Source organism: Sarcophilus harrisii, chromosome 2 (assembly GCF_902635505.1).
Source record: "Sarcophilus harrisii chromosome 2, mSarHar1.11, whole genome shotgun sequence".
In the NCBI taxonomy this organism is placed as follows: Eukaryota; Metazoa; Chordata; class Mammalia; order Dasyuromorphia; family Dasyuridae; genus Sarcophilus; species Sarcophilus harrisii.
The window spans coordinates 393,706,928-393,847,525 of record NC_045427.1 but is presented as its reverse complement, the minus strand read 5'-3'; the positions used below and the strand labels follow the sequence as shown (position 1 = coordinate 393,847,525).

Below are 140,598 nucleotides of genomic sequence, written 5' to 3'. Positions count from 1 at the left end.
GGAAAGTCTAACTAAACTACATCTAAATAATCTTAATTTTAAAATGGGTGGGACATGAAAAGTGGGGAGAAAAGAGAGTACAATATAATCTATCTTGAGTTATGTATCCTGGCTCTCTGTGTTCCCAAATCTCTGTTCCCCAAAACTGGGGCATATAGAGAGTATTACAAAGATAGACTTTGATATCAGCAAAGAATTAGATGGGTAGTAAGTATTAATTAAGCCTGTATATTCTTCTTCCAAACTCAAGTTTTGCCTATATGGCAGCTTATATCAGATCAATCTTGTTATTTAATAATTTCTTTCCTCAAGAGCCTTTCCTCAGTCTTCATCTTTCCCTCTATCAATGACTAAGGTTAAGTATTGGCAAATTGTAAAATAGGCTGACTTTGACACTCCACTTCTTTTTTCATCCAATCATCAATTCCCCTAGTGTTTTCACGTTGCCCTTTCCTAAAGGACTCATCTCTAAACCTCCTTACTCCAGGAGACCCCATACTTTTCTAACCCCTTGATCTCCCACCAAAATGTAATGAGACACATCCCACATTTGCACAAACTATCTCTTTAATGCCTGAAATGTACTCTTCCTTCTTCTCTATCTTTGGGAATCTTTTTCAAGCTGTAAATTTCTTTCTCATCATAAAATTTCTTTAATCTCTCCCAGTTGTTAATGTTCTTCCATTACATTATATTTATTTATCTGAATAACATTCCCCACCTCTAGTAGAATATAAGTTCCTTGGAGTCAATAACTGTTTAATTATTTTCTTTGTCTCTAGTCTAGCACAGTGCCTTTCACATAGTAAAATCTTAATAAAAGTTAAACTGTATTGTATTGCCTTGCATTGAATTTAATGATGATAATCACTAAATATGTACCTACTCCTACTATGTTCCAGGAACTGTGCTAGCTGCTAGATAACAGAGATTGGTGCTATGTTGTTGTTCAGGATGTAATGGGATATATTTTTCTAACCTAGAAAATAATGGGCCATCTAATTAAATAAAGATATTGAAAGATATCATTTCCAATATTATTTTCTAACTCCTTTGGGGATTTTCTTGGCAAACATACTAGAGTGATTTGCCATTTCCCTCTCCAGCTCATTTTACAGCAGAGGAAACTAAGGCAAACAGGGTTAAGTGATTTGGCTAGGGTCAAATAGCTAATCTGAGGTCAGATTTGAACTTGAGAAGATGAATCCTCCTGATTCCAGGCCTACCTCTGTATCCGCTGTACCACCTAGCTGCCCTTTTGTTTCTATGATTCCTTAGCTAACTTTAAAATGAATTTTAATTAAGATCTAAATAGATGGCAATGACTAAAAGATTCTGTCTCATAGAGAATTTTTAACAGAGGCCCTTAGCATCTTCCTGCAAAGGAGTATAGAAATGTTAAACAGCAAGGCAGGCCAGTAGGAAAGATATTTAAAGATAAATGAGTATGAAATCACATCAGATTGCATTCAAATTTTTGAAATGGGTGCCTTAAGCCACAGAATCATAGAATTGGAATGGATTTCTTAAGAAAGTTTAGTACCTCACTCATCTAAGATGAAAAAGTGAGTATCTGTCCTACTTTTTAATGCTCTCCAGGTACAGAGATTGTAGCACTTTCTGAAGTTTGGTTACTTTGATTTTCAGAGTGTCTAACTTCTTGGGTCCAATTAAATTGAATTCTTTCACCACAATTTAAGCCTATGCTGAACAAATATTTGAGCTCTTCAGTAAAGATTTTTTTTAATCAAATTTGAAATGTATATGTCCAACAATTGGAGAATGACTAGATAATTATGGTACATACTGGAATAATAGGGTAGCAATGAAAATCAATGAAGTGGGGATTTCTCTGTGGCAGCCTAAGGAGCCAGAAAAATTGGAATGAGGGAAAAAGAGCTCTGAAACATCAAGATATGTTGAACTCTTCATACAGGTACAGACAACTCAATGTTACTTATTTCCTTTTCCTTTGCCCTTGAGAAGGACTTCTGAGTACCACTAAGGGAACACAGAAGAAAGAAAATCACTTCAAAAAGATAGAGAATCTCTGATCAGCAGCAGATTTTAGAACTCAGACTCTTGGGTGGTCATGGGAAAGATATTGGGCAGTGAGCTTCTTTGGTTCAAGTAAGGCTTTACCAGCTCTGCCAGATGGCAGAACTTTCACTTCCATTCTCAGTTCCTGGGACCAGAACCAGTAGAGCCACTGAGGCCAGTGCTATGGACTTAAATCTAAGAACAAAAGCAGCTGTTGTGACAAAAGGAGGTCCAAAGTGCTATAGACTATAAGCTTCTACAAAGGCTAGTATAGATAAGCCAAGCAGGTAAGGAGACCAACAACCTTTGTACACGTTTCCAGATTTCCTTGTTTACATCCTAAGTCCAGAGCTTGGGGCCTTTTATTCTTTATTCTCTCTCCCTGATCTATGGGTAAGTGCCATGTGAAAATCCCCAGCTGCAAACAAGAATGGAAGGTATTTGGGGAAAGTCTGGAGAGAGAGTAGTACAGAGGGCTCCATATGGGAGAGCTTAACAAGATTTTTTTTTGGGGGGGGGAGGTTGTTGTTTTTTTTTTATTTTAGCTATGATATGTCTGTTGACCATGTTCTATGAAGGAGAGAGGGGGTGGAGGCATTCTACAGAAAGAGGAAAATTTTAAGTGCTGGGTAAGGAATGGAACCATAGATTTTTGTATATTTTTAATTGTGTAATTTTTCATATTATCCCATAATCTAAATTCAGAACTCAGTCAGCATAGGTTTTAACTTGGAACCACACAGCAAAGGAAGCTCACATGATACATTTCAATGAAACAATAAGAAGATTACTTGACCAGTGATTTTAGCATAGGGCCTCTAAATGGACAACTTAGATTTCATCATCTCCTTTTCTAAATATTTAATATAGGGATGATATTTTTTCTTGTTTTTTATTTTAATAATATCTTGTTTTTCCAAATAAATGCAGTTTTCAACGTTCACCTTTGCAAAACTGTCTTCCAAATATTTCTTCTTCCCTCTTCTCCTCCCAAGACAGCAACTGAGATAGATTAAACATGTATAATTTGATTAAATATGTATAATTCTTCTATAAATATATTTCCTATCATGCTATGCAAGAAAAATCAGATTAAAAGGGGAAAAATGATAAAGAAAAAAAAACAGGCAAACAACCAAAAAAAGGAGAAAATACTATGTTTTGATCTATATTCAGTCTCCATAGTTCTCTCTTTGGATGCAGATAGCATGTTTTATCCCAAGTCTATTGGAATTTTCTTGAATGACCTCATTGCTGAAAAGTGCCAAGTTCATCAAAGTTAATCAAGTGATAGTATTTCTTTCTAAAGTCTTAGAAAAGCAGTACACAAGCAGAATTAAATTAATACCACTAGTGCTACAGACCTCCAATTATCACATGAAGTACCCATTAAGTATATGTTACCATGATAAACTATGAAGCACAACAATAACTTACATATACAATATTTTAAGGTTTGTAAAATGTTTGTTTTTACACATGTTATCACTTTTAATTGTCACAATAACCATGTAAATTAAGATTAGATGAAAGGGAAGTCAAATGACTTTTCAGAGAGGTTCTATGTGTCTGAGATAAGGTTTGAACTAAGGTCTTTGTGACTTTAGGACCAATTCTCTAATTTCTGCACGATGGTGCCTCCAACAGGAGAGGAACAAATTGGTGTGGGGGGAATTTATATAAAGTGATAGAGTGAAATCATCAGAATTGCGTACACAATGATAGCTTTTTTTTTTTTTAAGAAAGGAAGGAAAGGGGGAAGGGGAGGGAAGAGGAAAGGGGAAGAGAGGGCAGAACCACTCAACCAGAATCTTTGTGGTTTTCAGCTTTTGATTCTGCCTTAGTAAAGACTGAAGTCAAAGTAAAATGTGCTTTGCCTTGTAGATGCCGTTGCTTGTTTTTTTGAAAATGATTATTAAGCATACAACTTAATTTTTTTATTTAAAAAATTCAACTTCTATTGAGCCAGTATATTTCACTATTTTTAGATGATATTTCCAACTGCCCATCTGAGCCATACATACGTTTCTTTGTCAGTATAAGCTAACGTGAATTAATTCTGCAGCCCTCTAGCTGACATTTTAATGACTAAGATTCTTTCAAAGACTTAACCTATTTAGATTATTCTGTATTCCCTGACTGTTCCAAGAATCATGTACTTTTGGACATGGCCATAAAATATAGGAGCACAACACAGCTTTGGGCTATAAACTTTAGATGAGGAGCACAGTATCCAAATGAATTCTTAAATTTTAAGCTGTTGATTCACTTTAGGTCTGGGAAAGGGAGGCAGGAGAACATTAACTAAAAAGTAAAGATAGTAGCTCTTTCTGAAAACATTAGATAGTCTATTTTGTGAGCTCCTATTCAATACTATTTAATAAGCCCAGCTGCCATAGAGAAAGCTATGCTTATTTTAGTAAAGAAGTCCACATGGGAAAATATAATAACTATATTTGATTATACTTTTTAGAAAGACACTATCACTTTAGCATTAATGTTCAGTGAAACAAAATAATTCATTTTTTACAAACACTTTTATCCCCAAAAAGACAAAATATTTTCACATAAAATTACAATTCAATTCAACATACATTTATTTAATATCATCTATGGGCAAGAAATAGAGGTGAAATGACATGGAATCTTGGACTTGGAGTCAGGAAGATCTAGTAAAATTAAGCCTCAGATAGCATATGATGCTATGAAAATCATTTGTACTCTCCAAATCTTAATCTACTCATTTGTAAAATAGGGATTAGAAGATAATCTATCTCAAAGGGTTGTTGTGAAGATCAAATGAACATGTAAAATAAAGTGCCTTATAATTTTATGTGTTACCTATTATTAATATCAGTATTAAGGTATTTTCTTGGTTCTGGTAAGATAAAGACAAGAAAATCCCTAACCTCAAAGAGCAAGCTCTTTCTCCTGAATGAGAAGCAAGATTTACACAGGTAAGCAAATAAAACTAATTTAAGGAAGGAGAGAGCCTAAACATTGGGGAAATCAAAAAGCAAACTTCATATAGGAGGTGGCCCATGAATTGAGCTATGAAAGACGCTTCAGATTTCAGAGTGTTTCATAGACCATTGGAGAAAAAAAAAGTAACACACTGAATTGAAAGAAAAACTAGAAGATCAGTTTGTCTGCCATCCTGGAATTCATTTTTAAATGGGAAAAAGAAAGGGAGGGAGGAAAGGAAGAAGGGAAGGAAGGAGGAAGGAAGAGACTTCATAAAACCCAAGAGAAGTTTTAGTTTCCCATTCAGAGTTCTGAGTCAGGATACCTTCAGGCTGGTTTTGAGGCCCATCTACAGCCCCCCCCTCAGGTCCTTAAATCTGAGGGATCATGTGGGCAAATTTACCATTCTATAGATAAGGAGAGTCATGCTGTAATTTCATAGCTGAAAAATCAGGGCCATAACTAGAACTTTTGTGTTCAGTGCATGTCAGGGCAAGGGGTCTAACATTAGCCTCAAGTGAAGTGTGTGTGGAGAGAGATGTGCTAAGACAAGGAAAGAAAGGGGAGATAGCAAAGTGGGACAGCAGAAATCACCCCATCCCACTTAGTTAAGTTCCAGTGTTGTATTAACTCTTAACTGCAAACTAAATGTTAAATGCTGCCATCATTAAATCTGCTAAAAGACTCCAAGAGCTCTCAAGGGAAAGTAATGTCCCTTCTCTGAGCCTTAGTTTTCTTATCTGTGAAATAAGGTTGAACTAGATCAGAGCTTCTTAATCTTTTTTGTGTCATTGATACTTCTGGCAGTCTAGTGAAACCTATGGATCTCCTTCTCAGAAGAATGTTTTAAAATAAGTTGAAGGAAGTAATAAATTTCAGTTTGAAATGAGTGAAAATAAAGATGTAATTTTTTCCCTTCCAAGTTCACAAATCTTCTTGGATCTATCCACACAACCCATGTTAATAACTGCTATACTAGGTGATAGATAAAAAATTTGTGTTCCATTCTCTGGTCTATTTGTCTGTGAGGAAGGAGAAAAATAGAGGAAGAAAGGAGGAAGAAGATGAGATGTTTCCATTGTCCCATATAAATTGAACATAGGACATGGAAACATAATGTCTGAGATTCCTACTGTCCACTCCAAATTTATCCTACCCTGACATCTCAGCTCTCCCTAAATCTACTTCCCTAAAATGTATTTACCTTTAATTTGCCTGCAATCCAAATATCATGCTATTTGTTCTTATCTTCAATTTTTCCCTCTTCTGTTTTCTATATAGCTTATTCCTATTCACTCTAAACAGTGTATGTCTTAGAATGCAAATCCCTACACAGAAGAGATGGAGTTTTTCTTTATGCAGTTGCTATGTATTTCTAAAAGGTTGTATTTAAATGAAAATTCCAGAAACCAAATCTTATTTTTCCACTTCTGTATGTTCATTCATCTCAGAGATGCTTTATCCATATTTCTGATTACTCCCCAATGGCAATGTCTGCTAGCATTTTTGTTTGAAGTTTTTCTGTTCCTACTCCTCCCTCAGTCTTTTTGTCGAGTAGTAAATAATCTGTAAACAAATATTCAAATGCACTAGAGAAGCCAGCTATGTAGAAGCATCCCTCTGAATCCCTTTGTAAATGGGTTGATTCTTTTGCTCCTGTAAATAAACACCCTCTTAATTTATGTTTTGTAAGCCTGTTTTAATTGATGGGCTTTCTTAAAACAAATCCCCTTAAATTTTTCAGATTTTCTACTTCTCAACATACAGTTCAATATGACGTGAAATTAGGCCCTTAATAGAGTATTTTTTGAGACAGAAAAGATGAGAATCTTAATTCAGTCCAATAAGGACACATGTCCTTTCTCACCTCCTGTCAGAGCCGCAGGATACAAATCCACAGAGCTGCAGATTTGTCATTGAGTTTATAAATGCCAAAACGATAGCTCTCCTGCAAGAGAATTGACTTGGTGGACACATTGAAGATAAATAATGTATGAAATCACTTCTATTTTAACTGCACTTTGCAGTGACACTAATATTGATGAAAAATGTTAGCATATGTTAGATAGTGTTATATATTCAGCAAGAGATGGTGCCTGACAGACTCCAGAGTTTGGTAAAAGAAAAGAAAGCCATTTGCTTCTAGGTCAATGATTTGAATACAAGCCAAGATTTGTAAAAAAAAAAAAAAAAATAGCTGTTCCAGTTGACAGTTATTCAGTGCTCTCTGTGAAATGGGCTGGTAGTTTCACAGCATGTTCTCGTGGAAATATTGACAGCACAGAACCATAAATGATTATCTTCTCAATCAGTCCCAGGCTTAGGATGCAAGCTCCCTGAGGTTGCATCCTAACTTTTTTTAATGCTGATATTCCCTAGGATTTAGCAGAGTATTTTGCACATACTAGGCTTAATAAAAGTTTGTTCAAGAGGTAGGTATTTAAAAAGGAAATAAGATAGCAATTTGGTTTCATCTTCATCAGTGGACTGAGTACTAATGATGGCGCTTTAGCGGGGAGAGGGACTATAGGTGGTTCAGGCAGAGAATGGTTCCAATTCTTTTAGAGAACTCCCAACAAGCAAACTTCCCCTACAAATGTAGATCAGGACCTGTTTTTCAGCTTGCAGTCTTGGAGAGTTGCTAGGACAGAGGGGTCAGTCATGCTGCACAGACTACCTAATTTAATACTCCAGAGGGATCATGTATGGTTTAATGGCCTCCATTTCTATCTGAGTTTGACAGTAGGACATTGAAATGTCCCAAGGTCACAAAGCCAATGTGCTTCAGAGATAGGAATTGGAACCAAGTCTTCCTGATTCACTTGTCTTTCTACTTCTCAAAGTTGGCCGTATTAGCTAAGAAAGGTCTCAAGGCATCTATGGTTTTGTGACTATGAAATAAATAATCTGGGAGAAAACTTTACAATTTTCTTATAATCCTTGAGTCATCATAATACTTAATCTAGGTCTGATACAGGAAGACCATAAATTATCTATTATATAGTTTGGTGGACTTTCATCAATGCAATAACTAATCACAAATCCAGAAAATTGATAATGAAATGTTTCCAACCTTGTCTCAAGAAAATAATGCATTTAGAGGTACAGAAAAAGACATATATTTTCAGACATAGCCAACATATGAGCTAGTTTTGCTTGATTCTACTTATTTGTTACAAGAAAGGGATTTTATTGGGGGAAAGGGAAAGATATGGAGAGTAACTGCAGGTAATAATAGTGATAACAAAAAGAAAAAAAAGAAAGATATTAATGAAACATTTAAAATGCAGAGAAGAAAACAGAAGGAAGTTCATAAGAGGACATTGAGAAGCAGAGCAATATTAGAACTATATTTTTAATATAATATTTAATTTATATATGTATATTATGTATACATATTTATACATAAATATATATTTAATATATTATATATAATGTGTATATATTTAATGTATCATATTAAAATGGAGTTATAATATATAGACATATATATAAACTTTTTAAACATTGTATATAATAGAGGTTCACTGTGCCATTCAATCTTCTTCTTTGGTTCTGATAAGGATATGTTCATGTTTATGTTTTTCAAATTCATACTAACAAAAAAGAAAAAAATTAAATAGCTTGACCATCATCTTACTTTGTACCATCAAAATGGTGGCTGATAAATCATGACCTTTTCTAATTGATAAGGATTAGGATTGGACTTGAGATTTCATTGCTACAGGGAACTTCCACCCTGTATTTGGAAATGCCCTCCACCAAAGCACACTGACACTTGCCCTAAAACTTATGATCTTAGAGAAGTGTCTTGAGAAATGACAGCTTCAATGATGCTTGCCCAGGGTCACACAGCCAGTATGATTTAGAGGCAAGACAATTCTAAATTCCTCCTATTTCTGAGGCCTGCTATCTATCTATATTCTATCTTCCTCTTTTATTCTAAATTCTATTCTAAATAACTATTTTTACACTTCCACAAATGATCTAAAGTATCTTATGATGTCAAAGTCAAAAAATCTGAACTACAAAGGATCTCGAGATCACCTAGTTCAATCCTTATAGATGGGGGAAGCATTTCCCATTTAAAACATTTTAAATAATAAGTCAACCAACCTGTTCTCTCTAGAACAATGTTCCAAGAGGGTAAAGAATCCATTTCCATGATACCGTTTATGGTAGTTGTAGCCATGTACTAGAAAGGGAATAAATGGATCAGAAAGAACAAATGAAAGAAAAAGAAGAAAAGAGCTGGAGAGATTTTAAAAATGTGTAAAGTTAAAACTTAGGAAAATATTGTTAACTGGTAATATATTATTTAAATAGCTTGAAGGTTTGGGAACTTGATAATTCTCTTTCAGAGCTAATTTATGTAAAGACAATGTGCCAACTGTGGTAAAAACAGGTCAGCACCTTCTTCAGCAAAGACTTAAAATTAATTGCTCTGACCATGTTTCTTCTCAGCACAGTGCTAGTTTCCCTAGTTGTATATGACAGACTAACTATACTTTTGGTATAAACAATTCTTCATTAAACATGAGTAAAAGTTTACTGTTTAAAAGAATCTCTTTGTAAATTCTTTTGTAAAGTGAATAATCTTCCATCTCTTCTCACCCATAGCTCAATTAATTTTTTGGAAATCCAGATTTCAGCTATTAGGCTACCTATAAACAGCTATTCTGAATAAGCCTAGATCTAAGATTATCTGTGTATAAAGTAGTTTTAAAAAATTAAGTTGAGAAAATGTGCCTTTCCCCCCAATTCATGAGAAGGATTGTATACACTGGCAGTCAAGATAAATAATGATCAGTTCTGCTGAACCACTCTTTCTTGTAAAACTTCCATTTGTAAATCTTGGTCAGAATCCATGCTCTTCTCCCTAGCCCTTGAACAAAGTATTTGACTTAGGAGTCTCTATTCATCTTACCACTGCATAGGCAGATCACAGTTGATTTTTTCAAGTCAAAGGTAAGGTTCTGATTATGGGATTAACCGCAAAAACAGCTTCAGTGAAGGAAAGAAAGAAGTGGGTAAGATATGAGAGTGACTTGAGGAAATCTTATACTAAACACCTTAATATAGATCATAATAACAACAAAACTATAAGCCTCTTCTCCCTGCCAACATCACTTAATTGCTATTAGCCCTATCCACATTGCATAATAACATTAGAGTCAATATAATAAAATGGATAGAGTGATAAACTAGAAGTTAAGAAAGCCTGATTTCAAATTTTACCTCAACTGTAAAATGGGGATGATAATAGCATCTACTTCTCAGAGTTGTTGTGGTGGATCAAATGAGATATTAAGTATACTTAGTGCACATAATAGATGCTACATAAATGTTAGCTATTATTATTAGTTCTGTAAATTGATTCTAATTTGGTCAGCTCAATCTATGATCTTGTGAGTCAAGATAAAATATTACATTGCATTTGTATAATACTTTATTTCAAAAACTTTCACCTGCATTATCTTGTTTGTTCTTCATTACACTCTGAAAAAACACTTTATATTTCAGGAGATCTATGATTTCATCACTGAGGACACTCCCTTCTCCACTACCCATTGCTATCTTTCCCCTATACTTTAATAGAAAGAATGAATCATTCTGAGCAAAAAAAAAAAAAAGTCATTACTTGGCTGTCAACATTCAGTCAACCCATACAGTCTGTCATTGAATTCAGACTCAATCCTTTCCAAGACATATAATTTTCCAAACTTGTTCTCCACTGGTATTGCTTTTGAGAACTCAGAATTACCTCCACATTGCAATAAGGCATTAGAGTAAGACATAAGTGTAGTTCTAATTCATTTCACAGATGAGGGACTTAAAATGTAAAAATTATAAATGTCATACTCAAAATCATACCACCAGTTCATGATGTAGCCAGATACAGGACTAGGACTCTTGACTCCTAGTTCACTGCTCTTTCCAATAGAAAATGTCCTCCATTTCTTGTTCCTGTAGAATCTATCTCCTTGTTTCTTATCTGCCAAGATCCCCACAGGTCCATGTTCCAGGCTTCCTATTTCATCCTTTGTCTGTGATGGCAGAGATATCCCAGCTGAAGAACTGAGTTTCATAGGTGTGATACAAAAACAACCCATGGAATTCAGTTCTCAAAGCTGAAGATACAGGTTCTCTAAATTCTGCCTCCCTTCTTCTCGCTTCAAAGTCTGGTGCTTTTCCCATGTGTTTGCTGTAAGATACAATAAGAAAATTTCAAGTAAACCCAGAATAGCTGCATTCAGATGCTAGACTTCTCAGCAGTGTGATTCTTCTATGAAAGGCCAGAAACATTCATGGAGACTCGAAGGTTTTGGAAGTACTTTAGGCATGAGACTCTAGAATTATGGCACTTTAGCTTTGTAAGAAGCGCTAGAGATCATTTTATCTAACCCTCTCATTTTTTCAATTAAAAATCTGGCTCTCTACAACCTTAACACGGTTTATTTCATATCACATTCTTTCCTTCCCAATTTCTACATTCCAATCAAACTTGCCTATTTGTCTATCCCATCCATGACAATTCATCTCTTATATGCTTTTGCACAGTGATTTCCATGCCTGGTAGGCCCACCCTCCTTATCTCTCATCCAGAAAATCCTTGGCTCTTTCAAAGCCCAATTTAAACCCACCCTCGTCTAGGGAACCTCTCATGATCCTCCTATTTGCTTGTGTCCTCCCCTTATTACCTTATATTCATCATGCATATATTTCATATTTAATTTTCTGTGTGCATGTTATTTTCCCACAACAGAAAGGGAGTCTGCCATTCTTTCCACTGTACTGCTTTAATTCTCTGGTCCTTCCAGAACTCTTCAGAAGCAAGATGCTGCTAAAGGAGAGGACCTTTAAACCACATGCCTTAAGCCAACATCTTCCACTGTCATTCCACCAGTGGCTACTTACCATTCAGTTCTAGATATGGGCAACATGTGCTGCCTTCCCCATACCCACAGCTGAATATGAGATTTTATTGAATATCTTAATAAATGTTTATTGATTGATTTTAACACATCCTCTTCCAAAGATCTTAGAACATGTTGTAAACATTTTGATACTCAAGTGAGCCATCATGCCTCATGTTTCATACCATCAGGAAGTCCACTGGAAAAAAAAAAGGTCACTTCTTTAAAAGCATAAACTTCTTTTCTTAAACTCTCTCCCCTCTATCCACTCAATCTATCCTCAGGAATAATCATCAGATAGTAAAGGAGGAGTGAATCTGGGATGCCTGGCATCTGTCAGGACTGTGTCTTGATTTTTTAAGTCAGTATTAATTAAGAATCATTTGCCCTGTGGTATATGAATGTTATGGAATATTATTGTTCTGTAAGAAATGACCAGCAGGATGATTTCAGAGAGGCCTGCAGAGACTTACATGAACTGATGCTAAGTGAAATGAGCAGAACCAAGAGATCATTATATATGTCAACAACGATACTGTATGAAGATGTAATCTGATGGAAGAAGATTTCTTTGACAAAGAAACCTAATTCAGTTTCAGTTGATCAATGATGGACAGAAGCAGCTACTACACCCAAAGAAAAAAACATTGGGAAATGAATGTAAACTGTTTGCATTTTTGGTTTTCTTCCCAGGTTATTGTTACCTTCTGAATCCAATTCTCCCTGTGCAACAAGAAAACTGTCTGGATCTGCACAGATATCTATCTAGTATAGCTAGGATATACTAGGACATATTCAACATATATAGGACTGCTTGCCATCTAGGGGAGGGGGTGGAGGGCGGAAGGGAAAAATCGGAACAGAAGTGAGTGCAAGGGATAATGTTGTAAAAAAAAAAATTACCCTGGCATGGATTCTGCCAATAAAAAGTTACCAAAAAAAAAAATTTTAAAATAAATAAATAAAAAGAATCATTTGCCCCCTCCCAGAATTGAAATCAACATTGAACCAATAAGTTTAAATTTATTATATTATTCCCATGAATAGCTTAAACATATTCCAGAAATGCTGAAAGAAAAGTCCACACTTACTTGTGGCTAGTCTCCATTGACATGGTGACCAATGAAATAGAAATCCAAAAGTAAAGGACTAGAACTCAAGAACAAAGTCAGTACAAAAACTTCAACTTGGGAATAATCTGCTTAAGAGTGATAAAGATACAGTTCTCAGAGTGAATAAAAATGCCAATGAAGAAAGTGTCAAAAGAGAAGAGAAGTGAACTGAGGCTAGAATCTTAAGGGGAGAGACCATTTAAGAACAATTATACAGGGAAGAGATCGAGGAATAGGCCAAAAAAATAAAGAAACAATAGTGAGTGAAGCAAAGAAGTAGATAAGCGTGATATCTCAGAATTCAAGGGACAAATAAGTATCCAGAAAGAGGGGATGATCAATAATCATAGTATCTAATATTTTTATAGTGACTTAAGGTTTACAAAAATTCTGCATACATCTGATTCTCAAAACAAACCTGTAATGTAAGTAATATAGGTAGATGAAGAAATAGAGTTAGAATGGTTAAATGATTTGCCCAAGATCCCATGCCTAGAAATATATGAGATAGGATTTAAACCTAGATTTGTCTTAACCCCACATCTAGCTCACTCTCCACCATGCCACACTGTTTCTATGGATGTCTCTGATCAATTATACCAAAATACCAAATTCTTGCCAAGAAATGTAGAAGGATAAAGTCTGAGAAGGGGGGAGGGTCAATTATATTTGGCAGTTAGGTAATTAGTGACCTGGGAAAATAGTTTTAGTAGAGTGGTAAGAAAGGAGAAGGAAATATCAAACCATTCCAGTATCTTTGCCAAGAAAATCCCATGCACAGTAGGGTCTTACTTGAAGAGTAAGATATTAGTGAACAACTGAATGACTGAACAACAAGAAGGATGAAAATTAATTGCAAGGGATTAAGGGGAAAATGGGTGAGGAAGAAGTTGAAGTAAAGTATGGAGAATCCTTTTTCAGGAAATTTAGGCAATATGATATAGTGGATAGAATTGTACTTGAAGTCTATGTGCTCCTAAGCAAGTTACTTACTTCTTTTGGTGTCCTAAGCAATTTTCTAATAGTATCATAAATTTCAGAGCTGTTGCAATCTGCATTGGAAAAGGGGGTTTCCTCACTGGAGTTCCTGAACCAATAAAATTATAGATGTGTTTTTTTAAAAATAGAGGTGAAGAAGAAATATGAGATAGTAATAGTAGGGCTGTTGTTCAGTTGTCATTCTTCATAACTCTGGGGTTTTCTTGACAAAAATATCAGAGTAATTTACCATTTCCTTCATTAGTTCAATTTATATATGAGAAAACTGAGGCAAACAGGGTTAAGTGACTTGGTTAGGGTCACACAGCTGGTGTATGTTTGTCACTAAATTTCAACTCAAATTCAGCACTCCAGATTCAGCACTTTATCCACTGGTATTATGAGCTGCCCCATAGAAATGTTGAAGCAATGCTTTTTTTAAGGACTGGAGATATGTAAGCACATTTGTAGGCAGATGATAAGTATTTAACAAAGGAGAAGAAAGCATTGAAGCTGTGTGAGAGAAAATGAATGGTAGCTAGAAATGAATGGACAATCTGAGAGAGAATTCCCAAAATTTCCTCCTGTCCTTTTATTCCTTCTTTTCCCAAGCCATCTCTCTACTTTTTGACCGCTTACTAGAATATTCTGGATCAGAAAACCATTCAAAAATAACTACATATAAGCCTTCAAAGTTTACAAAGATACATATATACATATATATATATATATCATTTTGATCTTCACAGCTCTGTGAAGTTGTACACTTGCCACTTTCATCTTAAAGATGAAGAAACTGAGACAGAATGAATGATATCAAAAGTCCCACAGCTAGTAGACAGCTTACTTACCTGACTCCAGATTCAGCAGCATATCTACTATACCATCTAGCTGCCCTGATCTCCCATAATTTTTGATAGGATACTTCCCAGAAAGGTAATATTTCAAAGCAGAAGCCATAGACACAGAGTCAATATTGCTTTTCCAATGTATTTGGTGAGTAGATTTTCTACATATATGAAAGCCAGGGCTTGTTGAGAGATTCCAAGGAGGTGGTCCTTTGAAGATACAGATGATTTTCAGATCCAGAAGACTTTGTCAGAGGATCAAAAGATGGAAAGATGGCTTGAAAACAGAAAGGACAAGTTTTTAGATGATTAATTGTTTCAAATGTCAGTTTTCTCATAAAAGGGGGATAGTAATACCTACTTTGCAGGGTTGTTGTGGGGATCAAATGAGATCCTCATTTGTAAAGCACTTAGCACAGTGCCTGTCACATAGGGAGTGCTATATAAATATTATTATTATTATCTCCCCCAGATCTAAAAAAATTAGGGAGTCCCATATTAATGTTCGTAATGATGATGGTGGTGATGATGGTGACGATGACAATGTTGGAGTTCAATGATTAGCAAATTGTACATTTCACTGTCCAAAAGCTGCCCTTCATCTTCTGCTTGTTTCTGCAATGGTGTCCTAACTGAGGTTGTGTTTTTCTTGGGCTTTTTGAACCAGCTGCACAAAACTGAAATTAAACTAGAGGGCTAGAACAATTTCCCTGCCTCAGAAAGGAAGCTGGAATGTCAATCCCCAGAAAGTAATAGCCTTGTATTTGCCAATAATAACTATATGTTATGAATCCTTTTGCTGGCTCCAGGAGATTTGTGGTCAGAAAAAACAGGAGCAAGTGGACAAAATGAAAGGCTTTAATTTCTTTTTAAGCACCAAACATTTACATTTGTCATCTCTACAGCTATATCCATTACTGAACTTTCCCCAGTGTATTGTCCAAGAAAACTGTATTTCTCCTAAATCAATAAGAAGCTAATTTTTCTAACACAAATCCTTACTACAGTTCTCTATTGTGCAAATGTATGATTTGTCTTTGAAAAATGAACTTTTCAAATTGTTCCCTAATGATATAAGTGGAATTTCTTGATTTAGTCACTAGTGTGTTGTAATAAAAGACTGGAAAAAGGACAATTAACTTTTGTTTTCAAAAAACTTTCCCTTTCTATTGATGTATTTGGACCAAAGTGTAAGGACACAGAAAAATTGTTACCACAGACCTCATCTGGCAAGAGAGACATGTAATTTGCTATTGGATGAGTAAATAGACTCCTAATGAGGACAACCTGGCCTTTACTGGCATAAAACTTTTAATAACAAGTTATAGATATGGCACAACTTTATAAATCAAAAATCCTTTTAAAGTTAAGTGACTTTCCGAGTTGAAACATTCTATCCAAACCCCAGACTGTATAATATAAGCACCTTTTAATCATTCTTTGCATCCCATCTCAACCTCAAAAAAAAAAAGCCAAACCATTTGTATAAATTTTGGATATTTATCTTCATACACCTCTTTATCTTCACTCTCCTGCCTAATCGAGAGAACAGACCTTTATTTTTGTCTTTATGTCCCCAGTTCTTAGCATAATGACTGGAAGGAACATAATAGGCACTTAATCATTGCTTGTTGAATTGAATTTTTAATCACACTTTGTATTTGCTTAAAGTGTTTCCACAAATGAGGAGTCAACAACTATGGGGAATTTTAGCTTTGTTTAAACATCATTTACTATGGCATAAACATTACCATAAATCCTCATTCGGAAATCTGGATATACAGTACCCATTATTTTTGAAATATAAAACTGATGCTCTTATAAATCACATTTCTAAAACCATATATTTTGAAGATGGCCTTAAATTTGTCCTATAATTGCCTATCATCATATATTACATATATTGCCTCTTATTTATCTCTAAGATACATTTTTGATCTTCTCCACCATGGCCTAGCTATTTGTCGTGAATCTTCATTCCAACTTTGGAATTCCTACATTGAAAGTACCAGAGCTCTGCCTCTGAGGCCATTCTTTAGATTAGACGATTAGATTGAGGATTAGATGTGTAACCTTGGTCAGTCACATCTCATTCCTCACCAGGCTACAGTCATGTACCATGCCCTAACAACAGGTACCTTTGTTATACATCATACACACACACACACACACACACACACACACACACACTCATATTTGTTTTAAATATTGTATTTACCCCTTAGAATGTAAGTTCCTTGTGTAAGGTGCCATCTTTCTTTTTGCTTGTATTTGTAGTCCCAGTGATTAATACAGAAGGTGAATAGTAATTGCTTATTAACTATTCCTCCAATACTTCAAAGATCTAACATTTCATCAAGTAAATATTCCCTTTCCTGACAGAGATCAAAACTCTTCCTTAACCCAAAAGATATTCATCAATAACTGCTATAACCAAAAGACCCTGCATCTAAAATGGTTCTGAAATTGAGATACCAAGAAATTAAGTGACTTGTCCAAGATCACTCAAGTAGTCAGTGGTAGAACCAAAACTGGAACCATACCCTCCCACAATCTCTGGAGCTTAAAAACCTGAATTGGCATCTTCTAGCAGGCAGCCTAGTCTATCAAACTGTTTAATCTTCAGCCACTGATATAGTTAGCTGTTCTCTATTGGTGTAAAGGCATACCTGCCCATCATCTTGCCTAGTACTCTTCCCAGAATGATTGGTTAGATGTGTTATCAGACCTTTGTCAAAATCAGATGTAAGGATGGAGTTGACCTTCAGTTAGGAAAAAGATTTTCATTAATTTCCTGGGGCTTATTTTCCCAAAAAATTCCTCTACTACATATAAATATGCAAGAACTCATTTCTCTCTCCTCACTTTCATCTCATCCTGCCTATGCCCATCCACTGAAAGCCAAAAAAAGAGAAAAATCAGCACATGAAATAGGGGCACATAAGTTATCCCTTCCACCTTGAGGGAGTTAGGGATGTAGTAGCCCTGTGATTTGGAAAATTCACGTAAAATTTTTTGTCCATACCAGAGAAGAAGTTCTGATTTTTTTTTCTTTTTCTTTTATGGAGTATTCATAACACCTTATTATAAAATTTGGGTTAAGTATCTGGTCATAGGCATATTTTATGCATTTCTGAGTTTTTAAACTTTTTCTGTGTCATTTGCTAGCCTTTGTATGTCCTCTGTGACTTCCACAAAACTCCCCCCAAAATTCCAATTTTCAAAAATGTATTATGCTGACTCAAGATATATCAAAACCTCAGTGGGGAAAGTCGAAATGTGGAAGGGATTAGTAAGATGGAAAAAGTCAAAATGTAGCAAGAAAGGGCAAGGAATCTGAGAACCTAAAAAGCCTAATTTTTTATTAGGTTGATTGAGTAAGCAGAAATGAGCCATCTCCTACTTTTATCTCCTACTTTCCCATGCTACCTCTGGTCCAAAGTTAACTGCTGAAGAACCTACAGGCAAAAGCTACCCCCCAAAAAAAATTATTTATACATACATATAGATATATGTATGTATGTGTGAATATATATATTCATACATACATACATGATATTAACCAAAAGTCAGGACAAGTCCTCTACAACAATTTACATGATCTGCTCAGGCATGAGGTAGCCAAGGCAGACCAAAAGAGTAAACAGCTGCCACAGCCATCCAATTATGCCCATTTCAACAGTAGTAGATGACATATTGTTGTTTCTCTGTCTGCCTCTTGAAATAAATGAATCATAGATTTAGAATTAGAAGGAACTTTAGGGGTCCCTTTGTCCAACTCCCTTATTTTACAGCTATGATAGTCCCAAGAAGTTAAGGTCCGTGCCCAAGTTCACATAAATAGTAAGGATCAAATAGGATTTGAACCAAGGAATTCTGATTCCAGAGCCAGGGCACTTTATACAGTACCTTTCTCCCTAGTACTACCTTCCAGTGAGTAGTTTTCCAGACTCAATAAGTGGATATAATCACCATTACCAAAAATAAATGTGCAAAAATAATATCTCTCCATCCTTAAATGTAGGACTCTTAAATGATATTTGCCCTAGAGGAAATATGTCCCTTCCCAAAGGACTAATAGGGCCTTAGCTCCATTTTAATTGATTCTTTGTCTGCCATTGGAGGTCATTTAGTGACACATTCCTACACACAAGAAACAACTATTCCTATAAAATTGGGCACTTAATAGCCAATCATGGTAACAGGTATAATCATTGGAATAAGTTGCTCTCACAAAAGGAAAATCCTTTTATACAGCAACTAAGCAAAATTAAATACCAGCAGACGTTTCCATCCATCTCCCTCTGAATTGCAAGATGATGTTGTGTTTTAATGGTAAATGAACCCAATGTTCCCAGAGCCATCGAGTTAATGAGTCATGTAAATTCTCGGCTTTCTCCCAGTCACCCCAGATTTCTATCTGCTTGGTTTCTTTGTGTTGCTGTCATTACTCCCTTCCTTAGGAAATCATTTCTTAGTCTTTCTATGGCACCACAGAGCTGGATTGTCATTTAAGTGCCTGTTAACTAACTGGAATTGCTCTTCTGTAACTGCAAATAAAATCCACAAGCCACCCAAATGAGTTTATCATGGAAGCTGATTAATTAGTAGCAATGGGGCCCTGGAAATAAAATATGGTTCCATCCCACTAACAATGGGATATAGCTTATGCATGTATGTGTTATTATGATTTAAATACATTTTCCCCCCACAGGGGGGAAGAATAGAGGAGAGGAAGGAGGGAGATTGGGATGGATTCCCAGTCTGTGGTAGAATGGCAGAAGTGGAATCAAACATAGAAACTAAAAATAGCTCATGTATTACATGTAGCCTGAAAAAAAAAAATGAGTGATACTAGGACACAGGCCAATCTCATTAGGGTTTAGGACTAAGTAAATCATTTGACATCTCCTGGTCTGAGTTGTTCTGTTTGAAAATGGGGATAATCATACTATAATTTAGCATATAGCCTATGTAATGCTGTATGGCATAGTAGATAGAAGGCTAGCGAGAATCAGAAATACCTGGGTTCAAAGCCTTCCTCTAGCATGTACTAGCTAGGTGACCATGGCCAAGTCCTTTACTCACTCAGCCTCCCCACACAACTCCTTAAAACTATAAGTTATGAAAGAGTGACTGATCTACATTGGTGGAAGACATTTCCTAAACACAAATAAAACCATAGATCCAAACTTTTTTTTAAATGCTATATATTGTTAAAGTTAGAAATCTAATGGAGATGATTCTTGAGATTCCTTCCAGAACTAAGAATTATAAATCTATGTGTGACTCTTGCATAAAGGTTTTTATTAATTTATAAAGCTGGGTTTCCCTATCCAACCCAGAGTGGAAGTGCAACAGTAGCTCAAAAGCCTGGTGGCCTGGTCACTCAGCTGATCAGAACAGAAACTTTAATCAGCTCTGTTTTCTAGGTCAGTTCACTGGCCAAACGGGTGTTCTCTACTACACATCAGAAGCCTTATTTAGTACATTGGTGAAAGAAGCTTCCCAAACACAGATGAAACCAGCATGGACATCCACAGTAACAGGGATTATAGGTCTGTGCAATCACCTCAGGATTTTATAGAATTAAAAAAAAAAAAAAGGATTTTATAGAATTAGCTAAAGAAATTTTCAGCGGGGCAACTAAGTGGTGCAGTGGGCTAGAGTACTGACTCTGGAGTCAAGAGGACCTGAGTTCAAATCCAGTGTCAGATACTTAACACTTCCTGGTTGTGTGACATAAGTTATTCACTTAACCCCAATAGCCTCAGTAAAAAATAAATAAATAGATAGATAAATAAGTAAATTTATTAATTAATTCCATTGCTTTTTATATTTAAAGAAAAGAAATCTTCAGCCCCATGACAATAATTAAAAATTAAAGTGAAGTTATCAGATTTGGGGGTGAGGGTAGAGAGAGGCTGGGTGGTGCAACAGATAGAATACCAGACCAGAAGTCAGGATGACCTAGCTTCAAACACTTACTAGCTATGTAATCTTAGCAAGTCACTTAACCAACTCTATTTCCCTCAGTTTTTTCATGTGTAAAATAAGCTGGAGATTGAAATGGCAAGCCACTCTAGTAATTTTGCCAAGAAAATCCCAAATAGTGATACAAAGAGTCAGACATCACTGGAACAACAGCAACAGTGGAAAAGAGGTCATAGATTCATACTTTGAGGAGATAGAAAAGTTTTTATCCCTTTCTTTTCAAAGAAAATTCTAAAGATGGTGAGATTGAAGGAAAAGGTTGCATTCAAAAGGATAGCTGACAAGGTAATTCGATTTCCCTTTCTTATTTATGATAAAGGATTTAAAAGTTTGTTATAAAAGGAAGACATTTCATTTATACACATTTGAATTTCTAAATGGCATTGGGACTTTTGGATACTTTTATTCTCTCCAACCCTTACACCAACCACACACACACACACACACACACACACACACACACACACAAAATATGTCTCTGACAAGGTCTAAGTGATATATACTTGGGGGAAAAAGTGTTGAGCAATTTGAATAGTTCTTTGCAATTAAAAGAGCTAAGACATCAAGCAACTGTTGTTTCCTCCATACCAATGATAAAATCAAGATAGCATTTTCTTATTGCCTGGGAACAGTTTTAAAGTAGTTTATGTTTCCATCTTAACTCCATTACTCAAATTCAGGAATTTGACTCTTTTATGATCTACTGCTCTGGAACATGGACAGACTTCAAAAGATAGTGAAGGACAGAAGGGTCTGATGTGCTCTGGTCCATCGGCATCACAAAGAGCTGAATGTGACCGAACGATTGAGCAACAAAATAAAAGCTCTTTTTGGCTGAATCTATAATATTAACAGTGCAAGAAAGAACAGTTCTGAGCAGAACCTCAAAATGTCATTTAGAATGAGACTTGATCCTAAATAGTAATCTCCTAAATAAACAAACTTCATGGACCAGAAAAAAAAAGTACCTTAAAATAAAAAAAAAGAAGAGAGGGCAAGTAAAGAGTGATAAAACAAAATCAATCTATTTGATTATTCACTAGTCATTTATCCTGTGAGACCTAGTTTCTTCATCTGTAAAATCAGAATAATACAAAATAAAAAGACTTTGCAAGTTGACAGTGAAGATCAAAAGGATCATGTAAATTAGATTGTTTCAACCAAAGTGATGTGATACAGTACAAAGAACTCTGGATTTGGAGGCAAGACAGCTGAGTTTGAATTCTGTCTCCATCAGTTACTACTTGTGGGACCTGGAACAAACAATTTAATCTCTCTATCAGTGCCATAAAAAAAAAAATGATGAATTCATTAAAGGAACTCTAAGGTCATTTCCAATTCTCAATACCCTATAATCAAAAAAAGCATTATTGTTTTTGTGGTTGTCATTGTTATTCAAATGCAGTCTCTTTAACGATAAAAATATTTCCGTTCTGTTTCCTCTGCACCTAGCACAGTGACTGGCACATGATAGACATTTAATAATACTATAATGTTTTAAGATTTGCAAAGCACTGTTAAAATCTTATTTCATTTTATCCTCACAATAACTCTGGGAAGTAGACGCTATAATTATTCCCATTTCACAGTTGAGGAAACTAAAAAACTATATAGAGATTAAGTAATCTGTCTGAGTTCCATAGTAAATAAAGTCTGAGATAACATTTGAACTCAGGACTTCCACATTCTAGATTCAAAACTTTATCTATCGAACTGCCTTGCTGAATTGCATTAAATATTATCCTAGTATCCCTGCTAAAAGTCACCCTTTGTCATTTTCCTAGTTTCTTTTCTCAGGATATCTTAAAACATCTTAAAGGTGGTAGACAGAGAAGAAGGTAGGGATATATCATTGACCAGATCACACAGGATAAACTTAGAAAGGGACCAACACTATTTGCTAAGTTCAAACCACTCCAAAACAAACTTTTAGATATTTCATTCCAAGAACATCTATCTAGACCCCAGCTCATCAGAGAGATAGCATATTGACAGAGATTCTGTCTCAAAGGTCTTCATTAGGCATTTGGAGCAAGAGATATTGATGTAAAAAACATGTACTAGAATGATACTGAATGCCAGAAAAAAAGAGAAACATTTCTATCATGATGGAGGGAGGGGGAGGGAAAGGGGGGAAAACCTAAACAAACAAATTGTCATTATCTTCACAATTACATTCCCAACTGTGTGCTAAACTATTATATTTCTTTTTTTTATGTTATTATTTATGCATTTTAAATTTGGAGCCTTGGCGAGGCTATCATACTGAAACAAAAAGTAATATTTGAGAAAATGAGCATTTCACTAAAAATAACTAAATGATGGAAAGTTGATCTCATCCCTAAATTCATGCTTATCTGTTTACACATGGCCTCAGCACAGTACTACCACGAGATACACCAATACAGGAAAGGATTTATTCTTAAACAACTACCCTCTGTGATAAGAATCTAAACTTGGAGATCTATGTAGCAAAGGAGAATTAAATGAAATGATGGTCAGCAAGCAGAAATATCTTTAGAAGTGAAAAATTAGGTAAGCCCACTTAACAGCTATAGAAGAAAAGGCTCTGATGATTACAGGATGATACACAAAAAAGATTCAGAATAGAAGCAGAATTCTTCTTTGTGAAAAAAAATAAAAATAAATATGCTCTCCACGTCAAAAAAAAACATAAGCTCAAACATAAGAACAAGAGAAGAGGAGCAATAAGCCAAAAATGAGACTTTTTCCATAATTGAATCCCCAGTTGAAAGCCCAATATAACAATATTTTGATTGCCCAATGTGTACAAATATGCTTTTAGCCCATTTCTACTGGAGATAAGTATATGACTGACTAAATGAACAGAGACTATAACTCTGGAGTCCAAAGTAAATTACTTTATCACCATATCTGTTTCTCAAGATGCATTTTCCCCTACAGAAATAAAAGGTTAAAAACATTTTCATTACAGATAAGAAACACATCTTAACTAAAGCAATGAAAAAATTTCCAAAACACTGACATTTTTATATTTATAGATCATGACAAAAGTCTCACCTGCTTTAACTATAATGTCATTCAATAAGCTTAAACATCTTGAATGTATCTTTAATGTGCCATTTTCTCTACAAAATTCCACTACATAAACGCATACAGCCTTTCAGACAGAAGATAAGTACATAATAAATCAGCCTAGAATCATTTTTTTCCCCAGCTCTTACCCACGGTGGCATCCTAAAAATTCATTTTACTTTATCTTTTCCAATTCCATGGGTTTTTTTTTCTTCCTCCTCATGTTTCCTTCCTCCTCTTCAGTCAACCCTTTTGCATGATTTTATTTTCCATATGTCACTCCTTCAATCTAGGCCCTGCTGTCAGAAAGGAGATGGCATGCAGTGTCAGGGGGAACATCCATCCCCTGTCTTCAAGAGGAACACTCAAGCTCTCCAGCAACGTCTATGATTAGAAAGGAAGAGACTAAAAACCCCATTTGCATATGCTTTTATTCCCTTTCCACACTCTGCACGCTAATGTTCTCTGGAAAGTCCCTTCTCAATTCCCTACTCAGGTCAGAGCTGGGGAAGAGGTTGAACCCGAATAAGAGATTATGTTTCAATGTGAGCCCTTTCATGTGAGACCAAATTTAGTCACTTGAGTTTCACAAAGGAAATGGGGGTCCAAGCTGGCCCTCTTCTTGCCAACTATAGGAGATATGACATTCTTTGGGCCTATGTACTCCAGAGACTTTTTATGGTCTTTTTCTAGAGTTTTGTTTTGTTTTTTTTTTCCACACAGGAGGAAGCTTTGGTCAGGCGCTCGATACTCTGGCTTCCTGTCTGTACTCTCCGTGGTCTAATCTGGGGAAATCCTGAGAGCACTATCATCTGCCCGATAAGCCTCTTAGCTTTTCAAGTATACCCAGTTTAGTTTCGGTCAAAACCTCAATTTAACGTTACCCAAAAACTACGTGTGTAGGCACATTTTTTTTAAATTAGATTTTTTGATGGGGGAGAAGGAAGGAAAGGAATCATTTAAGAAGACCTTGTCCATTGCTAATAGCATGTAAAATTTGAACCTGCTTGAATGAAACAATATTCTAAAATACAGGATTATGGATCTAAAAAGTGACCTTAGAGATCATCTAGTCTAACACCCTCATTATATGATGAGGAAACCAAGGCCCAGAGAAATTAAATGACTTGTAAGGTCATACACTCAGCAAATGACAAAATCTAAATTTTAACTCAAGACTTTAAGTGACTTCAAATGTACTGCTCTTTTTAGTGTACCATGATTAGCCTCTATGAAATCAATACTAGTGATGCAGCAATAGAAATGCAGAAAAGGAAAAAAATTTAAAAGATTATCAATAAACCATTTTAAAATATATAAATGAAAACAAAAAAGCTTAGAAACACCCCTAAAAATTTGTTACAATCTTGCAAAATTTTATGTGTACTTTTAAATATACATAATTCACAATTTTATTTATGATCTCTTTTTTATTGTTCTTTGTATGTTGAACCATTTGTGTTTATTGATGATTGCTAAATTCATAATCTATTTTTTTTTTATTTAATAGCCTTTAATTTACAGGATATATACATGGGTAACTTTACAGCATTAACAATTGCCAAACCTCTTGTTCCAATTTTTCACCTCTTACCCCCCCCCACCCCCTCCCCTAGATGGCAGGATGACCAGTAGATGTTAATATATTAAAATATAACTTAGATACACAATAAGTATACATGACCAAAACATTATTTTGCTGTACAAAAAGAATCAGACTCTGAATTATTGTACAATTAGCTTGTGAAGGAAATCAAAGATGCAGGTGTGCATAAATATAGGGACTGGGAATTCAATGTAATGGTTTTTAGTCATCTCCCAGAGTTCTTTTTCTGGGTATAGTTAGTTCAGTTCATTACTGCTCCATTAGAACATAATCTATTTTTTTAAAGGAAAAAAAATCCTTTAAAGGCAAAAAAGTAGATTCTGCTACTTACTACTTTTATAACCCTGGGGCAAATCAAAAAACTCTTTGGCCCTCAAATCTTTTAATTCTAAAATGAGGAGGTTAGACTAGAATATTCTCTAAGATCCCTTCCAAGCCTAAATTCTGTGATCCCATGATCTAGTCAAAACAATGAGTATCATTCAATTGAATCTGATCTAAAGAAAATAAAGAAATCCTTGCCCTGAGCAAAATTAGTTCCAAATTATCTTCTGCCTTTCAAAGACTTCAAAGCAAAGTTCTCAAAGTTTTAGGTCAGAGAAGCCCTTTCAAACATACTTGATTTTCCCCCCTCTGGTTGGTTCTAGTGATAGTAGAAAGTATGTATGGGGAGTGTAGAGCCAAAATGGTGGGGTAAAGGCAGGAATTTGCCCAACCCAAACTGCTCCAAATTCCTTTAAGTGATGACTCTAAATAAATTTTAGAGCATCAAAATACCCCAAAAAGAAATAACAGAACATTTTCCAGCCCAAGCAACTTAGAAGGTCAGGTCTATGGAACTAGGGTGGGAGTCCAATATGCAGTCCCATGCAGGAAGCAGCAGTGAGTGCAGTCCTAGCCCCAGCAGTAAAGGAGGAACTGGTCAAGGAACCTCTGAATCAATGTCAGTACTAGGTGTTTCTAGACCTCCTAACCCAAAGACATCAAAGAGGACTTGGAAGATCAGCAGAAAAGGTCTGTGGAACCAGGGTGGGAGCCCAGCACAGCCCCAACCCTAGCACCAGCTAAGCTGGACTCTGTTGCTCTAGCATAGTTACAGTGGGAGAGGGACACTCCTAACAGTTCCAGGGCAGGCTTGTGGTCAGGTCCCTAGAAGAAGCTTTGAAAAATTGTTGGGACAATGCACCTTCCATGCTGGAAACAGAGCCCTACTTTAACAAAGAGTAAAAGCTGAGTAATAGAGTAGGAAAATGAGCAGAAAACAAAAGGTTTCTGACCACAAAAAGTTACTATGGTGACAAGGAAAACACACACACATTCGAAAGATGATAACAAAGTCAAATCTCTTAGATCCAAAGCCTCCAAAAAAAGTAAGAATTGTTCTCAGGCTAGGGAAGAGCTCAAAACAGATTTTGAAAATCAAGTAAGATAGATAGAGGAAAAATTGAGGAAACAATTGAGAGGGGGCAAAAGGAAATACAAAAAGCTAAGGAGGAGAATTCCTTAAAAAGCAAAATTGGCCACATGGGAAAGGAGGTATAAAAGTTCACTAAGGAAAATAATTCCTTAAAAATTAGAATTGAGCAAATGGAGCTAATGATCTTATGAGAAATCAAAATACAATAAAGCAAAACCAAAAAAAATGTGAAATATTTCACTGGGGAAAAAAAATGACCTAGAAAATAGATCCAGACAGATAATTTAAATATTATTGGTCCACCAGCAAGTCACAAATAAAGAGCCTGGACATCATCTTACAAGAAATTATCAAAGAAAACTGTCTTGATATTTTAGAAATAGAGGATGAAATAGAAATTGAAAGAAATCACCAATCACCTTCTGAAAGAGATCCCAAAATGAAAACTTCCAGGAATATTATAGCCAAATTCCATAACTTCCAAATCAAGGAGAAAATATTGCCAACATCCAGAAAGAAACAATTCAAGTATAGTAAAGCTGCAGTCAGGATAACACAAGATTTAGCAGCTTCTGTATTTAAGGACTGAAGGGCTTTAGAATATAATATTCTGGAAAACAATGAAGCTAAAATTACAACCAAGAATCACCTACCCTGCAAAACTTAATATAAATATTCAGAGGAAAAGGTGGCCGTTTATTGAAAGAGGATTTTTAAGCATTCATGATAAAAAAAAGATCAGAACTGAATGGAAAATTTGATTTTCAAATACAGGACTCTGTAGAAGCATAAAGAGGTAATAAGGAAAGTGATATCATAATGGACTTAATGAGGTTTATTATTTTTTATTCCTACATGGGAGGATAGTACTTATAACTTATTAGAACTGTCTCATTATTATGGCAATTAGAAGGAATATATATGGACAGAGGGCACAGGTGTGAGTTGAATATGAAGAGATAATATCTCAAAAATGATGAAATTAAGGAGTGAGAAAGAAATGTACTGAGAGAAAGGGAAAAGGAGAAGTGGAATAGTGTAAATTATTTGCCGTAAAAAAAGAGACAAGGTAAAACACACTGAAGGGGAAGATAGGAAAGATAGAGGGAGGGAGTGAAACTTACTTTCATAAGAACTGGCTCAAAGATGAAATAACATACACACTTATCCTGCATGGAATCAGGAGGTGAATGGGATATAGTAGCAAAACACTTTTGAGGAAAGTTGGGGTTAGGGGAAATACAATTAGCAACAGTAATTGTAAAAAGAATTTTGAAGCAAGTTTCTCTGATAAGGTCTCATTTCTCACACATAGAGAACTAAGTCAAACTTATTAAAAATATGAGCTATGTCCCAATTGATAAATGATCATAAGATATGAATTATGTGAAAAAGGCTATAAAATCATGCATACTCTTTCACCTAACAATACCACTGCTGGGCATGAATCCCAAAAGAGATTTTTAAAAAAAGAAAGGGCCTATGTGTACAAAAATATTTATAGAGGCTTTCTTCTCAGGGCAAAAAAAATTAGGAAACTGAGGAGATCCCCAACAATTGGGAATGGCTAAATAAATTGTGGTTTGATTAAGATGGACTATTATTATTCGGTGAGAAATGATGAACAGGATGCTCTCAGAAAAACCTGGAATGTTTTCCATGAATTCAAGCTAAGTTAAATTTTCTGTGTACAAAGTAATAGCAATGTTCTGGGATGACCAGATATAAATGACTCCTATTCTCAACAGTCCAATGATCCACGACTGTTCTGAGGAACTTATGATAAAAAATCCTATCCATACTTAGAGAAGGAACTCATTGTGTTTGAATAAAGATTGAAGCATTTTCTCTCTCTCTCTCTCTCTCTCTCTCACACACACACACACACACACACACACACACACACACCTTTATTTTTCTTGAAGGTTTTTTTTTTTTCCCATTAGAATAAGAGACCTATGTTTTCTTTCACAACATGACTTTTATGGAAATGTTTTACACAACTTCACATGTGATTTCTTAATTAGGGCAGGGATAAAGAAGAAAACCTGAAACTCAAAAGTGAGGAAAAATATTAAGTGAAATCATTTTTTTAAACTGGAAAAAATTAATTTGGAAAATACATGCCAGAGGGATAACATAACTCTTTATTACTGGAAGTGTTTTTCTACCCTTTGTAAAGTACTCAAAAAGTTACTCTTAAGCATGCTATTGCTTCTTTGTTGAATTCCTAAGAGGACTATGACATCATAACAGCATATCATTATAAAACTCCAACAGGAACAAAATACTGGAATTATGGATGTAGAACTGGAAAAAATCTCACAGATGATCTAGTTTTCTTTTTTTACATTTTATATTTTACAGATGTCAAAAATGAGGCCCCAAAAGTTTAAGCAACTTGGTTAAAGTCACACAAGTGGTAAGAAACAGAGATGGTATTTGAAACCACGTTCTCTGACTCCAGGGCCAGAATTTGTTCCCCAGCACCATCATATTGCTTGCTACTAATAGGAACTCAAATAAAACCTGAAACTAACATTGTACCACAATGGCTTAGATCAATGATAAACTTTCCCCCAAATATCCTTCATACTGTACCAAACCTTTTCCTCACTAAGTAACTCAATGATCACTTCTCTATAATGAAGTGGGTTGTGGTCCCTTTAAGAAACTAGTCCTTTCAGATTGATTTATTCCTTTGACTCCCAGCCCCTCCTGGCTGATGCATTATCAATTCAAGAAGCTAGGACCTTTGATTAACAAATCCTGGTCAAAAGCACCTCTTTGAATTCCAACAGGACATCTGGGCTTCTCCCAGCCCCCACCGGATCTGAGCCAACTTGGGACTCCACCCACAGGCCCCTTTTAGCTAAATCTCTCTTATAAAAAGAGCCAAACTAAAATCTTCTCTTTGCAGAAGTTCCAAACATGCCAGCACCATGCTTGGCACCCCAAGGACTTTCTGCCCACTGGAATACTGTTTCCAGTGCCATATTCTCTTTACCTATTTCCTTAATCAGACTTTAACCTTACTTCCAATCCCCATAATAAACCTCTTTTATCAATCTAGATTTTCGGGTCTATAAATTCCTTTACAGGGGACTATTGTGCCACCAGAAGGGAGTTCCCCAAAACTCCCTACCCTTGCACCAACTTCTGAGGGATTTCAGGGGAACTCCATTTGACTCCCTGAACCCCAAACCTGCCACTAGACCTCATTTAACTCTCTGACCACCCTAATTTCATTTGGGTACCCCAAATCTAAACCTCATCATTTAATAATTCCCAAATCTACATCCCTTGATCATTGAGCTTCAATCCTGTATTTCTAGCTGCCTTCTGGATGGATATTCCATCTGGATATCCCATCTCAAAGTCAATATCTTAGTCAATAAACACTTATTAAGTCCCTACTATTTGTCAGGCACTGGGCTACGAACTGTGCAAAATAAATTCATTATCTCTTCCCATAAACCCACCCTTCCATATAAGTAACCTATTTCTGTCAGAATATCAATTCTTCCATTCTCTCAACTTCCACATCTACCAGTTATCCTCTGCTCTTCATTCTCACACCATATACAATCAGTTGCCACCACCTGTCAATTTTGCCTCAATATTTCTTGCATTTATCCCATCCTTTCCACTCACATAGCCACCACCCTGATTAAGGCCTTTCAGAACCTAGACCATTGCAATCACCTTTTAAATCACTCCTCCTAAATCTATTCTCTACCTTCTCTAATCTATCTCACCACCTAGCTGCCAAATTCTAAAGCATAAATTTAACCATGTCTCTCGTCTGCTCAGGAAGCTTTAGGGGCCTCATCTTTCTCTGAGAGAAAATAGAAATTCCTTTCTTTAGTACTAAAAACATTTCACAATCAAGATCCAGTGTATCTCTCCAAGCTGATTACAAATCACACCTCCCTCCAGTTCTCTAGACTGCTGCCCACTGGCTACTGTTTCCCTTACACAATGCCAACTCCTACTTCTGCCTTTTCATAGACTAACCCATTTCCTCTGCCTCTGACTCTGGAGTGAGGAAGAGCTGAGTTGGAAATCTGGCCTCCCACAGCCAGGTATCGTGTGATCCTGAACAAGCCACTTGACCTCTATCTGCCTCAGTTTCCTCAAGTGTAAAATACAAATACTCATAACACCTATCTCCCAGGGCTGATATGAGGACCAAATGAGTTAATATTTGCAAAATGCTTAGCACAGTGTTTAAGACTCAATACATTCTCCAGCTTTCTTTTTTACTCCCATTATGCTATATTCACTTAACAGAGGTTGACTAAATGGAAATGTAGCAAGGAAAAGAAAACAGAATTTTCTGGTGAGTGAAAGCTGAGCCAAAAGTTTAATTAGATAAATCCATGCAAACTACAGCCATAAATTAGCAAGATGAGCACTATCACCCTGAAGAGGGGCAAAGCTTGGGGACATTGCCAATTCTCTAGGAATGATAGAGTTTGGAATTTCTCCCAAGTGCCTTCTGGTTTTGTGGCAGAGAACATTATGGCCTGGGCAATCCCCATGCCCAGTTTTCATTATTGAGCTAATCAAGCTAGTGGCCAGCAATACAAAATGGCAAGTTAAATTACTAACACTTTTTCAAATACTTGGACCACATTAAAAAAAATTTAAACTTCTAAAACAATACAACACACAAACTCTCATGAGGAGCTTGTAGTCTGTATATGCATATATAATTTGTATATACCTACCATACTTTGTTTCTCTTATTTTGTTTTCCTCAATAAATCTCTACTAAAAAAGTAAAAGGTCTAATATGGAATTGATGAGCTGGGGGGAAAATTCCATGAAGACAAAACAATTTGGATATCCCAAGATTTTTTTATAAAGGGCTTTCATTCATATTCATAACACATTATACTGGCTACTACTGACAAAAAGTCATACCATTATAAGAGGGTACCTCATTTAGTCTTTAATAAGGTGGAACTGGCAAAATGGGTAGAGACATAGAAATTTAAAGGAAAAGGTCTTTCAGATGCAAAGGAACTATTCTACATTTAGAAAGGTTTTGAAATTTGAATGGCTCAGTTGCATATAAAGAGCCCATTAGACAATGAACTTGCCCCCAAACAGATCCAATACTTTTGTTTCCAGTCACTGATCTGCATAAGATTTGAAAAGGGTTTGGAAAATACAAGTTGGGTGATGATTATAAGTAAAGTTAGGATCCAAAGCTGAGGGAAGCTGCTTCTGAGATGAGGCCATAACTCAATATGCTTTTGGAGTCACACCCACTCCGCTATCATTTGGTGCCTTACCCCATAATTTTGGTGGTCTGTTACGGGGAGAGTCTGGCAATACCCTTATAACCCCATCAATGCCATGGGAATCCATCCTTCCTGTTCTAGTTAAAGTTAGATTAGTGAGTCCAAAAGGGGCATTGTGCTCTTCTCTGGAAATGCACAAAGACAGACAACTATGATAAAAACAAATGTAATGAATATATCCAGGCATGAGAAGCTAGGTAAACCATTTCTCTCCTTTCTGTTTCCTTCACAAGGGGTAAACTTGCCTGAACTTGGCCCCCTGCTGTACTCTTAACTTTTCCTTTGTTTGGCATTGACTCAAGTTCCCTGCTTCTTTGCAGTAGCAAACAAACTTCAATGAATTGATAGTTCATTGAAGATGAAGTTTACACCTGATCTGCTTGACCTTTGAAAAAGAAGTTCTCTAGAGGGAAATCAGACAGAGGGGAAAGCAGCTACATATAGACTCACTTCATCTCCCAGAAAAAAAAAAAATTACACTCCCTTCCAAAGAAATATGTACATTAAGAACCAGTGCCAGATGGAAATGCAGATCAGCAAGGTTTGGAGCCAGGCATATTCAGGAGAGGGAGGCCAACACGACCAGAGAACCATTCTCCTGCCAGGAATGTCATCACTATCATGAGACAGAAATACAGACAGCAGAGAAGAAAAAGAAATTCATTTTCAGACTTTTTTAATGTGTCAATTAGTTGTGCTGGTATTCTTTTCTTTGTTTTTTTTTTCTGCTTTTATTTGTCTTTAAAAATATTATTTGTTTATATGAAATGATTTTCTGGGAAGAGGAAGAAAAAGAATACTGGGGGAAAACATGATGATGTTAAAAAAAAATAAAAATTATCAATAAAAATTTTGAAAAGAAAAATAAGGAAACTCTCAAAGAAAATGAAGATGGAGTGATCCCCAAAATAAAATAGTCAATTCCCTCAGGAAATTTACATTCTATTTTTTTCTCGGTAATTTATGTTTTCAATTGATGAGGGGGGAGCTCTAAAACTCTCTCTAAAACTCTTTGAAGGAGAGATTCTCCTTGAATCCTGGCCTCTGTAAAAGACCCACCCGAGGAAAACAGGACAAACAACTTCATTCTGTTATCTAGGTGGGGCTAGTTGAGTCCGGAACTGGAGAATTCCAACCCTATTGAATTAAAAGATTAGCCCAGAGACTCATTCAATTCTATTCAAATTCCAGCTCAAGCTGACCAATCCCCATCAAGAACAAACCCCAGCTTGTAGCCATAAAATGAGCCAACTTGGGGTTCAATCTTTGCAGAAGACCTAATATGCCATGCCATGCCATGCCATGCTATACCAAGGAACCCTCTGCCCACTGAAATGATATTCTCTTTCAGCATTACCCTCTCTTTATCTTTCTTACCTATTTCCCTAGCAAGACTTTATACCTCTGCCGGGATTTCCCTACTAGAAACTTTACTTCTCTGTCAGGACCTTGCCACTAAGGAATTCAGTCTTTCTACACATGCATAGCAAAAGCTGACTTCCCAATGGCAATAATAAACTTCCTTTTATCAGTCTAGTTTTTCAGATTCGTAAATTCCTTTACAAAGGACCTCTGCACTGCCAGAAAGGGGTTCCCACAACTCTCTGCCATGCGCCAAATCCTAAGGGGATTTAGGGGAGCAAAAACGCTTCATTTGGTTCCCTGAACTCTGAACCTGCCACTAACTTCATCATTAACATTCTGAACACCAGGAACCCTAAACTCATCATTTGGTTCCCTCATTGGGAACTCCAAAATCTAGACCTCATCACAATTACATGTAAAGATAAAGATAGTTTTCAACATTCATTTTGGTAAGATTTTTGAGTTCCAAATGTGTAGGACAAGGACCACCGGCTAAATAAATCAAATAAATTAAGATTTCTCAAGGTAAAAGCAAAAAGGAATTTTATTATGATCTTTCTAGAAATGGTGTCTCCTTCCACAAGCAGTCAGACAAGGAGAGGGTCAGCCCAGTTAACAGGACAAGAATTGCATAGAGGCCTGGGCTAAAACTCCTATAGGCTGGATCTTTACCCTGATTAGCCAGGACCAATGACCTCACATTGTAAGTCATAAATGAGGAAAAACTTTCCACCCAACCACATCTTTAGGATTACTAAATGACCTTCTATGGGAGTTTCAATGCCAGGATGGCCCCAATTTAGTCTCACAAAGAAAAGGTCCTTCTCCTTCTAAACCATGTGATCTCTGGAGGAAGAAACCTGGCCCTGGGGCACAGCCAACCTTCACTCAATTTTACAACACTGTCTCCACCTTGTGAGACATCTTTCAAGATCACTTCCTTCAATTCTCCCCTCTCTTTCATCAACTGAAAACTTCTCACACCAAAGTTTATACATTTCTTCAAATGAATAACTTCATTTTCAGGGTCTGACCTATCCTCCCAGGCTCCAGTTCCCACCCTTGTCTCTTGAGCACCATCAATCATACTATCTCATGATTGTACCTTCTATCTTAATGATTTTGCACAGTTTTCTGAACCACATTGGTAATGAATTACATTATACAGGGGAGACTTAACTCCATTAAGGGTTATCAGGAGAAACCATAGAGCCTGTCTCCAACAGGCTCAGATGAATTTAGCTCTCAAGAATCACATATCCTAAATAGGGATTGATTATGACCTTACATTGTTAACAGTAAGAGATTTATCCTAGAAGGTTAGTAGATGATTTTAAGTTCAACATCACCCAATCATTTTGCTTTAAAAATGCCCAATACATAGAAAAATTCTAAATTGCATATTGTCTATAACAGAAACCTGTTCAAAGGGGCAAAGGCAAAAACTATTATTCTCAGGATCCCTTTAAATAATGTGTACAACTTTTAAGATGACTCAATACAATCTCAACTCTTATTGCCAAAGCTAGCATTTCTAATACAATATTAAATAGTTACAGTGATAGTGGGCAACCTTGTTTCACCCCTGATGTTATTGGGAATGGTTGCAGTTTGTCCCCATTACATATGATGCTTACTGCTGGTTTTAAATAGATGCTACTGGTTATTTTAAGGAAAAGCCAATTTATTCCTATACTCTCAAGTGTTTTTAATAGGAATGGATGTTGGATTTTATCAAATGCTTTTTCTGCTTCTATTGAGATGATCATATGGTTTTTGTTACTTTGGTTATTAATATAGCCAATTATACTGATAGTTTTCCTAATATTGAACCAGCCCTGCATTCCTGGTATAAATCCTACTTGATCATGGTGTATTATCCTGGGGATGATTTTCTGTAGTCTTTTTGCTAATATTTTATTTAAGATTTTAGCATCAATAATGATTCAATACAATCAATGAAAACTCATATAGAATATAGAATATCCTGATTTCACATAAAAGAACATTATTAGAATTATCATTAATGATTTCTTCATTCTAAAAAATAATGTTAATTCAACTTCCTCCAACTGAGGAGTCCCTTTAAACTTTTTTTTTTTGAAATATAAATAACAGGTACAATATGAATATTGTCAAAATTCCTCTAAGCACAAACATTCCCATTTTCCACCAAAATATTCCTAGTTGCAAAGTCAATTTTAGAGATTACACATTATCCTTAATAGACTATTCATTCTTGAAGTTCCTCTACAGGTCCTGTAAGCCTAATGTTCTTCAGCTTTCAGACTACAGTCTCAATCATCTGTCAAGTCTGGTAAGGTCCTTCCCACTCTGCTTCTTCCAGGATTTAGTAAGTGCCCACTCTCCTACAAACTGCAAATTGCAAACTGCAAAGATGTTGTCTGGGTCAGCAATCCTTGTTTCCTAAAGGCTAAAAAGGGATGAGGACATTGCCATTATATAATTCCTTAAAACTTATCCTTTGTTTCAAAAGAGGGTCTTTCCCTTTCTCCTCCCAAATAAAATAAACCAATGTCATATGAGGAAAGTCCCAGGTCACTTCTGGGGACAGTTCTGATTCTTTAACAAAGCAATAAATAAACATTAAGTCCAAGGCAATTTAGCCTCTAATATCAATTTAGTAATCAGTTTCTTAAGAATCTAACTTATTCTTTCCACTTTCCCAGATGAAGGCAGTTGCCCAGATGTATGGAATTGCCACTCAATTTGCAGTTCTTCCCCATTCTTTCTTATAAAACCTTAAAAGTAAAATGTTCCTTTATCAGAATCAGTTTTCTCTACCAATCCATACTTAGGTACAATTTGTTCCAGTGCTATTCCACTAACCCCTCTTAGCAGCAGAGTTCAGGGGAAAGCTTCCACCCATCCCCTTATATCTCAGTTTCCCCACTGGTGTCATTTCATTAAAATCTAACCTAAATATTCTGGAACCGGCTCGCTCACTCTCTCAGGGGACATCTCAATACTTATTTATTTTTAGACATGTTACACATTCTTCAGATACAATTTGTTCTGCAATTACACACATCTCACTATGCCAATTTTTAAATTAACAAAATTTATTTATTTACAATTTTTATTTATAAAATTTATGCATGAGTAATTTTTCAGCACTGATCCTTGCAAAACCTTCTGTTACAAATTATCCCTCCTCCTCCCCACACCCTCCCCTAGATAACAGGTAGTCCAATACATGTTAAATATGTTAAAATATATGTTAAATCCAACATATGTATACATATTTATGCATTTATCTTGCTGCACACACACAAAAAAAAAAATCAGATCAAGAAGGGAAAAAAACTGGGAAAGAAAACAAAATGCAAGCAAACTTCAATAGAAAAAGTGAAAATACTAAGTTGTGGTCTATACTCAACTCCCACAGTCCTCTCTCTGGGTGTAGATGGCTCTCCTCATCACTGAACAATTGGAATTGGTTTGAATTATGTCATTGTTGAAGAGGGCCACATCCATCAGAATTGATCATCATATAGACTTCTTGTTGTCATGTATAGTGATCTCCTGGTTCTGCTCATTTCACTTAGCATCAGTTCATGTAAGTCTCCCCAAGCCTCTCTGAAATCATCCTGTTGGTCATTTCTTACAGAACAATAATATTCCATAACATTCATGTACCATAACTTATTCAGCCATTCTCCAAGTGATGAGCATCCATTCAGTTTCCAATTTCTTGCCACTACAAAAAGGGCTGCCATAAACACTTTTGCACGTATGGGTTCCTTTCCCTCCTTTAAGATCTCTTTGGGATATAACCCCAGCAATAACACTGCTGGATCAAAGGGTATTCACAGTTTGATAACTTTTTGAGCATAGTTCCAAATTGCTCTCCAGAATGGCTCCGTTCACAACTCCACCAAAAATGCATCAGTGTCCCAGTTTTCCCACATCCCCTTCAACATTCATCATTATCTTTTCCTATCATCTTAGCCAATCTGATAGGTGTGTAGTGTGATCTCAGAGTTGTCTGAATTTGTATTTCTCTGATCAATAATGATTTGGAGCACCTTTTTATATGACTACAAATAGTTTCAATTTCTTCATCTGAAAATTGTTCATTTCCTTTGACCATTTATCAATTGGAGAATGGCTTGAATTCTTATAAAGCTGAGTCAATTCTCAATATATCCTAGAAATGAGGCCTCTATCAGAACCTTCGAATGTAAAAATGTTTTCCCAGTTTATTGCTTCCCTTCTAATCTTGTCTGCATTAGTTTCCTTTGTACAAAACTTTTTAACTGAATAATATGTTAAATTTTCTTCTTTTTACTTCTTTATTAAAAGGAGAAAGCAAGACAGACCTTAAAATTAATATTCTAAATAGCCTTGGATCAAATTTCACAAAATTTATGCCACATATCCAGCTGGGCTGACAAAATGTTAAAGCACAGCTCAGAATTTTTACAAATTACTCAATATGCAATTTAGCAAGCCACATAGTACCTTAAATATATTTCATCTAATTAGGAGATACAAACATGTGATCTCTTTAAGTAAGTTCCCAGAGAACCAAAATTTTTAACTTAAAATCAAACCAAATACAGATATAAATTTCTAGTAACAATACTTCAATATCAATGCACATACTTGTAAATTCTTATAATAGAATAAACAAGTTAGAAATTTTAGCATGCACAAGTTAGTAGTAATTATCCCCTACAATTCTAGAATCAGAAATTCCACTGTAAATACACAATCCCAAAACTTAAGATATCAGAAAACTGCCCTTTCAAATCTAACCACAGGACTTTAAGAAACTAACAGACTCTAAGATCTTGGGGGAAGAGAATTGGAGAAATTTGGACCTAGATGTCCAGCTATAGGTCTGTGGGGCCAAGTGGCTATCTCATTCTCTATGCCAGAAATGCTAGGGAGGGAGCCCATATCAAAGATGTTGGGGCACCAGTGCAAACATCAGAAGAATTCAAGTCAGCCAGGGACATCTCCCTAGCCAAGACAGATTCCACAAACCTGAAAAGCTTGGAAAAACCCAGAGAGAGACAGTTTGTAAGGTTTTTTCTCCCTTCAGCAGTTTCCCTCATAAGGCTTTTAATCATGTAAATTAGGCCTACTTAAAAACACAATAGACCAACTCAAAACTGCAGATTCTGCTAAAATGTTTTGTTTTGTTTTTTTTTAACAATTCTATAATTTAACTATTTTTACAACTTCAAATTGGCCAGTTCTGGGTCCACAGAAATGTCATTTTTCCTTTCATTAATTTTTTTTAAGTGGTAGCACACTGCTTTTCCATTTTCCCAAAAGTTCTCAAACTTTCTAATCCCTTTCAATCTATGCTCTACTCATTCATACATATTTAAACTTTCTCACTAACTTTTCCATATACATCAGTTAAAGATCTTATCTTTCCAACTCAGCCTGATCTTTTCCAAACCAGCAACAGAGACTGACTCCTTAACTCTCAGTTTTTAACACAGAATACTGAATGCAAAGCGGACATACACATAGAAATCACACAAACACACAGAAATCTATTTTACATACAGATTTAAATTGGACATACTCAATTAGCCTTGGGAACATCCTCCCCACACAGAATAATCATTTTCCATGGAGGGAGACTTTTGACTGAGCCCTCTCACTTTAAATATTTGGTGAGACTTTTCAGAGCATCCCTCCAGAGTCTGTCCACTCAAGGGTGTCCCAAAAGGCTTATCCTGTCCAGAGTACCCCTCCAGAGTCTGTAACACCCCTCCAGAGTCTGTCAACTCAAGGACGACTCAAGGGTTTCACAGGTACTTACTCGTGCACAAGAGTTGCCTGACTGATTGCCATTCAATTACTACCACTTGGGATTTGCTGAGAAATTTGCTGACTTTCATTTTACCTTGAGTCTTTCCTTATGGGCCGCTTGACCTTAGAAGCAGGGAAAGGTCCTGGAAGTTTAAAGGCTGCCTAAAGCAAGGCAGGGTGCCATCCTGCTAATGCTCAAGATCCCACCCACTCACCAGGTCACATGACCCCAGACGAGCCCCCATAAACTGTGTGGGACAAAGACCACTGGCTCAAATAAATTAAGGAAATTTCTCAAGGAAAAAACAGAAAGGAATTTGATTATGATTTCTCTAGAAAGGGTATCTCCTTCCCCACAAGCAGTCAGACGATAAGAGGGTCAGTCCAGTTAACAGACAAGAATTATATAGGGCCCTGGGCTAATAGACTGGATTTTTGCCCTGGTTAGCCAAGACAAATGATCTCACATTCTAAGTCATAAATAAGGAAAAACCTTCAATCCAACCACATCTTTAAGATTACTAAATTACCTTCCATGGGAGTTTCAAGTTTCAATGCCAAGGTGGCCCCAACTTAGTTTCACAAAGAAAAGGTCCCATTCCTTGTAAATCTTGTGATCTCTGGAGAAAGAAACTTGGCCCTGAGGCACAGTCAGTCTTCACTCAATTTTACAACACTGTCTCCATCTTGTGAATTTTCACAGTTCTTTTCATTCATGAATTTTTCCTCCTTCCTTCCCTTATCTCCCCTCTCCCCAAGAGAGCAAGCAATCTGATAGATATTTTATATCATTTTAAACATATTTCTTTATTTTTCACGTTGTGAAAGAAAACTCAGAACAAAAGGGGAAAAATCACAAGAAAGAAAAAGAAAACAAAAAAAAGATGAAAATAATATGCTTCAATCCACATTCAATCATGTATACACACACACACACACACACACACACACACACACAATTATATATATATAAAATGAAGATACAGGGAAACTTTGTGTATAAAGGCCCTAGTCATGGAAGGGATCATAAAAGGTAACAGAAAGCAGCACTTGAGCAGTGTTAAAGGAAGTCAAGTATTCCAAGAGGTAGAGGTAGGGAAGGAGAGCATTCCAGACAATGGGGGAAAAAAACCATATAGATGGGATAGGGAGCTCAATTTGGTCATTATCATTTCACATGGATCAATTTCAACTATTTTGTAAAATAATATCTCCTATAGCAATACCAGTGGTGGTAGTGGTGTTTGCCCTTCCTTCTTAACACCAGGGAGGGAAGGCTTTGACATACAAGTGAGTTGGAATGAAGTGAGGAAAGGCTGTGCGCAAGGTCACCAGTCTTACTTTATTCTCCCCCATCTGGTCCTATGGCAAGATATAGATCATGACAACTGGAAAAGAACAACAAGTTCATACTCTAGTGGGAAAGAACACATATATATATATATTTGAACACATAGAAAGAAAAAAAAAAAAGTTTAGGGAGGAAGGCCATTAGCAACTGGGAAGATTGAGAAAGGTTTTGGGTATAAGGTAACACTAGGCTAAGTTTTGAAGAAGTATATTCCAGTTACTGAGGACAGGCAGTGCAAAAGAACAGAAATAAAAAACAGTGGCATGCGTTAGGAACAGCAAGTATGACAACAAAACTAGACAATAGAAATAGTGGAGAGGAGTGATGTGGAAGAAGAAGAGAAAGGTAGGAAGGGAACAAATTATAAAGAACTTTAGGGGCAGCTAGAAGATACAGTGTGGACAGAGCATTGGCCCTGGATTCAAGAGGACCTGAGTTCAAATCAAGCCTCAGACACTTAACACTTAGTAGTTATGTGATTCTGGGCAACTCACTTAACCCCAATTGCTTTGCCCATCCTCCCCCCCAAAAAAGAACTTTAAATTAAAAACAGAGAAGCAATAGGGAACTACGAGAGTTGATTGAGGAGGTGAGCAGATCTAGGCTTTAGGAAAATCATCTGGGTGGATGTATAGAGAATGAATGAGAGTGGAGAGAGACTTTGCAAAGAACTTTATCTAAATTCTTTCACAACAAACCTGTGAGATAGCTAGAAAGAGTTTAGCTAACACCAATTTTACTGATAAGAAGATTGAGGATCCAAGGAATAAAGTAATTTGCTCTTGACTGCATAGCCTGCAAGTTTTAGCAGTAAAAAGTTAGCCCAATCTTCCTGATTCTCAATCCAGTATTCTGTTATATTATCCAAAAAATGTAGCATGTCCTTATTTTTGACAACATGGAAGAAGAAACAGAAGGACTATATAGAACTAGATACCCAGGAATAAAAAAAAAAAAAGTATCACTTAAAATTTTTTATTAACTGGAGTTGTTACAACATGGCCATCTCTTATGCAAAGTTCTATCTTACAAGGTTCTTTCTACAGGAAGAAAGTTTTGTTGGCTAAGATCTTACTTTGATTAGTGACTGGAAGCTCTCAAAGAAATATTACACAAAGCAAGATAATATTACCACCTAGCTTGAAATACGATGTGAAAAGCAGAGCATGATCACTCACTATACAGAAGTTTCATTTATTGAAAATGAAACCAGCAGGCTGCCCCAGCAATGCAAGCAGTGTCAGGATGCTTTTGTGTCAGCAAATGCTTCCCATTTAGTGTTAGCTAGCTGCAACTTATACCTAAGCATCATAAGTCATTTTTTTACCTTTCAGATGAAGATATGAAAACATCCTACATTTCAATACAATGAACACAGTGACATCTAAAGAATAGAGTCAAAATTCTCAAGGCGACTGGTGAAATTTTGTAAATATGTATACACTTAAAGAGAGGGCAACTAGAAAGTACAAGGGATAGAATGCCAAGCCTAGAGTCAGGAGAATCTGAGTTCAAATCCAGTCTCAGACACTAGCTTTCTGACTCTAGACAAGTTCAAGTAACCCTGTTTACTTCCATTTCCCTACAAGTAAAAAGACAAAACAATTAAATATTTTTGCCAAAAAAACTCCAAATGAGGTTACAAAGATTCAGACATGACTGATCAACTAAACAACAATACATTTGAACATATGCATGCATGTGAAGAAAAAATGTAAAGCCCCAAAGAATTTAGAACTGAAATTATTCTAGAAGTGCCTTTCAAAAATTATTACATTTATACTATTGTTTTATTACTATATAATATTATTATTGATATTTTTATAATAATGAGGAAAAGTCACTGCATGGAGTATCAGAAGGTAAAGATTCTAGATACAGTTTTGTCAATAAGTAGTACCGTGACCTTGGGCAAATCAATAAAGTTTCTTAGTTCTCCCACTTCCCCATTACTAAAAATAAGGATCATTTGATCCCTTTTGTTTGTCTTATAGGCACCTCTTTTCCCATAAATTAAGAAAATTATTTAAATTTTATGTGCTTTACTCTCTACCTTTATAAAATGGGAATAATAATTCTTGCTCTGTGTTCTCAACAAAGGTGATAAGAGAAAAGTTATAGAGCTGTTATTCTATCTTTCAGTCAAGATCAAGTATAAAAGTAATAGGGATAAAAATTAAATTAAATTTTAAAATATTAGGAATACCCATCAGTTTAGCTAAGCTAACAAAAGATTTATGATAAAAAAAAAAAGGAAAATGACAAATTCTGCAAGAAAACTGATGCTTTAATGCACTGTTGTTAGAGCTAAGCAATTTGACACTATGCCCAAAAAGCTGTTAACCTGTGACCCAGCAATACTACCACTAGGTTTATACCTCAAAAAGATCAAAGAAAGAAGAAGAAAGATTCATATATACAAAAATATTTATAGAAACTTTTGGCAAAGAATTGGAAACTAAGATGATGTCCTTCAATTGGGGAATTGCTGGACAAGTTTTGGTATATAATGTGATGTCTGCATGACTCAAGTCTCTCCTCATTCTAATACAACCCCCATTCAGCCACAGAAGTGATTTTCCTAAAGCTCAAGTCTGATCATGTCATTTCCATACCCAAGACTACAGAGACTTCTTATTGCCCCCAAGAGCAAATACAAGATGTTCTGTTTGGTATTCAAAACCCTTCATAATCTAGTGCCCTCCTATGTTTCCAGTATTACACCTTCTTCCCCAGCAGATTCTCTTTGATTCAGTGGCACTGGCCTCCATTAACAAATCATTTCATCTCTCAGTTCTGGGCTGTTTTTTCTGGGTGATCCCCATGCCTGGAATGTTCTATCTCCTCTGCCCCATTTTCTTTAAGTCCCAGCGAAAATCCAACCTTCTATAGGCAGCCTTTCCCTAGTCTTCTCAATTGAAGTACCTTCTCTTTGTTAATTATCTCCTATTTATCTTGTATATAGTTTGCTTTGCTGTGTATAGATTTGTTTTCACGTTGGCTGCCCCACTATACTATAAGTTCCTTAAGATCAAGGACTGCCTTTTGCCTTTTTTTTTTTTTTTTTTGGTAATACCAGTGCTTAGCATAGTACCTGGATCATAGTAGGAGCTTAATAAATGTTGATTGGTTAATGAAATAGAATAGTATTGTGCCATGAGAAATAATGAAGGGTATGGTATCAGGAAGGCCCAGGAAGATTTATGTGAACAGTTGCAAAGTGAACAGAATCAGGAAAGCATTTTATGCAATAACAGCCATGTTGTAATGATAATCAACTTTGAAAGACTTAGCAACTCTGATAAACACAATGACCAACCACAATTCCAAATGACTCATGCTAAAACATGCTACCAAATCTAGATAGAGAACCGATAGACTCAGAGTACAAACTGAATCTTTCTTTCTTTGATTCTTCCTTGTTTCTCTCTCTCTTTCTTTTTAGATGTGACATGCAAAAATTTGTTTCAGATGACTCTACATTTTAATGGGTTCTGTTTTTGTTACAATCTCAATATGTGAAAGAGTAGGAAAAGGGAGAAAAAAAATTTAAAACTAAAAATAAAAGTAAATTTTTAAAAATAAAAAATTTAGTAGACCTTTTTAATGCTATTAGTGTAGCATATATTTCAGTGCTTAATGGATTTATGATCTCATTGATATGGATTATCTTTCCTTCAATGAAGATCACAACCATCCATTCCTTCTCAGCCTGTTCAATTTTCAGTCATATTCTTCCCCTCCACAGACAACTCACCTTAAATACTAGAGATGTTCCTCTAAGACTTTTTGTGCTTCATTTGTACCAAGGGAACAAGCAGAGTCTATGCACCTGTAAATCCCATCTCCTACCACAACAAGGTATTATGTTTTTTTTTTTCCCCAACATATATTTCCCCAAGAATATCCTTTATGTAATTTCTTGAGAGTATGCCACAAAAATAAATAGGCCTACTATGAAGCTCTTGCTATTGATTATCCTTTGATTCATCCACAATCTTTGTCTTTCAAACAGTAGGAACCTTTTAAATCATACAGCATCATTTAGAAAACATTTGTTTTAAAAAGTTCTTTGAGTGCTTGTGCTCATTAACAGCACTATGAAAGGTGCCGAAGGCAATCCTATTTGCTTTCCTAATCAATTCTGGCATAAACTCATTGTTGATTGGTAGTACATATCCAAATATAGAGCGTTGAAAAATTTTAGTGCAGCCTTAAACTGTTAAAGCCTAAGCTAAAACTCTGGGACATTCTCTACAAGAACAACTGTACTAACACAATGGAATGGACAATTCAACTGCATGTATTAAGTTAGGCAATAGCTTTCAAGGTCTCAGTTTTCCTATGTAGATTGTCAATTTATTCTGAATAATCATAGATCTTTTTGAGGAAACTCTGTTATGTTACAGGTTTTGGTGTAATTAACACAATAAATCTAGAGTAGGACCTGTAGAGCCCAGCTTCTTAAACTGTGATTCACAACCCTATATGGTATCTCAAAACTGAATTTGGGAGTTGTGAAATTGTGATTTATTATCAGTAAATGTTGGATTTGTATACCTATTTTATATATCTATAGACCTGGAATTATATAAGAATTTCTCAGGAAAAAAGGATCACAAGTAGAAAAAAGTTCGAAAAGCCCCATAGAGGCCCCATCTTCCTTCTATACATACTTTGCAAAAGAAATCCTCCACAATAGTGGCAAGCACCTTTGACAAACATACCTCTCCTTTGGGAGTTCTTTGCTAGAAAATAATCATCTGTCCTTACAAGCAGAAAAAGAATACAGTCAAGATTAACTCTATTTCAGGAAAGGGAAAAAAAAACCTCATTTATAAAATTCTATAGGGAGGCAAATGGAAGAATAGGAAAAGTATCACCTCATAAAACAGGGGAAAAGAGAGTATATGAAAACAAGTCTGCAGAAAATTTGGCATAAAACCAAAATAAGCCACATTTCCCCAAGAACACTCAAGGATGAAATTCTCAGGACAAGAAATAGACAAAGAAACAAAATGGTTAACAATTCTATAATGCTCTTATTTCATCCTCAGTGACAAAGAAAAGTAGAAATAATACCTAGGAAGACATTGAGAAGACAAACTCAGCAGTGAGAAAATTGTTTACAGAATGTCAAGAAAAGGAAAGAATTTCAAGAAAAGAATTTCCAAACAACAGAAAAAATCCCACGTAATATTAATAATCAAAGGAGGCAAGAGAAACTTATTAACTACTGATCTAAGTGCCTACTTTCTCACCTTTAAAAACTATTATGAATGGTGATACATAGATATAAAGAGTATACTTAATGATAATGTGGGAAGGGAACAAAAAAGGCTTCTGCAAAAGATCATCTATGGCAAATCACACGCTCATAGATATTAACTAAAATGAGCAGGAGATACAAGATTCTGCTGGTTATATTGTTTATTGATTACCAAAAAAGAAAAGAAAAAAGGAGGAGGCATTTAATTCATTGAAGTAAAATATCACCTTAAAGACTACCCTGACCTTGAACAAGGAATATCTTATACCTTGATTGTACTTCTTTATCACCTCTATCTCTTAGAATCCCTAATATCCTTCAAAGTGCAGTTCAAGTATCACCTCTATGAGAGACCCCCTACCCAGCCTCCCACTCAAAATATCTTGTTTATTTTGCACATATATAATAATATACATGTATACACACATGTTGTCTATGTAAATGCTAGTTCCTTCCTCCCAATTCAAATTCTCTTTTGTTGATAAACTTTTTTTGTATGTACATGATGTATGAGTATGTATATAGAGACATATACATAGATGTGTAGATATGTGTATATATGTGTGTACATACACACATATTGTTTCTTCTAATAGAACATAAGTTTCTTCAATACAAGGACTATTTTTTTTTATCCCTGGGAGCCTAGCACAGTGCCTGGAACATAGTAATCTCTAAATATTTGTCAATTGATTCAGAGATCTGTGCAACATCATCATTACTCAGCGAAGCAGTTTTATCTAATGGATAAAGTACCAGTGTCAAAACCAAAAAGACATAGGTCCAAGACTCTGTCTTGGACAAGATACCTGATGAGCATCTCAGTGTCTTTGACATTTTTCTAAAACCAAGTTGGAGTGAAGGTATTGATCTGTACTGGTGGAAGAAATTTCCTAACTCAAAAATTTCCTATGTTAATGAAATCACAGATCCAGTCCCTATCCCATTATAAATCATGACTAATTTATAGTAATGAAATATCAAACATGAACTCTAAATACTATTTAAAAAGATTATCTCTAGTTTTTTAATAAATAGATAATGAGGAATGTGTATTATAATTTTAGTTAACAGAATTCATGTTTTACCTTTCTGAATTTCCCAATCTAGTTTCTTCTCTCACTTCACCCAAATTTTTCCCAAGAATTCCCATTAATGGAGAGAAAAAAGGAAGGAATTCCTGATTCATGATTTTAGAATAAGATGCACATATCTTATCAAGAGAAATGTCAGCAAGAAGAAAAACCTAAAAGTGTCAGTTGAGAACCCAGAGTAGGGTTGCAGGTCAATGACTCAGAGCTAAGTTTTCATTTGAAAATGACTTTCCCATTTGTATCAGATTTCTAAATTAAGAAATTCAGTCCTATCAGGGTCATATGTATTAAGTTCCTCCTTTTCCACCCACCTTTTTTAAAGGGTCTCTTAAGAAGGAAGAACAAGTTCTTATGCCAAGGTCCTCATATGAAGTTAAAACACATACTATTAAAAATAGGGGTAACGGACATCTATCACATTAAAGCTCAGGCCCCATATCTACTGATTTCATCTCTTTAACTGACAACAACAGTATAATGCATCATCCTGAAAAGCCCAGATCACTTCTCAGACATTATCTCACCTTCACCGAGGTAAAAACAGCTTGTATTTTGAAGATTATGATTCCCAGAAATGTTACATAACCTGGTCAAGGCCATATCACAAGTTTGATTGTAAAAACAGAAATAGATATTTAATTTTGTTTTCTCCTTCTCCTTTTTTCTTTTCCTCCCTCTCTCTTTCTTTCTTCCTCTCCCTCTCCATTTCCCTCCCCCACACACACACATCCATTTTTCTATTGTTTGTTTGTTTTTTTGCCTTCCTTCCTCCTTCTACTTCCTCCTCCCTTTCTTTATTTTCCTTCATATTTCCTTCCTGTTCCTTCTTGCCTTCTTCTTTACCTGTACCTTGAGCATGTATTGGCATTACTTAATCCCATTTGTGATACTTAGAATTTAAAAAGTCCTTGACTTCTGGGTCTATTGGAGATATATTTTCCAGTTACTCTTCCTTTTATTTTACTTATTTGCTTTTTATTAATGACATATTTGAAGAACCCAGAGTATGCAGAAATATAATGGAAAAAGTTGTGGACCTTGAATTCTTTTCCTTATTCTGCCATTAGTTCTCTGTGCAAACTGAGACAAATCATAGAGGGGCTCCTTATTTGCAAAATCTCATAATTCTAACATTCCAGGAAGCTATGTTTCTACTGGATACTCTAATATACAGAACAAAGCAGCCCCTCTCAATCAGGGTTGTTAACATCTGCTGTCACAAAAAGCCAGATGTCCTTCCTCACTAACATTCTAGAAGCCACACTAACCAATAATCTCCAACAAGAAGATTAATGGAACATAACAAAATGTCCCCATTAGGGACAAGCACAGTCCTGCAGGGTTTGAAGGTCTTTTTCAAGTGTTACTGTGATTATGTTTCTTTAAAAAATAAAAAAAAAAAGCAGAGATCTATTTAAAAACTGTAAGCAAATTTGCAATCTTACCCAGTTTAAATAAAAGCTAGGAATTTTTCTGTTTTACTTGAGAACAAATATTTGTACTAGTCAGAAAAAATCTCTGTAAAAATGAGGATAATAATAGCACCTACCTTACAGAGCTGTTGTAAAAATCAAGTGAGATAAAATATGTTAAATGCTTTGCATGCCTTAAAATAATCTAGAAATGCTATCTATTGAGGCATAATCTGCCAAAGACATACAAAAGCAACAGAAAATTCATCTACTTGGGACTGAGCACTAGAATCAACTGTGACATCATAGCATTGTAAATAAGAAAGGGGTTATTATCTTAATTAATACATCATTTACAAATCTAAGATTTTCCAAAAGCATTTATAGTCATAGCTTCATTTTCAAGAGACACAGTATCCAGAGTCATCACTAGGGTAAAGTGAGTAAGAATGATTGAATATGCCACCCACTGAACCCGGCAGCAACCCTGTTTTTTAGTAATAATGTACCTAAATGACAGTGTGATTCAAGAGGACAATGGGATAAGGAGAAGGAGGTGCCTAAGCTGATACTTTTTTTAATTTAGTATTCTATTTTCCCCCAATTAGATATAAAATAATGTTTAACATTTATTTTTAAAACTTTGAGTTCCAGATTCTCTCTTTTCTTCTCTGCCCACCCTATCCCCATAAGAATGCAGGCAATTCAATATAGGTGTGGCAAAACATTTTCATAATAGTCATGTTGTGAAAGAAAACATAGATCAAAAAAAACTCAAGAAAAATAATATTCATATACCATCAATTCTTTTTCTGAGTATCATAATTTTTTCTGGATACATATCTTTCATTATACCTCCTTCAGAGTTGTCTTGGGTCATTGTATTGCTGAGTCATTTACAATTGATCATCTTACAGTATTGCTATTACTTTGTACACAATAAAATTCATTTTGTATCAGCTTATGGAAGTCTTTCCAGGTTTTTCTGAGAGCATCCTGCTCATCATTCTTATGGCACAAATGTGTTCCATTATAATAACATACCATTTATTCAGCCATTTCCTATCTGAGGGACATCTCCTTAATTTCCAATTCTTTATCCCCAGAAAATTCATCTGATATTTGTAAAATAGAAAAGCTGACATTCATAAAGCCAGGGTTCACATGAACATAGCTCAGCCTATGCTCTAAAATAAAGTGGTGAAACTGCTTCTTTCCCTTTCAATACAAAGAACAGATACTGCCTTTAGTAAGTGGCGCTTCAAAGTTCATCTCAGGGGCCATCTCTTCCAGACAGCCTTCTCTGATACCCCCAGTTGAAAGTGTTTCCTCCTTTCTCAAGTTTTTCTAGAGCATTTTGCCTGAATGTCTTCCACATTCCCATCACACTAGATGATGATATAATCATCTGTTGACAAGACATATCCTCTCTTGTAAACTATAAGTAATTTGAGAACAGACACTGGGTAATCTCTGTAATCCCAGAGCTTTCACAAAGAACTGTGAGCCTGATTGATACTTCATAGATGTTTATTGAATTGAATGAACCTTTTTGTGACATCTTCCCTCACACTTTTCTCCTCAAACTTTCCCTTGGTAATTATTAATTTTAACCTGATTTCATAAATTAAGAAAAACCCTGGAGTTTAGGCAAAAAGTGGCCCTCACTACCTTGGGTCAACTCACAACTGTACCACCATGTACTAACAGGCATATTAGGAGCAGAATTATTAGGTAGCATGAAAAATTAGCTCTCTAGTTTTCAAGACTCTCTTGGGGTTCACCACAGGTCCCTTAATTCTCAGACCTCAAGAATTATCTGAATAAGGCAGCAGCTCATCTGCTCTGTAATCCTGGAGGGTATAAGGCTTCTAAACTTCCTAGCTTTAAACTTTCTAGTCCAATGATTCAATAGACTTGCAAGCACCGGAGTATTTGACTTTTTTCTCACCTGAAGTTCTACCTACAATCCTTATCAGCATCACAAGGAAAAGCAGCATCAATGGATCTAGAAGCATGTAAAGGTGATTCTTTCATTTTTTTAACAGAACAAATGATCTTACTTCTCTCAGAAGAATCTCAGGTAGATTTGAGCCTACCTATTATGTTCTAATACCTCAATTGTTGTTGTTGTTGTTGAGTATTTCAGTCAAATCAGCTTTTCCTTCCCCCCAACTTGGGGTTGTCTTGGCCAGGACACTAGAATGACTTGCCTTTACCTTCTCCAGCTCATTTTACAGATGAGGAACTGAGGCAAACAAGGTTAAGCCACTTGTTCAGGAACACACCATTAGGAAGTGTCTGAGGCTGTATTTAAACTCAGATTTTCCTAACTCCAGGCCTGGAACTCTATCCACTGTGCCATCTAGTTGTTCCAGACCTACTTCTACTGACCTATAATTTTTAAACTTCCATTACCTTTCATTTATCTCAAACTGGAAATCCAGTAGATAACGTAGATAAAGCTAACATGTCTAAAACTGAACTCATTATCTTTGCTCCTAAACCCTCCCCACTTTTACCTCCCCCTACACCATCCTCCTAGTCTTTCAGATTTACAAACTAATTGTCATTTTTAACTTCTTACTTCTTCTCACCTTCCATATTCATTCATATTCATGCCTATCATAGAGCATTTTGCCTGGATCTCTTCCAAACTTCCATCACCCTCTACCTCTTAATATAATAATCTATTCACAAGACTTTTCCTCTTTTATAAACTGTATGAACTTTGAGAACAGAGACCTTGGTAACATCTCTCAAATATGTTCACTTCTCTTTTCTGATATTGCCACCTCTGTGCAAACCTTGATCACCTCCCATTTGAAATACGGCAATAGTCTCAAGTCTCTTCTCATTCAAGTCCATCTTCCAAGCAATTATCAAAATGATTTTTCTAAAGCAATAATCCTCCTATTCAATAAATTCCAATAGCTCCCTGTCACCTCTAGAATCAAATCCAAAATCTTCCGTTTGGTATTCAAAGCCCTTTATAACTTAAAAGTCCCCCACTCCACCTCTCTAATCTTTTTTATACCTTACTGCCCAACAACTACTCTTAGATCTAGTGACAATGGTTCCTGCTATTCCTCAAACTAAATACTCCATCTTTTGGCTATGGGCATTTTCTTTGTCCCCCATGTTTGGAATGCTCAGCCTCCTCATCTACCTCCTGACTTTTTTTACATCCTTCAAATCCCAACTAAAATCTCACCTTTGACACAAAGCATTTCCCAACTCCTCTTAATTTCTAGTGTCTTCCCTTTTGACAATTTCCTATTTATCATATATAGAGCTTGTTTGGACATATGTGCTTGTGTATGTAATGTCAGGGTCTGTCAGATAGTAAGCATTTAGTAAATGTTTACTGACTAACTTGACTGACTGAACTGTTCTTCAGACTCTGGTCAGGTCAAAAGCCCAAGACAAATCATAAAACCCAATAAGAAAAACTGGTGACAAGAAAATACAACTTTACAAGTGCCCAAAGGCCCTCAGTCTCATCTTCCTTCTTCTGAAAGTTTTATTTTATTTATTAATTAAGGGTGTGAGGGACCTTTTTTTTAATATGTTGTTTGAAAACTCAATATAAACATAAGCCACTAGCTCCAGCTATAACACCCACCTTTAATTTGTGATTTTAACACCTACTGTCTTAAGAACCTGAGGCTAGTTCAGTAGTTTCTCTATCTTGTCTGTGAATAAGCCCTTCACACAACATGGCAAAGGCAACATGAGTCACCATTTTATCTCAGGAGTTGCATAATATGAGATGATTAGAATAAAAAGGGTAAAAAAACACAATTCACAATTAAAGGGGTTGTGTTGGGCATAGATAATTTCTATAGTGCCACCTGCTGGACTACATATCATATTCTGAAATATATCGCCTTACACTTAATCCTTTTGCAAAGTCTCATTAAAAGTATCCTTTTCCAAAATGCTCAAAATCATTAATAAGAGAAATACAAATCAAAACTACAGTGAGATTTTACCTCACACCCAGAAATCTGGCAAAGATGACAAAACTATTGTTGAAGGGCTTGTGGAAAGATAAGTACACTAATGAATTGTAGGTGGAATTCTGAATTGGTACAATTTTGGAAAACAACATGGAATTATGCCCCCAAAATGATTAAAATGTCTATAATATCATATAATGATAAAAAGAGACGTTTCATAGCACTCTCCATCATAGCAAAGAACTAGAAACACAAAATAGATTCCATTAATTGGGGAATGGCTAAACAAACTATAGTAGAATAATTATAATGAATAGTAGTATGTTTTAAGAAATTGTGAGCATGATAAATAGAGAAGCATGAACTTATATGAACAAAAGAAAGTAAAATAAGCAAAGCAAGAAAAACAACATTCACAATGACTCAATACTATCAATGGAAGGACAAACAACCACATAACAAATGAAACTGAACACTGCAAAATTATGAAAATTAAGCTTAATCCCAAAGAAGGGATATGAGAAGATATTTCCCCTCAATCTTTCACAGAGGTTGGCTACAAAATGTGGAACATTGCTGCTTAGAATGCCAGGTATTTTCAATGTAATGATGATTGGTTTTGCTGATTTTTTTTTCTTTTTCTTCTTCTCTTTTCTTTTAATTATTTGTTAGAATGGATGCATCTCCTAGAGATGGGGAAAGAAAGGAATACAGAAGAAATCTAAGTATCACCTTGGAAATCTAAGATACCAATAAAAAATCTTTGGGATGTTGTTTTTGTTTTCCAAAAATTCTTTCTCTTCTTGAAACTGGGATTGTTTCAGAAAATCCATAGCCTCTAGTTGTCATAGCCAAGAATTTCTCAAATAAGCAAAATAGTTAAATCCTTCAAGGTACCTCACTATTCTCATTTGTAACACATCTTTCCTGAAGCTGTTTTCCTTCCCTGAAATGCTCTCCACTCTCCTCCCTAATCAAATTAAAAACCAACTTAGGCTCTAATTCTTCCTATATCAATTTTAAGTCAATCCATACTTATCATTCACTCTTCTAAATTAATTTTTTAAAATAATAATAATATTCTACATTTCTCTAGCACCTTAAGTTCATCAAGCTTTTTTTTTCCAACCTTGTGAGGTAGAAAGAAAGTAACACATATCATAGTGATTTTAAGATTCACAAAGTACTTCTCTCACAATCCTATGAAATAGGCAGTAAAGATATTAACATTCCCAGTTTACATACAAAGGAATATAGTTTCAAGAAAATGAAATGACTACCCATGGTCACAAATATAAAATGTTAGAACCAGGGCAGCTAAATGTAGTAGATAGCTTGCTGGCCCTGAAGTCAGGAGGAACTGAGTTCAAATTTGGCTTCAGACACTTAATACTTCTTAGCTGTGTGACCCTGGGCAATTCACTTAACCCTAATTGCTTCAGCAAAATAAAATAAAATAAAATAAAATAAAATAAAATAAAATATTAGAACCAAAGTCCCCTGCCTTTTTCCATTACACCAGTCTAGTTTATTAGCTAACAACTAATCAATAATGCTTTGTGACATCTTTGGAACTGTTGACCTTAAATTGTTATTTAAATTGTTGTATAATTATTATTTGCCTTTTCCTGTATTTGCATTTACAGGCAGTGGGTGAATATTTAATTGAATGATTGATTGAATCGTAACTAAGGCTAAATGGAAATTCTACCGATTAAAATCTGGAGGTTCTTAATTCCATCTCACAATAATAATAATAACAAGTCAAAAGAAACATAAAGGTGTCCTCTAAAATCTCTTCCTATCCTGAGATTCTATTTTGTATGACAATAAAGCAGCAATTTTCCAAATAAGAAAGCACAAAGTGCCCTCTAGTGACACAAACATATTACTTCAGAAGAATACAAATTCAGGATGTAGACTGGAAGTTCACTAACTATACATCTTCTATTACACCATTCTTTGAGGAGGGGGCAAAGCAGATGGATACCTATGACCCTCCTCATGTTCCATAAAGCAAAGATTAGATAACATAGGAATTCAGTAATTAACATTTGTATCTTTTCTTTTGGGTTATACTATTTTTAACAGCTCGTGTTTTATCTCCCAGTCATAATTCCATGCTTCTTTTCTTGTAAGTTCCAATTCATTATTTATTAAACTTTATTTAGTCTACTTATCAATATGCTAAACATGAGAGGATATAACAAAAGTTTAGGTAAAGCATTATCCCTACCCACAGAAAGCTTTTAGTGGAATACCATAACTAATCTCTTTTTTGCAAGGAAATAAGAATCCTTTAAAGAAAAGCCTCTTTTGTCCTTTTGTGACCTGTTAAAAAAAATATAGAACTGGAAGAAGGGAGAAAGTCCTTTTTAAAAATATATTTCTTTATTTATTGTTATATTTTTGAGTTTCAATTTGTTTCCTTCCCTCCCTCCCTCCCACTCAACTCCATATTAGAGAAGATCAACATTTGATATAGTTATGTAGAACCAGACAACGATGTATCAGTTCTTTCTCTGGGGGTGGACAGCATTTTCCTTCATAAATCCTTCATAGCTGATATGAATGATAATATGACTCAGATAGCTTAGTCATTCAGTTACTCTTTGAACAATATTGCTATTACTGTATACAATATTCTCTTGGTTCTGCTCATTTCACTATGCATTAATTCCTGCAAGTGTTTCCACATTTTTCTAAAACCAGCCAGCTTGTGATTTCTTACTACCCAGGAATATTCTATCAAATTATAAGCTCCTTAAGTATAAGGACTAAGATCTGCCTCTTACCATTATGTTCAGCGACTATGCAATAAATATTTGTTGAATTAATAAATGAATGAAACAAAGGCTTTCCTTTCAGATAGTCATAAGTTCACATTTCCATATTTTACTTAACACTTATACTTTTTCTATTCTCTTTCTCTGTCTGTCTCTATTTATCTATTTTTGCCTCTGTCTCTCAGGCTCTTGTTCTAAGCTATTACATATCTTTCCTAATTACAGGGAGTCCTGTGGCTATAGATTTCTCAGGACAATCCAATTCAATAAACATAAAAAATCTACTTCAGAAAAAAAGATATAAAAACAAAAATTCTAGGGAGAGAAAAAAACAAAAAATGAATCTCTATACTAAAGGATATTTCATCTGTCAGAGATGAGCTCCAGTTGGGCAAGAGTTTAAGTTAAGGCTCCAGCACCTAAGCAGTAATTTAAAAAACCTGTTCAGTTTACTTGACATAAAAAGTTAAGTAGGTGAAAGTAAATAAGCTTTTTCTCCAAACTAAGTAAAGGGGATATTTTTTTCCAATGGTGACCCTCTCCCTGTACCTCATTGCAAGGTTCTAAAACTCCTTAACTAATACATAAGGCACTTGCTCTCCTAATTGGTGATTCATCCCAGGAATAATGGATTTCACCTGTCCCACCAGTTCAGGAGTGCCCTAACCATGCTTCACTTTACCCTCTACTACTTGGCCATCTTCTCCCTGGCCAGATTATCAGGCACATATGTCCTTCAGGCCCCCTATCTCCACTTTCCAGTTCTGGAATTATAATTAAAACAATTCTGCCATGTATAAGAAGTCACATGACCAACAAGATGAAAGACTTAATTTTCTCTGATCTTTATGACATCTTAAACGTCTCCAAAATAGGAATTATGTATAAAAGAAAAACAATTTCAGGTACCCCCATAGTCTAAGATAAGACTTCTTAAATTCTCTCTACTCACCACCCCTTTTTTACCCAACAGATTTTCATGCAACCTGGGTATATACATATATAAAATAGACATATAAATCAAATATTTACTGATAATAAATTATAATGAAATTTATTTTAAAGCAATTCTTTTGAAAATATAAAATTTTACTATTTATGAAAGATGATAATGAATTTGCATACTAATGAAATAGATATGCTTGTTTATTTTTACATAAAAAATTAAATCTTGGCAGAATAGTTGATACTGTAGGGTATAGAGCACTTAGAAACCTTTTACTGTTGTCAAATTTTTTATGACCCCCTACATTCAATTACAAGACCTCATATGCAGTCATAACTTGCAGTTTAAGAAACTTTGGTCTAATTGATGCATTGTTGGTGGAGTTGTGAACGAATCCAACCATTTTGGAGAGTAGTTTGGAACTATGCTCAAAAAGTTATCAAACTGTGCATACCCTTTGATCCAGCAGTGTTACTACTGGGATTATATCCCAAAGAGATTATAAAGAAGGGAAAGGGACCTGTATGTGCACGAATGTTTGTGGCAGCCCTTTTTGTAGTGGCTAAAAACTGGAAACTGAATGGATGTCCATCAGTTGGAGAATGGCTGAATAAATTGTGGTATATGAATATTATGGAATATTACTGTTCTGTAAGAAATGACCAACAGGATAATTTCAGAAAGGCCTGGAGAGACTTACACGAACTGATGCTGAGTGAAATGAGCAGGACCAGGAGATCATTATATACTTCAACAACAATACTATATGATGACCAGTTCTGATGGACCAGGCCATCCTCAGCAACGAGATCAACCAAATCATTTCTAATGGAGCAGTAATGAACTGAACTAGCTATACCCAGAAAAAGAACTCTGGGAGATGACTAAAAACCATTACATTGAATTCCAATCCCTATATTTATGCACACCTGCATTTTTGATTTCCTTCACAAGCTAATTGTACAATATTTTAGAGTCTGATTCTTTTTGTACAGCAAAATAACGTTTTGGTCATGTATACTTATCGTGTATCTAATTTATATTTTAATATATTTAACATCTACTGGTCATCCTGCCATCTAGGAAAGGGGGTGGGGGGGTAAGAGGTGAAAAATTGGAACAAGAGGTTTGGCAATTGTTAATGCTGTAAAGTTACCCATGCATATATCCTGTAAATAAAAGTCTATTAAATTAAAAAAAAAATAAATAAATCTAGTGCTCATCTCTTAAAAAAAAAAAAAAAAAAAAAAGAAACTTTGGTCTAAGACACTAAGAACTCTACTAAACAATAATGTGATGAACTAACAGCAGAGAAAGCTTATCCCTTAACTTACTCATTCAGCATCCCTTCCCCAAATCACCATGCTCTGAAAGGTCTACACATAGTGGTGATGATTTTGCCACAGAATTCAATTCTACACACACTTTCTTTTCAGTGTCTCAAACAAAACAGAAAAGGCTGCCAAGACGGGGACAAACTTGTGGCAGTGCTTTGTGCTACAATGTTTCCAAACCAAAGTATTAAGAAACACAGACTATTTGGAGTAGAGCACGGGTATAAGCTGTGTGAAATTCCAGTAAACCCATTATTCAGCCAAGGTCAATTCTGTCCCACCAGAAGTCAGTTAGAGCAGAGACTAAAATCAATAAAATATGAATTACCCAGAGTAGGAGTAGGAGTAGGATAATATAATCCAATCCCAAGGAAAATTACCATCAAAGGAGAAAGATTCAGAAAGTGAGCAATGGGATAGTATGAGAAAAAAAAACTGAAATTACCAAAGATCTCTGAAGGACAAAAACTCAAAGACATTGAGTTTAAATATGTAAACCAACAGAGAAGGCATTAATATCGAAAGGGATTTTGGTCTTCAAATCAATTTAAAGAATCCAGATATGTATGAATAAATATTGTAAGACAAAGTAAAATTAATCAATACTTGATAAGATAGTAAATGATAGAACTACAGCAAAATATTACTAGATTGTAATAAACAATGTAGACTACAAACAAAATAGAATATAATTAACTAGGAATGCAAAATAGAAAAGTAAAGGACAATCTGGAAGAAAAAAAGCAAAGCGCAATATAATTCAAGGAAAACATAATATTCTTGGAGGCAAAACATCGATTTTAAAGATAGGAAACATAAATATAACTTACAGATTTATAGTTTTCCCAAAAAAACATGAAAAGTCAAAAAACCTGAAAGTCATAATACAAGAAAACTGCCTAGAACTTCTAAACATACAACAAAGTATCAATTGAAAAAATCCAGATTACATCCAGGAAAAAAATAATAAACAAACCTATGCTGCAAATTCCAGGACACAATGATTAAATTGAAAAATTCCAATGACAAAGAATAAATTTTGCAAACAATCAGAAAAGGACCTTCAGATTTAAAAGGAAAGTAAATTTTAATAATACTGGCTTATTTTTCACTCATCAGAAACTGAAAGAGAAAATATAGTAATATATTGAAAAGAGCTCAAGATAATATAGCAAAGTGATACACTCTACATACCCTGCAAACCTGAGCAATGTGTCTCAAAATGCAAAAGAGTTCAAGATGCAACCCAAGGTGATATACTCTGCAAACCTGAACTTAAGCATTTTTAAATTTTTAAAGATTGAAATTTGGGGGAGAAGGGAAGAAATTTTAAGTATGGCTAGAAAGAAAACCAGAATTAAACAAATTATTTACTTTGCAAACTCTTTTAAGTTTCTCAGATAAGACAATTATTAGAAAGATAAACAAATATAACAAAAACAATAATAACAGAAACATCATCAAGAGATTTCTTTCTAAAATCTCACAAAGCGATAAAACTACAGACAGAAGTAAAATAGAAATGATGATGGAGAAACAGGGCTGAAAAATTCTGGACACAAACACATAAACACTCTACCTATAGATGCAAGAATAGTTTTATGGAAGTAAATTACAGAATGAAGAGTGGAAACATGAAAAGGACAGGGAAGGAAGAAAATAGAGGGGAATATGTGATATATTTTAATCAACTCAAAAGTTAATAATTAGGAGAATATAATTCCTATAGTCTCTTAGGAAGAAGAGCATATTCAGTAGAACAGACAAAAAATAAAGGGAGGGATTGAAGAGGAGAAAGGGGAGAAAAAAGAGTAAATCTCCTCCCTAGATCCATGCTCTCCTACTCTTCTAAGTATCAGTTGCCACCTATCTCAAAAGAAAGGGAACCAGAGCTCCTGGGTAGCAACTGATACCCAGAAGAGTAGGAGAGCATGGATCTAGGGAGATTTTAAGGTAAATGGGAAGGGAATAAAGAGGGTAAAAGTTAATGAATGTACATCCAGGTACACAGGAAAAATACTCCCATGGAGCAATTTCTTCCCTATAACCTGCAAGAATTGTATTTCTAAGAAATAGCACAAGAGCAAAAGAAATTCAGGGGACAAAATCTACAAGGCAATAACAGAAACTATATAAAAGAGGATACTCAATACAGATATCCTAGAAACTTTAATTCCACAAGTAATACAGAGAATAAAGAAGGATTAAATAAGTAGAAGGGCCATGAACCAAATAAGTAAAGTCTAGAATAATCAGAAAGAGAAGATTAAAAAAATAAAGAGAACGACTGAAAGAAATCTTATTTTTTAAAGGCATAAAAATAAAAATTTTAAAACTTACAAAACAAAGATGGGGGCAAGAAAGGGAATTTTACTTGACTACATAACTGAGAGAGGGATGAATAAATAGGAAAAAAAGAAACTAAAAGTTAAGCACAATGTCAAAACTAAGGAAAGGAATAACAAATGGGGGTGAAGGGGAGAATGCAGGTGAGAGGAAAAGAGACCTGTAGGAACAAAATTATTTTAAAGGGGGTTAAATTAAAACAAATGAAGAGACAAAATAATGTGTTTACAGAGAAAGAAGGGGGAATTTTTTAATTTGGAAAAAAAATACAGATAAATAGAAGAAAGCATAAACTTAACTTATAACTTTAATTGTGAATAAATTAAACAATGCAATAAAATGAATAAGAAATAAGAACAGATAAGAATAAAAAGACAATAAGAAAATAACCCCCCCAAACTATCAGTTGCTTATAAGAACATATCTAAAAAAACACACAGAATAAATATGAGGAACTAGAAAAAAAATTTATTAGGTGAATAAAAAAAAATCAGGTGAATCAAAAAAAGGTATTAGAATTATGCTATCAAATAAAATGGAAACAAACATTCAAAACATAAAAATAAATAAACAAGGAAATTTCTTGGTACTGAAAAATATGCAACAGGACAATGTAAATATTAAATTTATATGCTCAATCTCTTAGAATATAAATTCAAAAAGAAAAAATGAACTGAACTACAAGATAGTAATTCAATAATGGCAGAAGCCTTCAATATCTCTCTCAGTTTTAAATGTCTAACAGAATGATAAATAAAAGAGTAAATATATAATTAAACAAATTTCTGGAGAAACTATAGCTAAATAATGAGTGGACCAAAGGACAGATTATAATTTTGTGATAATAATGAAATGACATACCAAAATTTTGGGGATGCAACTATGGTAAACCTCAGAGAAAAATCATATCTCTATTAACATATACTAGCAAAATAGATAATAAGGATAAGCCAGTTGAATATGTTGTTTTGAAAAAGTTGGAAAGCCAACAAATAAACAAATCTACAATAAGTACAAAAAGGAAGATATTAAAATAAGAGCAGAAATAATTCAAAACCAAAAAAAAAAAAAAAAAAAACACAGAAAGTAATAAAACCAAACTCTGATTCTTGGAAAAGACTGGTATAAAATTGATAGACAATTAGCCAAGGTGGAAAATCAAATTAACAAAATAGCAAATGAACAAGGCAAAACCATAACAAAATCAGAAGGAAAAGATTAGAATTATGCAGTTATTTGCTAACAAAATTGGAAACACAAAAGAAATAAATACCTCAAAAACATATCAAATAACCCAGCTAACAGGTCAAATAAAAATCTTAAATAATTCATTCTCAGAAAAGAAAATAGAACTAGCTATAGAAGAACTATCAAAAAAAAAAAAAACTAATCCTTATGGATTTACATGAGAATTCTACAAACATTAAATAAAATCATTTCAAACAAACTATAGGAATTTATCCAAGAAATCATTCATCATGACCAAGTTGGATTTATACAGGGATGGTTTATATTCGAAAACAATCAACATAATTAATTATATGAAAAACAAAAAAATCCAAACTGCATTATTATCTCAATAGCTAAGGAAAAAGCCTTTGACAAAGCACAATACTTTTATGCTTTAAAAAAAAAACCTACAGAAAAAGGAAAAGAATCTATATATTCTAAAATGTTTATAGCAGCTCTTTTTGTGGTGGTAAAGATCTACTAATTGCAGGGATGCCCATCAATCAGGGAATGGTTGAACAATTAGGAAATGTAGTATATGATTGTGATAGAATATTACTGTATTATAAGAAATGATGAGCTCAATGATTTTAAAAAACAGAAAAATTTGTACAAAATAATGAAGAGTGAAATGAGCAGACCAAAAGAACATTATATATAGCAACAGCAATATTGTTTTAAGAACCACTTTGAGAGAATAAATTATTTTGTCTTTTATAAATACCCAAATTAACTCTTAAGCTCATATGAAAAAAGACACTATTTGCATCCAAAAAAAAAAAAAAAAACTAACAAAAAGATGTATAGAGGGGTAGCTAAGTAGCACAATGGATAGAGCACCAGCCCTGAAGTCAGGAGGATCTGAGTGTAAATCTGATCTCAGACACTTAACACATCCTAGCTGTGTGACCCTGGGCATCACTTAACTCCAATTGCTTCAGGAAAAAAAAAAAAAAACACACAAATAGATGTATAGAATAATTATAAATAGATAGATAGACAGACAGACAGATATACCTATTTGTGTGTAATGTTAGCCATGGGGAGCAAGATGAAAAGGAGAAGAAAGGAAGGAAAAAATGTATACAATATATAATATCATATATTTGAAAAGAATAGCAAGATATGCATAGATTTGCAGTTTCATGTACAATCATTTTTTATTATACTGTTACAGAAATGCTTCCTTTATTCCATAAATTAAAAAATAAAATAAACTGAAGGAAAAAAAACCTACAAAGTATAGGCATAGAAGTGTCTTTTTAATATCAAAAATTATCTACTTAAAACCAAAAAACAAACATCAATGGGAATGCATTATGTTGAAGTGATATATTTTAACCAAGTAAGAGATAAAATTATTATTGTTGTTTTGTCAGTTGTGTCCAACTTTGTGGTTTTCCATTTCCTTTTCCTGATCATTTTACAGATAAGGAAACTAAGGCAAAAATACGGTTAAGGGACTAACCCAAAGTCATAAAGCTAGTAGGTATCTGAGGCTAATTTTGAACTCAAATTCTCCTGACTCCAAAGCTGGCACTCTAACCACTACAACACCTACCTACCAAAAGATAGAATTATAGAAAATAAAAGAGATACCCAATTAGATGAAACTGAAATTCAACTTCTACACAAACAAAATTAAGATATTAGGATAAGAAGGAAAGCAGTCAAATGGAAAAAAAAATTTATATCAAATTTCTCTAAAAACGGTTTGGTTGATACCTGATATAGATATGTTCAATATTTTTATTTCCCAATAAATATAATAGCAAAACAAAGATACCCATTCTCCACACTATTATTTAATATAGAAATATTATCAATAAGATGAGAGAAAAAAATTAAAGTTATAAAGATAAGTAAAGGAGAGCTGTCCCCTCTCGGAGCTCCAGCCCTGCACGTGCATGTGGCTAAACATACCAAGAAGGTCAGAATTGTTGGTAAATATGAAACACATTACAGTGCATCCCTCAGAAAAATGGTGAAGAAAATTGAAATTAGTCAGCATGCCAAGTATACCTGCTCCTTCCAACATGAAGAGACAGATTGTGAGTATCTAGCTTTGTGGATCCTGTATGAAAACAGTAGCTAGTGGTACATGGACCTACAATATCACCTCTACAGTCAGTCAAATCTACTATCGGAAGGAAGTGAAAGACCAGTGGAATCTTTATTAAATATCTGTAGCCCATAGTCCAACAATAAATGGGTTAATTTATGGAAAAAAAAAAAGGGCTGTCCCTTCTTTAGAATTCTTCTTTAAGAAATCCCTATTTGCTGATCTGTGATAACTTTCTCATTAAAAAAAAAAATCCTAGGGAATTAATAAAGATGCTAATTGCAACAATAGATTCAAGAAAATTGGAGATTACAAAATAAGCCCTCAAAAATCAACTGTATTTTTATATAATAATAACAACATCAAAAAGGAAAAAAAGGAAAGAGAAATCCCATTAAAAATAACTACAAAATGCATGAAATACTTGGAAATCAATCTACCAAAGTATATAAAATAATTGTATAGATTCAATTACAAAGTACTCCTTTAAAAAAGACAACATAAAAAGTTGAAGCAATATTCGATGCTCATGTCTGAGCCATGTCAATATGATAAAATTATAATAACTGCCAGAACATTTATACTTTTAATGCTATATGAATCAAATTATTAAAGGGATACTTTTTAGAACCCAATAAATAATAACTCAATTCATTTGGAAAAATAAAAGCTCTAGAATATCAGGGGAAATAAGGCAAAAAAGTAAGGCCAAAGTGGTAATTGCATTTTCAGACCTCAAACTATATCATAAATAATTTAAGCCAATATTAATTGGCTTAAAATATAAATATAGAACAGTGAAACAGTCTAAACAAGAGAAAAATAAAAACCATGGAACTTAATAATCTAATTGTTGATAAACAGAAAAACATAATTTGTAGTATAAATAAAACCTCTTGGATGTTGTTGTTCTTGTTTATCAATATATATATAGGGAACTCTCAGTGAGAAAATCCTGTCTTCCAATGTAAATCTGCAACTACTCTGCAAATTATAATCTTAGAAAATTTCTTGGGGTATTGAGAGGTTAGGTGATAAGCATGATAAACAGAGCAAGTTTGTGTCAAAGGGGATTCCTGAGCCCAGGTCATTTTGACTCCATTTACTGTGCTTCCTCTCTGAATACTCTCTTCTTATATTAAAAAAAAAAAAAAAAAAAAAAAGATGAGCAGAATATTTTAGATTTTAAAATGTAATTTTCTATTTATAAGCCATAGATTTTTTAAGGGGAAAGAGGAAATGTCAGTGGTTTTCTATCAGGAAAAGCTTCCCCTTGGCCACTCTCACCTATACATAGGATTTAATCTGTTTCATACTCCTTGTCCATCCTATTGAAAAAGCACTATGAGAACAGTAAATAGCCTGAGATATGTGTAATACGCTAAAGATAAAGAACTCAAGTCTCCACACTTGGTCCAAAAGATGGAGATTGGTGATGATAAATATTGTTACTATGGAAACCTCTTCCCACTTCCCTGGTATCAAGGATATTCAGAGCACATATTTGGTTTCAGTGTGCCCCCATAAAAAAATAGCTTCTCAAAGAGAAAAAGAAGTCAGTTCACAAGAGGATCAAACACCTGCAGGCATATATCCTCAAGGAATATGAACAACAGAATTTACTAAGAACCAAATTCTTATTTCTTTAAGTTTTCCTCTTAGATACTACTCCCTCCTTCCAAAAAATAGCTCCAAATTTGCCAGTGTTCTGCTCTAACTCACAGACACTAATGATTTCCCACCTCTATTTAGACTGTGAAAATAAGGTTTCAAAGCTCTATCAGTGACAAGGAAATGTTAGCACAAGCTCTGGTATATTCTTGGGTCCAAGAGAAGCTAAAACAATAAGCAGGCTTGATATATAAAATCATAGACTATTAAAGATGAGAGATGTCTTACAGATGACCTATTTTAAATCTCTTTTTATAGAGAAAGAAACCAGTTCAGAATTTAGCATTTATTATGTACATACATTTGCAATACAAAAATCAAACCAGATGTATAACCAACCAGAAAGAAGGGCTAGAACCTGAGTCATCTTTCATTTATGAGAATCAATATTATATTCATAGGGCAAGATCAAGATTTTCACAAAAGAAGCTCAGGAGAAAGCCTGGGGCTGATTACATACACTAGGGCTTCAGTCCTGGATTACCAATTGCCTGTTGGATATTTCAAACTGTGAGAAGTCCCATGGGTATATTACGTTTAACCTGTTCCAAACTGAATTTATTATCTTTCCCCCTAAATCCTGGCCTTTATCAAATTTCCTTTCCCTTCCTTCTTCCAAGATCTCCACCCTTCCCTCTCCCACTTTCTGAAATCTACCCTTCAGCATTATCCTGGACTCCTACTCTCCCTTATCCTACTTGTCCAATCAGCTGCTAAATGCTAATGTTTCTATATTCCCATCTCCACTCATAGAGCTCACTAGTTCAGATCTCCAACATGTCTCACCAAAATTAATTCAAGAGTCTTACAACTGATCTCCTGGCTTCAAATTTCTCCTTACTTGTAGGTACACTGCTCCCAAAGTCATTTTCCTCAAATAAAGATATAGCCTCAATGAATCCCCCATGCCCATAGGATAAAACATAAAACTTCTCTGTTCAGCTTTTAAAGTCCTACAAAAAACTGGCCCCAACTTATCTTTTCAGCCTCATTGTACATTACCTCATTACACTCTTATGATTCAGCCAAATAGTTCTTCTCTCTGTTCCTCACACAACACTCCAGCTCTCATCTCTGTGATTTTTGCACTGGCCACCTTCCATGCCTGGATGTTCTCCCTCCATAAACCTCTACCCACTACCCTTCCTGTACTTACATAAGGGAAAAGGGGGGATGGAAAGGAAGGCAAGGCAAGGCAATAATAAACACTTATTTAGTGCCATGTGTATGCCAGGCACTATGCTAAATGCTTTATAAATATTATCTCATTTATACGACGATCAATTCTGATGGTGGACTACAACACAGCATTTTCATTTCATAACATTCTTTTGTTATTGTTTGCTTGAATTTTATTTTCTTTCTCATTTTTTTCTTTTTGATCTGATTTTTCTTGTGCAGCAAGTTAATTGTATATATATATATATATATATATATATATATACATATATATATATGTGCCTATATTGGATTTACATACATTTTTATCATGTTTAACATTACTTGCTGTCTAGGGAAGGGGATGGAGGGAAGGGGATGGAGGGAAGGGGGAAAAATTGGAATGCACCATTTTGCAAGAGTCAATGTTTAAAACTTATCCTTGAATGTTTTGAAAATAAAAAGTTTCAATAAAAATAAATGTTATCTTATGTGATCCTCGCAACAACCCTTTGAGATAGGTACTTCTACTGATGAAGAAACTGAGAACCATTTCACCTGGTCCTCACAACCTCATGATGCTGCTATTAATCATTTTACAGATGAAGGAACCAAGGCTGACTAGATTTGTGATTTGACCAGGGTCACACAGTATAAGTAAGAGTCAGGATTAAAACTCAGTTCTCCCTAACTACAGCATCCCATCTATTATGCCAAAATTCCTTTCTAGTACAAAGGGCACAGAAGGTCTCCAAAGAACTACCCTAATTGGCTGAACAGTTTTCTATTATTAAAATTCAATTTAGTTATGAATTTTACCACCCTAACTCCATGGGCCTGAGAGCACCTGTAGAAGCAGAAAAACTTAGCAAGATGAGGTCACTGAAATCCACAAGAGTAGTGTTGAAGAAAATTCAGCTTTTTGAAAATGTCATGGAAACTCAATGAGTAAAAGGGCTCTTAGAATTTCTTTCTTCCTTACTTGAGAAATAAATACTTCTATATTCAGCTATATAAATAAGAGTGTGGGAGAGAAGAAAGAACATCACTCCTAGAACCAAAGGATTTGAGTAATAATTCCAGGACAGCCCATTCTCTAGGTCCCAGTTTCTTCAACAGTAAAATGAAGAATTTGCATTCTCCATTTGACAAATTGTCAAAGGTCATGAAAAGTCTTTTCTCCAAGGAAGAAATCCAAGGTGTGTGTGTGTGTGTATATATATATATATATGTATTTATTTCAAAAATTCCAAATCATTAATAGAGAAATGCAAATTAAAGCAATTCTGAGGTTCACATCTATCAGATTGGCAAAGATGTCAAAAATGTAAAACAACAAAAATGGAGGGGTTTCGGGGGAAAAAAAGCATATTAATGTGTTGTTGGTTGAGCTATAAACTGATCCAGCAATTCTGAGAAGTAACTTTGGAACCATGCCCAAAAAAATCACTAAACTGTACATACTCTTTAACCTAATGGTACTCTTCTGGGCCTATATTCCATAGAGATCAAAGAAAGTCAAAAATGTCCTTATTGTAAGAGTGTGTGTGTGTATGTGTGTGTGTGTGTGTGTGTGTGAGAGAGAGAGAGAGAGAGAGACCACAAGTAACAAAGAACTGAAAAATAAGGAAGTGCCCATAAATTATAAATTACTGAATTGATTAAAATTTTAGAGAAACCTAGGGAGAGTTATATGAACAAATACAAAGTGAAACAGAGTAATTCATATAATAACATTATAAAGGCAAATAACTGAAAGACTTAAGTTTGATCAAGGCTGACTAAGATTCTAGAAGACCCATTATGAACAATGCTATGTACCCTCTGACAGTGGTGATGGACTCAAAGAATAAAAAATTTATTTTGCTTGACTTGCATATTTGTTTCCAGGGTTTTATTTTTGTTTTGATTTTTTAATGGGGAAGAGAGAGAAGTAATGAAAATAAATGGTTATTAATTGAAAATAGATTTAAATGAAGAACTTGGTTTAGATAGTCTCAAAGGTTACTTCCAGATCTAGAGGCTATGAACCAGTAATTCCTAGAATGCACAATAAGAGAAGGAACAAAGTCAAGTCAGGAGTCTTGACTGTACTGCCCACTCACCATACCTTATGCAAATTTGATAAAGTATATTTTTGAATTGGGAAATGATACATATCAATCACAAAGACTGAATTCTCTTATTAACATTTAGACTTAAATAGACTCAAATAGTGCTAGATAATTCAAGCTTTGATGAAGGCTTTGAGCAGTGAGACTAATGAGAATAGCCTATAAAATGCACTAAAAACATTTGCATTATTTGAGTATTATACCTCAGAAACCCAATTACTGATTTATATAGGTCAGTCCTTCAGCACAGGAATGAAGAACAAACTGGAATGTCTCTGACTCAAGCCATCCTACCAAGAATAAGGCTAAATATAACATCCCTACCTCTCTGGCTAACAGAGTCCTACCCAGTCTCCCTTTTGTCTTTTCTGGCCCTAATCTGTGTATTTACCTACCCAACTCCCAATAAAATGAAAGGTCTTTGAGGCCAGGGGCTATCTTTTTTTTTTATTTCTATCCCTAGCACTAAGTATAGTGCCTTTTACTTAGTAGAAATTCTGTAGGAATGTGTTGAATTAACATGTGAATTGTAAGTAAACTATAGAAAGGAAGATAGAAACTTGGGAGAGCAGTTAAGAATTAAGTAGTTAGGTAGTGAATGGTTTAACTGGACTTGGAATCAAGATAACCTAAATTCAAATTCTCTTTGCAAACCTGGCAGTCACCTGACCTCTCCCAACCAGAATACATGATAGATGGTTTGCAATGCAGCTCTTTGTTGAGGGAAGGTTTCCATGATGATGAAATCACTTTCTTTGCACATGTAGGATGTAATAATTTCCATATGTCAAGCTAGAAATGATTGATGTTAATAGAGAACAAGTCTTCAAAAATAGTCTCATAATACAATGATTTGACAGCACCAGTAAAGAGAGCAGAACTCCATCAAGAGAAAAGAGACACAGAGAGAGCAAGAGAGAGAGAGAGAGAGAGAGAGAGAGAGAATTTAGACAAATACAAAAACTTAATTTTGTTCTAATAACCCTTGATTGAAAGAGCTCAGGTATATGTCAGCTTTTGAAAAAGACACTGGAATAGTTTAGCAATTATTCTCCTAGACATTTGAAAGATTAATGACTTTTAATGCTTTATAAAGTTGTACTACTATTCAGGAAAAAGGAAACAAAAGAAATCTCTCAAATATATTCAGCTATTTTAGGGAATAAGGACTATGAAAAATGCTGTTGCTTTGAGAAACACTAATAATCCCATAGTTTATGAGACTCAGTTTATTCCAAAACCAAATGGAGGAGGGAGAGGAAAAAAGTAAGAAATGCTTCAGAGCTTATTTAATTTCATCTTGCCAGCAGTTACCCTAATGTTCCTAATGTCCGAGTACTTAAAGCTTAAAACTGCTCTAAGACTTTTGAGGCACCATGTTTCAGAATTCCTTCTCACTCCCAATAAGTCCTGTCAAAATCCTCAAGAATTACAAAATGAGCTGACTGATCCACTTCTGATGGACAATGGAACATTTCCTATCAGTGTGAATTAAAGCAGTTAGCATCTATGATTGTCTAGAGTATTAATAGACTGGCCAAGGTTCAACATACTTTATAATAATTTTTTAACTTCTACTCCATCAGATCTGTAGGCTAATATTGTGAAAATGTTACATACATAGTCCTAAAGCTCTTCCCCACAGTCCCATGAATACTATTTTTCTTAGAAGAAAAGTTTCTAATATGTAGTTTCCCCATAAGTTTGTGTGATTGGTGAAATCTGAATTAACTAAGGAAAAAAAGATTTAAGTTTCCAAATATGTTTATTAGTAATGAATGCCAACAAATAGAAACCAAAAATTTACTTGGCACTGGACTTTGGATACAGGGTGGACAGATTTATATGCATAAAAAAAAATTAATATAAACCAGGATATAAGATTAGGTAATCTGATTTCTAATTGGAGGAAAAAATAGGAGCTTTCCAAGTTGAAAGTTGGTGAGTGAAAGGCATGGACCCTCCCCCCCCTCCATTATTCCCAAATGTCTGTATTATATCAGAGAAACAAGGAAATAATTAACTGATTAACCAATATGGAGTGTTTTCAGGTAAGACATAAGTTGTACAATTGTGAGACAACTTTGCATCAATATTCAAATCTGATTGGATTTCTGATCAGCATAACTAGATCCTTAGTTAAGAATATCTAAGCAACAGGAGAGCAGCTCTGTAGTACTGTGGATAGAGCACGAGGTCTAGATTAAGAAGATCTGAGTTTAAATCTGATTTCAGACACTCACTAGCTATGTGACCCTGGACAAGTCATTTAACCCCTATTTGCTTCAGTTCTTCATCTGTAAAATGGAGAAAGGAAATGGCAAACCATTCCAGTATCTTTGTTGTCCATGGGGTTTTCTTGGCAAAGTAACAAGAAGAGTCCAGCTTCCCAAGCATGTAGAGTTAGGTTCAAATAATGTAATAGTTTTCTCAGAAAACAGAAACTGGACTAAAATCCATAACTGAATAAAAAAGGCACTGAGCTAGATCCAGACTTGTAACTACAAGATGGAGTCAGCATGATTCACTCAATTCCCATAGCTGAGAATGCATTTAAAAGAAGCACATATTTCCTATAATGAATTATACTATAGCATCTCTAATACTAACAGAGATATAGGCCAAGATTTTTATAGATCTGTAGTGTAGAAGGCGGGAACTCTAAAAAGGTATACTTAAGGCATGATTGATTTAATCCTAAAAGAAGTTATTAACTCAGTGGAATTGATGAGATAATTGGTTCCCTGGTGATATGATTGATTTATACTCAGTATGATGAATTGATTTAATTTTAATAGAGTATTTAAGAGGACAGACAAAAGCAAAGGCCTCTCAGAGAGATCAGCGAATGAAACTGCCTCTCAGTCTCCCTGTATCCTCCTCTCACAAGAGGAGATCCATTGTGCAGGTCTGGGTTGGATCTCCAGCAGCCACTGTCAGGTGGCTCCTGGGTATTCCAACACTGTAGACTATGGGCAATGGTCCCCCTGATATTGTGTGAGTACTAAAAGTCCTAGAAAAACTGAATAAAAGTAATGAATGCATATATTTTCTAAGAAGAGGCCAATTCAAGAAACTGGAAACTGAATGTTTGCCTATCAATTGGAGAATGGCTGAATAAATTATGGTATATGAATGTTATAGAATATTATTGTTCTATAAGAAATGATCAGCAGGATGATTTCAGAAAGGCCTGGAGAAACTGACATGAACCGATACCAAGTGAAATGAGCAGAACCAAGAGATCATTATACACGGCAATGATTATATAATGATCAATTCTAATGGCGTGGCTCTCTTCAACAATGAGATGATTCAAACCAGTTCCATTTGTTCAGTAATGAAGAGAGCCATCTACACCCAGAGAGAAGACCTTGGGAACTGAGTGTAGACCACTACATAGCATTCTCACTCCCTCTGTTGTTTGCTTGCATTTTGTTTTCTCTGAGTTTTTTTCTTCCTTCTTGATCTGATTTTTCTTGTGCAGCAAGATAACTGTGTACATGTATACATACATCGGATTTAACATATTTAACATTGGATTAAAATTAAAATTAAATTTTTTTAAAAATGCCATTTAAGGGAGGAGATAGGGGGAAGGAGGGGAAAATTTGTAACAGAAGGTTTTGCAAGGGTCAATGTTGAAAAATTATCTATGCATATACTTTGTAAATAAAAAGCTTTAATTTTAAAAATTACATATATAAAAACAAGTAGCCAATTTAGACAATACTTGGCCTTTAAGTAAAAACTGTCATTGGTCTCAGCATCTCTCATAGCTATTAAAAACTACTAAATAAAAACAAGCCAATGTCGATACAAAAACACAAACAATGTTTTTCTTCTAAGAGAAGCTGTGTCTGCTTCTGAACTTGAGATTGATACAATAATTCTAAATCTTCACACTGCTCCCAGTAGCCACTGGCCTAACAACAAATTAAGCTCTCTCTGGTAAAGGAAGATGTCTATAAAAATATCAATAAGAAAGCATAGTATAAATTCTTAGTCTGACCTAGAATCAAGTTTCGTTTTGTCACTATTTGCCAAGTGACAGTCTCACAAATGACCCTCAGTTTCCTCATTTCTCTAAGTATGTTCATTCAAGAGGAGAGGAGAAAAAGGGGGATTTACTAGATTAGAGTTAGAAGGGATATTCAGTCTATTATGTTGATTAGTTTTATAATTAACATAATAGTTAATATAACTAAACATAAAACAATGAAACTATCTGAATAACAACCCTCAATAAAGTTTACTAAATAAAGAATTGCTTTATTAATACAAAAATGATTATAACTACATCATAAAATAACAAGACATTTAAACAGAAAAGTCATAACACACAGGTGGCAAGTCAATTTCATCCACAGTTGACAGAAGGCTTGAAGTAGATTCCAACAGATCTAGGAGAGAAAGATTACAATTAAGAAAACCTATACGTCTCTGACAAGGCCTCATAAATCACAGTCCTGTTAACGAATTTAAATAAGGATTCTGAATCTCAACCTTGACCCGAATGTCCAACTGTGACCTCGAGCTTTTAGAAGCACAAACAGGAGTCTGCTTTTCAAGAGCCTAGGTCAGGCTTTAAAGTTCTTCTGAAGCACCTATACTATCCTGCTCCTCAAGTTTAACTGTGTTCCTCTCTTTATCCTATCAAGTAGGTGAATTTATCCTAATAGGCAATATGAAAATTGCAGTACTAGAAAATATTCCAAAAAGCTCTGATCTCCACCAGTGCTCCCTGTACTGATGCACTTTGCCCTACCTTTATGTGTTGCTATTGCAAGGATTTGTTTCTTTATTAATAATTTGATTTGGCACCTGGTGACCAGCCTTTGGGTGATAATCCTCTCAGCACTTCTCTGCAGAACAGTCAATGGGGCATTAACCGTACCAGAACCTTCCTGGGAGAGCCTGTCACAACCCGTGCCCATCTAATAAAACAACAACCAGGCTGTGAGAGTGAAGGAACCTTAGATGACATTGAAGCTCAATCCTCTTAGTTTTCAAAATGAGGAAACAGACTTAAGTGACTTGCCCAAGGTCACTCAGCTGCTAAGAAAGTAGACTGATTCCAAACTCCAGGTCTTGACCTCTTGTCCTCAAAGAAGGAATTGGATCAGAGTAATAACAGCAGGCACCAAAAAATATTCATTACAGCTGGAAAATAGGTCTGAGCTATTAAAAACGACTTCAGGTTTCTATAACTCCATTTCCCAACTCCAAATTTTACAACCTGTCCCCAAGGCCTATAATTCTATCATTCCTCATCTCTGCCTCCTAGCTTCCTTGGATTCCTGCAAATCTTACCTAAGCACCTTCTGCACAAAAAAAAAAGCATTCAGTTTTCCTTAACCTTAATGCCTTTCCTCTGACAGTATTCTCTATTTATTTTGTATATATTCAGTTTTCTATAAGGAAAAATTACAACCTTTGAATGTCATTCTTTGCTATTGCCGAGAGGCCTTTCTTTCTATCAGCTTGAGGATGCTTTCATCTTAGCCAAGTACCTTAGAAGAATCTACACCATGAATTGTTAATATTTAAAGAAAAAAAATTGACAATCAGTAGTTGCTTTCTGGTTTAATCCTACCTCAAGATATCACTCAGGATTTTAATCTTGAATTGAGGGTTGCCAAAATGGCCTATCTTTTTTAATCTAGCAACTTATTGCTGAGGCCTTTTAATGGAGAGTCTTTCCCTACTGATAAATTGTTTTTGTCAGATTATTTCATTTCCTAAAGATGTGACATAAACAGCTTTTTCTTCCTACTGCATACAAGTGTCCTAAAACAGGAATATCTAATCACCAACTATCTCTAAGTAGCGAAGAATAAGGAAAAGGAAGGAAGAGAGTGGAAGAAATCATATCTGATAACTTACCAGACTCCCATGTCATAGAAGGCAACAGCATAGGTGAAGGTGGAAGTTCTACAAGTCTTTCAAACGACTTTTCCGGATTAAGAATCATGAGGGGGACACCAGTCAGTGGCAGATTTGCAAGCTGATGTTCTTCAGGAACATCAAAACTCTCAAATTCTGTTTAAATGATAAGTCCATCTATTAATTTCAACTATTTCAACCTTCTTCTTAATAGCCAAATGTGTTTCCCTTATATTAAGATCTTACTTTTTTTTTTTTTTTTAAACTGGGAAGAAATTTTTACAAATAAAAGAAAATTAAATGTCATTTATATAAAGCATATTGTCTGGCACACAGCAGGACCTTAATCAAATATCTGCTAAATGACTTTAGACTTTTTTCCAAAAATTCAATAAATTTCTCAAAAAGGGCAGATTATATAGACATTTCTTTCTCTTCTCCAACACAACCACCACCCTGATGCAAGTCCTCATCACCCCACCTTTGGCCTACTGCAACAACCTTCTGGTTAGTCTCCCTCATCTTTCTTCATTTCAATCCATCCTCCATTCAGCTATCAAATTGATCTTCATAAAGTCTGAACATGTTCCCCTCTGCCACTTTCTCACATTCAATAAAGTCCAGTGGCTTCCTATTACCACCAGGATCAAGTATAAAATGCTGTTTGGCTACATAACTTAGTCCCTTCCTACCTTTCCAACCTTCTCATACCTTATTTTCCTCCATATTCTGTGATCCAGTGTCACTAGCTCCCTTGCTATTCCTCACACATACAGTACTCCCATTTCCCAACTCCAAATTTTACAACCTGTCCCTTGAAATTCTATCATTCCTCATTCTCTGCCTCCTAGCTTCCTTGGATTCTTGCAAATTTTGCCTATACAACCTTCTGCAAAAAACCTCATCCAGTTCTCCTAATCTTAGTGGTTTTCCTCTGAAACTATTCACAATTTAGCGTGCATATATCTTGTTTGTACATAGCTTTTTGAATGTTATCTGCTCCATAAGAACACGGACTGGTTTGGAGAAGGTGGATCCTTTCTTTGTAGGCAATTAATAAATGTTACTGACTAGCTCCCTCCTTGAAATTACTTTGGATTTACCTAGGAAGCATTTTCAAAAAGGGATTTACCCCAGCAACCACACTTTATACATAGTAGGTACCAAATACATTTGTTGAATAAATAAAAGACCTTAAAATATGACAAGCCTTAGGTCATAACTATATCTAGGTGGTGACTCACAGTTAAAATGAAAACACTCTAGAGAAGCCAAATATACTCATAACAAATGTTAGGCTATAAAGAATGCATACTACCTAGTGGGTTGAAGGGAAAGAAGTTTTCTATTTCTGGACATGTTTCATTTGAGAACCGAACCGAGGTTTTTTCTGTAGGAATCTTTTCAGTCACCTAAAGAAGAAAATATACAGAATTTTTTAAGTCAGATACTTCCCATCTACTCTCATAAGTGAGATGATTACAGTATAAATTATTATGACTAAGCTACCAAGCTTATAGTTAGAAAACTTTATGCTAACTTTAAAACAATTCTAGCTTCTTTATGTGTCATTAGAGTTCAAAAATAAAACTCAGCATATTGTTCTGGTAGTATAACTCAATCCTTACTAAGAACAAAAAATACTGAGTCCTTGTCTTTACTGGTTAAATGTCAATATATCTTATTAGGAATGCATATTGAAGTCAATTAAAAAACAGTCAATTCAATTATCTGCACTAGTGGAGGGAGAACACTGACATGAATAATCTAAAATAGCAGATAACACCAAAAGTTGGCTTTTAAACACATCATGATTTTCTAGCAGGTTTATAATCCTAATTATATTTTGTTTAGTTAATATTAAAATGAGTTCGTATTTTTTGAGCATACTTCCAAGTATGCAAGGGAAGAAAGTGATAAGAATATTTCAAATGGATCCTGTCTTTTATCTGATTATAATTTTTTATCATTTTATTTCTCTTTGTTTTATGGCTCCTAACCCAGTACTTCATCCTCACTATGACCTTTAATCCTTCTACCCCTCAGCTCTTTCCTAGGTCATCATCCCTTCACTAGCTACCATCTCCTTTCTTCCCTTGGTGAACCAGTTCCAACTCTATACCAGAATCTTTCAGTCCTTTATCCCATCACTGATCATGCTTTTATAAATCTCAATTTTGGATGCTTTCACTATTCACTGCCTTTACTTTGATTCATGTACGGCCAAATGGAATTAGAAAAAAAAATTATGTTGACTGGATGTTTATAGTAATAAACATATTCTGTATAATCTCACTTGGGCTCCCTACATAGCATCCTTAACTCATTTTTCCACTCACCACAGTGTCTCTTCCAAACCTTTCTTCTTCCCTTCTCAATCCTTCTATGGCACCCCTTTTTCTCCCTCCTCTCTCACCTGAGGACTTGGATTTTTTCTTCATGGAGAAAAACCAAATTTGTTTTCCATTCACCCACTTCTCTCCATTTCATTTCACATCACTGAATTGTCTTTCCCCATTATCTTCACATATCCCAAGGGAAGAAATGGCTCCTTCTTCTTACCAAGGTAAATTCCCCCACCTGCACCCTTGACTCCACTCCATCATGCCTTCCCCAACATGTTACCTCCCGCATCATCCCCACTCTCACTAAACTTCCTGAGAAAGCTGCTGACAATTTGTGACTCCATTTCTTCTCCTTGCTCTCTTCTAAATCTTCCAACTTCCATTCAAAAACAAAAACAACACTCTCCAATATCATTAATTGCCCACTCTAATGAACTTTTTGTCATTTCTTATCCTTCTCAACCTCTCTGTAGCCTCTGACAATGTCATTCACTCTTCTTCTTTTTGTTTGATTCTCTAGTTTTTGTGACATTACTTTCTCTAAATTCTTTTCCAACTTCTGTAATGGCTCCTTTGCCAGATCATAATTCAAATCACTGATCATACGCATCCCTCAAGGGTCTGTCTTGGACCCTCCTTTCCCTCTATACCAGTGGTTCTCAAAGTATGGTCTACAGAATCCTGGGGATTTCTGAAACCCTTTTAGAGGGTCTACAAATTCAAAAGTAGTTTTTATTTCCAATATGGTAAATGTCTATAAATATAATCCAGATAAACAAAAACTCTTTGGAGAGATGCTCAATAATTTTTAATAGGATAAAGATACTGAAAACAAAAGTTTGAGAACCACTGCAGTCTATACTATTATGCTATATCACTTGGTGATTTCATTGACTACTTATGGCAGGGGTCCTCAAACTTTTTAAATAGGGGGCAGTTCACTGTCCCTCAGATTGTTGGAGGGCCGGACTACAGTAAAAACAAAAACTTTGTTCTATAGGCCTTTGAATAAAGAAACTTTATAGCCCTGGGTGAGGGGAATAATTGTCCTCAGCTACCACATCTGGCCCACGGGCCGTAGTTTGAAGACTCCTGACCTATGATCAAGTACCTTCTCTGGCTAGATGACTTTCAGACCTATTTATAAAACGCTAACTTCTCTCCTAAACTCCAGTCTCACACACCACTAAATGCCTACTGGACATCTCAAACAAAATATCCCAAGGACAAACTAATTCAACATATCCAAAACAAAGCTCCTCTTTTCTCTCAAATCTTCCCTTCTTCGCAACTTTTCTATTATTGTTGAAGGTATGAGAAATGATAGATACATTTCCATAGAGAGATTAAAAAATAAATAAATCTGAAAACAGAAATAATCCAGAAAAGGTGAGCAGGGAAGAGCCTGAAGCAAGCTGATACTGGGTAAACCTGGGTAGAGCTAATCCTGTAGCTGAAAAAACTGAAAGTAGGACAAAAGTCATAGCAAATAAAGGCCAAACAGACTAATGGCTACCACAGAGTAACTGGTAAATTTGTGAACTCAGATTCTGTTTACTTTGTCTTCTTAAGCCTCATTGTGTGTTTTAAGTAAAATATTATATTTTAATTAAAGCCATTTGTGAATAAAAAGAAAAATCATAGCAAAGCTAGAGCAGGCATGATTAATTGCTTTATACATTTTAACTTCTCCTCCCCAGGAGGAGCTAGGGCTCATTTTGATGGTCATACAATATATGCAATGGAGAGGGGAAGGGGGAGTGTTAAGGAACATATGTTGTAGGAGTTCAGGAAAGAATGTTCATTATCCCAAGTCAGTGGGGAGATAAGGGAGAGACTTGCCACAGGGAAAAGATAAGCTATGCTCTTGCCCCAGTAAAGTTGTTGCTTATTCCGAGTTTCACACTTCTTCCTACAGGGACATATTAAAAGTTTGAACTGCTTCACTCATACAGAGTTTGTTCATTTACTGCACCCTTATTGAGGTTCAGAATTTTGTTTCCAACAAAGGCACCCACCATCCTGCTGCCCAAACCAAGTCAGCCACCTCAGTTTCATTCTCAAGGTTTTCTCACATTCACTCCACATGTCCAATCTGTTGCTATGTCTTCCTGTCATTTTTACCTTCACTCCATGTCTCATATATATCCCTATCTCTCCACTCACTGTTGTCCCCTGACACAAGCCCTCATCATGTCCCATCTGGACCACTGACAAAAATCTTTGCTGTGCAGTGCAGTTCATTCTACACATCTTTACCAAAGTGATCTTCCCAAAGTACAGCTCTGACCACATTTCTCCTATTCAATAAATCCCACATCTGAAATGCTCTCCCTCCTCATCTAATTCTCCTGGTTTCCTTCAAGACTTGGCTCAAATTCCAACTCAGTAACATGCCTTTGCCAGTCTCCATCTTGACTTCTCTCCACGATTCTCTCACATTTACAATGTATTTATTTTGGATGTGAGTAGCATGGTCCTTGAGGACAAGGATAATGTTTTTGCTTCTTTTTTTATGCTCTGTGCTTAGGATAGTACCCAATTAAGTAATAAGCACCTTTTAAAATGTCAGTTGATTGACTAGAGAGAAAATAGATAGATTGCCATCAACTGGGGAAATAGCTAAATAAATCGTGGTACTGAGTATAACAGAATATTATTGTACTATAAATACGCTATCATGAATATAGAGAAGCATGGAAAAATATATCATTCAGGGCCTCAATTCTCACAGATGTCTAAAGAAATATCATTTGAAATACCAAAGGTCCTTCTTACATTTTTAGCTGCGAAGTTTTGCCCTTTCTGTTTGAGAGGTACGTTTCTCTTCCCCACGAAGTTTTCCTTTTCTGTTGTCCTGTTGACAGGCCCCAAAGCCTTTCTGACAGATTTGGATAAAGTTGGAGTTGCAGCAAACACTTTGCCAGCCTTGGGAGTTGAAATCTGAGCTCTTCCAGATAAGGCTTTGATTGCTGAAAAAAACAATTGTGATCAGAATCCCCTACTCTGGAACAACTATATCAAGTTATGCTATTGCCCAATACATGAAACTTCCACTGTATATACACTCTTCCCACTGTAACAGTGACCCTGACAGCATTGCTTTGGGATTATTTCAAAATGCCAAAACTCAAGATTTCCTCCTCTTCATAAAGTTATCTTGATAAATGGCTTATCAAAATGGTGTTTGATTAATCCAAGCACAATGATTATTTTATAATGAACGCCCCAGATTGTGTACATAACAGGCCTCAGGGAAGGGCTAAATATTAAGAGATACATTTAAAGTTATTTCCAAAAATACATTACTTAGAATAAGACATCAGTACAAGAAGGTAAGGATTCATAATAGCTATATGAACATGATATAACTAGTGGGAAGCATGTAATGTAATTTAAACTTATTAAGACTTTGCTCCCCAAAAAATAAATAAAATTTAAAATTGGGAACCCTATTTAGCTACTTACAAAAAAAAAAAAAAAAAAAAAAAGTGTGGAAGATACTCACCCACAGGAGTAAGGGAATTTATTACTGATACTAATTAGAACAGAAGAGAGAATCCAGACCAAAGAAAAGGATGCAGAGATGCAGATACATTACTCTTATTTATTAAGCAGTATCAGATATCCATTGTCATTTGACAACTGCCACTTTATGATAGAATCTGAGATGTGGAAGTAAAATTCCTCCTTCTTTTCATTTTTTCCTTTAATATTCTAGGTATTTTATTTTCCAAATGAATTTTATTATTATTTTATCAAGTTTTATAAAGTATCCTTTTAATAATTTGATCAGCATGGCATTAAAGCTATAAATTTACAGTATTATCATTTTTATTACATTGGCATGATCCAATCATGAGCAGTGAATATTTCTTCAGTTATTTAAAAGATTGTTTAGTAACAAGTGTTTTATAACTAAATCTAAACAAATTTTATGTATAACTTAATAAATTCATTCCCAGATATTTTATGCACTTTGGGATTTCCTTTTATTATGCCTCTTGGATTCTGTCATTATTATATAGAAATGTCGTTGATTTCTAGGGCTCGTTTTTGTAGTTAACTGAAACTATAATTTGTCTCAATTAGTATCTTTGCCAATTCCCTAAAATTTGCCAAGTAAACCATGAGGATACAGACACATTTTTTAAAGTACACACACTTTATACAACTTCCATGGTCAAGCCCTTCAGTGAAAACTTTATTCACAACAATCCTACATGCCCATCAGAATCAAGTAAACTTACACTTCAGCCTGTCTTTAGGTGCCACATGAGAGCCTGGTTCTCCATTCTCCTTATCGACATAGATTAGAGTCGCCATTCTGGATTACTGTAGAAGGGAGGGCAGAACCCTGTAGTGGAAAAGTGAAATGATCCAAGCCTAACAGTAACTGGATTTCAATCCTTACTTTTTAACTGCTAGTTAAAGTTGACAGTGGGCAAATCATGTCACTGAGCCCTACTCTCCTTAACTATGAAATGAAGGGATTTTAATGAGATAATCTGTAGTGTTCCTCTTTTCTAAAATATAATCGTTCTCTGGGAGCAGATTTCTTGTGGGCTTCTGGAGGCAGCTTTCGTTTCAGTTCAAATCAATCACCTCAAGTGATTTCAAGTTCAAATCACCTCAAATGCAGCCAGGTTTGTTAAAAGTCCAGTCCTTTTATTGTCTCTCCCAAAATAGCCCAGTTAGCTTTCCTTGGTTCCAAGAGCTCTTGTTGCTAGTCCTTTGCCTCTGCCTGCTTCAGTCTCCAGCTCTCTGAATCCTGGCTCTGAATCTCCCCCACTGAATTCTGGCTCTCTCAATCTCTTCCACTGACTTCTCCTCCATTAGTGGGATTATGGGTTCCTGACTTGTGAATCTCCTCCACTGAACTTGTGAATCTCATACTGAATCCTGATTTGTGAATCTTGAAGGCTAATGTGTGAACTCTTAAAGGTGTGAACTCTGAATTAGAGAACTGCTAAGCACGAATTAATGAAAAAGTGTTTACCAAGTACTTTCCATAGAGTAGCACTGTGTTAAGAAATGAGGATACAGACAGAAAAATAAGCCAGTGCCTGTCCTCAAGAAACTCACCTTCTAATAGGGACAAAAGGCACATATGAGGAGTGTTTCTGGTACAAGCCAGATGGAAAAGTCCGGTGGTACTTGTTAAGCAGAGTTCAGGTAGCAGAACCCCTTAGGAATTCCCTAGCCCTCACCAAGTTCTCACCCATTCAAATACAAAGCAGCAGCAGTTCCCAGATGTGGGCCAGCATTTAGTGAGTACACAGGTTAATAAATTTACTGAGCTGGAGTATCAAACTAAACAACTGTTCTAGAATCATTTAAATCAGTATGTAAAGGTTAAAGTTTTTAGCTAAAAAAAGTGGGAATTGTTTTGTTTTTTGCTCCCACAGTACCCATTTTACAACCTTTTACAGAGTAGGCTCTCAAACATTTGTGAAGGTCAGCCAAGTAAAAGAGTTAAATTCAAAATGGGTAGAAATATTCCTCAAATTTTATAATCCAATCCCTGTCACTTTACAGATAAGGGAATTGAGGACCAGAGAGATCAAGATCCAAAGCCAAGAGCCCAGAGGATCCCATTCCAAACCAGGACTGCTTGGTACCCTTATTCAATTACAACAAATATATAGGGTCTTTCTGATTTCCTTTCTTCTCTCTTAAGCCTCCTGCTTAGGAAAACCACAACATTATTAATGGTCTCCCCATCATTAAAAAACTCTTCCCTGAGGACAAAGTCAGGAAATATGGTTATTATTATGCTAGATTCTTATGCTGAATGGCCACAGTATATTTCTACTATTTCTTAAAGATAAAAGAGAATATCTTAGAGACATAGTGGTATAGAGAGGTCTTCCTCAAAACCAGGAAGATCTGGGTTCAAGTCCTACCTGTGAAACATATTGGCTAAATAACCCTGAAAAAAAGTCACTTAAATATTCAGTGCTCTAAGCAATGTTACAGAGAAGGTATGGACTTGCACTGCTAAAGGGACTATCATTTCCCAGAAGTTCCCCCTCCTAATGAAATCAGAGGTTCCATCTGCATCCCTGAGAACAAGCACTGAAATTAAAAGCAGAAAACCTGGGTTCAAATTCCATCTGTGTGACCTCAGGCAAATCACATCCTCTCCAGAGGTCCGTTTCCTCCTCTAAGATTCAAAGGATGGGACCAGAGGGCCCCCAAGGTTCCTGAGGGAGGCTCTAAATCTGATCCCAAATGTAAACTTTTCCACTTGGCATTTCAGCCCTTCACAATCGGATTCCAGCACATCTTTTCTTCAGATGCACACATTACTTTTCACAGCGGATACTCAGGTACAGCCAATGTGGGTCTTCTTATTCTTTCTCACATTCTACAGCTCCCTCTCCTTTATCTCTTTGCGTAGGGCTGTCCGGAGTGCTGGAATTCATTCCTTCTTCCTCACCCCCATCTGCCTTTGCTCAGCTACAGCGCTCCCTGCCACTTAAGACCTTTCTTTCTTTATTTTTATTTATTTATTTATAACACTATATGGTTTGCAAAGCTTTTTACATATGGTACCTCATTTGCTCCTCACAACAATCCTGAGAGGCAGGTACTATCATCCCCATTTTACAGATGAGGCAATTGAGGCCCGCCCAGTCACACAACTAGTGTCTTAGGCCCGTTTTTGCTCTCAGCCGCTCCTGACTCCAGCTCTAAGCACCCACCCAGCTGCCTGTCACCGACCCCAGAGCTTTCCGCTTCTCCCCCACCCGCAGTCATTCTGTACGACTTAAAACTTGATTAGAAAGGCAGTAGGGGCACAATCCACGGGGATCTGGGGGCCCTGACACCTGGTTCAAGCCCTGTCTCTAGCACCCACCCGTGTAACCTAATAGTTAGAACAGTCGATATGTCAATTAGTTGCAGAGAAGATGTCAATCACTCCTGGTAAAAACAGTCTCCTCTACGTAGTAAACCGGGCGTTTCCAACAATTGTAGTCCAGATTTAATCCTTAATCGCTTTGTCTACGCTTATTTCGTTATTTTACGTATGACTCATGCTTCCCAAGAACGTAAACTCCCAGTTTGCTTCTTGGGTCTTTGTACGCTCAGAGCCTAGTACGCTCTCTGGCACACAGTAGGTGCTTAATATATGGGCCGCCTGCGGGGAGGGGGAGGGGGGAGGGCGGGGAGGGGGGAGGGGAGATAGGGTGCTCCAAGCGCACACTGCTCCTCGGCGCAAGCGCAGCCTGAGAGCCCCGGAGAATCTCCGGGAGCCCCGAGCGTCCAGGGGGCTCGGATCGCTCGCATCACCCACTCACGCTGGGAGGACTCACCCGGGAGGACGCGGTTGGCGGCTCGGCCGTTTCCTCGCCTTCTACCTACCAGGTTCTCTTCAGGGGCCTGTTCTGGGGCAAGCCCCCGGCCTGCGTCTGTGTCCCTACCTCCAAACCAAGCACCTTGTCGCACCGGGCTCGAACTTCCGTCTCCCCCGGAACCTGAGGCCGACCTGCTCACGCGGAGTCCTCACCGCCAGTTGTCCAGAAGAGCTGAGCGGCGCCCACCGCCGTGCCACGCCCACCACCGCGCCACGCCCACCGCAGCCGTTAGCAGCTCAGCCGGATTTGTTTTCCCAAGACTGTGTTTAAACTAGAGCAAGCGCCCTCATTGGCTTTCCGGCCCCAAGGGGCGGGGAGAAACCGTCGAATGAGCCAATGAGAGAGCCCGTCCAAATCCTGCCCACTTTATAACGGGGGCAAGAGGAGAGAAGAAAAAAAACTCTTGAGGGATCTTCCTTCTTAAGAAAGAAACTGTATCTGCACCCGAAAGCCGTGAAATCTGAAGTTTAAATCCACCTCCTGTGTTCAAGCAGGCTTTTAATCTGACGTCAATAAGCATTTTTAAAAATATATTGATAACTGTATTGCAATATAATTGTGTCCCATATATATATTAATTTCATGCATTTAAGGACAATATTTTAAGAAGGGACTGCCTAAAGTGTCCAAACCTATGACCAACTAACTATATGAGCCTGCACAAATCCCCTTAACTTCTTAGATCCAGTTTTTCCTGTAAAAAATATCAAAAATATATTGATAACTGTATTGTAATATAATTGTGTCCCTTTGCTAGTATATATATATATTTTTTTAATTTCATGCATTTAAAAACATTGTTTTAAGAAGGGTTCCACAGGTTCATCAGACTGTCAAAATCGTCCAAACCTATTACTAACTATATGAGCCTGGACAAGTCCCCTTAACTTCTTAGATCCAGTTTTTCCTGTAAAACATATCAAAAATATATTGATAACTGTATTGCAATATAATTGTGTCCCATATATATATATATATTAATTTTATGCATTTAAGGACAATATTTTAAGAAGGGACTGCCTAAAGTGTCCAAACCTATGACCAACTAACTATATGAGCCTGCACAAATCCCCTTAACTTCTTAGCTCCAGTTTTTCCTGTAAAAAATATCAAAAATATATTGATAACTGTATTGTAATATAATTGTGTCCCTTTGCTAGTATATATATATTTTTTTTTTAATTTCATGCATTTAAAAACATTGTTTTAAGAAGGGTTCCACTGGTTCATCAGACTGCCAAAATCGTCCAAACCTATTACTAACTATATGAGCCTGGACAAGTCCCCTTAACTTCTTAGATCCAGTTTTTCCTGTAAAAAATGTCAAAAATATATTGATAACTGTATTGCAATATAATTGTGTCCCATATATATATGTATGTATATATATATATATATTAATTTCATGCATTTAAGGACAATATTTTAAGAAGGGACTGCCTAAAGTGTCCAAACCTATGACCAACTAACTATATGAGCCTGCACAAATCCCCTTAACCTCTCAGATCCAGTTTTCCCTGTAAAATGAGGAATTAAACTAGATGGTCTTTAAAATCCTCTCTAAAACGAAATGCCCCTTTTACTTTCCAGCCTTTCAAACATATGGGTAACTAGTTATTGAATATCTACTGTATACTCAACACCTTCCCAATTCCAACCTCTTCTCCCTCCTGATTGAAGGGCTGCAGAGTGGAGTACTAGGTCTGGATTCTGCATCTAACTGCTCTTTCCATCTGAGCTGTACCTGGTTTGAACTGATAATGCCCTGGGTTCCCCAGCCCCCATTACCTATCTAAAACTCCAGATCCCTTTCCAGCTTCCTTTTGTGTGTCTTTTTTCACTGGATTATTAATTCCTTGAGGCATGGAACTTTTTCTTATTTCTAACTCCAACATAATATAGTGGCTAGCACATGGTAGGCGCTTAATAAATGTGTTTGGGGGGAGGAGGATGTAATTGAATTGAATTACTATGTGCAGAGTATTGTGTTAAACATAAAATAAATTAGGATCAGTTTAGAGCTGCAGCTGAGGTTTCTCTGAGGACATCTAGTCCAGTCCAATCACTATATGTGTGTGTGTATGTGTATATATATTATATATGTATGTGTATATACATATATGTATATATAATATAAACACATATACTATATATGTAATATAAATGATATATGTAGAAAACTGAGACTACAAGGTTGATTCTCTTAAAATCTCCCCTATTAAGAATAGGAGAATTCCAAATCCAGCACTGTTACATAGTAAGTTCTCCAGTCCTATCACCATCATGTCCACTGTCTTCTGTACGACTCCAGTGTATCATTATGTTACCTAAAAGCAAGAACTAATTACCTTACTGTGTATGAGGGTCTAACCTGGGCAGATTATATAATATCCTTCTGAATATTCCACCTTCCTTCTATACAGGCAAAAATCAAGTTGGTATTTCTTTTTTTATTATTGACTCATTGGATGTACAGTCTACTAAAAGTGAAAGTCTTTAGAAATGTGTGTTTACACACACACTCATACAGTTGTCCAGTCATAATTTCCCTATACTGAACTTGTGTTGATGGGGGAAAGAAGGGGTATCCAAATGTAGGATTTTATATTTATCCCTAAACATTTAATCTTATCAATCAATCCATTAATAAGATTTTATTATGCGTATACAATTTGCTGTTAAATTAGTGCACTTTTACTTCTCTAGATCTTTTGGGATAGCAATTTGGCCATCTGACCTGTCAGCCTTCCTACTAGCTTCTTGTCATCCATAAATTTGATAAGGAGAGCATATATCCCTTTATCCCAATTTATTCATAACTTTAGGTTTTCAAGGGCTATGTACTCACATACTTAAATGGATTTGTGCTGTCACTGATAAGAATGCTCCCAATAGTGAAGCAAAGCAAAACCCATCAACATTTTCTTATTTAATGCAATTCATACCTATGTTACTCCAAAGATCTTTCACAGAGAATTTAGCCACTATTCTTGGGGGCTTCTTTTAGTTAAAGGATTCTGAACTATATTTTTGTTATGGATTCTAGTAATAGTTGAGGGAATGCTAAAGCGCCTCTCTTAGATAGCATGTGTAATGAATTACAATGAAATACATAGGAAATATTCAGCATATGGGAAAATATATAGGAATAGATAGGAAATAAAATAAAATACACAGGAAAAATCCTAAAAATATGAAGGAAAAATACAAAAGAAAGCAACTATTTTGAAATATTGTTATAAAAGATTTTTTAAAGAAATTCACAGACACTAACTTAAAAATTACTGTTCTAGGGGCAGCTAGGTGGCTAAGTGGATGGAGCACCAGCCCTGAAGTCAGAAGGACCTGAGTTCAAATCAAATTTCAGATACTTAACACTTCCTAGCTGTGTGACCACTTAATCCCAATTGCCTCAGGAAAAAAAAAATTACTGTCCTAGACTTTTTACATTTTATAGGCATTGATCTCCTATTCCAGCAGTCTTATCTGTTTGTTCCCCCTCATTCTTACCACATGATTAGTCCAATTCATTTCCCAATATTACATCTCTCTGATCATATGTACTGATTACTAATTCAATAAACTGGCTACCAAAAAGTTGTTTTCTATTCATTAAGCTTTCCAGATATAGACTTTTAAGCCAATCTTTTTAAGACAATTTTGGACAATGTTTTGGAGCTCAAAGCAATCAGAATAAGTTTATTCATAAATGGTAGTGTCTAGAAAATCTCATCATTTAATAGAGACTCATTTAAACTCTCTTTTAGACATCCTCCATGAAAGTTTCAAAGATCTTTGATGTACATATATTCATTTCCTTTATATAGTCCTTAATCTATTTCCTTAACATAACATCTAATATCAAGCAAAGCATATCTGACATTCCACGCATGACATTAATAATCAAAGTAGAGTTAAATAAAATTACCTCTAGTTGTACCTGTAAAAGGTCCCTTCTACTACTTTTGTATAACATGATTTGTGTTCATATCTATTCATATTAATGCTCTAAGACCCCATTATTGCTTTTTTCTCTCTGAATTTCCTCCCCGTGAACAACTGCTATGCTAATCACATAATACTACACTGTAGTGGTAGGAGAGAGCAATTTGAAATAGAAACAGGATAAAATCACGAAAATACAGTAAAAGAAAACACTCAACATCATGCCCAGAATATATTCACCCTTTTAACATCCTATTTATATACTCAATCTTTTCCTACTCCCCCTTGCCTCTTGATACAATAAAAAAGACATCCTGGTAATTTAGGAGAAGTTACCAACTCTCAAATAATCCTTCTGTTTCCCACCATGGCAGAAGAGGTAGTAGAAATTCAATCAATCACAGGAGATGGGCAGGAGCTCATGGAGGTCACCTGTGTTATTTTCTTTTATATATTTCCACAGTAGCAAATCTTCAGTGTATAGGCTTCTTGGCACTGCAATTAGAGAGAATGTTGACACTTTTCATTACAGCAGGAACACATTTCACATATGCAGACTTTTTGCTGGAGAGCTAAGGGAAAAACCTACTCCCACATCTTGCTGCCTCAGGTCCCACTGGGACTGCTGTCAATGCTGTGCTACTCCCAGCATGGACTACATATAGCAGCTATAATCATTTCTTCCTAGCATCTAGTTCCTAACTTTCCTCAGCATTCTTTTCCAAACTGCCACCCTTTTCACAAGTCACCTGCTTTAAAAGACTATATTAGCTGGAGGCAATGGTGGAAGGGAAGCCTGCCATTAGTCTGTGAAATTACCACACAGGCTTATGGGAAATTCAGTTCTTGACATTCCCCAAGGGGAATTTGTCTTCCCACCAAAAACATTTATCAAGGGCAATTGTATGACCCTAACATCTATCTACGCATGAAAGGTTCCTTGTCAAGGGAAAACATTGAAGTTTGTACTTTTCTCTATTAAATCAAGGCTGTTTTATAACCAACTAGCAATAAATGTAAGACCTTTCTGGCTTCCTTTGAGTTCTAGCTAAAATCCAACTTTCTACTAGAAACTTTTCCAATCCCCCTAAATGCTAATCTCTTTTCTCTGTGATTATCTCCAATTTATCTTGTCTGTCCACAATTATTTACTTGTCTCTCCCTGTAGATTGTAAGGTGACTAGGTGGGCCTGGAGTCAGGTAGTCTGGAACCAAATGGGAACTCAGATACTTTCTAGCAATGTGACACTTAATATCTATTTGCCTCATTTTCTTCATTTGTAAAATGGGATGATAATAGCACATACCTCCCAAAGTTGCCATGAGGATCAAATGAGATAATAATTATGAAGCACTTAGCACAAGCTATGGCACAAAGTAGATGCTATTTAAATATTAGTTATTATTCTTATTATTCCTTGCAAGTAGGGACATTTTGTTTTACTTTGCTTTTTTCCCTTTTTTCTATTTCCAATGGCAAGCAGTGCCTAGTACATAATAGGAGCTTAATAAATGTTTGTTGCCTAATTGGCATATTGTATGCTTCCTGCCTTTCAGTAAATTGTGTGACTGTAATGATGTGGTCTGTTCTAGAAAAAGCATTTATGAAAGCCTATTTTCTTTTAATATTTCCATAAGGAGCTTTTAATGGACAAAAGGAAATTTTCTCTATAGACTATATTAGGGAAGAGGAGAATAGAGAAGTGCTCAATTAGCAAATGGTTGCTGATTATAGTTCTAAATTTTTTTCTCATTTCCTTTCCTGTTTTAGTTATTTGCTTTTGTTAGTACCATTCTATTGTTTGATTTGGATTCTGTTAGCATTTATATAATGATGAGAAGTAAAGTGAGCAGAGCCAGGAGAGCATTGTACACAACAACGTTTTAAGAATAACTTTGAGCAACTAAATTAAAAATAAAGGATACATGAAGAAAGATTATATGCATTCAGAAAAAAAAACTGATAAATAGAAATATGTAAGGTATAATTTTACATAAAAATGCCTATTTGTGTCTAATGGTAGTAATCTCTAGGTAAGGGGGAGAAGGGAAAGGAAGGGAGCAAAAATAGTATTTTATATAACTTTGTTGTATATTTGGAGGGAACAGCAAGTTGCCCATGGTAGATTTGCAGTTTCATGTGCATTCACCTTTTTGTTGTACTGTGTTATTGGAAATGCTTGTTTTGTTACATGAATTGAAAATAAAATTTTAAAAAATAAAAATAACTGAGGAATTAAATGTAAGTTGATTTTAGAGTTGCTTAGGATCATTTTGGTGAGGAAGTTCAAGTCATACAAGAATGCAGTTTCCAGGAAATGGGCTCCATAAATATGATCCCAAGTCCTTGAAGAGCTAGTACAAGCTAACTCATGGGTAATAATGTTTTTCTTCTGAAAAGACTTAAAAAGATGAGCAAATTGACACATGTTGGAAAGGATCTTATTTTTTAAATAATAACATTGTTCATTATTTTCTCCTTCATTTTGATATCTTTACCTCACTAAAATATCTTGTAAAACAATACCTTGAAGTTTTCAAGATTCTGCTGATCTGATACAGACATTCTTTCCTAATTCATGCTTTTAAGTGTCATTTCAAGTAATTCATATGGTGTTATGCCAGTTTCCTTTTATTGTTCTACCTCAGTTTCCCTAAATTGCTCTGCTTCAGTTTCCCTAAATTGTGCTGCCTCAGGTCCTTGAATTGTTCTGCCTCAATCCCCCTGGTTGCAAACCCTCTTCCTGACCATTAGGACTGAGATAATTAGGGCTAGGAGCCTGACCATTAACCATTAAATTGCAGATGAGTTACTAGGAGATATGCTTACATATCTCTAAGTTCCAGACTTTCTTTCTTTTACTAACTACCCCTTCACTCCCAGTTTGTCAGAATTTATGGCCCTACTCTCAACCTGTCAGAACCAAATTTAGGCAGGGATTTTGGTCCCTGCCTAAAAATTCCTGCCGAAGCTTGAACACCCCTTGCCTTTGTCTCCCCTGATCTTAGAGCCACCTATAAAAAAATCAATGTAATCTCACATTCAATGCTGAATTCTTTGAGACAAAAATCCATTTCAGCCCTGGAGACAGAATGGATACTCCTCTCCCTCTCAGAAACCCAGATAAAATATTAAAAACTTTCTAATCTCTATCTTGCTTCAGTTTCTCTGGCATTACAATGGCAACTGGGAACTTTGATATTAGAATTCAGGTATGATATTTTCATAACCACTGGTCATCAAATCAGATTGGTATATAAACACAGAAAAAATTATTTCAATTTTAATCATTTTATTGTCTTCTTGCAAATTTCATTTATTTCTGCTCTCAAACTATGTCAAGTTGCGTCTTACGTAAAATTTTCTAGTTATCTAACTGACTTGGTTTTGCTTTTGGTAATTTCAGGAGGCAATACTGCTCATAATCTTCAGCCATTCTCTACAGTGTTTACAAATGTGTTTGTACTAGAAACCAACATTGCCCTTGATGACCATCTCTTTCCATTTGCCAAAAAGATCAAGTGTTTTTTGGTTAAAGCCGTTTCTGGATAACTGATATCATGAGTAGGACCTCACCCCTTCTTCCAGATACCAAATTTCTATGACTAGAAGCTTGTCCCCAAACAACCCCTTAGGCTCTTACCACTGGCAAGATCAGTGGTATATAAGAAATATTGACAACTTTTGTTGGACTATACAAAGGAATTCCAAACCCTTTTCAAACTGTATTAAGGCAATGCCCCCGCTAGAATACATTTCCCCAGAAGTAGCCAGGACATCAATTCCCAAGCATGTTCTGTGAGAAGGCCATTGCTACAGCTTTTTCTCTGCCTTCATCTTCCTTCTCTCTGCTCCTTTTGGCACTTTTAGCCACTCCAGTCCTTGAAATTCTCATCCTCTCTTTTTTCCCAAGAGACTGTTCTCTTCTGGTTCTCTTCCTAATAGTATGATCGCTCATTCTCAGTCTCATTTTCTAAATTGTGATGTCTCTACTGTCTATAATGGGCATCTCTAAAATTCTTTCATAGGATACTTTTTGTACTTTCCCTAAGTTCTTTTTCTTAGTGATCTCATCTGTTCCTATATTTTCATTATCTTCTCTATAAGGATGATTCTCAATATACATATCCAGTCATAATCTCTTTCTAGAATTTCATTCCTTCATATCCAACTACTTGCTGGATAAATTCAACTTGATATCCTAAACAGTATGTAAAACTTAGTTTGTCTGAAGCAAATTCATTTGCTTAAAATTTGAATGTGAATTCCCTCTCCCCAGACTTTCCTAAGTTTGAGAATATGACCCTTTTCCTTCTTTGTCTCAGACTCCCTTTTTATATTTAATCAGTTGCCAAGTTTTATCAAGTATACTTCCATAATATATTTTGGAGCCATAGCAAAAGGACTAGCTCCTGACCAAAAAAAAAAAAAAAATATCAATAAGCTTAAGAAATACGTGGGCTATTAGTAACTGAGAGCTGTCCACTCATCAAACAGCTATGCCATATTTGGATGTAAACTTGCTATCACATTGTTGGTGGAACTGTGAATACATCCAACCATTCTGGAGAGCAGTTTGGAACTATGCTCAAAAAGTTATCAAACTGAGCATACCCTTTGATCCAGCAGTGTTACTACTGGGCTTATATCCCAAAGACATCATAAAGAAGGGAAAGGGACCTGAATGTGCACGAATGTTTGTGGCAGCCCTTTTTGTAGTGGCTAAAAACTGGAAACTGAGTGGATGCCCATCAGTTGGAGAATGGCTGAATAAATTGTGGTATTTGAATATTATGGAATATTATTGTTCTGTTAGAAATGACCAACAGGATGATTTCAGAAAGGCCTGGAGAGACTTACACGAACTGATGCTAGAGTGAAACGAGCAGGGCCAAGAGATCATTATATACTTCAACAATAATACTAGATAATGACCAGTTCTGATGGACCTGGCCATCCTCAGCAATGAGATCAACCAAATCATTTCCAATGGAGCAGTAATGAACTGAACCAGCTACACCCAGCGAAAGAACTCTGGGAGATGACTAAAAACCATTACATTGAATTCCCAATCCCTATATTTTTGCCCACCTGCATTTTTGATTTCCTTCACAAGCTAATTGTACAATATTTCAGAGTCTGATTCTATTTGTACAGCAAAATAACGGTTTGGTCAAGAAAAAAAATAAAAATAAAAATAAACTTGCTATAATCACTCCAATTTAGAAAGTACATTAAGTTTGAGATCACTCTTCATAGGAATTACAGTAGTAAAGGGAAGACCGGCCAAGGGTTAAAAAAAAAAGTTTGTACTTCTCTTTTTGCTATATCTTTGATGTAAAGACCCCATTGTAAAAAATAAAAAATAAATATAGAAATATTATTTTAATCTTCCATCATCAAATATTCTTTTAATTTGAAATAAGCTTGAAGTTTTTATTCAATGAAAAAAATTAAACTAACTCTTTTCTCTGTTATACTCCAAAGTGCATCAATTTTTGCAAAATATATTTCATACTGTATATCCTGAACTTGTGTCAACTAGAGTGGACAACCTGAGATTCATAAGAAACATAGAAAATAAAAATTGGTAAAATACTTGATCAGTCTTCAAATCAGAGACCAGTGAATTCAACTTCTATTCCTGAAAAATTTATAAAATATATTATGAGATATACTTTAACATATTTAATATGTGTTGGACTACCTGCCGTCCAGGGGAGGAGGTGGGGGGAAGGAGGGAAAAAGTTGAAACAGAAGGTATTACAAGGGTCAATGCTGAAAAAATTACCCATCGATATGTCTTATAAATAAAAAGCTATAATAAAATATATATGTATATACATATATATATATATATATATATATATATAATTAGAGAAAGAGAGATGGTCAGCAAATATCCAAGAAAAAAAAAATACTCATTAAGAAAAAGCGTGGTTTCATCAAAAATAAGTTATGTCAAGGGCAGTTAGATAGTGCAGTGGATAGAGTACCAGCCCTGAAGTCAGGAGGACCTGAGTTCAAATCTGGTCTCAGATACTTAATTCTTCCTAGCTGTGTGACCCTGGCTAAGTCACTTAACCCTAATTGCCTCAGGGGAAAAAAAGAATAAGTTGTGTCATTTGTTACAATGTTTTGGTTGTTTTGTTTTGTCTTTTACTTTCAGGGGAGAGACAGGTAGAGAAAGTAAAGAAAACAGTCTTAATTGAAAAAATAAAATAAAATTGAATTTTAAAAAAATAGGACATGTCAAATTAATCCCATTGTTTTCATTGACAAAGTTTATTAGATCAATGAATCAGGATATAGTATCAGTAGATACTAGTAAATTATATACATATGCTACCAAATAATTAGTATATCACAAAACACTTAAAAATAGACATTTCTAAAGAATAAGATGAAAATTAAATAATATGTGATCCTAAACTATAAAGAGGCAGAGTTTAGATCTATATGAGTATAGTAGGTACTCTTCCTCTCTTCTTCCTTTCCTCCCTTCCTCTTTCCCACCTTCTCTTTCTCTTTTCCTTCCTCCCTCCCTTCTTTTATTCCTTCTCTCCTTTCTTCCTTCTTTGCTTCTTTCCTTCCTTCCTTCCTTTCTTTTGTCCTTCCCTCCCTCCTTCCTCTCTCTGTCCACACAGGGTATCACACTCTTACCTACTGATACTCTTAAAAGCACTTTTTTCTCTTCTGCACCTCTAAACCCTCCCAAGATATCTTGGGACTAGATTTCTTCCTTAAGGAGTAGGCCTTACACCAGAACCAATCTGATTCTAATTGGCCACCAGCAGCCAAGCCCCATTTGGTCATTGTTTGGATCCTGATTGACTCAGACTGAATGTAAATAGCAGTCATTTCTGCTTTGACCAGAAACCCCCGATCTTTCCCTCCCATATTCATTCTTTTGTTTTTTTACCTATTTAGATCTTTTTTTGGACTAGGTAAAAGAGAAGATTCTTTGCCTCAACTGCTACCTATCTTTAATCATTAAATAAGTGCAGCCTCAGTCAAACTGAGACTTGTTGAAGACCTTAGCTTAAAAAAGCCAAGTTTCCCTTTGTATCTAGGGCCATCTCTAGTTGTCCTGATCTATATCTGAATCCAGATGACTCTGGAAAGTGAGGCAGGTGACCTTGCACCGCCCTCCCTCACTTAAATCCAATTCATTTGCATGTCATGGTGATATAATATAGTTTCTAGGAGACACAGCAATAATTTTAAGGTTTCCTGACCTTAGAGGGCTTCTGTTCTAACAATCTGCCAGTGATTCTAAATCTTCTGACTTTGGAATCTGTGATCCTGAAGCCCTCTGATCTAAGAATGCTATTGTTCTGTCAATGATTATAAAAGTCTTCTAGCCTAGGAATATAATAATATTTCTTCCCTTAAACTTTAAGGAAGATATATTAGTGATCCTGAGATTCTCAGACTTTAGGATGCTATTGTTCTAACAATCTTGTCTGTCAATGAGTCTAAAGTCTTCTGGTCAGTAGTAACCAAACTTTTGGGGTCCCTTCCCAATCTCAACAATGGCATCACTTTCCAGATATCATAGTCCTCTTTGAGAATAAAGGGCAAAACAAAAGTTTTGCTCAACACCTTCTCTGATGAGGATACGCTATCTGGGCAATCCTGTGCCAGTGTCTCCCATTGTTGAGGGGAGCCCCGAAACTCTCTAAAATTCCTTGAAGGACAGATTCTCCTTGAATCCTGAATTCGGTAAAAGATCCTGAGAGATGGATACCACCCCCCTTGATAACACTCACTACTGAATAAGCTTCCTATTGAATTAAAAAGACTTATTCAATTCTATTCAAATTCCAGCTCAAGCTGAAACCCAGCTTGTAGATAAAAAAAAGTCAACTTGGAACAACTCCTTGCAGAGGACCTGACATACATACTATGCTATGCCATGCTATGCCAAGGAAACCTCTGCCTGCTGGGATGATATTTCTTTCAGCGTTACCCTCTCTTTATCCTCACCTATTTACCTAATGAGACTTTATTTCTCTCTGTTGGGACTTTAGGAATTCAGCCTTTCTATTCATGCATAGCAAAGGCTGTTTTCCCAATGCCAATAATAAATCTCTTTAACCAATCCATGTTTTCAGATTCATAAATTCCTTTACAGAGAATCCCTGCACTGCCAGAAGGGGGTTCCCAAAACTTCCTACCCATGCACCGAATCCCAAGGAGACTCAGGGGAGCCAAACCTCTTCATTTGGTCCCCTGAACTCCGAACCTGCCACTAACCTTATCATCTAATCCCTGACCACCAGGAACCCTAATCTCATCATTTGGTTCCCTGACCACCTTAAATCTAGACCTCATCACCATGACATACAATCAATTCTAAAGTTCTTAAGAGAAATCTTGAGAGTGTTTTTATATCACTTTTTCTGATTGTTGAGATTCAGAAGGGACCTCAAAAAGTTGGGGGTCGCAGATCAGTAACATGAAGTGTCTCAAAAGAATTTGCAGGTTTGAATCTATCTCCAAGTCAAGAGGCAAAGTTTATTGTAATTGTATCATCAACTGAAGCAGAATAAGTTCCAAAAAGATTTAGCAAAGAACCAGGAGCAAGGAGACAAATTTATCTAGTTCTTCATATCATTGATATGCTAAATAGGCTATGGCCTATAAGTAGAACTGAGGAGTGGTCTATTCACTATTGTCTCAGAATTTGGTTATTACTGACTAGCAGATTATCTGACAGTCACAAAGTTTGTAGAATTATCCTAAAATCAGAGGACTTTAAAATCAGACAGATTGTTAGGACAAAAGCATGCTAAGTTCAGGGGAACCCATCACTACTATGTTTCCACCTAGGAGTTATAACCATCATTTCCTCTCTTAAGCAGTTTGAAGCCCAAATTCATTTGGGACAAAGGGACAGAGATCTCATCTTCTGAAGCTGCTTCTTTCTAATAAAGGGTGTAGAGCTGTCCCTGCCTAGGGGGTCCAGACTGAGGAGAAGAGGCACGCAACTTGAAGATGGAGGCAGCAGCATTCAGAGGGGTGCTGAATGTCAGAATCAGTTAGCCAACAAATAGTTGGAAGTTCATATCTTGAAGTCTGGAAGAAACAAATTTCACAAGTAGACTGAACAAAAAAAGAAGAAGGAAGAAGAAGAAGAAAGAAGAAGAAAGAAGAAGAAAGAAGAAGAAAGAAGAAGAAGAAGAAGAAGAAGAAGAAGAAGAAGAAAGAAGAAAGAAGAAAGAAGAAAGAAGAAAGAAGAAAGAAGAAAGAAGAAGAAAGAAGAAGAAAGAAAGAAAAAGTGGAGTTAGTAACCAGGAATCCCATCCAGAAGAAGACTGGGAGGGAGGGGAAGTGGAGGGGATGATGAGGCTATCATGAATGTCTCTCTTCCAGACAGTTTTCCCTAGGGTAATTACCAAAGAACATTATTTATAGCAGGTCTTTTTATGGTGGCAAAGAAATAGAATTCGAGGAGATGCCCATCAATTGAATAATGGCTGAATGGCTGAACAAATCTTGATATATGACTACAATAGAATATTACTATGCTATAAGAAATGACAAGTAGATAGATCTCAGGAAAAACCTGGAAAGACTAACTCAAACTTATACAAAGTAAAGTGAACAAAATCAGGAGACCATTATACACAGTAACAACAATATTGTAAGACAATCAACTGTGAATAACTTTTAACTATTCTCAGTAATATAATGCTCCAAGATAATTCAAAAGGACTCATGATGAAAGATGCTATCTACCTCCAGAGAAAGAACTGTTGGAGTCTGAATACAGATCCAAACATACTACTTTTCATTTTTTTAATACTACTTTTCATTCTTTCTTTTTTTTCTTTTGGTCTGTTTTTTCTTTTTACAACATGACTAATATGGAAATATGTTTTGCATGATTATACATTTATAAGTATACCAAATTACTTGCTGTCTTAGGGAGATAGGAAATGAAGAAAGGAGAAAGAAAATTTAAACTAAAAATTTTCTTTAAATGAAAGTTTTAAATTATCTTTACACACAACTGGGAAAAAAAATACCATTATACATGGTATTATACATGGGTTAAACTATCAACTGCACAAATACAAGAGGAATAAGACATATCTAGATAGCAATTCAAATGAAAAAGATAGAGGAGGGGCAGGTTGGGTTAGCTGTATGCATGAGTCAAAAATATAATATATGATAGCCTAGAATGTTTAGTCTGCACGACTAAGCCCCAAACCAGGGAAACACTAGTCCCCCTCCTCAGATGACACCAATAGGGTCATGCTTGATTTTAGATGTCATGTTTTAGAAATAACATTGAGAATCCAGAGAAAGTTGAGAAAAATGATTACTAATAACTAATGATTTGGGGAGATTTAAAGTTTCTCTTTTTTTTATTTTCAACACCTCAGTCTCTAAAAGTGGAATTAATCTTCCCTTCTATCCAACCCTACCCAACCTTACAAGTAATCTAGTCAATCTACAAATTGAATTCCATTCAATCAAGCTTAGGTAGAGACAGACCCTTTTGCCTAATTGGATGGGGATAGATCCTTTTGTCCAAATAACCCAAGGTTGGGGATGATCTGGGTTTCACTGTCCAAAGATGACATGATATGATTCTCAACCCTTCATTTAATATTCATTTTCTCATTGTTAACTAGTCAGGATTAATTCCTACCCTGGGAAATACCTAGTCTTAGAAACATGCATAAATTGAGCCTGCCATAATTATCTTTGGTCTAAAGAGAGGTGACCAAATGACCATCTTTTAAATTAATAAATGTGCTAGCTTCATTAATAAAATAATTAAATTACCCAGAAACTATGTCTCTCAAACCTTTTAATCTCCACAATGTCCAGTGAACAAACAAGTAGGATAGTGAAGAGTCTTAAGGTTGTGATATCTGAAGATGGTTCATATACTCATTAATTTAGAACTAAAATCAATCTTATAGATCATTCAGTCCTCAAACTCCTCCATTTACAAACAAGAAAAATGAAGCATAGAAAGGGAATAACTTGGCCAGAGCCACTGGCAAAATAAATGAGATACTAGATGGTATTGTGTATAGAGTACTGGTCCTGCAAGCAGGAAGACCTGAGTTCAAATGGGGCTTCAGACACTTAACTTTTACTAGCTGTGGGACTCTGGGCAAGTCACTTAACCCTAACTGCCTTGCAGAAAAAAGAAATGAAAACAAGTGGCAGAGGGAGGATTTAAACCAAGATCCTCTCTTGCCAAATGTAGCATTTTTTCCACTGTTATTGGCTGACTTTGATTATTGATATAAAATGGAGAAAATAATACTTTTAGCACCTACTTCCCAAGATTGTTATGATAAAAGTATTTCATAAAACTTAAAATGTTTTTTTAAAAAAAGGTGAGTAATTATTGTGTCTCATAACACTTTGTTTCTTTCTAACTTTGTTTTAGGAAAAAGCTAAACAACCTATAAAATGTACCATCCAATCAAAAGATAAACCAAGATGTTTCAGAGGGACATTATTCTTTTGCAGGATGATCCCAGAAACTTTATAATTATCCTAAGTGGCATATTTATCTGGTTAAAACACTTAAAATATGTGAGTGATGCTTCTTGTAGTAGTAATAAATTCAGTCATGGCAATATAATATAATGATAGGGGAAAAAAACAGATAGAGCTATTCAAAAGTGGGATGGGCTGATTGAGGAAGAAATGGATTTCCCTACACTAGAGATTTTCTTTTATTTTTTTATGAAAGCTTTTTATTTTCAGAACATATGCATGAATAATTTTCAACATTCACCTTTGCAAAACCTTGTGTTCCAAATTTTTTTTCCTCCCTTCTCCCCATTTCCTTCCCTAGACCACAAGTAATCCAGTATATCCTAAACATGTGCAATTTTTCTATACATATTTCCACAATTATCATGCTGCACAAGAAAAATCAGATTAAAAAGAAAAAAAATAGAAAGAAAACAGAGTGCAAGCCAACAAGAAAAAAAGTAAAAATATTATGTTGTGATCCACACTCACTTCCCACAGTCCTCTCTCTGGGAGCAGATGGCTCTCTTCATCACAAAACTATTGAAACTGTCTTGAATCATCTCCTTGTTGAAAAGAGTCATGTCCATCAGAATCAATCATCTTATAATATTTCTGTTGCTGTGAACAATGATCTCCTGGTTCTGCTCATTTCACTTAACATCAGTTCATGTAAGTCTCTCTAGGTATCGCTGAAATCATCCTGCTGATCATTTCTTATAGAGCAACAATATTACATAACATTCATATACCATAACTTATTCAGCCATTCTCCAATTGATGGGCATCCATTCAGTTTCCAGTTTTTTCGCCACTATAAAAAGGGCTGCCACAAACATTTTTGCACATGTGAGTCATTTCTCCTCCTTTATGATCTCTTTGGGATACAAGCCCAATAGAAACACTGCTGGATCAAAGGATATGGACAGTTAAATAGCTCTTTGGGCATAGTTCCAAATTGCTCTTCAGAATTGTTGAATCAGTTCACAACTCACCAATAATGTAGTATTGTCCCAGTTTTCCCACATCCCTTCCAACATTCATCATTATCTTTTCCTGTCATCTTAGCCAATCTGAGAGGTGTGCATTAGTACCACAGAATTATCTTTATTAATATTTCTTTCTTTTTCTTTCTTTCTTTTTTTCTTTCTTTCTTTCTTTCTTAGGCAATTGGGGTTAAGTGACTTGCCCAGGGTTACACAGCCAGGAAGTGTTAAATGTCTGAAGCCAGATTTGAACTCAGGTCCTCCTGACTTCAGGGCTGTGCTCTATCCACTACACCAACTAGCTGCCCCCTTAATTTGTATTTCTCTGATCAATAGTGATTTAGAGCATTTTTTTTCAGATGACTAGAAATTGTTTTGATTTCTTCATCTGAAAATTATCTGTTCATATCCTTTGACCATTTATGATTGGAGAATGGCTTGAATTCATATAAATTTGAGTCAATTCTCTATACATTTTAGAAACAAGACCTTCATCAGAATCCTTGAATGTAAACATTTTTCTTATTTTGTCACTTCCCTTCTAATCTTTTGCATTGTTTTTTATTTGTACAAAAACTTTTAAACTTAAAATAATCAAAATTATCCATTTTGTATTCAATAATGTATTCCAGTTCTTCTTAGGTCCCAAATTCCTTCCTTCTTCACAGATCTGAGAGGTAATTTCTGATTTGCTTATAATATCACCCTTTATGTCTAAATCATGAACCCATTTCAATCTTATCTTGATATAGGGTGTTAGCTGTGTGTCAATGCCATACTAATTTCCAATTTTCTCAGCAGTTTTTGTCAAATAGTGAGTTCTTATCCCAAAAGCTGGGGTCTTTAGGTTTGTCAAATACTAAATTACAATAGTGATTGACTATTTTGTCCTATGAATCTAATCTATTCCACTGATCAACTAGTCTATTTCTTAGCCAATACTAAATGGTTTTGATGACCACTGCTTTATAATATAGTTTTAGATCTGGTACAGATAAACCACCTTTCTTTGCATTTTTTTTCATTAATCTTGAAATTCTTGACCTTTTGTTCTTCCAGATGAACTTTTGTTATTTTTCTAGCTCTGCAAAATAATTTCTTAGGAATTTGATTGGCATGGCATACACTGGAAATTTCAAAGCAAAGGCTTGAATGTCTCATTTTGGGGTATGTTATAAATTCTTGTTCAGGTATTGTGGGACCAAATGAACTCTGAGGTTCAGTAGTTCTCTTCATAAAATGTTAACTTAAGTAGGGGAATCTATATTAAGTGTTTACTTTAGTAACTACTTTGCTTGCATCAAATTACATTCATTTTTTAAAAACCAGCAAGAAATATTTATGAAGTACATAGTATGTGCCAGGTACTGTGCAAAGTACTGAGAATTCAAATACAGTTAGAAAAAAAAAATAGTCCCTATCTTCAAGGTAGGGGACTCTAAATGGGAGAAAATAATTCATAAGAAACATCAATGGGGGGAAGGAGCAGAAGGCACTCACAAGATTTGATAAAAAAAAAAAAATGTATAGACTCAAGATGCATCCAGGAGTGGATTTAGACATGGCTGGGCTAGATGTCTTCTTTGAAATAGAAACTCTGAGAGAAACCAGCCAATCAGAGGAAAAGGTTGCAGGGGCAGAAAATAGTTCCATTCTTAGAAGTTCAATGGTGAAGTGAAAATGCAACTTCAAAAAATAATCTAAGAATGTATTTTTTAAAAGATTTTCAGAGAGAAAAAAAATAATTATATAGCTGGCTAGGTAGGTATATGGCATATAGGGATAGATAGATAAACATTCTATATTTTCAAGACACTTTACAAATATTATTTCTTTTGATCTTTACGATAACTTTTACAAGTAATATAAATATTATCATCTCCAATGTACAACTAAGGAATCTGGGGTTAAGTGATTTGCATAGAACTTGTGTCTTGCCTAAAGTTATTCAGCTGACTAATTAAAGGTCAGATTCTTTTTGCTACTTAATAATCCCCTTTTAGAACCCAAAATAATGCTATGTACATAGCAGGTACTCAATCATTAAAGTTTTAAATAGAATATTAACAGAGCCTATAAAACTGGGCTCCCATGGGGAAAAAAAAGAGGAGAAAAAAAAGTCTGCTTTTTGTTATCATGAATTCTATTCAATTCTTTCCAATATTTCATATCCTCTGTTTTGGTATCTACTATACTCAGCTCTCTTTGGGGTCTTGGGAAAAAAATAATGGACAGTAAGATAAATGATTAAAAATAGTAACTGAGAAACTTTTCTTGCCATGGAAATTAAAATTTGACATACCCTCTCTGGGCTTACTCCCTTAATTTACACTGGCCCCAAAAGTTTGGTTCCCAGAAAGGTGACTATTTTTCTAATACTGTAGCATATGAGTCTCCAATGATGTGTTTCTCCTTAGCAATCAATCAGTAAGCTTAATTAGTTTTTTTAGGCATTTGCTCAAATGGTATAAGAAGCAAAATGCTTAAAATGCATTTTTTGAAATTAAAACAAAAAAACAGGAGTATGCTCTCCCACAAATCCACAAAAACGTCTGTAGGGGTAGGAGTTACCATGAATTTATAGTATGCTAGTATCAAGGCTTATACATAAGGGACACATATGGCCAAGGCAACTCATAACTCTAGAATTTCAAGGGCTCAGCATGCTATCTTTTTCTGAGGAATCCTAAAATTCACTGTGAAGTATGAATGAAGATCACTGTCCTATAGGTCACTGTGAGGTGATGAATGAATTTGATCCTCAGTTGGCGTGCCTCTTCCCAATACAAGCTGTCCAAGCCGAATAGGTCACTCCAATGTGAAACTGGCTCAGGCAGATCACTCAGCTATAGAGCTATCTCTTTGCTGGACTTGGTTGTTGCCTTCCTGGGAGGCAGATTGCTTGTCCACTGGATGAGGCCAGAAAAATCATTCAGCCAATGGGCTCTTCAGTATTTTATCTCTGTTGGGTGGGTGGATGTGGTAGATTTTCTGAGCTTTCTCTGGACAAGCAGATATGGTCTTCACAACTTTTAGCCTCTGAGTTGGCTGGGTACTACTGGCTCAATTTTGGCTTGCCCCTTTCAATTCTCATCCTAAAGGGGTCATACCTTTAAAAGCAAAAATTGAACAATTTTATTAAAATGCAGGTTGAATTATCTAACTAAATTATAGTCTCTTGGATGAGATCTTTAAATTTATTTTATTTTATTTTTTATTATTAATTTTTTTTATTTACAAAGCATATGCATGGTTAATTTTTCCAATATTAACCCTTGCATAACCTTTTGTTCCAAATTTTCCCCTCCTTCCCTCCATCCCCTCCCCTTGCTGGCAGATAGTCCAATAATCTCTTGTTAAATATGTTGAAATACATGTTAGATTCAACATATATATATATAATATTTATACAGTTATCTTGTTGCACAAGAAAAATCAGATCAAGAAGGAAGAAAAGGAAAAAACTGAGAAAGAAAACAAAATGCAAGCAAATAATAACAGAGAGTGAGAATGCTATGTTGTGTTCCACACTCTGTTCCCATGGTTCTCTCTCTGGGTCTCTTCATCACTGCCCAAGTGTAACTGGTTTGAAACATTGTTCATCTCAATGTTGAAAAGAGCCATGTCCATCAGAATTGATCGTCATATAGTCTTGTTGCTGTGTATAATAATCTCCTGGTTCTGCTCATTAAATTGATTTTATTAAGAAAAAAGGAGAAAATTGCATTCCTATTTAAAAATATATATATGTGTGTGTGTATATATATATATATAATTGTGCTACAGTTCCCTTTTATTGTCCTGACTCAGTTTCCCTAAATTATCCTGCCTCAGTTTCCCTGAATTGTTTTGCCTCAGTTTCCCTACTTCCAACCCCTCTTTTCTGCTCATTAGAACTGAGATATTAGGGCTATGGAGATCTGACATTCCAGAAGATAAGAAGCCACATGTCCTATATCAGATATCTAATTGGCATTGTTTATAATTCTAAGTTTCAAACTCCCTGGCTCTAATTAGACAACTCCTAAGTCCTCCCAATTTGTTCAGAACTGGATTGATGTTCCCTGCATGGAGATTTCCACTCACCACAGTTTGGACCCCACCCCTTTTTGTCTACCCGGGGTTAGAGTCATATATATGTCGTTAAGAACTCACATTCGCTGTTGGATTCTTTGAGACTAAAGTCTCATTCAGCCCTGGGATCAAAAATGGATTCTTTTGGTTCCAGTAAATCTCTCCCTCTCAGAAAAACAAATAAAATATTAAAAACTCTCTAATCTCTATCTTGTCTCAGTTTCTCCAGCATTACTACACACACACACACACACACACACACACACACACACACAAACAAACACTTAGCTATTGGCCCCTTCCTCTTGTTTCTGATAATGACATAAACCAGGCAAGGCAGCACCATGTATCTAGGGGTATTTTGGAGACAATGCAGAACTAGGAATCAGCTAATGACAGAATCTCAGAATTAGAGGTATCTTGGAAGCCATTTTGTAAAATCAATAACAGAGGACTAACAAATATGAGATTTTCCCTCACTCAAGCTACTAATAGAAAGCAAAAAAACTAAAATCTGACTAAAAAAGAGCAGTTAAGATCTTTTCATCCTTTGAAAGGAAAAAAGCCTTTGGATTTTTTAAGTATAAACTTCACAAGATCAACTGTGTGGCTCTGGACAAAGTGGAAAAAGCACTAACCCTAGAGTTGAACTTTCTCTAGAGCCCATCCTTCCCCTTTCCTTTGACCTTTAAAAATCCCCCTTCATTCTCAGGAAGTTGCTAAAATAATTTTTTATTTTGTCAGTGAGCCTTAACAACATATAAACAAATTCACAGGTCACAACAGTAATATGTCAAATGTTATATTGAGACTTAAATATCAGGATATGAAGCAATTTGTGTAATAGCTGAAGAGGCAGTTTACATTTCACCTTGGTTCTGTGTTGTCTGAAAAATACATTCTAGGTCCATGACTTCTGGTAACCCAGGCCAGAATCTGAAGCTCCTCTATATTATTTGGGGCCATCTGATAATCTTCTATAAGAAGGATGTGGTAGAGGAAAATTCATCCTGCTATAAGTCAGCTCTGACTAAAGAATTGATTCAGGAAGTCTAGAGATCTGAAATATAAAGGATTGTCTCCAAGGCTAGAAATGTTCATCTCAGGATTGTTTCTCAATTATCTATTGCAATAAGGAAAAACAAAGGAAAAAAGACAATCAGGGTCTCCTAAACCAACACATTTACTTTAGTTGCTCTGTATTCCTACTTTAGCATTATTGCCCTGATGGGGAAAAAGGACCCCTCCTGTCTTCATCCCTCCAAAGGAAGGCTCTAGTAATCCTGATTAACGCCATAGAAATGAGGAAAGAAAAGAGAAGGGGCCATTCACTCTCTTTTTAAGATCCAATGAGTCATTAGCTCTTACGGCTTGATGACTAATAAGGGACTATTTCATCATTTCTTTAGCAGAGAATTAGTTACACACATATGGCAGAGTTCTGCAGCATATCCTATAGGATGCAGCAAATAGCTATATATAAAATAAGAGAGGGTTAACCTTTAAAATTCTTCTAGCTCTAAATCTATTTGTCATTCATCTGACTGCTGTAATTAATAAATTATAAGAAAAAAACTGAAAAGAATATTAAATCAAAGGACTAAAAGAAGCTTTACCAAAAAATAGTCATATATTTGAGAAATATGTTAGCTTTTCATCTTTCACCATCAAATGTTTTGGTTATTTTAAACAAGTATGGATTTTTATAATCCAAGTACATTTGTCAAGGGGACAGCTGTTTTCATTTCTCTTTCTGTAATTTCTCAGCCTTATATCTCAAACTTGGCAAAATGTGTTTCACAATCTATATCCTGAACTTGTGTTTGGAGACCATAGATTAAATAAAAATGATGAAGTAGGGGAATATTAATGTGGGATTTTTTTTTTGCTTTATTTTGTTTTATTGGTGTTTAATTTTTTTCATTAAATGGAATCTTTTTGTTTTCAGTCTTTATCCAGGATCTCATCCAATTTTTATTTCTAGAAATCCTGTCCAGAGATATTAAAATCATGCCTTGAATCACAGCCCAGTATCTTCCTCCTATTTAGTTATACTCTCCAAGAACTTTTCTGGGCCTCAGTTTTATTACATGCTAAATGAAAGAGTTTTACTAGAGAATATTTAAAATGCCTCATTAAGCTCAAATACTCTATTTCTAGCTATTTTTCTTGTCATTCAAATTAAAAATTGTGAATTTTATTAGATCAAAGTTATTTAAACTATACATGGATTGATTTTTCCTGATTCTTAATTAAGGAAGAATATAGTAGAAAACTATTGCAACTTAGAGCTATCTTTGGAGGAGCATTGACCTTTTTGTCTGAATGGGAAGGCTGAAGCTCTAAAAATAAATTAACACAGAATTCTTGACCATGTATTAAATTAATTTTCTCACCCTCACCACCAAATCTCCACCCCCACAAACTATGCCTTAAAAAGTTATACCATTTTCATTAAGAGGTAGTGTGAAGTAATGAAAATTAACACCAAGTCAGAATGGTTCATATCCCTTTTCTGACATTTAACTAGATGTGAGAACTTAGCTAAGTAATTGTAGGTAGAGTGTGAGAATGTAACCTATGACTCCAGTTAATATATGCTATGTTGAAAGTATGTAAACAAATAAAGAAGCTCCAAGATGTGCATGTGACTCTCAACCATCTCTGACATCATGCCTTCTTTGTTCTGTTTCTATATAATATTTTACCTGATCTAAGGGTAGGTTCATTACTTTGTCCTGCTGCCACTCAGGACTGTTGAGCTTGTGAGTAAACTCCCTCAATTAACTCAATAAACTCTAATAAAAGTGCACAGAGTAGTGTGGACCCCCCCTTCTTTCTTTCAGTATCTCAGTGCTATCCTCTTAGGGTAGAGCAGTTCCTTTGGAAAATTTGTGTCCTTAGATCAGCATAATCAGGGTAGAATTACATTACATTATATTACATTAACAATCTCAGTTTCTTCATCTGTGTGTTGTTACTGTTACCAGGGAGAAATACATATTGAACATCAAGTTCTACTGGCTGGGAGACTCTTTAGTCTGTTTTGCTTCATGGACTAAAGAGGGATTGTGTCTTAAAGAAACAACATTGTTTTCCCTTCACCTGGGAAAAAGAAAATATGCAGGCAGGGATTTGCAGAGATGAAGAGAGAAAGGAGAAAAATTGAGTGAGAGAAAAGAAATATGTAGGGAATACTAAGGATCAATAGCACCACTGCACAATGATGAGAAGAGGACAATGAAGAGAAAGAGAAGTTACATCATACAAATGTTATCCAGAATGGAGATGAGGAGAAAGTCTACAATTGTTGGTGTTTTTCTTCCTCTCCCCTTGTTGCATTCTATTCTCCTCTCAGGGAGAGTGAGTACCCAGTTCTAGAGGTTCTCTCTGTTCTTTAAAGTCTGTTTGCATTTCTGCTTAATTAGTATTGACTGTCAGCTTAAAATAAAGTGTGATTAATCAAAACAGTTTCTCATTGATACGTTTACATTCTTGGAAATAGGAAGCCAGAGAGAAGGTCAGTGACATATGAAGTACAGAGAGAGGGAGAAGGAGACATTCTTTTTCTCCACTTTGGAACTCTGAAGCTATCTACATATTTTACTATTCTCCATGTAGTGAACATATCTCTGGGATCACTATCCCAGAGTCAAGCCACTATATCTCCCTGTAAGGTCTCCAGGAATACCCTGGGGTTGGGGTAACTCTTCACTAATACCACCTGATTCCCATTGGTTGTTTCCCCCATCTTTAGCTAATAGTAATTAGGAACCTCAATTCCATTTAACCTCTATTAACTTTTATAAAGATCAGCTAGGTAGTACAGCAGATAGAATGAATTCACCTCCCTAATTCAAATCGGGCCTCAAAAACTTACTCGTTCAGTGACCCTGGGCAAGTTATTTTAACCCTGTTTGCCTTGGTTTCCTCATCTGTAAAATGAGCTGGAGAAAAAAATGGCAAACCATCTCAATAACTTTACCAAGAAAACAATTACTGAATTAATAATAGTCAGGACTATTAGTAGATAGTATTGTTCTGGAAATGGGCATAAAGCCTAGGGAATGAATGCCTCAATGAATCACTCAAAAAAAGTAGCATAATAATCTACATAGGAAAAAAATCCATAAAAATTGCTTAAGGTCCAAGCTATTGTAAATGTTATAAAGAGCTAGAAATGTATTCCTTTAGTAGATTATTTACCAGAGAAAGAGGTATCTCTATAAGCAGATTTAAGAAAAGATGCTCATTCCTAAGTATCAGTAACACACATCTCCCTTTTCTTCTTTACTTTTGAGGTCTAGGGATCAATTTATAATATTATTAATCTCTTTCTTTTTATAGGATCTCCTGCTTATAGGAATTTGCACTTGCTTAAGGATGATAATCCAATGAACCTCCACTGTGTTTGTGATGTCAGAATGGAGCTACTTTCTCAAGCTTCACTGATGCCATTTCTTTACAAACATCCAACCTCTTTCCCAAATTTCTACCGAACTGTTAATAATCACAGAGATGAGGACTATCAGCACCTAGGTTTTACTTTATGTAAAAGGAACAATAAAATGATAACAACTGAAGGAAATGAACAATTATGGGAAGAGTGAATGTGGATAGGAAGAAACCATCCATGCTTGTAGGAATAGAATTCTCTTCTCCTCCCCTTGATTCCTTTTCACTATAGGAAGGATGAAGAAAGAAAAAATTTGGAGTTGGGCTGCTAATGGTAGCTGCTCCCTAAGGCGGTTGATTATTTCACCAACTGTTGGCTGTTCTTAGATCTTGAAAATCTCTTTGGATGCCTCATTAAATCCAACAAATCTCCGAATGAAAGAGCAAGGAAGTAGTTACCCCAAGACCAGGAGCATTGTTCAACCCTAATACATGTTCCAGGAAGTAGAATAGATTTTTCCTCTTCAAGCTCCCTGCTCCCAAAGTTCTCCAAAAGCACCATACCAGAAGCCTGTGTTCAAAACAAGTCACTAAATGGTATACTCTGAAATAGCATTTGTTTTTCATATCATAGCAGTGTGTACAACAAACTGTGATTTGCAAGTCAACAGGGACTCTATTTACCTCATATGTCTTAGATTAAATCCTGAAAATGGAGAAAAAGTTGAATAAAAAGAAAGGGTGAGGTTAAATCTGGGAAATTGTGGAGACTCATTTTTTGGGAAACCATGATCTTCAAAGAATTAAAATAAGAGGACAATGAAGAAATGTATGGTGAGTGTGAAATATTCTGCATGCAAGAAGTATCATAAAATATCATCCAAGAAATTGGAAAAAAAGATGAGGTATATACATAGGAAGAACAGGAGATAAAAGAAAAATGATCCAAATGCTGCATTAGAACACACACACACACACACACACACACATGAACAAACAGTGAAAATAAAGAAATTCAAATAAAGGTGTTTGAATGAATGATTTTATAGCTATAACACTCAAAACACTCAACAAAAAATTAAATAAATTAATGAATGACTTTAGCAAATAGCAGGGCACAAAATCAATCCATAAAAATCATGTTATCACCAAAAAAAATCAGACAAATGGATAGACAAATGTCATTTATAATAATGACAAGATTTAGCAAATTTTGTTAATTTGCATCAGTTAATTTGTTAAGATATGCATATATATAAAGAAAACTTCAAAAGAGTTTGTCAGAAGTTAAAGGACCAAATAAATGGATTTAATATAATGTTGAGTTGAGCAAATTATAATAAAAAATGTCCAAACTTTCCAAATTAATTTATAGATTTAATAAAACACCAATCAAAATTCCAAAAGGCTATTTCATAGCCATTAAATAGATAAAAGTCATAAAATATTAATTAACTAATTTAGATAAAGCCACAAAACATTACTATGAGAAAATAAATTGGCAATATTTGAGGAACTATGCAATAGAATTTGTCAGAAATTAGTACAAAGGAAAACTTTCCCTAACAGATTTCTGTGATGACCGCGTATTTTAAAATCAGCCAGAGTCAGGAATTCAGGTTAAGGGAAAATCTTCGATCTTTATTCTCTGTGGAGAGGAAGGGGGATTAGCAATGTGAGCAGCCACCACAGGAACCCAGCCAGCAGTCTCTCTCCGCCTCTCTTCCTGGCCCTCTGCTTCCACCCACCAAAATTGTCATTTCCTATACAACACATCAGGACTTGCACAAAGAGTGGGCGGGGGCCATTCTTTCTCCAAGCGTATATATTAATAGAGTATGGTCCAACTATTTAGCCTCACGTGCTTGGGATTTCAGTGCACCAACTCGAGCTTCAGCCCATTTCAGATTTCAAATTATATAAATGAACATATAAATTAAAACTGATAAGATACATCTGGCCTTGGATAAAAGAAAAGTTGTGCAAAGGTTGTACTAGAACACACACACATGTGAACAGTCATCAACAGTGAAAATGAAATTCAAATAAAGATGTTTGCATGGATGATTTTTATAACAATTTAAAAAACAGATTGAGGGAACAAAATAGAAAATTCAATTAATAAGTGTTTTTAAGTATAATCTTGCTAGGACCTTTTTTGTTTTCTTCTCAAAACTGAAAATTATCAACTACTAGAATAAATCCAGGAATTTTTAAAGAAGCCCCCTCCTGTATCAAGATGCTCTGAAGAATACCATTTAATTGCTCTCTTAGACATTCAATGTTTAAGATATTTCATTAAAAAGAAACTGGGTTGCCATATCTGTTCCTGGAAAAGTGGAGAATATTCCCTCTAGTTGGAAGAATACTTTTGCCAAATATCAGAGGAAGACGGAACAAGGTTTCTAATCACCATTTCTGAACTGGTGATGATATCAGATGTTTAAACATGGAAAGAAGGCAAGCTTTTGTAAGGATTGAAAAACACAGAGAATTAATTATGAAGATGTGAAATTGTAAAGTTGTAAAGAAAGTGAAAGATAAAAATCTGAGGCAAGAAACTTTGGAGGAATTAAGGAAGAAAGAGAACTAAAGCTGAAGAATGATTCAAATGAAAAGAAAGGGAGAAGGAAAAGAAAGGAAGTTAGTAGGTCACACAGAGAGGAAATTGGATATTTCTGTCAAAGTGCTAATGAGGTGAGAAGGTGCTAACAAGGTAAGGAGAATTGAAGAATTCTTTCTTATTTTGGCACGAAAGTAATTGAGGAGAATTAACCACCCAAGAACTATTAGAAGAGAAAAAGGAAGGAAGGAAGGAAGGAAGGAAGGAAGGAAGGAAGGAAGGAAGGAAGGAAGGAAGGAAGGAGAGAGGAGAAAGAGAAAGGAAGGAAGGAAGGAAGGAAGGAAGGAAGGAAGGAAGGAAGGAAGGAAGGAAGGAAGGAAGGAAGGAAGGAAGGAAGGAAGGAAAGAAGGAAGGAAGGAGAGGAGAAAGAGAAAGGAAGGAAGGAAGGAAGGAAGGAAGGAAGGAAGGAAGGAGAGAGGAGAAAGAGAAAGAAAGAAAGAAAAGAAAAAAGGAAGGAAGGAGAGAGGAGAAAGAGAAATAAAGAAAAGAAAAAAAGAAGGAAGGAGAGAGGAGAAAGAAAAAGAAAGAAAGAAAAGAAAAAAGGAAGGAAGGAGAGAGGAGAAAGAAAAAGAAAGAAAGAAAAGAAAAAAGGAAGGAAGGAGAGAGGAGAAAGAAAAAGAAAGAAAGAAAAGAAAAAAGGAAGGAAGGAGAGAGGAAAGAAAAAGAAAGAAAGAAAAGAAAAAAGGAAGGAGAGAGGAGAAAGAGAAAGAAAGAAAAGAAAAAAGGAAGGAAGGAGAGAGGAGAAAGAAAAAGAAAGAAAGAAAAGAAAAAAGGAAGGAGAGAGGAGAAAGAGAAAGAAAGAAAAGAAAAAAGGAAGGAAGGAGAGAGGAGAAAGAGAAAGAAAGAAAAGAAAAAAGGAAGGAAGGAGAGAGGAGAAAGAGAAAGAAAGAAAGAAAAGAAAAAAGGAAGGAAGGAGAGAGGAAAAAGAGAAAGGAAGGAAGGAGAAAGAAAGAAAAGAAAAAGGAAAGAAGAAGAGAGGAGAAAGAGAAAGAAAGAAAAGAAAAGAAAAAAGGAAGGAAGGAGAGAGGAAAAAGAGAAAGAAAGAAAAGAAAAAAAGGAAGGAGAGCGGAAAAAGAGAAAGAAAGAAAGAAAGAAGAAAGGAAAGAAAAAAGGAAGGAAGGAGAGAAGAGAGAGAGAGAGAGAGAAAGAAAAGAAAAGAAAAAAAATAGAGGGTCTTGCTTTCAGTAAGTTTTAAAAGCAGTGGCCTGAACAAATTGTAGGATATTTGTTTTTCTGCAATGGCAAATAACTTTCTATGACCAATCTCAATTCTAGAGTACTAATGATACTGCCTATCTCTGTTATGCCTCAGTTTCCTTAAATTCTAATTAAATGTTTCAGACAAACTGAATTACCATTATGATTTTATATATATATAATGTATACATATATATGTATATATACATACATACACATACACATACATATACACACATACATATACATATACACACACACATATATATAATACATACTATATATACTTTTTTTTTAACTATCAGAACTTTGACTAGATATGGAGGCTGTTACTTTGCCAGAGTTTTTTCCTTCAAAGTAATTGACATCAGCTTCTTTTGCTCTCTCTCTTACCTCACCCCCATTCAGAGCGCAACTTGAATAAGATAAGATTTAATTGCCCCCCTTTTCTTTTCTTCTAATAGGTATTCAAAAAGACTGCTTTTCTGCCAGATTTTAAAAGTAGTCAATCTTTCTTTTTTTTTTTTTTTTTTTCAAATTAGTGCAATTTGAAGTACTGTGTGGAATAAAGAGATAAAGTGAAGAACTTAAAGGAATGTATGAATTCTTTTTCTGTATTTTATTTTCATTATTTCTGTGTTTCCCCTATGACCTCTATAATAGGTGCAGGCCCATATTTACTTGAGCCTTGGGCAGCTATAAACATATTTACTGAACCTGAGCTGATGACATTTATCATTATTTGACATTTATCAATATTTAGTCTATTAGCTTGACCACTATCTGCTTGATTAAGCCTGAAGGCCTGATTTTCTGTTTCCTAGAAATCAGGAGATTTCGGGGAAACAGAAACCTTCCATTCCAATATATCCGAATAGCAACAACCAATTAGATGCCTCCCTCTCCCCTTCTCAATGCTCTCTTACTTGTGATGTAATCTCTTGTATAAAAGCTGTGTATCTTTACTACTTCTTTAGCTCTCGTACCACAAGCTTTCTCTTTCTTATCTTGTGATGGGACAGCTCATCCTCCAGAGGTTTTAATAAACAACTTTTCTGCTTTCTTCTGAGTGATCTTTGAGTAGTCATTTTGGGTAAGGGTCTTCTACATCCCTCACAGTATAATAAAAAGTTAATACTCACAAAGCATTTTTTAATGGTAAGCACTTGTGCAATATTGAAATGACCAATTGACAAATTTCTTAATCATTGTTCTTAAAAAAAACTTAACAGAACTCCTTAAATCAACACAACAGACAGATAAGTCGCAAACACAGGCTGCACAAACATAACATTTAACAAATACAAACTAGTGGCAAACTCCTAATATCTCAGGGGTGCCATGAGAGGAGTTTTAGATCCACAATATGTCCCTTCCAAAACCCAAATTGAGCCTTTTTGAAGATTGATTAGGCTTCCAAACTCCAGTGTAGAACTGAAGGGATCAGATCAAGTATGTCCCTGCATTTAGAGAACATCCAGATGTATTTTCCTGTATTTATACACACAGAAAAATGCCCAGAACCAAATTGTGCCTAATGACACCCAGATTTGTGCTTGAAGGCACCCAAACCCAAGTTGTGCTTAAAAAGCACCTAGATTTGTGCCTGAAGGCACCCAGATCAGATAGTGTCACACGGCATCCCATTGGCATTTTCTAGAGTTGTATGGCTTGTCAGCCTAACTTTTTCTGGGGACCCAGATTTGCTAGCAATCAGACCAGACATAAAACTTACCTTGCAGGGTGAAGTTTCAAACCAGGTTCTCCATGTAGCTGAAATAGAGGTTTGTTGATGGTGAGTCTTTACTACAGTTGAGACTGGTCTCGGGATTCTGGAAGAAACCAGGTGCCCACTTCCCTAAAAGAATCCAGGACCAGCCAGCTCAAGGTCTGCCACTGAAACCTGCTGTTGTCCAATCTCTAATCTTGCTCTCAGATCTCATATCTCGTGGGGGGCTCCAAAAATGTAATTCTAGAGAAACTGAGGCAAAACAGAGATTTGTTTTTAATATTTTAACAGTGAAGAATTTGGGCTAGCCAGTCAAACAGGACTCATGTCCAAAAGATGTTTGATGCCACCCCACCCCAGATAGGTGCATGGGACTCATCTCAAAATATTCAGTAGCAAATAATTAATTCCAGAGACTTTTATAGAGCTCCAGCTATAGGGAAACAAAGGCAAGGGAGGGAAGGACACTGGGTGAGTGGACAAGCCATAATTCTAGGAAAGGATCATAATTTAGTCCTGACAGGATGGGAGTCAAAATAAGATCAAGAGCAGGAAACGAGGAGTCAAGGGCAAATCCTAGCAGGAATTTGAGATAAGCCACCTGGAGTTTATAACTCTATGAAATGTAAAGTGGTCAGAGTTTCTCTCAGTCCTGATGGCCAAGAAGGGAGTATGTGGCTATAATAATTTTATTCAGGCAATTCAGGGAAACTGAGACATTACCTTTCCTGACAGAGGTGAGTAATATAGTCCAGTTACAGAATGAGAAACACTATTTTTGATATAGCCAATGTGGAAATTTGTTTCACGTGATTATACAAATTTGTTACAAACTATTTTTTTTCTTTTTTCAGTGAGAACAGAAAATACCGGTTGGAAGTGTTTGGGACAGTGACCCTTACCCAAATCAAAATCAGAGACTCTCAAGGTAAAAAGCAAAAAAAGAATTTATTACGATCTGGAAAGAAAGGGCAATTCTCAACAGACAAGGTGTCAGTAGAGGAGTGCAAAGTGCAAACTGCACAACACAAGATTAGACCCTAAGTAGAAGCCTCCATCACCACTACCACCACTCCCGACCTTTTCTCCCATTAGCTAGGGATTAGAGACAAAAAAACTAAGAATACTAGTCATTAACACATTCTTTCCTTTTCCTTATCTCAGTTTACCCCATTCAGAAGAATATTGGTTAGGAATAAGGATTGGAAGGAAAAAGAGCAAAAGAAAAGAGGATTGTTGAAGCATTTTTTAAATAAATGTATAGAACAAAAAAAAGGTCAAAATGAAATAAAGATAGTTTAAAAGTTGTGTTGAATTTATTATATACTTAAAAAAGAAAACCAACTCTGTAAAAGAGATTTGCAGTTTTATGTAAAAACAATTTTTAAAAATTACTACCTATTCTCAAAATACAAACTGATCTTCCTCACAGAAGAGAAAGCAAAGGATCTTGAGAATTATCACTCTCCTGTTCAAATTATCAGAAAGAAATAAGTGTTGTTAAGGTAGTGATTGTTTTAATGAAATAAGAGCTTCATATAAAAGGAAAAAAAAAGAAGCATCTGAAAAAATAGAGAGTGGACAAATTTGACATAAGAAAGAAAGGGAAAAATGACTAAGATCTAAAGCCAAATAATAGATATGAAGAACTTCTTCCCTTTCCCCCTGTAGTACTGATGAGGTCTAGATATGGGTACCTAAATGAAATTAGGGTTTAATTGAGGTCAAGTGGTAGGTTCAGAGTACAGGGAGTCAATTAGAGCTCCCCTGCAATCCCATTGGATTTGGCACAAGGATGGAGAGTTAAATGAGGTCTAGTAGAGGCACAAGAGTCCCCTGTAAAGGAATTTACAGGCCCGAAAAATCTAGATTGATAAAAGAAGTTTATTATGGGGTTTGGAAGTAAGGTAAAGTATAGTTAAAGAAATAGGTGAGGATAAAGAGAGGAGGGTACTGGAAACAGGGTTTCAGTGGAAAGAGAGCCCTTAGTGCCAGGGATGTATGGTGCTGATATGTTTTGACCCTCTTTGAAGAAAGGGCTCCAGCTTGACTTTTATAATGAGAGATTTAGCTAAATGGGCCTGTGGATGGAGTCTAGCTCCTTGATGGATTTCAGTGAGGGCTAGAGTTTGCTTGGTGGGGGTTGGGAAACCTGAGCAGATCATTAGATTGGGGGGTGGGACAGCCCAAGTTGGCTCAGATACGAGTGGGGGCTGGGACAGGCCCGGATCTTCTATTGGAATTCAAAGGGATGCTTTTGACCAGGATTTCTGAATCAAAGGTCCTGGCTTCCTGAATTGATATTATGAGGTTGGGAAACAGAAAGGAATAAATCAATCTAGTTTCTTAAAGGGACCATAACTCACATCAGTATCAGATAAACTGAGGCGAGTAGAGACTAGTTTAATTTTAAAGTAGAGAGTTTAACAAACCAGCCAACTGCATGGGAATATGTTTCCAAAGCAAGGTATTGAAATTGAGGCGCAGAGCTTATATAGTGTTTAAACTAACTAGGGTTTGCAAGCAGAATATAGAAGCTGAGTATGCTATTAGCCTAACATCTTGAGCTGTTGTTATCTTTGGAAAACACTTCAAAGGCAGAACAGGGAAACAAAGGCAGATGAGGGAGGCAAGGATACTGGGAGGCATAATTCCAGGGAAGGACAAGCCTGTTAAGATATACTTTCTTATTAAGGTTTAAGTTGTATTCTTATAACTCCTTGTCTTGTCAAGGACAGGAGATGTCAAAGACAGGAGACAGCGAGGCATAGGACAATTCTCAAAGTCCTGAGGGAGGGAGGGATCACCCTGGCAAGGAAAGAGATAGGGAAGCGAGCCCCTGGACAATGTTTTTCTTTGCTATCCTTCATTGTGACACAATGGTATGTGAAGGGGGGTTGGAGTCTCAAGGTTTAAAGTTTTCTTTTAAACTCAATTTTCCCAAGCCTAATTATACAAATAAAAAGGAAAGGGGGGGGCAACACCCCTCCAAAAAAAAAAAAGAGCAAATGTCTATAAAGAGGAAAGAGCTGCTTATTTTCTATGGAAAGATGATGCAGAGCCATGTAACAACAGATGGTATAGATGCATATGTGCAAGTATCAGAGGAAAAAGGGATGAGCAATGGAAATTATGGACCAATTCAGATTTATCAAGGATAATATAACCTCAAATATTTATAGCAGCCCTTTTACTGGTATATAAAAAAAAAAAAAACCTAAAAAAAAGTAAATGCCCAATTTGGAGAATGGCTAAATAGTGAATATAACAGAATATTGCTGTGCAGAAAAAATGAACATGATTAATACAAAGAAGCATAACTCATAATAAAGTAAACCAAAACAAAGTAAAATAAGAACCAGCAAAACAATATATACAAACAAGCATAACTCATAACAAAGCAAACTAATACAAAGTGAAGTAAGAACCAACAAAGCAATATGTACAGAGTCAATGTTCAGTAGTATCCAACTTTTCATGATCACATTTGAGGATTTCTTGGCAAAGATATTAGAGTAGTTTGCCATTTCCTCTCCATTTCATTTTAAAGATGTGGAAACCGAGGCAAACAGACGTAAGTGATTCGCCCCGAGTCACCCTGGAAACTAGTATCTGGAATTGAATTTGGACTTAGGATCTTTCTGATCCAGGCCCGGCGTTCTATCCACTGAGCCACCTAGCAGCTCATACAATGACAATGCTGTTTGTTTTTCCTTCTCAGAAGATGGTGAGATTGGGAGGCGATTCTAAGGCAAGCACGTGAATTGGATTTTAATGAGGGTTGTGCAAAGTCGATTTCTCTCCCAGGGCCAACTGGATCCAAGACATAGCTCAGCACGACAGGAAATGGCTTTCAATTATTACAAAAAATGTAAGTAGGAAGACCAACAACAAATGAATCAGCACTGAAGAAGTGAAATTATGACTAAATGTGGCCCCAAAGAAAAAATTCAAGAAAATACTTCTCTTTGCTCCTTTACAGAAGCGAGGGTTCTCCTTGGGTGTGGAATATCAACTAGGATATACTAGGACATATTCAACATGTATAGGACTGCTTGCCATCTAGGGGAGGGGGTGGAGGGAAGGAGGGGAAAATCGGAACAGAAGCGAGTGCAAGGGATAATGTTGTAAAAAAATTACCCTGCCATGGATTCTGCCAATAAAAAGTTACTACAATAAAATAAATAATTTTTTTAAAAAAGAAAAAAAACAAAACAAAACAAAAAAAGGAATATCACAGATTACGTTAGACTTTTTCTGTCCTGTTGGTTTTGCAGAACCCTTGAGCTGACAATTGCCTGCCAGCTCCAAGAAAGCAGGTCCCACGGCAGGGGTAAACCTAGAAGCCCAACTGGTACTTGATACATAATTACAAATAAAGCGAGGTTCTTTTCCCTGATGTAATTAACACTAGTACATTAGTACTTGGGAACTAAGCACACTCTTGGTGAAATTACACTTGAGCTTTCAAGGAGAGCGAACTTTTGGTACTAAGTAAATTAAATTTCTGTCTGCGGACTTTTGAAAAGGATGGCGGGAAAGGGGAGGAGGAAGAGGGCTTGGGAAGGTTTCACAAAGTCACTACGCATGTCTGCATCTGCCTTGGCGGCGAGTGCAAACACATAGTTGCTGTCTCTTTAAAATACATCGCCCCAGTGGCTTGTGGGACGCTTCCGAATGTTCCCGGATGTAAACAAAGCTCGGCCGCCGTAGAAGTGTTTCCGGGTCCTGGTCGGGGTCGGTGGCGACTACGGCAACGAGTCATTTTTCTGGGGTCTCCCGCTCGACAGACGCGGGGATTCCGCCAGGTGATTGCTCCTGAGCTGCCGGGGGAGGGTATCGGGGGACGGCGATTACTAGAGCTGATCCCGGAGCTTCCGGCTTCTGCTCCGGGCCCGGAAGGCCTCGAACCGGTGGCTTTTCTGCCTTTTTTCCCAGTGGCCTCTGGGGCAAGAGGGTTAAGTTGGGCGTGAGGCAGCGGAAAGAACTGGCCTGAAGACCGGTGGAGAACCCGGGGTGAGGAGACGAGCCCCCTCGCGTCGTGGGTCCGGCGGAATCCCCGGGGAATCTGGAATAACCTTCCCCACGCTCTGCTGCCCACTGCCATATGCTATTGAGGAAACTTGACACACCAACCAGGTAAGTTGGCAGATGTAGAGCCGGTAAATGTTCGAGGAGGGATTTGAACTCGGGTCTTTTGACAGCTAAGGTTCGTAGTGGATAGATAGTGTCTGCTGTCAGGCAGCGTGTTGGACAAGACTCCCAGCTTCTCGCTCCAGAGTCAGTGCCTTTTCCACTGGAACCTATTCCAGGTTCTACATTCAGAGCTCCCGAACTGGGGAGAGGGGGTTGAGAAGAAGGGGGTCGTCTGACCTGAGGGTACGAAAAGAAGCAAAAGCTGTGAATCGTTCCTGACACCCCGTGGGTTTGTGGTTATTGTTGTTTTGGGCAAAATATTAGAGTGATTTCCAGCTGAAGCAAATAGAGTTAAGAGACTTGCCCAGGGTCACAGAGTTTATTAGTGTCTGAAGTCCGATTGAATCAGGAAGACAAAGCTGTATCGCTGTATGTACTCACTTTAGTGGAGGCTACAACATGAAACCAGATACATAAAAGCAAACTGTATATAGTATAGAATAAAAAGGAAATGATTAACAGGAAAGGCACTGGAGCTAAGAGGAGTTGGGGAAAGCTTCCTATAGAAGGTAGCGTTTTAGTTCTGATTTAAAGGACTTCAGGGAGGAGACAGGAGGGCATTTTAGACATGGAAGATAGCCAGTCAGGAAGACCTGAATTCAAATCTGGCATCAAGCCGTTAATTGTAGTAAATAATGTAACTTTCTGTTTGCCTCAGTTTCTTCATCTGTAAAATGGGGGTAGTTTTGAGGATAAAATGAGGTCCTCATAATTCAGGCTAACAAAGTTAGCTTTTGCAAACTTTACAGCACTTTGAAAGAAGGGAGGTGGAGTTGAGCAAGGAGTATATTCTATGCATGAAGGGGCAGCCTGTTATGCCTATACACAGAGATGGGAAAAGAAAAATCATGTGAACTGGTGAGCAGTAGAAACTGATTGACTATTCCTTGGGGATGTGCTTAGGTCCAGTCTTACCTAATTCTTAAATAAAATTAAGAATCAAAGAAGTGGCCCAAGGAGGGAATTTTCCCAAGATTGTTTGACCTATGTATTGGCATAGCTGAGCTTAGACCCAAGTTTTCTGAAATCTTGATCCTTTGTTTACCATTTCCCAGATATGTTCCAGCTCATTAAGAAGGATGAGTATCACATTGATGTAGATGTTCCAGTCATATTTTTTCCCATTGTTTCTTTGGTTTGTCTATAATACAGAATTTTAACAATCACAGTGTTCCGTGATTTGAAGTTATATAAGATCACTACATTATTTGTGGTTTTTTATAAATTGTGGTTTTTGTGACAAGGTATTGCCTGGTAATTATTGAATAAATTGCAATTTCCCAAAAGTAATTAAGTCCACAATCCTGCATCACCTACTGTCTTATCTGCAGTACTTTTCCAGAATATAGATACTTAAACATTTATTCAATCCAACTACCCATTGTAATATGAACAGTAAGAATTTTTCATTCCCTCGATTTTTCTTTATAAACTGCCAAATCAATTTTATTTCATAAAGGTTTCAGTGTTCCAGGACAAGTTGCTATAAGTTTAATTTCTTTTATAACAGGAGAATTTAGGGCAGTGGTGTCAAACTCAAATAGAAATGGATACCATTAATCCATACATCCAGTCCTTCTGGTCACATATTGACTTAGTTTTAAAATGTTATATTATCTACTTTATTGTGTTTTTATTTATTTAGAAAACATTCCCCAATTACACTTTAATATAGTTGTAGTAGCATTCAAATAGGGTATGGTTTGTAGTTGACCCATGTTTGACAACTAATCTGGAGAATCTCACCACATATAGGAAATCTCCTAGACATCTGCATTTCTCAAAATATATCCTGCAAACAGTGATGAACATCTTGTCATGCATCTTTTCCTATTACCCTGTTTTCTTTTTATATTGAGAAGCTTATTGAACAAAGTTATCTTCTGTGATTTTATCTATCAAATGGAATATATATTATATATCATATTCCATGTATAATAAATATATATATATATATGGAATAACATGTGTAGGAGATACCTTTTTAGAGAAGTATTGAAGCTGCCAAATATTGTTATTTTATACCCATTCATCATAATAGAATTTTGTCATCCTTAATCAAATGGTATGTTCAGGTATAGGAAATAATCTATAAAAGTCTGATTTATTCCTTTCTCAAACATTTATCAAATATAATTTTTGATGTTGTGCATGTCATTTTCATAAATATTTTATAGATATGAGAAAATAGGTATATGAATTGATAGTTAGTGACATCTTTTGTTTGCCTTAAGCTTTTTTTAAATTTGTATTGATCACTTTTTTTTTACAATATCTGAATTTCCAAATATTGATTGATTAGGACCTTTAAATTTGTATTATCTTAAGCATAGATTTCCTCTGTAGTATTGTTTATTCATGTCCAGTTACTTTTCCTAAACTCATCTTTATAAGTTTGATTTCTGCATCCTCATATAGCATATCGTTTATTTAGTGATAGAGTCCAAAACTATCATTAATGATAAGAATAAACACTATAAAAATACTAACAGATTTATTCCTCTTTTGTCCTTTTCCTATTTTTTTGGAGTCAGTAGTTAATTTAAATAGATCTATTTTGCAAAGTTCTAATTTATATAAGACAGGAACTCTTAACCTGATGCCTGTGAACTTCCATTGAGTCCTTTAGATAGATTAGAGGAGGGGACTGGTCTGTGAAATTATATGGGGAGAAAATTATGTACTTTTATTAATATATTTTATTTTCTTTGTATTTTATTTTATAAAGACAGCTAGATGTTGAAGTGGATTGAGTGTTGTACTAGAAGTCAAAAATACCTGAGTTCAGATTCTCATTATCTGCATGACTCAGTCACTTAACCTATATCTCCCTTAATTTCCTCATCTGTAAAATAGAGATAAGTACCTACCTCCCAGAATTATGAAGATAAAATAAGATAATATCTGCAAAATTCTATATAGATAGTTTTATCAGAGTGCCAGAAGGATCCATGACATAAAAAGACCCCTGGAATGCAACATCTTTTTATCTTTATTCTTTGTTCTAGTTTGATGTCAATTTAACTTTAACTCATTATTTGATAATCTTATTGAATACAAATAACTGGTGCTGAATTGACTACAGTATCATTAAACTAGTTATTTCCAAAGATAATAGTTTCTTTTTTATTATTTTGATTGGTGCTCATTATGTCTAGTTTCTTTTAATTCTCTTATTAAAGGACTTTATATAATATGTAAACGTGAAGTTTCTTTGTCATCTCTAGGCCTTTAGACTCTTAATTTCTTAATCTTGAAACATATTTTTCAAGACTTTTTGCCATTCTGCTCAGTGCCCATCATTGCTTTGAATTTTTTGTACATGAAAGTATATGTTAATTTGGTTTGAAGGATCTTAAGTTTTTTATAGGCTTTTTCTACTGCTTCATCTCCTAAAATAGATTTGCCTCACATAATTAATTATATTTGTGGTCTTTTTTTTTTTTCAAGTGCTCATAATAAACACAGCAAAGCAATATAGCAAATTGCCTTATGTTATGAAATAATGTTTCTTTTCTGGTTACATTATAAAGCCAACTCTTGTATCACCTCCCTAAGGAAAAAGAAATCTGTGAGTCATCCTTCCATTCATAAATAATTTTTTTGTGGTTTTAATTTATAACATGAGTGGTATTATGAATGATACAATTTTTCCAGTATTTTGTCAGTTTATTATTATTGGACAAAGATTTCATACTTGGAAAGTGCTAGCAGCTAAATTAATGTTTTTAGTTTCTCTAAAACTTATATGATATACTTAGTAGCCATTGTCCCCTTTTCTGCTCCTCTTCCTCCATCACTACAGAAGCTGGCTTCATAAGACTGTGGAGCATTATTTCATGGATCATAGAATAATCAGCTAGTAGCCAACCTGTTCCTCCTAAACTTAGGTAAATTTGTCCTTACATCAGCAGATGGAACTTTTCTGCTAGAACTGTATTAGAGAAGCTTTTCTAATTTGATAAATCTGCCAGACATTGAGCTTTTCTGGCTACTCTTTAAATAACGCAGAGTCACTTCCATTTGGTAATAAGTCACTGGATCAGGACTTTTTTTAGGGAACAGTTTGTCAGTATACTTCCTAAAATATAATCTTCAGAATTGTAACAATAGTCTAGATATAATCTGAATAGGGGAGAATACAAAGAGAGTATCACTTCATCTTCTTTGAGACTAGACTTCATTTAAACTTAGTCCCAAAATATCACATCTTTGTGGCTATCAAGTCATATACACTGTTGACTTTTTAAAATCTTAATTTTAATGATTATCTTGTTTTATATCACTTTAACTTCCAAATATTTTCTTCCAACACATCCTTTAGCACAAAGATTAAAGAATAAGGTGGGGGAACAGTTCAACAAAATCAGCCAACCCTTGATTGTTTTCTTTTTTGGTCTTTGTAGCCCTGATTCCTAGTACAATGTTTGGTGTATAATAGGTGTTTAAATAAATGCTTATTGATTGAAAACCATGGCTTAACAATTTATACAATATTCCCACCCCCCTAATTTGTCTACCTCTACAAATATGAGAGGAAGATAACATTATATTTACACAGTATGCAGAAGGTTTTTGTCGTTGTTGTTGTTATTGTTCTTTCCATTTGTATTGGTATAATCATCCTGTATATTACTTTACATTTCTGATCCTTTTTTCAGTGGTTTCCCATTGCCCACAAGAATGCAGATTCCTTAGCCTAATGGTTAAGGCCTATTTGACATCTGGCTCCAACTTATATTCACAGTTTTATTTAAATTTACTATTTCCCTTCCTTAATTTTATGCTATACTTTCTTATCCCTGCCTGTCATTGGTTTTCCCTCACTCAAGGTTAGCCCACACTTTGTTGATATAGAAATAAGGTCATTAATCTAAGGATCCCTGGGATCTCATAGGGACTTCAAAAACTACATATTAACATTATGTTCTATTATATTTTAATTAATTTGTTAAATATTTCACAATTATATTTTAATTTGTTTTGGGTTGACTACCCAACACGTATAATGTTGTGGACAGTGTTTGACATTCCTACAGTAGGGGATTCACTGTCAGATACAAGTTGTATCAGATGACCTCTGAAAATATTTCTGATTCATTTTGTTTCTTTAAGCCATCTCTCATGCTTGTACAGTACTTCTTCCTTCTTGGCCTTCATTAGTATTTGACTTTCTTTGATGTAATCTTGTTCTTTTTCTTTTATGTCTCTAACACTGCTTCTACTAGCTCCTTATACATAGTTTCATACGTGCTGGGAAATAATGAAATGTTTATTAAAATTATTATAAGGATTCTTACTACCCTGACCCTTCTATTCTGTCGGCACCACTCAGAGAGACACCATAGTCAGGACTAAGTGTGCATTTGGTACATCAGTTAAAAAAAAAGACAATCATTGCTAAGCCTTGGTAGGGTGGGCAGGGGGAGGGGCATATGAGAGGCACCTCAACTTAGAGGAAGAAGACAGCATGGTTTAAGGAGAATGACGTGAGGGAAAAAATGTAGCAAACAAAAACAAAGAAAAGAGGGTCATTGAAACATTGTTTAAATGCACAGAATAATTGGAAGTTCAGAATACACACACACACACACACCATTTGCTATTTTATTTACAGTCCTCTTTTTGTTTTACTTTGTAACTGGACTTGTTTATTTTATTTGGTGTTTGTTAAATTAAAAATTTTTTAAAAAGAGAATGACTTAAATTCAGCTATCTGTCTTCTGCACAAGTGTTTTAATCTCACTTGATCCCGGTTTCTTCATCTGTAAAAAAAGGGCATTCAACCAGATAATCTCTAAATTTGCTTTTAAAGCTTAAATCTATGTTCCTAATGACTTTGTGTACAGGTTTATAGCTTTAGATACACATACGTGTGTGTGTGTGTGTGTGTGTATACCTGTCTGTATGCACATACATATGTATATATACTTATATACATGTATAGTAAGTATTGTAGATGTGTGAAATCAGTGGAAGATTTCCATCAATATACCTGTGCTACTAGTTTGAAGGAATCAGGATTATTAATTATTGACATGTACTTGAGTGGCTTAAATAATGATAAAATAAAAATCAATCTCCGTCAATTCTAAGTTATTTTTCCTCCTCATAGATAACCAGGACAATGTCAGCTGCTGTTTCAGAAGCAATAAATTCTGGCCCCCCAGGGGGATCAAGTGACATGGGTTTAGAAGAGCCAAAGAAAATGACAAGGGAAGACTGGAGAAAAAAGAAGGAGCTAGAAGAACAGAGAAAGTTGGGTAATGCCCCAGCTGAAGTGGATGAGGAAGGAAAGTAAGTATTTAAGTTTTCTTGAAAGGCGTATTTATACTAAATTTACATTAATTTTTTCCCTTGTTAAACTTTCTAACTTTTATTTCATCATAGAGATATCAATCCTCATATTCCTCAGTACATCTCCTCTGTGCCATGGTATATAGATCCATCAAAAAGACCCACACTAAAGCATCAGAGACCCCAACCTGAGAAACAGAAAGAGTACAGTTCATCTGGAGAGTGGTATAAGAGAGGTGTAAAGGAGGTATGTGACCTATGAGTATTAGTTGGTAGAAAAATTTTAAATCATGAACATAGTATACCCCCTCAAAAATATTTTTTAAGAAATAATTAAAAAACAAACATGTTTGGAAATTTAAAATTGATAAAATTTTATAAATTTCATAAAGCTTATAGGCTTTCATTATTCAGTCATGTTGCCAAAATCTTCAGACTTTCCCTCATAGTAAATGCTTCAAATTTCAAGCAGATTGTTTTTCTTTTGAAGATTTTTTTTCTAATTTAGTCCAAATTAATAATTTTTCCAACAATATTTTACTTTATCACATGGAATGTTTCAGTTTTTTAGGGTACCATTGTCATGAGAGACATATTGAAGCGTATATTCCAAAAACATTATTTCTACCATATATATCTTGATAGAATTAATTCTTTATATTTTGTTTGCATTTTTAGAATGTTGTGACTACAAAATATCGCAAAGGAGCATGTGAAAATTGTGGGGCTATGACGCACAAAAAAAAAGATTGCTTTGAGGTAAGCTTTATAATGAAGGTTTTGGAGTCTATTGCCAAAGATTCTGTCTATTTTGTTTAATTTTTTTGAGAATTGGTAAAAATGTTTTTGTAACATTCTCTTTAGTGAACAGAAGTATGTTTTGAGAAAATACGATCAAAATCATCAGAAAATTCCAAATGAAAAAAAAAGTGGTCATTGGTCAGACAAAGTTAATAACAGTTATTCTATGTAGGGTGTTATTGTCATTCTAATCTATGTAAGAGAAAGATGAGATGAAAGTTTCTGATAGCATTATTTTATCTTTTCTTAAATAATTGTATCTGTTTTTCAGAGACCTAGACGTGTTGGTGCCAAATTCACAGGAACTAACATAGCACCAGATGAACATATACAACCTCAACTTATGTTTGATTATGACGGTAAAAGGGATCGCTGGAATGGTTACAACTCAGAGGAACATATGAAGATTGTGGAAGAATATGCCAAAGTTGACCTTGTGAGTAAAATTCTCTGATTTTCTATAATCCTTAATGAATGAATATACGTTTTGTTTCCTCTTCCACATTCTGTATTAACAGAACAGAATGAACTCAGAGGATATGTCTAGGATTATATATAGCTGTTCTGTTTCATTTTTAAGTTAGTAGTAGTAATAGTGGATTTACCCAATTAGTAAATGACATTAAATTCAATCAGCATGATTATTTTGTTTTTCCTTTTTTTAATGTTTATTTTAATGTCTAAGTTGAGGAACTGATAGATGAAGATAAGTTAGAAATTGCCTACACTTATAGTTCATTTTGTAATTATAATCATAATGTTTTTAGACTGGTAGAAAATCATATGATCTGACTTTTGAAAATAGTAAAAGTGCTACTTACATGTTTTTATATGTTTTTGTTTGTTTTAGCTTATCACAAGGTTGCGTATTTTTTTTTTTTTGTGATTTAAAATATTTGTGTTCTTAGGCTAAACGTACATTGAAAGCTCAGAAGCTACAGGAAGAATTAGCCTCAGGAAAGTTAATGGAACAAGTGGTAAGTAATTGAATATCTTAACTTCAAAGAAAATGTATTTGACAAAAGTTTAGTTAGCCTTTCCATAAGGTAAACTGCCCACAATTTACTCTTTGTACAAGTTTTGTTTTTAGTACATAAAATCGTAGCTTTCATTTTTAAGTACTTTGCAAAGTATTCATAGCACCTAGAGAGCCAATTTTAATCCTTGCGTCTTGGGAAAACAAGAAAAATATCTTTTAGCTTTTATTATTGCATTTTTTTATTACTATGTATGTTAACAATGACTTTAAGAAAATAGACAATTGGCAACATAGATAGACATTTAAGTTATTAAGCAAAATGTTAAAGAGGAAATTATACTCTGTTAATTTAAAATAAACAAAATTTCCAACTCCCTTTTTATTCAGGAGCCACTGAGGTAATTTTTTTTTTTTTTTGTACTTATTAGAGGAAAAGGGACCTTTTTTTTTTTAAGATACCTAAGTTTCAGTTAAAAGATTATTTAATTATCACATCATTGTATCATAATCTATTTAACCATTATCTTATTTGGGCATTTAGATTATGAGATTTTTTTTTTTGTAGCTATATAGAATACTATCAAAATCTTTGAACGGTATTTTTGATAGCTTTTCAGTATATTTGCCTTAATTAATTTCTAAACCTTGCAGCAGTTCCAAGCAGAGAAAGGAATATGGTAGCACTAGCTAGCCACATGTGTCATCTTTAACAAACATGCTGGAAATTCCTTGCAATTAAATCTAGAAATGATTACATCTGAGTTAACTGTAACTTCCAGTGGTTATAAGGCCTGCCTGTACAATGATTAAACTCAGTTCATACTGTCAACTTTTTAAACTTGATAACCAATATAGTTGATTGTATACACTTGAGTTATGTACATGGAGGGCAGCTAGGTAACACAGTGGATGTAGTGCTGGGCTTGGAATTAAGAAGACTCATTTTCATGAGTTTAAAGCCAGTCTCAGACACTTACTTGCTGTGTGATCCTGGATGTCATTTAATCTTGCTTGCCTCAGTCTCTCATCTATTAAATGATCCAGAAAAGAAAATAGCAGATCCCTCCAAGGAAACTCTAAATGGACTCATAGGGTTGGACACAACTGAAGCAACAGCATAACATGCATCGAGTAGTAATTTTTTTTTTTTTTTATGTATCCTCAATCTCACCTATTGGGTACTTGATATACTGATGCTTATTTTAAGTGACATTTATTTTTTCTTTCTTTGTATTTCTTATGCTTATCTTTCTATAAATCCTGCATGGGGAAGTTACAGAATTCTAATAAATAAGTCTAAATAATAGACTTAAATAATTTAGCTCAGGGTAACAATTTTAAATAGTATTGATCATATAATATAATGCAGTTAAAATATGTATAATGGTAGTTCTATTTAGAATTCTTATTGGTCCTAATTTAGGACACAGTAGATATTAATATGATTAGATAATAGTATTAATATTAGAAATCTAATAGTTTGTATAATCACATGTCTACTTTCAGAAATTACAAAATCTTTTTTTCTTAATACAGAATTCCCCAAAACATCAGTGGGGGGAAGAAGAACCAAATTCTCAAACGGTAGGAAATTTTTGTCTCAAAAAGAACTGTATCTACACTGGACTTTCATAGTTACTATTGACTCAAGGGAGAGATTGTATGACATTCGTACCTGTAGTGTTAGATTTCCTAAGTAGGGTAGTAACTGGTTTATATTTTCTTAAGAAAAATATTAACTTGTTGTTTTCTTCCCTATCTATTGATTAGAATATGAGGAAATCAAACAGCATTTCAACACCCTATAAATGACCAGATCCTAAACTGAATTGCATTTATCTAGCCATCCTGCTAGGACACCAAGGTCCAGCCAGATCATGGATTTCTTGATGTTTGCCCTGCTGTTCTTCTTAAACAACAATATACCCCGTTTCACTCCCCTGCTTTCCAGAAAAACTTTTTCTCTCCTATGGCTCCACTTAAAATTCCTTCATTTTAGGCCATTTCCTTTCACACTCCTTCCATCTTGCAATCACAGAAACCTGCCTACCCCAGAAGACATTGCCTCTTATGCCTGGTATTAAATGTATCATCTCTGAAGTCTCATCAATACAATGAAAATCAATGGAGTCATGGGAGGAGAAAGGGGAATCCCTGCTGTCTAGTTGGTGTAGGCACATCTTTTTGTACCTTTGAGGTTCATGTCTTCCCAATAGATCATCTAATCTAATCCCTAGTGACTGTTCTCTCCTGCTTCCCAGGTCATTTTCTGTCCTTCATCAAGACGTTAATTACCTGGTTTACTGTTTTCTTCTCTTATTCCAACACCTGACCTTATATTGAGGGATTTTGATTTACATGTTATTTCCTCAAACACCCTCACTTCTCAGTTCATCAGCATACTCAGCCCTGTCATCTTCTGACTTCATTTCATCTTAGCACCCACACATACACACATAAATACAGAAGGTCATACCTTTGAATTCAGTGTCATTATCCACAAGAGTTTCATTTCCATAATTAGGAAATTCTTCTAGCTGTAACCTTTTGCCCTTCCATCTCTTCTCTGGGTCTCATTTTTGCTAACCCATGACTTTGTTCTCACCAAAGCTTCTACCTACTTTCCCAGATCATAGCTATTGCTCTAGTTTCACTTTCTTTCTTTCAAATTTTTATTTCTTTAGTTAATTGATTCAACTTTACAGTGCCACTTCCTCTTGAATCTTTTGCCCCATTGTCCTGTTACTACTAATTCCTTTCTAGGCCTTAATCCTTGACTACTCCTCACCATTTGCCTTCCATGTCCCATATGCCTATTGTTGATTATTGCTAAAGGAAGTCATTTGACTGTGTTGAGTGAATCCATTGCGAATTTATATTATCCAGTCAACTAGATCTTTTACTCTTTTTCTCCAACTGTTTGGATTATCTCCACCTGGATATTCTGTACATATCTCAAATCCATTGGATGTCCTATAGAATCTCATAACTAAAAAACAGAACTTGTTATCTTTATCCCAGATTTCATTTGTTTTCTCTTCTTTCCTATTTCTTTTGAAGGCACCATCTGTGATCTACAATTCAGATTTATTCTTCACTCTTCATTTTCTTATCCAATCAGCTACCAGGTTTTGCCAATCTTATTTCCAGGAATCTCTCTAATCCTTCCCTTGCTCTCCCCTTATCTACCACCTGGCCCAGATCAGGTCTACTATTGAGATAGTCTCCTAATTGTTCTTTTTGTCTCAGATCTCTTCCTTTTCTAGATTTCATCCATATGACTGCCAAAATGATGTTCCTAAAGCACAGTGACAAGATAATTTTCCTTCTCACAAAGTTTCAGGGGCCCCATATTGCCTCTAGGATCATATAGAAACTCTTCTTTTTGGCATTTGAAGCCCTTTCTGATCCGTTGTTCAGACTACCTTTTCAAAACCATTACCCATTACTTCCTTGTACATATTATTTCTCTTCAGATATTCTGTACTGCAACCACATTGGCCAACTTGCTAAATCTTATTTACAGTAATCTATATACCATATTTGTGTTTTTGTCTCCCATTTCTGAAATAGCTTAGGTCAATAAGACCTTTGCTGATTCCCTGATACTAGGGAACCTGATACTGACCGGGTTATTCTCACAAAAAAAATTACTTTGTGTATATATACTTTAAATTTAAGAGAGACTGTGTAGTATAGTAGATAAAGAAGTGATCCTGGAACTAGGAAGATCTGGGTTCAAGTCTGCTTCTTAAGCAAGCAAGTTAAGCAAGCCACTTCTTAGTGCTCTAGGCCAGGATTCAATAAAGGCCTCATTTAGAAGGTGGTTCTTAACTTGAGCTTTGAAAAATGGTAGGTGTTATAAAAGACAGAAATGTGGAAGGAGCGCAGTAAGCTAAAAATAACTTTTTCATTTTAAAATAAAAGTTTTATTATATATAAAATATTAAAAACTGTTCCTAGAAAGAAAAAAAAAAAAGGTAGCTAGCCCATGAGCCAAAATACCTGCTAATCAAATTTTTAGGCTATAAGTTACAGAAAAGATGTAAATCTGCAAGAATGGAGGGAGTTTCTTCATCTTGAAGATACTTTTGCCAATGAAATCACTTGTGTGGTTCCTATTCTTGTGTTTTGTATTCTTTTATGTTTATACATCTCGTTTCTTCCATTAGAAGGTACAGTCTTTGATGGTCTGGATTACCTCACTTTTATCTTTGTATTTACAGTGTTTGCTATAAATTATATAGATATTATATAACTATTTTTAATTAGTTGATACTAATTTGGTATTGTTCATATGGACCCACTTAAACCTAAAATAAAACCCAAATCCTTCTTTTCTTAATCATTTTCTAACGTCCTATTTTAGGAAAGAGACCATAACAGTGAAGATGAAGATGAAGATAAATATGCAGATGACATTGATATGCCTGGACAAAATTTTGACTCTAAAAGACGAATTACTGTCCGGAATCTCAGAATTAGAGAAGACATTGCTAAAGTAAGCTCTAAGTTCTTTTATTTCATAACTCATTAAAGATTCTAATTAAGAATTAATGTTGATATAGTTGTGGTTATTTTTTTTTTATTAGGAGTAAGAACATTTCCAAGGCAAGACTTTTGAGAACCTAGAATAGTGACTATGTTGAGGCCCCTATTTAAGCCATATCTCTTCCTCCTCAGTGCTGTACATTCTATACTCTGATTTTCTTTTTTAAATTAAAAAAAAATTTTTTTAATTTAATTTTAATTTAATTTAATTTTTTTAATTCTTTTTTAAATTTTAATAGCACATTTTTCCAATTACACGTAAAGATAGTTTTCAAATTTCATTTTTGCAAGATTTTGAGTCCCAAAACTTCCCCCTTCTCATGGTAGCAAGCAATCTGATATGGATTATAATTGTACATTTATTTTTAACATATTTCCATATGAGTCTTGTTGGGAAAGAAAAATCAGAATGGGGCAGCTGGATGGCACAGTGGATAAAGCACTGGCCCTAGAGTCAGGAAAATATGAGTTCAAATCCGGCCTCAGATACTTAATACTTACAAGCTATGTGACCCTGGGCAAGTCACAAAAAAAACAAAAAAAACCCAACTCCAATTGGAACAAAAGAGAAAAATCATTTAAAAAGAAAAAAAAAGGCAAGGCAAGAGAAAAAAAGTAAAAACAGTATGCTTCCATTTGCATTCAACTTCCATAGTTCTCTCTCTGGATGCAGATGGCATTTTCCATACAAAGTTTTTTGGAATTGCCTTGGATCACTGGAAAGATCTGGGTCTATCAGAATTATCACACAATCTTGCTGTACCTGTTCTATACTCTGATTTTTTTCAGCTGCACACCACTTAATTGAAAAGTTCTTACTGAACAACTAAATGTTACTATTTAATGTTTTCTTTTTTTAACTCTTTTTTAGTACTTGAGAAATTTAGATCCCAATTCTGCCTACTATGATCCAAAAACAAGAGCAATGCGAGAGAATCCCTATGCCAATGCAGGAAAGAATCCTGATGAGTAAGTATGTCTAAAGTTGACTTTGTATGCATCTTGCAGGGTAAGGGTATTGAAATTCAATATTTCAAATTGAAGGTGAGATAAGTCGTCAACTCTTAAATTAAAATTAATATATTATGTTGTGACTAGATCAGGAAAGAAGCAGCCTACCTTTCTGAGAAGTCAGCCTTATTAAATAATCTGTTTTTTTCTTATAGAGTTAGTTATGCAGGAGACAATTTTGTGCGATACACTGGAGATACCATTTCAATGGCACAAACACAGTGTAAGTATTTTCATCAAATTAAACCTTGATGATGTTAGGTTTTTCCCATAAGAAAAGACTGCTTTCTTTTAATGAATGAAATACTAGCCAAAGAAAATTTTAAGTTTTGCTTTTGAAGTTCAAGTCAAATGATAATCCTAGCCAAATGTATACCAGTACCACTATAGTGCATGTAAATATTCAAAATATAATGTTATTCCCTTTTTACAACTATATTGTAAGCCCTATAGAAGATACCTTTTCATCTTTTTACTTTCTTTGACACCTAGCTATGCTTGTAAATCGTAGTTGTTCAGTTCTTGTTTTCTAAATGCAGTATTTAGCTAATAACTTATTTTTTCCCAATATCTTCACTCATTTTAGTGTTTGCCTGGGAAGCTTATGACAAAGGGTCTGAAGTGCATCTCCAAGCAGATCCAACAAAACTGGAGTTACTGTATAAATCATTTAAAGTCAAGAAAGAAGATTTCAAAGAACAACAGAAAGAAAGCATCCTAGAGAAGGTAATTTAGGCCAAAATAGAAGTTAATAACAACACTGTCAAGAAAAATTCATGTTAGCAAAATTCTAAAAACTTATACTTTAACAAACTTAGCTTTTATGTTTTCATTTTGTCAGTATTTTTACCAGTTATAGTTTTTTATGCCACTCTACAATATCTTCAATTAAGTAGGTAAAATCCAGTGCTATTTGCCTATCTCTTTCTTTTGTATTTTTTCCATTGTTCTTTTTCTTTTGAGAAGAATTCAATAATTTTTTTTCGATTTTACCAATTTATATAAGGTGACTTTAAATATATGTTTGAATAAAAACTTTGAGCATATTTCACCAGGCATAATTTCTTTTTTAGTATGGAGGTCAAGAACATCTGGATGCTCCCCCCTCTGAATTACTCTTAGCTCAAACAGAAGATTATGTGGAATATTCAAGACATGGAACAGTCATCAAAGGACAAGAGAGAGCTATTGCCTGCTCTAAATATGAGGAAGATGTCAGGATCAACAATCATACAGTAAGTCAAACTATGTTTTCATATTTATCTATTTTATCTAATGTCTCTATAATGCTAAGAATATCAGTTGTAGGTTTAAGAAATTCATTAACCCCTATTAGAAAATGAAACGTAGAGACTATTCTACCCAGCAAATTAATTATTATACCATATTTGGAACTTTGCTTTTCTTTCCATTTTACTAGTCTTAAGATCCCAATCACACCATCACTTTATTGACATCTTTGCTGACTATGAATATCAGAGAAAGCTTGATGTAGAACAGCATTAGAGCTAGAGGAAATAATAGGTAGAGATAAGAAAGTATATTCCAGGCATGAGGAATAGCCAATGCAAAGATAGGAAATGGAATGTTATGTGTTAGGGAACAGCAGTTTGGCCAGTTTTCTTGAGCTGTAGAGTATGGAAAGGAGAATAATTTATAAGGTTGGGGTCAAGTTGTAAAAGGTTTTAAAACTAAACAAAGGAGCTTATATCTGATCTTGGATGCAATAGAAAGCCATTGTAATTGAATGAGTTATGGTAGTAATGTAGTCAGACCTGTGCTTTAGTAAAAACTTACTTTGACATTTGGAAGGATGTTTGATTGTAGAGGAGAGAGAATTGAGTCAAGAAGACCAATTAAGAGATTCTTGTAATAATCTCAGCAAAAAAAATAAAATGGGGGGGGGGGCGATATCTGAATTAGAACATAGAGAAAAGGGGACAAGTGATACTATGGATGCTGTGGAGGTAGTAATTAAAAGATTTAGCTATTGATTGAATATGTAGAGTGTGGAAGAATAAGGACTTAAGTATAATTTTGGAGTTTAGAAAATTTAGGAGATTTGTACTCATGGCTAAGGAGTCTAGTTTTAGAAAGAAGAGTTTTAGAAAGAAGAATAATAAGTATAGTTTTGAACCTATCATGTTTGAGATGCTCACAGGACACAGGACATCCAGTTTGAAATATCCAGTAGATAGTTAAAGTAAAGACATTTAGATTCAGAAGTTGGAAACAAGATACATAGATCAGGCAGTCATCTACAAAGAGATAATAATTTAATGCAAAAAGAGCTGATGAGATTGTCTAATAAAAAAATGTAAAAAAGAGAATAGAAGAGGACCCAGAAGGTATATCCACAATTGGAGGCATGATATGGATGAAGACGTATCAAAGAAGACAGAAGGAGCAATCAGATATATAAGAAAACCAAGAAAGGCAGTGTCACAGAAACCCAAAAAGGAGAGAGCAATGAGACAAAGAAAATGATACATTGTCATGCTTTATAGTGACCAAAAAATATAAGCATTGAGAAAAGGCCATCAAATTTTATGGTTAAAGGACATTTTGTTACTTTGGAAAGAGTAATTTCATTTGAATGTTGAGGTCACAAGCCAAATGGCAAAAGATAGAAAAGAGAATGAGAGAAAGTATAAGCAACTGATGTCAACAACTTTTTCTAGGAATTCATCTGTGAAAAGGAAGAGAGGTATGAGATAGAGCTGAATGTGATGGATGATAGGGTTGAGTAAGCAGATAAGGAATTGGTATATATAGAGAGACAGAAATGATTATAGATAATTAGCCTTGTGGAAGAGAAAGATCACCTCTTCATCAGAAAGTAAAGGAGGAGAGAATAAAAGACAATTTAAAAGTCTTTGAAATGTGGAGAGGAAGGATCTTATGAAGATAGTCTGTGAGATGTATTCTGAGCTAGGAAGGAGGGGAGAGAGTGGATGACTTGTGATTTGGGAGGTTTTGAAGCAGCCTTTTCTGGGAAGTGAGATGAATCAGTTAGAAAGAAGTAAAAGGTTGTGTTATTATGATGAGGCTCAGTTCAGTTTAGATAACCTAAGTTCATAAAATCTGGATTCATAAAAGAAGTCATATGGAATAGGACCCAGGACCGTAATCAGGAAGACCTAAGTTTAAATCCTTCTCTGTATACTTCTCAACTGTGTGACCCACTCTGGGCAAGTTTTCTCATCTGTAAAGTGGGGGTAATAATAGCACCTACTTCACAAGATTGTTATAAAATCCAGTAAGAGGGCATAATGCAAAGTACTATGTAAACCTTAAAATGCAAACCTTTTATTTCTGCTGGATCTCCCCAAGAAATTCATTACACTTTTAGACATCTCTAATCTTAGCTAATTTTTATTTATATCAAGCCACAGCCTATTTCTCTGCAACTTCTGCTCATTGCTCCTACTTCATTTTTTAGAGAGAATCAAAACAAATCCAATCTCTGTTTTATATCATGACTTTCTAATATTTGGACACAGTTATCATAGCCCCTCTACATCTTTTTTTCTACAGAGCAAACATCCTTTTCCAATTCTTATGCAGCCATCTCTAGTCATCTTATTATCTTAATTATCTCCTTTTTGTCATTTCCTTTTCAAAAAAAATGGGGAGCCAGGAAAGATCTTTGAATAGAGGAGTAGTGTGTTCAAAGTGATACATTAGGAAGGTTATTTGACAGCAGTGTGAAAGATGGATTGGAAAGGGGATATACAAGACCAGTTAGAAATCTATTTTAGTAACCTGGAGATAGATAGGGACTTGAAAAATGGTATTTGGGGTTGAGAACTGACAGGAAATTTGTAGGCCATAATATTCATGTTCAAGGATAAGAAGAGCTATCACATAGATGAGAAATTAGATTTATCTCCTTGGATACAAATGATAGCGGTATAAGCAGTACCAGGAAGTGGATTTTGCCTTGATATAAGGAAAAACATGCTAATGATGAGCATGATTGAAAAATGAAATGAAAAGGAGTTCCTCTTCATTAGACCTAGTTAAGCAGAGGCTGGGTGACTACTTGGCAAAATAGTATTTTCCTTTTCTGATATGATTTGGGATAGGAGATATATCTCTGTGAACCCATTCAACTCCAAAAATCTGTGATTCTGTGAAAGTCATCTGTATAGAACTGATCATGGAAACCATGGAAATGGATGAAATCATCTAGAGAGTGGAAAAGAGGGATAACAACAGAACCTTGAGGGGTACCCACATTTAAGAGGAAGTAAAAAGATGGAGAGCCAGCAATGATCAAAGTAGAAGAAAGGAAAAAAATATCATGAGAATGTATTGTCACAGAAGGTTAGAGAAGAGAAGTATAGAGAAGGAAGAAGTGATCCAGTAATATCAAATGCTGTTGAATAGTCAAGGAGGATGAGAGCCAAAACAGTAATCATGGGATTTTAGCATTGGTTATTATGGCAGAGACATAGACGAAGAAACTAAGGTTCACAGAAGTTAGAATGAATGCTTTATAAGTATTTGAGAATATTTTCAATATTGGTGCTATTTCAAATATTCAGTAAAATCTTGATTATATTATTACTTTTTCCCACTGGTATAGAAACAGTTTGCTAAGCATAAGTTAACTTTAGTCCAGCCCAAGTTAATGAAGTTTTAATAGATGATCCTTGAACATATAACAGAAGAATCTCACTACACACACACACACACACACACAAAGTAAACAGTAAAATCTGAACAAATTAGCTCTAATTGTCTCTTATATTCTTCTTGTTGAACTATTCTGAAGGCTTTAAATATACTCTTGAATTTAACCAGGATATTTTAAAGTAGCATCCATTTGTTTGTCAATAATGTCTTTTCTCATCTACAGCATATCTGGGGTTCCTATTGGAAAGAAGGTAGATGGGGATATAAGTGCTGTCATTCCTTTGTTAAATTTTCCTACTGTACTGGAGAAGCTGGGAAGGAAATTGCTGTGAGTATGCTGTTTTCTAGAAATACTACAGATTTATTACTAAATGTTAGGGTCACTCTTCTTATTGCCTGTCTTTACATTTTCTCGAATTTTTTTTTTTTTTTTTTTTTCAGAAAACTACTTTATGATCTTTAAAAAAAAGTAGATTGATATTAGTGGATAAAGAGTCAAGCCTGAAGCAGGACACACTTAGGTTCAGGTCCTACCTCTGAAATATGCTGACTATGTGATCCTGAGCAAATTTAACCTCTCAGTGCCCATAAGCAACTCACTCAGACTATTAAGTTGTAAAGACAATACCAACTTGGATTGATACAAGTGCAATCCCCGTCTCTCTCCTGATCTAAGGCTATATAATATACAATTAGTTAAGATTGTAATGACATGGTTAATATTTTGCAGTTCCAAAACATGTTGACATGAGTATTAGTGTCCATACTTTACAGCTATGAAGCTATGAAAGTATTTGTAACTTTGCTGCAGTCATATATACAAGAGGCAGGGTCAGTCCTAACACAGAGATATCAAGTTCAAATAGAATGATCTGGATTCCTGTAGGCTCCATATAGGCTTAGAAAATCACAAACCAACATTTTCTGTGTTGTATTATATATTTTTTTATTTTGTTAAAAATTTCCTGGATACATTTTCATTTGATTACAGCCATACTCAGGAGTTTTGCAGGCAGGAGTTTGACCCCTCTGCTCAATAATGTATGTCCACCCAGGCTATAGTCCCAGCTTATTTTATTGTAGCATAGCTTTAAGTCAGACATATCAAAAACACAATCCTTAGGTGTACAGTGATGTGGGTAGTTCCTTTTTCTCATGATGTTTGTTCATTAGGATACACCAATTGAATTCAGTTTGTTTTCCTTTTTAATTAAACAGAATGCAGATGAATATATTCCTGATGATTCTGTAGGAGAAGAGCAAACAAGCAGACCAAAAACTCTAATGGAGGTAGGTCATGGCCCTGTTCATTTTACAGGGTAGAAATGTTCTTTACAATCTGTAAATAAATGGTAGAAGTGAACGTTTAATTCTCTTGAGCATATTAATAACAGTTCACATTAATATAGCAATTTAAAATTTACACTTTTCTCAAAGCATATATGTGCAGTAATTCATATAAGTATTCATGAAAGATTAAGGAACCTCCTCAACTTGATTGAAACCAAAGTTATTTGGCTTCATCATGTGTTTTTTCAGTATACTATTAACCCTACTTCTTAATCCTTTCTCAAAGCTTCACCAAGAGAAGCAGAAAGAGGAGAAGAAGAAGAAAAAGAAGAAGAAGCATAGGAAGAGTAGTTCTGACAGTGAGGGTGAAGAAAAGAAGAAACACGAAAAACTGAAAAAGGTACAATGCCTTTGCATAGCTGCCCATGAAGCAACTCCTAAACTTCATTCCTAAGGAGTGTGCTTTTTGTGAAGGTCTCACCTCTGAAATTTTAGAATGTTTGCAAATGAAATTCTCCCAATCTCTCTAAACGGTCTAAAAAAAAATCTGATTTGTTGGCCTTGAAGTAAGTACTTCTGAAGTGTAATTCTCTATCCGAAGCCAAGCTAGGAAAACATATCAAAGAAACATATTCTGTTTAGTCTTTGTCATTTAATAAAAATACATTAAAATTGACTAAAACGGTTAAAACAAGTGAAAAAATTCATAATGAGAATCAACTTTTACAAACTAAAACAATGGGGGGAGCTGAATAATAATTGCCTCCAATTAGAGTTTGAAGACTTCCTTCAGCTCTGCCAGCAGAGTGGTTTCTGATGTCACAGTGCCCAGTACTGCAGCCATTCTGTCCTGCCACTACTGGGCAAGTAGATTTATGCTAAAAATGCAAGTATTTATTTATTTTATTTTTCCCTATAGGCATTAAATGCTGAGGAGGCCCGCCTTCTCCATGTCAAGGAGATCATGCAAGTAGATGAGAGGAAGAGGCCCTACAATAGCATGCATGAGACTCGAGAGCCTACCGAAGAGGAAATGGAGGCCTATAGGATGAAACGTCAGAGGCCGGATGACCCCATGGCTTCTTTTCTTGGACAATAATAATATGCGTTGAAAGAAAATTCACCCAAATTGTATATATTCTTTTTATTCTCTTGGTAAACAGTGATGGAAAAAACCTCATTTGTTTTCCTTACTATCTTTTAAATAAATTTCTGGACCTCTTTCATCAGTCCATTACCTCTTCTACTCTAGAGAGAAAAACCAGCAAGCAGAATATGATGGAAGTGTTTACTAGAACTTACATTCACTGCAAGCTGCTTTCAGAGAAATCAGTAGGCGTGGATTTTTTTCCCCCCTTGGAAGTTATTTATTTTAAAGGCTTAGTATTTATAATTTCAGTGTTATTTTTGTTTCAGTTCTGAATTCTTTTTTTTTCCTACTTCCCCTCTGTTCCATCCATTCAGAAGGCAAGAAAAAGCTTGTTACAAATAAATATATCAAGCCAGATGAATTCCTCCATTAGTCATGTGCAGGAAGAAAGAAAAAAAGAAAATATTTTTTCTACAGTCTTGAGTCCACTAGCTCTTTGTGTTAAGGTGGAGAGCATGTATGATCGTGAGTCCTTTGAAATTGTT

General features: G+C 35.3%; 2 protein-coding genes across 5 annotated transcripts; one reads left to right on the top strand and one right to left on the bottom strand.

Moving 5' to 3' along the window:
• Positions 1–72,387: 72,387 nt before the first annotated feature.
• On the bottom strand, positions 72,388–84,405 carry PTTG1 (PTTG1 regulator of sister chromatid separation, securin). 3 transcript variants are annotated; one of them, XM_031953625.1, is made up of 6 exons: positions 83,692–84,405; positions 80,623–80,707; positions 79,151–79,344; positions 75,346–75,439; positions 74,028–74,183; positions 72,388–72,544 (listed from the first exon to the last, which is right to left on the bottom strand). In XM_031953625.1, the coding sequence occupies exons 2-6, from the start codon at positions 80,696–80,698 to the stop codon at positions 72,462–72,464; spliced, it is 603 nt and encodes a 200-aa protein (XP_031809485.1). In that variant the 5' UTR covers positions 80,699–80,707; positions 83,692–84,405; the 3' UTR covers positions 72,388–72,461. The 3 variants fall into 3 exon arrangements, with proteins under 3 accessions (XP_031809485.1, XP_003756836.1, XP_031809484.1); XM_003756788.4 differs by having other exon boundaries at positions 80,623–80,729; positions 83,800–84,405; XM_031953624.1 differs by having other exon boundaries at positions 80,623–80,729; positions 83,692–84,403.
• A 34,500-nt stretch (positions 84,406–118,905) lies between these two features.
• On the top strand, positions 118,906–140,189 carry SLU7 (SLU7 homolog, splicing factor). Of its 2 annotated transcripts, XM_031953623.1 has the most exons (17): positions 118,906–119,005; positions 119,136–119,336; positions 125,509–125,690; positions 125,784–125,937; positions 126,369–126,449; positions 126,763–126,927; positions 127,400–127,468; positions 129,007–129,054; positions 131,840–131,971; positions 132,893–132,990; positions 133,188–133,255; positions 133,619–133,758; positions 134,106–134,267; positions 137,897–138,001; positions 138,892–138,963; positions 139,250–139,363; positions 139,883–140,189. In XM_031953623.1, exons 3-17 carry the CDS (start codon positions 125,521–125,523, stop codon positions 140,060–140,062), a joined length of 1,758 nt encoding a protein of 585 aa, XP_031809483.1. In that variant the 5' UTR covers positions 118,906–119,005; positions 119,136–119,336; positions 125,509–125,520; the 3' UTR covers positions 140,063–140,189. The 2 variants fall into 2 exon arrangements, with proteins under 2 accessions (XP_031809483.1, XP_003756831.1); XM_003756783.4 differs by having other exon boundaries at positions 118,906–119,336.
• Positions 140,190–140,598: the final 409 nt, after the last annotated feature.

What these genes read in the sequence shown, in the direction of transcription:
- PTTG1 (XM_031953625.1), bottom strand. Translation starts at nt 80,698, where the DNA reads ATGGCGACTCTAATCTATGTCGATAAGGAGAATGGAGAACCAGGCTCT. An exon ending in ACCTAAAGACAGGCTGAAGT is followed by an intron (nt 79,345 to 80,622) that starts GTAAGTTTACTT and finishes TGTTTTTTTCAG; the next exon opens with CAATCAAAGCCTTATCTGGA. An exon ending in TTCTATGACATGGGAGTCTG is followed by an intron (nt 72,545 to 74,027) that starts GTAAGTTATCAG and finishes TTTCTCTCCTAG; the next exon opens with ATCTGTTGGAATCTACTTCA.
- SLU7 (XM_031953623.1), top strand. Translation starts at nt 125,521, where the DNA reads ATGTCAGCTGCTGTTTCAGAAGCAATAAATTCTGGCCCCCCAGGGGGA. An exon ending in AATATGCCAAAGTTGACCTT is followed by an intron (nt 126,928 to 127,399) that starts GTGAGTAAAATT and finishes TTGTGTTCTTAG; the next exon opens with GCTAAACGTACATTGAAAGC. An exon ending in AAGAAAGCATCCTAGAGAAG is followed by an intron (nt 133,759 to 134,105) that starts GTAATTTAGGCC and finishes TTTCTTTTTTAG; the next exon opens with TATGGAGGTCAAGAACATCT.